The sequence below is a fragment of the Plectropomus leopardus genome, chromosome 5 (genome assembly GCF_008729295.1).
Source record: "Plectropomus leopardus isolate mb chromosome 5, YSFRI_Pleo_2.0, whole genome shotgun sequence".
In the NCBI taxonomy this organism is placed as follows: domain Eukaryota; kingdom Metazoa; phylum Chordata; class Actinopteri; order Perciformes; family Serranidae; genus Plectropomus; species Plectropomus leopardus.
This window is the reverse complement of record NC_056467.1, coordinates 21,407,456-21,544,590: the sequence shown is the minus strand read 5'-3', so window position 1 is coordinate 21,544,590 and position 137,135 is coordinate 21,407,456. Positions and strand designations below refer to the sequence as shown.

The window sequence follows — 137,135 nt, the reverse complement described above, 5'->3', positions numbered from 1 at the left end:
CCTCTTGAAGAATGGGTACATCTACACCTCAGTGCAGAAGGGGGGAGCTCCTGGAGTCCCGGGATGTCTAAAACACACAGGTGTGGTGACACAGCTGATCTGGGAGGCAAAGGAAAACAGAGAGGACTTGGCAGTCCTCTGGTTAGACCACTTCTTGACAGTTCCCTAAATGACAATGCATCAGTCCAGCAGACAAGGAGCGTACTGTCATTCTGGCTCTCTGCGATCGACAAGACAGGGCTACTGGGTAAATTCAAGGCTTGGATGTACCAGCATGGAGTCCTGCTAAGGTTACTTTGGCCCCTCATTGTCCTTGAGAGTGCCATCAGCAGCTTCCTTCACAAGTGGTTGGAGCTTCCGAGGTCCTAGTGCAGTATTGCCCTTTATGGGACATCCACCAAACTGCAGCTTCCCCTGAGTGGCCTGACTGAGGAGTTCAAAGTCACCTGAGCCAGGGAGATGATGATGTATCCTTGGACAAGAGAGTCTCTTCAGCTGGCATTCTCATCAGGAACGGAAGGAAGTGGAAGGCACAGGAAGCAGTGTAACTAGCCCTCGTTATGAGGAAGCCTGTGGAAAAGAGAAGTGTCGACTGATCCAGGATAAGAGCTGAGGAAGAGGAGGACCAATGCTGCAGGATGGTAGGCATGCACAACACAGCACCTGGACCAGGTGGGAACATGCAGAATCCGGCAAGTTCACGTGGTCAGAGTTCTGCAGAGCCGAACCATCGCAACTAAAATTCCTCATCTTTAGTGTACCACATTCTCTCAAGCCCAGCAAACCTGCAAACATGGGGCATGGCCAGGAACCCATCATGTCAACTGTGCCAGAGAAGAGGCACTCTGGAGCAAGTCCTTAGCCCCTGTCGAAAGGCACTGGGTGAGAGGAGGTACCACTGGTGCCATTACCAGATTTTGGGTGCGGTGGCAGACACAATCTTCACAGCAATCCAGAGCAGCAGGAGTCAGCCACCCCCCAGAAAGTCCATCACTTTCGTCAGAGCTGAAGAGAAGGTTCAACAACATCCCACTTCCTCGGGAGGGCTTCACACCTCCGCACTAGATTGTTAGCTCAAGGTTGACCTAAGAAGACAGTTTCCCGAACACATTGCAGCCACTTCGCTTCTCCCAGACATGGTGGTACCATCAGAATCCATTAAGCAAGAAGTCCTGCTGGAGCTCACTGCCCCATGGGAAGATTGGATCAGGGAGGCCAACAAGCATAAAAGGGTGAAATATACAGGGTTGGTGGTGGAATGCCAGAGGAAGGGCTATAGAACCCACTGCGAACCAGTGGAGGTGGGGTGTTGTGGTTTTACTGGTCAGCTCTTACCACTAACGCTGAAACTTATTGGAGTCAAAGGACTGCAGTTGAGAAGAGCCACCAAGAAAATCCTGGAGGCGGTGGCGAAAAGGCATGGTGGTTATGGAGCCATAGAGGGGATCCGTGGTACAGTGAGGCACTTGGACACAAGCCGGGGACTGATCACCCCTGGCTGGGTTGCCCGGGTGAGTGTGTACAAAGACCCGAAACACACAATGACCCCAGGTTCATCACTGCGGATGTGCCCAAGAAGCACTGTTAGGTGTATACTATAACTAGAACTGGGACTTTTTTCAACATGCTATGGTACTTTTTTACTTTTTCCGACATACTAAATTCTGTCTTATTTCACTTTTTTCATATGCAATGCTAACTTTTTTACTTTTCAACATACTATATTCTGACATATTTCACTTTTTTCACATGCAATGCTAACTTTTTTACTTTTCCGACATACTACATCTGACATATTTCACTTTTTTCACAGGCAATGCTGACGTTTTATTTTTCCGACATACTATATTATGACTTTAAAAAAATAGTATGAGTTACATTGTGTCACTTTTTTTCAACATGCTGTAGTATGACTTTTTTTCTTCTCCTTTTGACACGCTACACTGAGACTTTTTTTTTTTTTTTTAACATGCAATGCTTATTTTTTTCCCAATTTTTGGCCCAAGCTTTGACTTTTTCCCCCACTGTTTTTGACATGCTACACTTTAACTGTTTTTCAACATTCTATAAAATGATTTTATTTTTTTTATTTTCACATGCTTTATTATGACTTTGCATCACTTCATATACAACCTAGAGGGGACAAAAGTCTTAGGCTTTTCAAATATGTCAAAAACAAGTCACTAAGAGCAAAAAGGGCAAGGTAGACGCACTTTATTCCTAAAACAGAAATTGCACCATCATTAGCGGCACACAATTATATGTACACATATACACACACAATTACCTAAATCTGTTATATAAAATATATAATCTGACAATGTACCTTTTAATTCCTCTTCAGAGCTCATTGAGTTACTGTGCGAGAGACTCTGGAGCCAAAGCAGACAGAGAGGTAAGTCTCATCCACTCATTGGGTGGGACACAAATGCCCAGGCCAGCTTTTACTTCATTTTTACAGCATGGCAATAAAAAGGTCTGTACCCTTTGAAAAAATAATATTCTAAAAGCAATCTACAGCAAATTCACTTGAACAGGTTTTTCTGTGTTGTAATTGAGAAAATTACACTTTTTAAACCAATTCCTTTACAGTGAGATGTACACATCCTCTAGGATTTGTAATATATAAAAGATATTAAGCATTAAAAATTCCACATTTAAAAACTTACAATAAATAATATATGCAGGCATTTCATTAAGATAAAATTTCATAGATTGCAATCTACAGTCATTAAAAAGACATTTTATTCTTCTTTATGAAACATCCCTTGATCTTCCAAAAATGCTAAAATGGATTCTTGGCATCTGATTGATTGATTAATTGATTGATTGATTGGGAACTTGTAGTCAGTCAGTCAGTGTTGTGTAAGATATACTGGGTAGGAGGAGGAGCGATGCTTTCTCCACATTTGCCCTGATGGAGTGTGAGGTGAGCGAGTCATCCATTCAAACCTCAGCAGGATGTTCCCATTAAGAGTTCAGAGAATGTTCATGATGAAGTTGTACATCTGTGTGAGCACCACAAAGTGAACAGGCAGACACGAGCGTCGGTCCTGGGTGGCAGGGTCGCACGTCAACCAGGAGAGGGCGTTGTATTGCTCTAGAACAAATCTATCATGTAGAAGGCAGACATAAAACAATTTAAGAATAGCTGTGGGACATGTGTTAACATTGCTGACTGATCTAAGAAACTTACCTGAGCACATCAGAGGTGTGGTTGGAGTCTAGGGGGTGGGAGTGTTTACTGTGCAGAAGCTCGTCTGATTGGACAGAAGACACGTGCAGGTGCAGAGAGGCCTGGAAATTAAGACAAATATTTAAATTGATTCGTGCTTTTTTGCAGAGATGCACCAATCGCAATTTTTAAGGCAAATTATGTATGACGATTTCTTTAAGAAGCCTCACCTGCCGCTTTCAATTTTGGCCACCAGCTCATTTATTGATACTTCTCTACTTGTTATGGATACAGGTGTTATTTAAATGATTAATATATGGCTATGCCTTAATTAACTTTTTTTGAGATGCTATACTATGACTTTTGTCAACATGCTATTCAATGACTTTTTTCACTTTTCAAACATGCAATGTATGTTATACACTTACTTTGTTTCCTACGTATTATACAGTTTTTTTCACTTTTTTCAACATGCAATACCATGACTTGTTTTTTTACACAGACAATACCAGCCCTTTGTTCCCCCACTTATTTCATCATGCTAAACTGTGACTTTTCACATTTTTTGACATGTATTTTGACTTTTTCATGCCCTTTTTATGCCCTTTTTTTCAACATACTGTATTATGACATTGTTTTGACATGTTTTCTTAATGCTGACAAAATATACCATTACTTTGTTAGACATGCTATACTGCAATGTTTTCTACATGCTTTACTATGATTTTTTCGTCATACTATACTATAATTGTTTCCCACATACTCTACTTTTTACATTTTTTTCCAAAAACTATACTGACTTTTTCTCAGTTGTTTTTGACATGCTTTAGTATGACTTTTTTTCAACATGCTACATCATGATTTTTATTTATTTTTTGTCATCACTATACTATACTATGGCTTTTGTTTCAGTTTTTTCAAGATGCTACACTATTATTTCATACTATGCCTTTATTTTTGTAATACTGCATTGACTTTTTCTTCATTTTTTTTCTTTTTTCGACATATTATGACTTTTTTGTATTATGACTTTTTTGTATTATGACTTCATATTGTATGATTTTTTTTTACAACATACTATACAATGACATACTATACTATGTCTTTTATCACTTTTTTTAACATGCTTGATTATGAATTTTTTAAATAACATTACAATATGACTTTTAACATACCATAGTAGGGCATTTTATGACATGCTTTAATATGATTTTTTTTCAACATGCTATCCTGTAACTATTTTTCGAAACATACTCTGACATTTTTCTTTTTTAAAGTTTTTCTGACATGCTAAACCATGACTTTTGCAACAGCTTTTTAACAAAGTATACCATTACTTTTTCCAACATACTATACTTTGACTTTGTTTTAAGTTTTTTTGACATACAATATTCGATTTTTTTAACATCCTAAATGAGTGTTTTGTTTCCTTTTTTTTTAACTTCCTATACTCTTGACAGTTTTTTTGAAATTATACACTATGAATTTTTTTTCAGTACTTTCAACATACTATACTATGACTTTATATGACGTTTTCTGTGACATAGTGAGTAATTTCATAGTATACTATACTTTTATGGGATTTTTTTTGTACAACATACTAAACCTTGACCTGTTATGGCATTTTATACAATGACTTTTTTATGACTTTTTTTTTTTTTTTTTTTTACACAAACCAACGACACCCATAATGCTCACCACCGGCTGATCAATTAGTGCATCTCTACTTTTCAGAGACACAAACAGTATGTCAACTATTTAAAAATGCACTGAATAATCATTTTTTCAAGGAAAAATACCAACAACTCTCTATTCCTTCTTGTAAAGTGCAAATATCTTTGAGTTTTCTAAAAAGTCCTTTTTGGTTCGTAGTTGTCCCCCCTACTAAAATGTGATTGACTCTTAAGTTTCGAGAGCTAGTGTACCTTGAGGAAGAGAGGGCACTGGTTCTGGGCTTGAGGGCAGGCCGACCAGAACCAGTCAGGCAGTGGTCCAGCCTTAGCTGTGGAGACAAAGTAGCCCAGTGCCATCGGCTGCTGCAGGATGTTCAGAGCCTCCTCATGGGACTCCATACGGTCTGCACTCTGACCCTGCAAGACAACATAGGTGAAATATGGCCAGAGCGATACTTGCTACAGTGTGGGTTTTGGATTTTGTCTTTCCAGCAACCCTGTCTATTTCATGTTATTTATATCATGTTTTAAGGCACCCTGTATGAATGGACTGACTTGAATTCTGCTCAAACTAAAAGTAAAACTCTGTGAGTCACTGTAAAGCCATGATATAGTAAGCTCAGGGCAAGAATGGTATTCAGTTTTCCTCAACTTGGGAGCAGTTGCATCATCATTGAAGCATACCAATCAATTTATTCAACTAAGTAATTTCCAGTCTTTCATTTCAGACTCCAGGCTTTATTTAGAAGCAAAATATGATTTGATTTTGTTACCTGCTTCACCTGGAGCTCACTGGATCACATAAAAACTCTGAAGAAGTTTTTTTCCCACTATCCGATGAAATGATAAAGATGAAATTTTGACCATAAATACTATTTGCAAAATTCCGGTTAAAAACAACTGAGCAAGAATTGATGACACAAGTGTGTTAAAAGGGTCAACTGTGTAAACACTGTATAGTATCTTGGCTCTTCATCATACTAGGCATGCAGGTAAATCATCTGTGAGAAGACACCTGATATTGACTTTTGTTTAATCATAGAGTTAAAAAAGGGTAACAAACCTTGCTTCCATCCCCCCCTTGGTGGTAGTGAGAGCCTGGAGAGTGAACAGGTGAGGTTGTAGGCGAGTTGGGCAGGATGTTGATGAGGTCAGGATCCACCATGTCATTGTCAAACAAGTCAAAGATGCCCATTCCATCAGATCCATCTGCAGAGAAACATGCAGAAAACTCAGGGTCCGTCTGTTTCAACTTAAAGGAATACTTCACCCCAAATGACCATTTTTGTATCAGTCATTTACCTTGTGTTACCTTGGACCCATAAATAAAACTTTTTCTTACATGCCTCCGTGTTGAATAAAAAATCAAAAACAGACCACTCTTGATGAATTGAGGTCAAAGGGGTCCGGGTTTAATTACAACAAAATTATGTCAAGACATCTGTTCACAAACATTCACACAACACAATCTCAGTTCTCTTTCAAACCTGGCTCTGTATCTCACGGACAAAGGCTTTATTCGGGGAGGCCGTCACATCTATGCAGCAGGCTAGCAACCTAGGAAAGAAGCAGGGAGAGGCATTTGACCTTTGCCTTCCCTGCAAAGCAGCACCTTGCCCTCCACCGCCAGCTCGCCCAGGCTTTGAGGCAGGGGCAGCGAGAGGACGCAGCGGGAGCTTTAAAGGTCCCCATTTCTAGACACCCAAGCACCAGGCTCCTCACCAGCCCGAAGCCCAGGGCCAGAAACAGTGGGGCAAAAAGTCTTTCGTTACCGCCGCAGCCACAACTGGTTCTGCGTCCAACCGCTCATCCCGCCCGCCGGACGAGAAAAAGAGGCGGTTGACTTAGGAACTGTGGTTTTTGGAAACCAAAGCTCAGCAGTCAGCACTCAGTTCTCAGTGAGATTCTGCTCTGAGCCTCCCGGAGTCAAACTGGCAGTTTCCTCTCCCCCGCAATAGGAGGAAAGAGGAGGTTTAAAACCGGTGTCCCGATCAGCACTGTGTAACAGCCCGTTCTGCTCTCCCCGTTTACAGGCTGGGGGAAGTACACATTCCCCGAGTGCTCCCCGGTTCATGCACCCCCCCGCCCCTCACCATATGGGGTCAGTTCAGAGGAAAGTGGGAATGCGTCATCCAAAGCTCATACCGAGCACTTTACACATTTCTTCATTAAAAAAATACGCTGTCGCGGCCAGGCACACAGCCGAGGGCACAGCGTGCATTTCAAAACAGAGAGAACAAATAAGTGCAGGGCAGACTGTTGCCACAAGTGTTGTGCCAGTGTTGAACTTCAGACCAACCAGTCCCCTAGCTGCCAAAGCAGACGAGTGGCGTGCATGCGCAGTTCACCCCTTGGTATTTACAATCATTGCCAGGGGTTACAGTGAGGGTTTCTCCAGAATGTGTCCTGGCTCTCTATCATTGGAGAGACCTGGGCATTTTCCACACCAGCACCCCTCTGAAAACTGTAGTTATGAGGAAAACAGTAACCTCGGATGCATCCCTGACAAGGTGGGGAGCTGTATTCGAGGGGAAATCTGTGAATGGGACTTGGCTCACCAATGGCCAAACACGCAATTTCCATGCATTTCCTCCACAGCCTCATTACTTCGATACTGATCATGGTAAGGGAGGAGCGGCTATCTTTGATTTTGATAGCCCTGTACTGGCCAAGCAGGCCGTGGATGGCGGCTCTCGTGTGGCACCTTCACTGTCAGCCGTGGACGCTGCCGTTATGCAAAGACTTTGTTTCACAGGCGCAGACAGATTTTTCACCCACACTCTGAACGGCTGGCTCTCTGGGCTTGGTATGTGAGATTAAATTTAAATCATTCGGGCCTCCCGTTAAGGGTAATTAACACCATTCAAAGTGTGAGGGCGCCATCCACACGTTCTGTATATGATAATAAATGGCGTGTGTTTGAGAAATGGTGTGAGGCCAGAAGCAGTTTCATTTTTTGCCAGATGTATTATGCTTCCTTCAGGGTTTACTGGATGAAGGTAAATCTTTTTCCACTATTAAGGTTTATTTGGCTGCTATTTCAGCCTGCCATGTAAGTTTTGGGTGCACGCTGGCTGGACAGCACTCTCTGATAAGAAGGTTTATAAAGGGAGCCTACAGGCTGTGCAAAACTTCCATCATAGGACTTGCCCACTGTCTTAGAGGCATGTTCAGGGTTACCCTTTGAGCCCCTAGACCTTACCACAGTTCCCTTTGTACTGAGATAGAGTACTGAGATTGACATGGATTATATTGCATGAGCTGTGTGAGTTTTTAAATAGATGTTTTGATAGTTTTACTGCACTGCCTATGACTTCAATTCTTTAAGAATGTACTCTATTTTTAGATTCTCTGTTTACCCTGGGGGGCATGTGAGAAAAAAAAGTTTTTTTTCACAAATTCAGTGTTACACGAGGTGAGTTACTGACATACAAATGGTCATTTGCGGGGTTACGTATTCCTTCAAATAGTAACAGTCATGATTTAGCATCTCTCGACAATAGGCAAGACAACACTGAAGTGATGGATTTCTTTTGAGGCCTTGTAAGCTACAGAACATACCAGGATTTATGGGATTGAAGTTGATGTCAATGGGCTCCGAAGTGTTAGTGTTGACCTGCACCATGGCTGAGGTGGGAAACACCAGGATGTGTGTGCAGGATGTGTCCTGAGGAGTGCTCAGCTGCGACGTCTGCATATTGAGTGTGGTACTGCGACCAAAAACCGAACCTGTTGACACAGAATCTGCAGAGACATGACAGACCGTCAGATATGAATTTAACCCCTTTAGGTATCTGAGTTACTCAAGTTCTCTGTTACAAAGTTTAAATAACCATATTACTCTTTTCTTTTACCTGGCATGATGACAAAGGAACCCTGGGGCTCCATGGCGACCAGACAGGCGCTAAGGATGCTGGGAGTGTCAGCAGCAGAGATGCCACACAGCCGACATGTCTCTTTCAGACGTTTACTGAGAGACTGCAAGTTCCTCCTGCTCAGCAGGATACTCCAGTCTGGAGCAGGGACGAGAAAAGAGATAATTTGTGTGTGTTCATTTATGTAAATACACTACATGCTCAACTAAGACTGTGTGTGTGTGTGTGTGTGTGTGTGTGTGTGTGTGTACCTCTCAGTTCGCCATGGCCCATTCTTCCAAGCCGCCCAATGACCACCCTCCATGGCAGCGATGTCACCTGCACCAAGCCGAGACACCACTCCCACAGCTTCTGCAAACCCACTCGCCTGGCTGAGCCCTTTTTCCTGCGAGCCCTGTACGACACACAACACATGTACTTTAAATATAAACACAACCTCATCAATAACTTATTTAGTGATCCTGTGGGACTGATTCATATTTTTGAATGCATATACCTATTGGGGACATCAATACTAATAATGCAGGTCTCCAGCAGTTCTCCGTGTTGGTCGGTGCAGGAGGCCAGCAGCCAGCGCTGGTCATGGGACAAACAGTAGCCGACAAACAGGACGTTGTACTTCTGGGAGGCCTCGCCAAATGTTTCCCCGAGCTCTGTCTGCTTGTCTTTCACTGGCGCCAAAATAAAGGGCGGTGTATACAGACGCAGACACTCAGGCCTCTGCACAGAGGAAAAAACGTGTTAGTTTAAAAGAGAAACAACAGAGGACACAATGCCAAACTGTGTTGGCTGACTTTCTTTACCAGAAGCCAAACCAGTTTCAGACATGCAGCCACAGCGGCAGTTACCTCTGGGTTCTTGAGTGCCATGTCGATGGCAAGACCAGGGCCGAAGCCCGTCAGAGCCTTGAAGTTGGTGGAGTTGGGCAAAGGCCGACGACACTGAGTGAAAACAGAAAAGGCCAGCGACTTGAGGTGCTGGCCGTAGAGGTGACGCTCTCCGCTGCGTACTGGCTGCAGCAGATACTGGCAGGGAACAATCTGACGAGGGAAAAAAAAAAAAAAAAAACAGCGGTACTTTATACATACGTACATACACACTTTATACTTTGTAATTGCACCTGCGTTGTACTTATCTGCTCTGCAGTAACCAACTTCTGAATATGTGCTGTTTTCAGTCAAAATCCTTATATGTCAAGTTGTGCTGTCACAACTAGTCAATTAAATGTTGCTACCCTCGCTGGTTTGTACCATAGCACCACAAATTATTACATTTTCTTATTATTTAACGATGTACACATTTATATGACACATTAATACATATCCTGATAAGTGTTAGCATAGGCTGTTGCAATGCATGTTTCCTTAAGATTTAATTTCCTAAAGAATATTGTTTTCAACAAATGCTTTTTGTTCATTTTTATTTTGAGTTGTTATCATAATTTGTAGGATGATGCGCAATGTACCTACACGGTACAAAGTGCTGCACATTTTAGCAGCATTTCAAATACAGTTTGGTTATTGTTATGTTATGTGATGAACAATTTCACATTGCTCCTATGATAAATTTAATATCTTTTTGGACACTTTAATGAAATACACTTAATTGTGCTTAACTTTGACCTTTTCTGAGTGTTTTCTTACTTCTAGACTTGTCTAAATTTTAACTTATATTTTAACATCAGGAAATTTGTTGTTGGAAACATTCATAGTAAACTATATTGATTACTATTTGCCAACTTTTTACTTTTAAGTATTCGTGGTTAATTTGTTTTTTAAAAGTAGATGGAAAATTCTGATTGTCATCAAATGTGCTATCCCTTACATATTTGTTAAGCTCAAAGCAACGTCCAGTTGTTCTTGCTAACTGCACAGTTATTAACTAGCTCTAGTACAAACATTTCTTTATTAAACTCAGAATAAAACGCTGGCATGGCAATGGTTTGTGAATTTCATGTTACAGCTGTGTTGTATTTGCTTGTCTGGGTTCAATGAGAAAATCAGCTTCAAGGGGACTAAACGAATAGCAAACAACTTAATGACACTTGACACTTAATTTGAAAACAGGCAGTGGCAAACTATAAATAGAAGGACATTAAACCAGCTCTTTTAAAATCCTTACACTGGCTACCTGTCACACAGAGAATTCAATTCAAAATCTTGGTGCTTGCGTATAAATCACTCTGTGGCTCAGCGACCAAATATATCCCTGAAATGCATGTGATATATGAACCCTCTCGGACCCTCTAGACATCTGGGGCTGGCCTACAGACTGTCCCAAGAGTTAGAACAAAACATGACGAAGCATTGTTTTGTTGTCATGCAGACCTGGAATAACCTCCCAGATGATGTTAGACAAACCCCCGACTCTGACCACCTTTAAGTCATATCTAATAGTATTCCTTTTTTACACTGCCTACTCACCCGGTAATGACTACAAATTCATTTTTAAACTTGATTACAAATAATCTTTTTATCTTTGTACCTTTTGTCTGCACTTTTGCAATTTCTAATGGTGATTTCTATTTTTCTTTTTTTTTAATGTAAATCATTTAGTGATTAGTTTGACATTTTACATCTTTTCTTTTTACTCTTTTATTGTAAATCTGTATTCTATATTATGTTTTCTAATTTATTGCTCTTTAAAGCACTATGATTTGCCCTGTTGTATGAAATTTGCTATACAAATAAAGCTGCCTTGCTTTGCCTATTACTGTTGCACCTAAGACTAATGCTGAAACCATTAGCACATTCACACCACTAGTGTTTCTTAATCCCCTCTGGCATGTTGATGTAATCTTGTGCTACTATATTACAGGTGTGGCAGTTACCACCTCCATTTATGTCTGCTAATGAGTCCCATACTCGTTCTCGCCTCCCTTTGTGCCTGCTGGTAACCTGCTCTGTTGTGATTCAACTTTGCAAAGCAAATACGTTTTAGCAAAAAATGACACCATTCACAGCTCATCAGCAGATTCCTTTTAGAAAGACAACTAACATTGCGATGTTAATGCATCCATCTAGTAATACCGTGACAGACTTCCCAAACACACCCAATGCTGATGCACTGAGAAAGTAATGTTTGTCTGTACCTGTACTGAGACAGCGTTTCTGATGCGAGCTGGTAGAAACTGGAGCATCTCCATGTAGCAGCGCAGTAGGCCCAGTGTATAGACGCTGGAGTGAACCTCTCGGTCTGAGTCTTCGTAGCTGAAGGGGTCGACAATGTACACCACGATGGCAGGTGGGTAAGACACAGCGTGGGACTCTCCGTCTGTTGGCTTCCCAACTTTGTCTCTCTCCATTGTGCTGTTGATTAAAAAGCACATTATGATTTAGAATGAAACCTTAAAGAAACAAGGATGATGATTGAAGGACAATGATTTAATATGAAAAAAAGCGACAAGTTTCTATTTCACAAGTTTCTTCCAGTGTCACCGTAGCTTTTTTTACACAGTACGTCCTATATATTGCATTTTGCATACTGAGCAGTTTTCACTCACAGTAGCCAAAGAGTTTCGAATAATCCATAAAGGGTGAAACTGTATCAAGTTTTTTTGGTTTTTTTTTTTAAAGGGTTGTTAACAGGTCAATTCAGTATGTGAACGACTATCAAAACATCAAGTGAAGCCAAATGAACACAATCTAAAAGAGGTGCACCAGACAAATGAAAACATCAAAGGATAAGACAGAAATGCACAGTGTCATAAGTCCTCATGTTAGAAATATTTCTTTGTTCTGAAAGTGTCTTATTGTGATCATTAGCATCATTCCTTGCTATCTCAAAGCACTGCCATAAATCAGCTGACGGCAACATGACATGGTTTAGCTGCAATACGTATGTACACGCGCAAAAACCACAACATTATTTCATTTAGGCGTCGACTACTGCATTAATCGCCAACTAACTGTATGAATGGTTGGAGTAATTTTCTGATTCCAGCTTCTTAAGTGTGGATATTTTTTGATTTCTTTACTATTTGACAGTGAACAAAGAATAAGCAAGAATGTTCAGAATTTATTTGTCAAATTTATTAAAACTTTCCTTAGCTTTGAGAAAGTGTGTTTCACTGTCATCATTTGCATCATTCTTGCTAACTAAATGTCTCGCAGCACTGCCACAACTCCGCAGTCACGCTGACAGGAACATAAAATGTTCGGCTGTGACATAGTATGTTAATCGCCAAATAATTTGACAATCAGCTTGAATACTCTTTCAGTAAAAGAAGTCAAAAGTCTCTGATTTTAGCTTCTTGAATGTGAATATTTTACTCCTCTATGACAGTAAACTTTTTGGGTTGTGGACCAAACAAGCCATTTGAGGACATCATCTTGGTTCTTTGGGAAACACTGATCAACCTTTTCTAGACCAAACAACATAAATTATTTAAGAAAAAAATCAAAAGGTTTATCGACAATGAAAATAACCATTCGTTGTAGCGCTAAGCACCTGCAACACTGGATGACAAACATTGTTCTCCGTCAGAAAGCTGCAGCCTAACGTATCTGTCACAGCTTAAAAGAAAAAAAACTGATATAGCATTTTTTTAATGAGTAAGTTAAATCAGTATAAACATGACATTAGAGGTTGGTGATGTGCCAAATGGCTGATTTATATCTTGAATTCGTCCTATTGGTCATCCAGTTTCCCTTTTTTTGATTCATGAATACAGAGTACCTCCACCTGCAGGTATGGAGAATGCTTCCCTCAAGCAAGCACATGCTAGTTGGCCACTGAGTGTAATTGTTGTTTTGTTTTCAAGTGCAACTTTTTGGCCAAGACAAAGGTGACATGAGGCAACGCAACAGTTGGCCTTTGTTGCCACTAGTTCTTTGAGGATTTTAAGAGTTTTTTCTCTTTTCAAAAATCCTGACTTGTCATTAAAGTTGACCCTCAGCTGCGGAACTCCCTAACTTAGTGACTTCTTTTTTTCTTTTTTCTTTTATCTTTTTGTTTTTCTTTTTAACTGATTTTTACTGTTGTTACCTCGTTTTATCTTGTTTTATCTTGTTTTCTATCTTGTATATGTTTTCTAATATAAGCTTTGCTACTGTCTTTATTATAAACTGAAAGGCACTCTTTAAATAAAGTTAAAATCATTAAATGGAAACCTACCTCTCTGGCGTCTCAGCGGGCCCCTGAGGCTGGTTGGCAGAGGGTCCATTTTCTGCCAGCCCCCCTGCACCCTGTGAGTTTGACTGGGGTCCATTCTGCGAAGTGCTACCCTGTAAGCCTGCTGTCCCAAATGGCGAGTAGGAGCTTGGCTTGGCTGAGACCATTCCCCCGATAGTCTGGGAGCCTGAGGAGGAAGAGGGAGGGGTGCTGTTGACCTGGGCAGGCTGGGCAGAGCTGGTGCTGGAGTTGGTAGTGTTGGTGCTCTGGGGTCCTGAGGAGGTGCTGGAAGAGCCGGAGGTTTGGGAGGAGGAGGAGGCCATAGCAGTGCTGCGCTGGGACAGAAGAGAGCTATCCAATGACTGCTCTGATAGGTATGGAGCTGAATGAGGGGACAAGGGAAGAAGAAAATAATCCATTATAAATTTTACAACCATACGACCTTATCAACTTTGTTTTTTTTTTTTTTTAGATAAAAGATGTTACCTAGATCATAGCGGCACACTTGAGCGAAGAGTTTGAGCTTATTAAAGGCTTCATTGTTTCCGTCTCTCGCAGCCATCTTAAGGAACCAGTCACTAAGGGGATGCTCTGTCATGCTCCTGCCTTCTGTGGTGCCAACCTTCAATATGCCCTCTGGGTAACTCTTACAGATGGGTCTGTGTTGCCCAAGCTGGCATGCCTGTTGACAAAAAAGGAGTCAATGTGAAAATTAAACAGTGTGAATCACTTCATGAGGACAAAAAACTGCTTTTGCGGGCATGTCAGTACAAGAAGGACGTGTTTGATCCAGCCAGGTGCGTACCTCGTACATAGCACTCAAATCTTTGAAGAAGGTCTTTGCTCCACGGAACAGAGCTTCATTTTCTGGGCAGATGACAACATATCCAACATCTCTCTGGGAACCAAAAGGATCGAGAAGAAGCTTCTCCCAGTAGGGTAACCCAAAAGGAGACAGCACCACAAAGTCATACTCATAACCGACCAAAAAAGTGGGGATGGGCAGAGGCTCAGGGGACTCATCTGTACCTGTAGTGAAAGAGGACTAAAGGTTTGTCTTTGTTTTATGCAAAAACCAAGTGATCAACCACCACAACTGTCCAAAAATAAGACAGACTAGTACAAACACTTTTGATATACCATATGATCCCCTCCCAGCCATCTTGTGGAACTGTTGCCAAGTGAGCGGTCCCTGAACGCCCCAGGAGCGCACACTCCTTTTCTTCTGAATGGTGTCCTGCAGCACAGGCTGGAGGGACAACAACACCCGCAGGACATCCTGAGAGAAAAGCTTGCTCATGTCTGCTGCTACAAGAGGAAAAACAAAGAGAAAGAAATGTTTAAGTTTAAGAATTTAACAAAAGAGAAATAATACATTTGTAATAAGAAGAAAGGGTGGTTTACATACATTTACATTTTGGCCACTGATGAAGACATGTGCTTTTCACTAGTGTCTCATCAACTTTGCCTCCTGACATATTGTCCATGAACTGCCTGCCGTGCTCCAGTGCCATGTAGCAGTCATTATAACAGTCTCTCTCTTCCACCCTCAGAAATGAACTGGGGGTGGAGTTCAGCTTGGGATACTCCACGCCTGCCATCGGGGCAAAAGGGTTGGTGCACTGGTCCTGCAGCAACAGAATTAGCTCGTCTGGGGGTTTCTCCGTCAAGCTGCTGGCCTTGTGCGCTGTGGAAGCTCGCACCTCTTCGAAACACCGCTCCGTGTCACGACTCGCATCCGAGCCTCGTACCACCACGTCCAGCTCGTCCTCCAGAAACAGCCCGGCCGACTGGCCAAAGCGTCTATTGGTGACGGCGCTGAAACCACAAGTGCAGGGGTACTGGGCCTCGCCATTGTCCTTGAGGTACACGCCTACATCTGCTCCTCTGATGTTCATGTTGCAGACACACACGCAGCAACTGTCAAAGTTGCAGTCCTTGAAGAGGTTCATGACTGACTCGGAGAGAATGAGGGTGACGTAAAGACTGTGCGCTTCAGGGATGGAAGGTACGGTGGCCGGCTCAACAGAGCTAAGTGGTCGACAGGTGGAAGCAGTGGAGGCAGGGGAGTAAAGGTCAGAGTTGTCGTACTTGAGCGAGCCCTGGACGCTCGACGGGCCACGGGGAGTCCGTGGAGTGCGTGGTGTACGAGGCGTGGGCACAGAGAACCGTGGTGTGGCTGGGGAGGGCAAGATGCCAGTGCCGCTGTTGCTAGGAGGGGCACTGCTGGACATGAAGGGTGTGTGGGTCTGAGGGGTGTAGGTCTGGCTGTAGTCTGGCTCCACACTGGGGACATTACTGTTACAAAGAGATAAGCAGCAATTAAAATGGATTTCATAAAGTGGTTCCAAAAGATTTTCTATTCGGGAAAAGAAAAAAATAATTGACTTATTAATTGGATTTAAAGATTTTTGCTAGTATTTCGTTAGAGTCAGTATTAGTGCCAAATCACATCAGAAGTCATCTACGGTCACTTTTCATATAGGTTGAGATCATGTTTTTATTAAAGAAACTAAATATGCTTATGTTATTCATCTAATTTATGTTTCAGTCTCTACTGCATCACTGTCAATTCAATAAGTATGAAGGTTTATATGTGGTTTTATGCAGAAATTTGGTTATTACAGTGAGTTAAGTTTAGCTACATTTTGCAAGCTAAGTGTGGGTATAAAATAAAAGACGGTATTCGGCTCAGTGTTAGGTTACAAGATTTTTAACAACAGAAATTTGGACTTTCAATTAGAAGAGCTTGACTCACTTTGAAAGAAAAACAATTTAAAAACGGATAACTCAACTTACATTTAATATAATATATTAAATATTATAAATATATAAATAGCAGCAATAAATAGCAATTATACATTGAAATTTAGAACTATTAAATGACTTAACAGGCCAAATATTTATAAAGTTGAATTTACAATATTTTTGGACTTTTTAAGGACCTGCAGACACCCTGTCTATACCATCATAGGATGAGACCACAAGTTCCAAACCTAGCTGTTGCAAAAATGATAAACATGTTAATGAACATAATGAAATGCGTAAAAGACTGCATCTTAGAGTGGTGCTTGACACGAACTGTTTGTGGGCTCTTCCTCAAATGTTCCCCTTCTCCAAGTGTCTGTAACAGCCCTGACACACTGTGAACTCTAAATTCACTGACCTGTCTTTGGTGAGGAGATTGACGTTCGTCACTGGAGGTATCAGTTCTATTTTGCCCATGGTCCAGCTCGGCGTGTACACACAATCTTCTGGCAGTTTGATAGGCAGAAGACACTGGCTGGGTAGTGTCTTCAGGGGTGCATACATGGAACAGCCAATTAACAGCTGACACGCCTCCGGTTTGTATACGAAGGAGAAGTCCTAAAAGCAAAAAAAGCACAAATAAAGAACACTTTTGTAGATAAACGCTCATCTTGCGGCACACTTGGCAGGTGTGGGACATGTCATACCTTTATTTCTGATGGCTTGGGGCTGCAGAATCCCTCCTCAACCTCCATCTTGAAATGGCTGTTGATCTGGCTGCCGTCCAACAGGGTGAGGCCCGACCCTGCTTCCAGGCTGTCCTTGCTGCCAGAGTTCATGGGAGAGTAACCCTGCTGCTCCAGGGAGGGCGGGGTGGGAAACATCTGGTGCAGGTCTGCTGAGCCTACAGAAATAAGACATTATCACTTCTCCTGAAAGAATATGTATATAAGTAACAATAATTAACCGACGCTAGGTCTCCATACTTATGCAAGACAGGGGATCCGTGGTTGCTTTAGTGTCTTTACAGCCAAACTTGTCCTCTGTACCAACTCCAGCTCTTTTGGATCCAGGCTGTGCAAAACAGGGAAACTATACATTTAGTACATCTTGAATTTCAGTGTTTCAACACGCTTTACAGGCCCACATCAGCAGCAGTTCTCCAATATTTCAGTAGCAAGAAGTACTTTTGGGTTAACAATTTCATTCACCACACTAATGCACTTACCGCTAGCTCATCTTCATCTGAATTGAAAATTTTATCCAGGTCACTGTAGGACACAGCCAAGTCGTTCTCATGGATAAGGCTGGTGGAGGCTGAAGGTTTACTGCCTGACGGACCCTGACCATCTGCACCGCAAAACAAATTGGGAAGGAATCCTTAAATAAGATGCCAAACATTAAATTTAATTAAATGTCAAACCTAAAGGCAAAGCAAACTAAAGGAAGGCGTTCTCACCATCTGCTGCTTCACTTCCGTCGTCCACCTGGGTCAAAGAAAGAAAACGATCATAGGAGTTATTGCAATGTTTCAGAAAGACTATATTACATAATTTTAGCTATTTTTACTTGTAAGCAGGGCTTTGACTATCAAGCGTATTCTGAAAATAATAACATAACACATTTGTTTGTTTGCTTTCAAGAAAAGTCCACCTTTTAGTGATTACCAAAATTTTCCAAAACAAACAAAAGTTTATGTCCTGCTTTATTGCAGGAATTAATGTGTAATGAACTTTTTTTGTCTGTGTAACTCTATTATATAAAAACCCGGAATTCAATGTCTCCAAGAAATATGCTGGAATTCCGCTGCCACTCGGGATTGTTTGGTAATATTTTTCATATTTTTGAGTTAAACCAGATACCCCTGTTTCAGTACTGGCACCAAAATGATGGAACTTTTTTCAATTAAATTTGTTTTAATTTTCATTTAACAAAATGAGTCAAACTTCAAAAACATCTGCAAACAACCAGCCTTATAAGAACTGAAGCTGAAGAAAAATATTGTCTGAAATTGGCAAAATCATAATATCATTTAATACTTGATGTAGGTTGGCACAATCAATTGAAAAAATATCCAAATCGCAATATGGCCAATCGCAATATCCAAATTGCAGGAACTGCAATTTCCTTTTTTTTTTTGGTAAAGGTAAGACGTGTCACAATATCCCATACGGTGCTTCAGAGAGGCACTCGATTACAAATCATTTCCTGGAAGGAAGGGAGTATGCTTTTGGTACAGATCTCAGCAAAATGATAGTAATAAAATAAAATTACATCATCACATTTTTCTCCATCCATCCATCCATCCATCACATTTTTCTTTCAGTGAAAATGGAATGAAATGCAAAAATGACAATTTCCGTTCAAATCCGACTTAAATCACACTCACAATATCTGTAAAAATAATCCTCATACATTTTTATTTGCATGTCCCGCAGCCCTTATCTGCTGGAGTAACTGAATAAGACAAAAATCGTGACTGGCTTTAGATGCTGACTTTTGATACCTGGAAGTTACATATTAATAAGTTACTTATTACATAAGTTACAAAAACATATTTATATCAGTGCAAATAAAGTTTTATGGTTTGACAAACTTTTTTCATACAAGCACACATATGCTGAAGATCCTCAGTTTCCAGTCTATTACAGGGAATCAGAAGCAGATTTTAGCATGACTTCCTGTGATATACTGGGATCTTGACCCGGTTTATCAACCCTTTGCAGGAACCCACCTTGTTTTTCTTGTTGCAGTCTCTCTCAGATCCAGGCTTGTCCTTCTTCTCTGTGAAACTGAACTCCTCGTCTCCCTCTACGAAGGCGTAAGGGTCTGGCTCCTCACTGTGTTCTCCATCTCCTGTGGCGGAGGCGAGATGGCTGTTTCTCCGCTGAGCGTAAGTCTTGACCAGCTCCTGGGACACCTTCAGCGGATGTGCTGAGCCAGACATCAACCTGAGAGGAAAGACAGAGAATCTCAGACAGATGCAGACCTGCTGTTAGACCTGCAGCTACATTTGTTTTCATGCAGCTGAGGATGAGTCATTAAACACTTACTCGGTGACAGACACTACACTCTCTGTTCCTCCGCCTCCCGCGGCATCGTCTCGCATTTTATCCACAGGTAGCTGAGGCGTCAGGTAGTTGGAGGCCTTCTTCCTCGGCAGGTTGAAATACTTCCAGGGGTTGTGGGTGGAGTCTTCATTGGGGTTGATGGCTGAACCCACAAAGACGGTGGGTTCCAAGGCTTCACTGTAGGCCGTGGGAAAGGGCAGAGGCATAGGCATGTTCTCCAGCTGAGGCTCCTCAGACGAGCCCTTCTGTGGAAGCAAACAGGGCTCTACTGACGGCGGGTAAAACGGTTGGTGAATGGGCGTGGACGAGTTCTTTATTCCACCTGGAGTCATGTCGCCTTCTACGTGATCACAGGGATGTGGGCTGAGAGGAGGGGGAGGCGGGGATCCGACAAGGTCTGCAGGGGGGCCGTGTGTGTGTAGCGTAGGGGCTTTTGAGGGCACAGTGTCCACATGGTGTAGGCTGGGATAGGAGCCCTCGTCCTGTGATCTTAAACACAGCCTCTGGGTCTGCGGCTCCAGGGACTGCTCCTCGCTCACAGAGTTACGGTGGTGAAAAGGCGTCTGCGGCCTCTTCTGCTGCTTCTCCCCTTTTTCCAACTTCTCGCCCAGCTTGTGCTTGGGGGCTGGCTGGGCAGGCTGGCCTGATGAAGGCGGGTGTCCTGAGGTGCTGCTGGATCGCTGTTTCTGATTCTTATGTCTGTGTGAAACAAACAAATAATGCTTGCATTCTTTAACTTGTAACAGAAATCTACAGTCACATTTGATTGTACTCCATTCATCATACCTTGAGCAATTGCAATGTGGCCTATGACTACACTCCACAAAATCCCAAAGTCCATTTTTATCCGACTCCTCCTCACAGGTCCCGTTGGTCAAAGTAGTAAACTTCCTCCTATTAAAAAGAGCAGATTGACATTTAATCAGTCAGCATGGAGGCCTTTCTTCCTGCAATGCTAATTTTGAGGAAGAGTTGACACTAAACGTACTTGTTCCCTGTCCGGTTTATGTTATACTCCTGCCACACAGACTCCACCATCTGGCTGGCCAGCCTGCGAGGGATTTTCCCCCCATGAAGAGTGTTGTTAGAGCTGTAGCCATCCGACGCAGAGGACAACTTGAGCCACCTCTGGGCAGGCTGATAATCTATGAAGGAAAGATAGACAAAATAAATACAAATACAATAATGGTATCAGCAGAATCTTGCGGTAATTAAGGCTGATAAATGCATTTAATTTTGATCAATATGCAGCTCAGAGTCTTACCAGTCTGAGCCTCCTCTGGTGATGTTGGAGGAGTCAGAGTGACGGAGGACATGGCAGGATCTCTGTGAGCAGCCTGGCCCTGCTGAGCACCACACAGGCTTCCTGAGCTGTTGGCTGAGCCCTGAGGGACCACAGCAGGGAGGTCCGACAGGGGGAGAAGCACCAGGCAGGAAGGGTAAACCATCCTCACTCCCGCTGCAACCAAACAATCAACAGTCTATTTCAAAGAACTATTCTTTTTTTCATTTTCTTCATTTCAGCATAATCAAGGAGAACCATATGATCATATGCATGATGTACCATTCATTTACAAAACAAAGAATTTCTTCATCATATAACATGTTATTGCTGTAGCAGAATCTTTAAGTATTTGATTACATCGTTATATCATTTAATTTGAACCTACCCCACCATTTTCATAACTGTAAGAAGATTCTAACAGGCATGGGCAGCTGGAGAAGTCAACAGTGATATGTTCCTACTTTATCCTAAACACAGTAGCTTTCAAACCACTTGCTGCATGCATGGGAATGACTTACAACTTTTGAGAAAAGTTTGCAGCAGCTCTGACAACAGGCAGTTACTGTCTGTGCGGCTATTTGCAATGTAAACCAATCTGCAATGCTTACATATGAATGTGACTGACAGGGAATCGACTATATATGGAATCAGCTGATTCCAGTCACTTGCCAATTGATCTGTGCATGTCTAATACTCATCATTTGGCAACAAATCCCATAAAATCCTCAAAATAAAGTCATTTCCTCAAAGCTTTTGAACTTTCCCACTCTGTCTGTACCTGTCAGACCCAAGAAAAATGCAACATATCAATACATTTATCGTTTAACATTCATCAACAAAAGTTTAGTACAACATCAACAACTTATTTAAACAATATAATGATGTCTTACCAACAAGGACCTCCACAGCTGCCAGGGAGTCATCCTCCCAGTCAGTATCCTCCATCTTGTCTTCTTGGACCTCCTTGGGATTGGGGCTGATGGGATAAAACTGCCTCCACTCTTCTATGAGCTTCTGAGTAGGGTGGTCTGACATCTTAAAAGCCTGACCAGTGAGGGTCCCATTCAAGCCGTACGGGCTCAGGATGACTGAGGGGCAGAGGAGAGTCACAATACTTGTGAAGGACAACTAAAAGCTAATTTTTGTGAGTAGTATCTAGGTGTAAAAATGCATTTTGACTTTTTGTGTTGATTGACAAATAAAGCATCTGTCTTAGAAAATGTTACGGATGCACAATACTTGAATTTTTGGCCAATATCAGATATATAACAACCCATGTGGCTGATAACTGATATCGAAATATCCAATTTTTCCCACCTAATTTTAGTGATCACCAAGTCTCTTCTGTAGTGGAATTAACCTCATCTTTTATCATGTTGTCCCACCAGCAGATGGAGACATGAAATACAATGCTTTTCGATGCAAGCATTCATTCATTGTGCAAAATAAGTAAAATAACTTAATGTTTTGTAGATGTTCACTTGGTCTATAATTTAAAAAATGTCAGTTTGTGATAGAGGCAACAATTAGCCAGCTGGCCGATTGCAATATTTCATTTTAAAGCAATATTTGCGGATGATGATGATGTACCAATATTGTCGTGCATCCCCAGAAAATGTATAAAAAAAAAGAACATGCAAAACATTTTCAACATGGTGGGCAACTTGTGTATTCCTACCTTGCAAGGGGCTGGAGCCCTGCTGGGCGAGGCTAAGATGCTCCTCGCTCAGTCGCTGAAGAGGCTGATGTTGAGCGATCTCCACACTTGTGCACACGTTGCTGTCGCCATGCACAAAGAAGGTGAAAGCGCAAGACAGGTGCTCGCTGCAGGGGGAGACAAAGATGAAAAAGAAAGAGGTATTGTAACATTTAGAGAGATGTGTCCCCAAGCTTAATCACATCACTAAGTTAAAAAAAAACCCACTTGACTAAAGCTTCACTTTGCAGGCAGCTCCCAAAAGCTAGTGTAAACCTCTGCAGGCTATTGAGGTAATCAGTGTACTCTTCATCACTCATTGTGAGGAAATGACTCGAGGGGGTAATAGAGGACTGAAAAGGGTAGAGAATATGCGGAGTACAATTCCTCACATATTTGACTGGGCAATATGATCCATATCCTGCTTTCTGGTGACAACTGTTGCTTATTGCTCCAATCAGATGGTGCATGTAACACACAATCTGCTTCAGCGCAGTTTGAACCTTTATCAAACCTTCTTGCAACGCACAGGCTAAAATACGAGTCAAAAATAAACAGAGATTATTATAGTCCAGATATGTTAAAACAATATTCATATTTATTTTCTACCTACTTCTAGAAAGCCAGGCGGCTAAATGCACTAAAATAGTACTTGTTGACACGGTTGCTGTAAAACCACAGTGCACACTCAGCATTTTCCAAAGACTGCCCTGTTTACCAGCCAGAGAGGGCAGGCGACAGCAAGACTGCCAGACTCTGTTAGGTGCTGCCTCAACAACACTTTTAGACATCTTTATGTAGAAACAGAAGCAAGTGAGCAAAAAAAAAAAACACCTCCCGTTCTATACCAACAACTCTTTTATACAGCTGCTAAAACTCTCATTGACAAAGCTGCCGGGGGGGAAACTGAGCCAAGAGGGCCATGCATCAAACACAAGTCGGCTTGGATCAACGCAGCCAAAAACACAGAGGCTCAAATTAGCTTGTCAGGGAACTCCAGGATACACCAGCCCTCTCACTCAAGAGCAAGGGGGACGCTAAATCTATGTCACCATCCTTATGTACGAGAGGTAAGGAGATACAGTTGTGCAGACTCTGAACCAGTTATTTATGTGCTGCTGCTAGTTCACCTCAAGCTTGTATTACTACAACAACAGACCAGTTTTACCTCACAGCTGGGAAAAGTGAAGACGATAAATATTCCCCTGGCAGTGTTATGCTGTTGCCTTAGAAAAACTGATACAGAAATTATGCAACATGCTGGATAAAACTAGATGGAAAATGTGTCACGCTGATGATGTAATTTGAAAACTTAATAATCCTATCATACTCAATCAAAATCATTGTTACATCAGATTCAATTCCAGGGAAAAATATTTCTGGGTGACTCAAAGAAATGCAAATCAAGTTGTAAACACTTAAATAATATAAGCTACAACAGACCTCAGACCACCCAGCAGATATTAAACTTCATAAAAACTAACCAAAGCAGCAGGTACACAGTCAACAGTCTAGTGTCACGGTTACACTGCTTACAAAAAGCATTATATATGTATTTGTTCAAGCCCTTTTTCCTGGATGATGTCTCATTCCCTTGAACAGTTATCAGCTTAAAACAACATAGTTGAAACAATACAGCTGCAAGCACCATCTCTTCAGTGAATCCCAAATGGGAATTTTAACTATTAAAGGCTGTCAGAGGCCAGGAATTGTTATGGGAAGTTTAAAGCACAGCTCTCATAACTGTAAGACATCTGCCCAATGAGGCTTCCCACGCTGCAGTGCACATAACACTCATCTGTCTTTAAATGTCTTGAACAAGCATAAAATGCTGCATGCATTTTTAAACACGGTTCCCCACAAATGTCACAAATTATAATAAATAAATCAACCTCTTTACAAAGACAACTGTAATAGCCAATCCACGCATGCTGCAAACCTTATCACAATACTCCAATATCAAATATGGAGTAGTGATCAGCCCTTTAGCACAAGTACAATTCATGAGCTCATATTTATCTTGAGCCACTGTGGTGCTTCTTTTGTGTTTTAAACATACTGTACAGTACATGTAAGCTGGACCTTCATTATGTAGGTGGAAAGGATGTTCACCACTGCAATATATGTTGATAGCTGACGTCTTTTCTGACTTTGAACTTGTATTTTACTTTCTTAAAATAATTTCAGCATGCTCATATTAAAACTTTTAGGCCAGTGGCTCCTAACTCTGCCAGTCAGGGGGTCCACATATCTCTCTTAGTTATTAGGTGTACACATTATAAATGACCACATTTCCATGACCCACAGTTGGGAACCACTGTTTTAGGCTATCAAGACAGCACAACGTCATCTGTTTTACTGGAAATACTTTACTGTGCAACATCTGCAGGAAATGTTGAGATTCATTCATTGCAGCTTATCAATAAGAAAAGTAGAATCAGTTGAGATTAAAATCAAACAGTGAGTGAGAACATAATTTCTGTTAAAAACCGAAATCCAGAGCAAGAGATAGAGCATGGCATGACCACGTTGTACCAATACAACGGGCAAAGGTACAGGCAGTTCCCACTGGTTCCAACACTAAGCAGCCCGACTATAACTTGTAACCTGACAAATAGTGAATTCTCGGCTGCAATTTGACAATTTATGGTATGTCATATAACTTTATTGTCTGATATTAGGAAGTGGGACATACCTTTTATTAATGGTCTTCTCCTCCTTCTGGTATGGCTTAACAAACCACTTGCCGATGCGAACAAAGCCGCGGTTCATGAGACACCGCTCCAACAGGTTGTGGATGGCTTTGAAGAGGAGCGTTCGACACTCGTAGGACAGGCCACTCTCCCACTCACCATCCTCCTCACCTGAAACAAGGCAGTTATGTAAATGGTGGTGTGTAAATTGGTTAGACTTATATAAGGACCCTGAGTTTGGTTTGTAAACAGCTAACCACAGAAATACCTGAAGTGACCCATTTGAACTTATAAAAAACAAGCAATTTCAACATTAATCTTACGGGTTAGATGCAATAACATGATTCAATTCATGACATTCAGTGTTACTGTGAATGACTTAGGTAAGAGAAAATCTGCCTTTTTGTTTATACAAACTGAAATAAAAAAGTTTTCTGCAGGTGAAACCCACTTGTATATTTGTATTAAAAATGCTGCTCTGGTCAACAATGTTTCAGAAGCCATACTTCAAAATTAATAAATGTGCATTTTCAACTACTAACTCAAGCTTCTGAATGTCCAAAATGAAAATGCTGTTTTCTCTGCCTCTGTAATGACTGATCTGTATTGTCTTCAGTAACACATGACTGTCCTTGAGACAAGAGACAGAATACCTGGTCAGTGTGGCAGCACCCGAGAGGGGTTGGGTATTTTCCGCAGATATAAAGATTTAACAAAGCTGGAACAAACCCTTCGTCCCACATCAAAACTGTGTCAAGTGATTCTGATGCATAGCACATTGCGCTTGTGCTACTACACAAGCCTGCGCCTCTGCGGCTTAGAGCCAATGGATTCCACAAGGCTTTTGAGACTTTAAAAGACCGGTTAGCCATAAATCAGTATGGTTATCTCAATGTATTATCATCAGACTTTGTATCATTATAAGTGCATTTGATGTCTTTGCCGCAGTTTAGAGTGGTTGGCATCATCGCCAAAGAAATAACATGTTTAAACATGAACTGAGTTTCCCAAAATCAACCAATTTTGCCTGCAGCTCTACAACATATAAGTTAATAGCAACAACCGCTACACTCTTGAAATTTTGTTTTTAAGTTCGAGGTGCCACATCACAGAACTTACCAAAGTGCTTAGATCATATGTGACTACACATATTCTGCAGGGTAGATTTACAAATATTGTTTAGAATTAAATAAATTTTTAGTGTAAGCAATTTTGACAAACATGAAGATGTTGCGTGCACTTACTTGAGAGCTCATTATGGATAAGCTCGGCAAAACTGGGGTCATCCCCCCACCAGAAAAGCCAGAGCTCTCTGCGACCCGGGGTGTGGTGCCTTCTCCACACACTCAGCACATCGGCCGCCAGACATCGGCTGAAACTACACAAGATGGGGTCCTCCTCGGTCACAGGGAAAAGGATTGGCGAAGAGGTGGGTCCTTGCCACACAAAACGCCGCCATTTTATTCCAGTCAAATCAGCCTAAAAGTTTAAAAACAGTGTGAGAATGAACACAGTATAGTTGCACATTATTAAGCCAATCATCTGATTCAGTGAGAGAGCGTGTTTCTTCCCTTATACACATAGCAATGAGAAGCTTACGACTGTGGTCATACATAAGATCACTTGTATTGGAGCTGGGAGATATAGATATATATATATATATAAGATATCACAATATTTTTGACCAAATGCCTCAACATTGGGACAAAAATGTAGGTTTGACTATTGGAGCTTTTACAAAATATTTAAGCAATGACATTTTTTAATATGTATTCATCAGCAATGTGAACATAATGACTAAGAGGGTAAAGGAAAAATATCATAACAGCTTGAAGACTGGAGATTTCAGAAAATGACATTACATATTACATAGTCTAAAATCTAATAAGATATCTAGTCTCATATCACAATATCAATATGCTATTAATAAACTGCCCAACCCTACTTTGAATGAATAAAAGGTGAAAACTGAGACTTGCTGACAACTTGTAAAGTTTCGCAATACTTTAGCCATGTGACACCACAATCATGCCTGAAAACATAACTGTCATACACAAATGTACGCAGCGGTTATTAACAACTAGTGACACCCCTTCTGGAAGTCAGCCTAAAATCAGATTAGTTTGGTTTATGTGACTTATCTTTCAATATTTGTATCGTGTGAGCCTAATAATGCTGTGTCACTTTAATGAAAGTAAGATGCGCTGTTTTGGCAGGTTTTCGATAATTTACCTGTTGGCTCGACCTGCCTGTTACCATCATGTAACTAACGTTAATGCTAGCGGAGTATTTCAGTAACCTCTGCAATGTAAACACACGAGCAACTCCTCACTTTCGTTACTCTGCAGTATGTGCTGTCCATATTATTAAAGTTAGCTAGATCACGATTTGCAAGTTGCAGGCCCCGATGCCTTCACGCCAGTCTGCAACTGACGTTACAAAGCTTGTTGCCTGATTAGCCAAAATGGCTTTCTGGCCTCTCAGCACCAGAGCTAACGCTACGCTAGCGCAGAGAGCAAAGTGTCTTACCAGGCAGAAGAGGTTGGAGTGGCAGTCCTCCAAGCTGGCCCCGTTTGGCACAAAGCACGAACTCATACTTTCACTGCGTGGTTGTAACCTTTAAGTCCATTGTCTCAATCACTATCGGCAATAGCTGATCTAGTTAGCTCGCTGGCGAAGCAGTTGTAATTTTGCTGTTAAAGCGCTGACCAACTTGCTAGCTACAGCTAACGTTACCGCTAGTCAACTTCTAACCGGCGCTAGCCACCACTAGCCCGGCAGCTAAGCTAACGTTAGACAGGCAGCCAGATAGCGTCAACTGTACGCTTCTAGCTTAATCAATCCTATTTGAAATGTATTGTCTGATCTGGTTAGCCACAAGCTTGCTGCTACATTTCCCTAGCATCAAATAGTAAACGTTAACATGACCCGGACAGACTAACGTTAAAATCAAACAGCAAGAAAAGTTAGATGCGCATTAAAAAATACGAGCTCGAAAACTCAAAAAAAAAAAAAAAAAAAAAAAAAACTTCACCCCAAAAGCTTAGTCCCTGCTGTGCTAATGCTAACGCCAGCTAGCTGATCTGAAACAATTTCAAAGCAAAGGAACTCTCCCCTCCCCCTGATCTCTCCTAGCCTGCTAGCACAAAAGCTAACATACCAGAGCTCTCCAACGCTAGCTTGCTAGCTAAATAAAACAATTAGCTACACCGCCCTCCTTTTCGCTAAAACCATCACAGTGCACCGTCATCGTAAAAACTACCCTTAAAACGGACGAAATGCCGAATTAGCGAGGCTACTCATCGGCTACTTTCCCCTGGCTGATCCATAGGTCCTGCAGATTTCCATTATTTCAGTTCATGGATTGAATTCTTTAATGGCGGCCAGGAGGACAACTCTGCCTCTCAACTCCTATTGGCCAATTTGTGGTAATGGGGGCGTCATCCGTCTTCAAGTAGCTCCATGACTTCACAGTTTACAAGATGAGAGCTCCAGTGCATCTGTCATACAGTCAGTGGTCACTCCTCAATGATGTCTGTTTCCAAACATGTTTCACTGTGCAACATCTGCTGCATGGGACTGCTAGAAGAAACTGAGATTTCCGTTTTATGTTATTATTTCTTAGGAAGAATTTGTCTCTTTGCACATAATATGAATTATTATAAATATCAATAAGATGAAAATTATAGCTTATTGCTTGACTAGGCCTTTTGAATTAGAAATGCAGGTGTTTACAGGGGTTATTATAATTATTTATTTTGTATTGTTTTATTTCCTTTTTCTATCTTTCCTCTTTTTCTGTAAAAAAAAACAAGTAGATGTGGTTATATATAGTTGTATATTGTCTCTATAGCTTATAGTTTATATATAATGTTAACATCTACAACAATGTAAATATGTTTACATATAGGCCTAGTTATACATGGTCTGTATAGTTTATATATAGTTATATAAAAAAATTCAATTTATTTAAAAATGGAAGCACATCAATTATTCCCACTCCTTTTCGGATATGTCTGTATGTTTATATATGTTTACATGTTCATTCTTTTCTTTCCTTTCCTTTCTTTTACACGTTTGAAATAAATTTCAGTTTAATTCAATCAATGGGGGGTATCGTGGTTTGTTACAGTCGCTCTGATACCAAAATTAAAGAATTATAGAAGTAAAATAAAGTACCAGCACAAAGTATGTACATGAAATATAAACTATAACTATGGTAATAATAAAAAAAGTAGCACTGGTGTGTAAATATTTAAAATTATGAGTACGTATAATGTGCTGAGGATGTGAAGTGTGTAAAAATCTAAAATATCAGGTAAATACAGTAATAATAAGAAACAACTGACACTAGTATGTGAATTTTTAAAAAATGTAAACATGTATAATGTGCTGAGTATGTAAAAATAAAAATAAAACCACTAATTCCTATAGTTTTTTCCCACTAATTCCTTTATTCAATCATCATAACATATTACAAAAAGATGACCATAAAAAAAATTTCAAGTACCATTAAAGTGGTACATGTAGACAAACATTTTTTCATAGGCAGTTTCTTTTGGATTCGATAGTCCTTGTACAAGGAGAATAGGCTTGCAAATAAATTACGTTTTAAAATCATTGCTTAAAGCATGTTATTACAGGAAAGCTTTTCTTTTTAATGACTGATTTGTAAATTTGTGATATGTATCTTTCATATATAATTTTCTTTTGTTCTGTTTTTCTTGTGTACATACTATTATCTTAGCTCTTAACATTGTTTTATTTATTGTAAATGTATATTTCTTTTACTTTATGCGCTTTGTTAAGATAAGATCATTTTATAATTAAGTTGCAATATTAAAAATAAAGTTGTTGTTTTTGCATGTATGGATGAAAAACTTTGCATGTTAAATGAAAATTTAAAAAAAACAGAAAAAAAGGGGATCTCTGGCTTAATAGTTTTCCCATAATAAAAAAATACATAAAATCTCTTGTCTGTACTTAATCTGAGTTCCACAAAACGTTTCAAAAACATGCTCAACGTCAATTCAGAAGAATTTTACCATATATGCATTCATAAAATAAATGTATGATTGTTATTGTGCCAGTGTTACAAAATACACAGGATTCAGAGAGATATATGGATACATTAAGTGCATAATTGAAATTATGTAGGTCAAGTTGTGCAGACAAAGATGGGGACGTCACTGATCCCAGCGGTATTTATGAGACTGATAGTTTGATCATATGAATCTCAGCTGCAACGTGCATGAGCTACTTCTGCCCTCCGCTATAAAACACTACTAAAAGCAGCTTTCTGTAGTTGAAAACTCCGATAGTCACAGTACAAATTATCGTAATTTTACGGGTGTTTTATAACGCATAAGTTGATGCATTCACTTCCACGCCACCCTGTCATGTCCAAAGCACACCACAGGGAGGAGACTTTACACAAGCTCTTGCACGTCCCTCCCATAAAGGCGGAGCGTCGGATGCGTCGAGAAAATGACAACAACATGCCGGAGTCTTCTAGAGAAACAGAAACTGAGGGGGAAATGACGATCAGACAACAAAGAGAGCAAGGAAACCAGGCGCCTCACAACGTCGTGTCTTTAATATCTCAGTTCGCAGATGATAATTTAACACTTGTGCGGGTAGGAGTCTCCTTTGTGTGCTGGTAATGCACTGGCATGAGCGTGCAATATGGGCACTTCATTGCTATCGTGAACGTGAGAGCCACCTGCATCTGTAGCCTGATCTTTAAGTGGGTGGTAGCATGTAATGTCAAAAGAGGGGAAAGACATGCAAAGCAATTTAGAAATCCGGACATTTTTTACACCGTCTTTTCCTCTATTAGTAGCCCTTCTTCTTCTGTACCATTGACCAGTTGTCCCTAGCGGGTTTTCGATGTCCCTGTGTCACTATTATTTCTGTCAGTGTCATGTTCAGCTGGGTTGTTGGTATCGCTTTCATCCTGTCATCCTGTCAACCCCAAACTCTTCACTGCTCTCTTGTCCCTCGCACAGAACATAAGCACCGGACTGGCAGTTGCTGGTGTTATTGTAATAGCAAGGAGTATCAAACTGGTAAGAGAGTAAAGGAATACACTGGGGCAAAGGGGACACTCAGACTAGTCACTAACAGCTGCATTTGAATTAAATCCTTTGAACTCTGAGAGAATAGACAAGATTTCTTTCAAAAATACAGGAAGAAGGCAATGAGCAACTTGAGAAGAAATTACTCAGAAAGTACAAGAAAATGACCTGGAAATTAGCAAAAAGAAAAGAAAAACAAGGGAAAAGACAGCAAAAAAGTTAGAATAACAAAATGACATGGAAAAATTATTATGTATGAAATCAGTATTATGATTATAAATATAGTTTTCTCCTGGCTTTTCCCTTTTCCCTAGCTTTATAAAAATAATTTTCTGAATCTACTAATTTCTTGCAATTTATGAAACATTTCTTTCGTTTGCTGCTTTCCTCAGAGGCATGCAAGAAAAACAAGGTTTTCCTCACAAATTCAAGGTTACATGATATAACTAATTCAGAAATTGTCATTTTGTAGGTGAGTTATTTCTTTAATGTGCATTTGTGCAATAATAGCCTACTTACTCTGTGTCAGTTTCAATTTTGACACTTACGTAAATATAAACTGCATAGATTCTTGTGAACTAACAGCTTCTGTTCACCCACTTAATTCCAAATCTCATTGCATCTTATTATTTTTGTAGGTTGTTAATGAAAATAAAATGTACCTTTAGACATTTTACCCAAATGAGTCATTAACGTGACCACTCAGCTGTCTCATTTCACGTCTTCAGATCACCAAATTTCAAGCTGCCTCTGAGATCCCCGCTCGCTTTATTGAGAGGAATGTCAGCCTCCGTGGGAAAGTTCATTCAATCACAGAGAGAGGACTTGAAGTGGAACATATCCCAATTCATCTGCCAGTCGTCTCTTCGTTACTTATGAAACACAAAGGTAATGTAGGCTATCCTTTGAGTGAAATCATGAAGGCATGTGCACACACACACACACGCACAACGCCTCCTTAGACAAGAATAACCTATTAGGAGTCTTGAAATTTAAAATGGCCCAATCAGTACATTAAATTTTGTCTCATTAGTTCAACAGACTAACATTTTACTGCACATGCTCCTTTTTATCTTCTTAAATCCAAAAATGTCATTGTGCCATTTTTACTTTGTAAATGTCAGACCCTGTTGGATTTTATCATCTTTTCATGAGTGAAAGTGACAGGTAAGCCTTTTATCTGTGTTATCAAATCACATTATTCACTAAGTAATAAAATTAAGCCGCTTGTACTTTATATATAGAGTGCTCCATCAGCAACTTCAGTGTGAAGGACTCACATGAGCAGATCGACTCTTGCTGAGCTATTTCAAATATTACCTTTGTCCCACTTGACCTCCTACACTTTAAAGCTGGTTAGACCCATTATTTAGGGCTGTGGGTGTTACACAAAGATAATTGACTGGCGTTCATTTCATGTATGTGGTTGGTTCTCGTTTGCCATGTTTCATATAAAGGCTCAGTCAGTCACCGTTAGAGCTCAACACTGAATCTCAAAATGTCAAAATGTTTTAATGGTAACTGAAATGTGTCCATGCCAATGAGTGTCAGAAACTTGCTAGTCATGCAAGCTAATTTATAGTCTTGTTTAGTTAGTTAATGATTAATATGTCTGAATATTCAGATATTTTCTGTAGGCAAAGTTGTTGAACAGCTGTATGTGTTAAAACAACATTGAAATTTTGAGTATCAAACTCCAAATTTCATGCATTCGGGTGATTTTTTTTGCATCAATTTTGGCCTTTTGTGCATCACATTTATGATGGAAATGTCTTTAATTCAGTCAAAATAAAACTCTTCTTCTACTTGATATATATATATATATATATGTTGAGGGTGTGTATCCCCCCCCACCGAATCCACTCCTATGCTCCTATATAAAAAAAAAAAAGATAAAAACACGATGTTTGTATATGTAACAAAGCTCAAGTATCAGTCAACATTAGCATAAACAAATGTCAAACTGTACCAGCCCTAATCATAATAAGCATTCTACAGACTGTGCATAACTACACTCTGGCCATTCAAGTGAATATGTAACTGCAATTTTCAGTTATAACCTATGGTTTATTATAATACATATGGTAAATGGCTCTTTTATGTCCTCTGTAGGTGTGTGCACGATGGTGGTGCATCTTGCAGGAGTGGAGCTGACTCCAGAGGGCAGAGAATGGCTGCAGAAGAACATGACTCCTTCCCAAACAGTCTGGCTAAAACTTATCAGCCGAGAGAATGACATGCTGCACTGTTTGGTGTCTCAAAGCAGAGTGAGGCATCTAATAACTGACAAAAAGGCCAGATTACAGCTCTTTAATTAACATGTATCCTGGGCCATTAAAGCTGAAGTGGACAGCTCTAAGTACATTGGGATCCACCAAATGTGTCCTTAATGGGTCTTGAGATTTGATTGCTCAGACCACATTCAGCAGTGGTCTGGGTGACATACAGCCACATTCTTTCAGCAGTGTATACACTAATGTGACACCAAACAGCTGGACTCTGTTATTAAACTGTTTTCTTTTTTTTTTTTTTTTTACAAAATTTCCCCTGAGGATCAATAAAGTATTTCTAATTTCTCCAGCCTGTTAAAAACAATGATGTATTTGGTTTTTGAAAAAAAAAAAGATGTACATGTTTATTTGTCGACAGAGCAGAGAAAAGAGATCCAGTTACTTGAGATCTCTCTTCAAGAGACGATTGTGGAGACACATTCCCCTGCCAGGTGTGAACAGACAGATATGGAGCTGTCCACGTCAGATCCCCCGAGTTACATGATGGTCTCCGGTGGAAACACACCCAAGGTGGTCTCTCGGCCAGTTGCTGAGAAAAAAAATGAATACTTTAATTTTCATTATTGTTTACTGAAAGTCAGATCTGTAGAGTATCCTAAGGAGTAATTTCATTATCTCTCCAGCAGGGGCTGATGTGGAGCTACTGTATGAACGAAGAGGTCCTCAGGCTTGGTTTGGCCCGCACTGCGCCTGTGGTAGGGGTCCAGCCTGACTCTCGCCTCTACTGGCGTCTCCACAAACGGCTGCATAGGGCAGAGGTCAAAGCTGAGAAGAAGGGGCGGGGACTGTGGAAGCAGGACAGCCTATGGGAGAGGGCCTCCAAGGCTCTCAGGGACAACGCTTTATTCAGACTGATGAGGAAGATCTTTAAGAGGACTTGATGCACTAAATATGACAAAGACGTGACAGCATGGAATCTGTTTTATTTATTCTGTATATCTGTGACTGCCAACTGACATATTGACACAAATTAAGGGAGTTTAAAAGTCTTACTGCAAGCTACAAAAGTGCCATCCATCACTGATCATTAATCTGTGACAGATATTCTTATGGATACTATAAAAATATATTTATATATAATATATATAAATCACATTTCCCTGATATTGCTTTACATTCCTTATTACACTTGTTACAAAGGTTTGTGATTATTTTTTACAGTATTTCGCAGTCTTTAGAAGTTTAAATTGATTAAAACTTTATCTTAAACCCCAATACTAATCCTTTGGCTTTCACTTACACACTTAGACCATTAGCACTGGCTCTTCTGTTTATGTGTGTGTGTGTGTGTGTGTGTGCTTGCCTGTGTGTATGGGACACCCCACTAATCACTAAAAGGGGGGCGGGGTATGTTAATGGTGTTCGAAATGGAAAGGGGTGTCCACTTGTCCCTCTCACCGTTGCTATAGAAACCCTCAATGTGAAATACAAGGCGAAGCAAAGGCTAAACTCTATATTGGCTGCCCTCAAACCCCATGGGAGCCTTAAATGTTGTGTGGGGGTCTTTAAGTACCTACAAAGAGGGCCCTTTTAGCTGTAATGTGACCAAGACATTTGAGTATTTAAGCACTGAAAAATAGAAAATGAGACTGTAAACTGGCCTTAATTTCATATGAAAAACACAGAACAGATGATTTTTTTTATGTCCTGAAGAATAAGCCCCAAAGCAAATTTCCTGTGTGTCCAGGATTATGCTCATGTGATTGTCATTATTGTTTGCAGTACAAAGACCACTTCCAAAATTACATCTTGTGCTTCCATGTGCTGTGCCTCATCCATGCAAGTAATAAGAGGAGGAGGGGGCCCGCAAATGAAGCCAGACTGTGATGTGTGTCCTGAGGGGTGCAGGGTGATGGGGGTCTAGGTGCAGTAAGAGGTAGCACTGAAGCAGTCAATCCAATGGGTTTAAGGAGATTAGTGCAAAGGGGAGGAGGGCTGCAGGGGTAGAAGGGGATTTTGGGTCCGAACACAAAGGCAGGAGAGGAGGAGTCAAGGGAAAGGGAGTGAAGGAAAGGGGGGAGCCGGTTGATGAATCAGCTCTCTTTTGTTGTGCAAATGTTACTAGCGACTGTTACGGCCGAAGAGGCTCGTGATTGGTGGACTGGTTTAAATTGTAAGGTGCATTTCAGGCTGATGGCTGTTGCTGCCAGACTTTGAACTGTCACTGGGAGGAGTGGGAGGGAAAGCATGGCCGAGACGGACAACGGGGAAGGCATAGTTAAGTTTCTGAGGCTGGAGATCACAGAGTGTTAGTCGCATGTTTATTAATCAAAAAGGGTCAAAAGTTTAAGATATCATTGTAATATTTGTATAACTCAGATGATAATTGAATATTTGGGCAGGTAGGAATCGTACCATACTGTACAATGTACATTTCTCAACATGTGTTCACATTTACACTTAAAGTACCTATTTAATAATTCAAAGGGGCAAACGTATCATTTTAAAAAATAGAAATTTAGCAAATGCAGTCATTATTAAAAATGAACTTAACAAAGTGCCATTTTTATGCTATTTGTATTATACTGTGTTCCACTTGCACAGCAAAGTCAGTATTTCTGAATTTCCAGTCAAAAATTTTAACTGAATGGAACCTCACCAACCCTGACCTCAAAATCAACCATGGTTGCCCTGTGCATTAAAATTTTTAAAAGCTGCTAATGTTTATTAGCACGTCTATCTCATTTGTGTCTTGCTACAGTATTTGTATGTGCAAAATACAGTGCTGTGGGTTGTTATCAAGTGGTAATGCCAACAGTGGCTAACCTGGCTTGAGCTGATATGGCTAACAACATACTGGTTTTGCGACTTGTTGTACTGGAACACAGTCAGCTCGGATGTGACATCATTACCAGCTACGATCTTTGACTTCAGAGGTAAAAGAAACACAGCATTACAGAGTACTGCACTACTGTTTGTTCATTTATTGCATATTCATAAAGTACATTGTATAGCTGTACTTTCTATTATAAATAATATAACAGGAAATAAGTTTTCAACTTTTATTTTATTTTTTACTGGGAAGGTGACACTAGACCCTTCTAGCAGATCTGGTCCCCCAGATGTTAGTTGCATAGGTACGGTCTGAATTTAAAAGTGTTAAGGTTAGCCGCTTATGGAGGTTTTTGTCAGTGTTCTTAAATTTTGAAATAGAAGAATCTCTATTAGTCTCACACATCCCTTTTGCATCCAGTGTTTAATGTAAGTATTTATTGAATGAGTAATTCATCTCCTTCATCTCTTGTGGAAAAGCAGTCCACTCCTAAATCCACTCCAGATTTTCCCAAGTCCACTCGTCCCACACCAGTAGTAGTCATTTGAAAGGCACCAGTGCTTGATGTACTGGTGGGTGCTTGCCCACACCAGTGAAGTTGTTGGGACATTCTCTCTGCCAGAAACCACACCGCTGGGACTATCACTGACTTCTTTTACATGTGTGCCCCTGTGTGCCATGGACACTCAGAGCTTGAAGGAATACTGCTCTAGTGAAAGTGGCAAGATTTTGTGAGGAAGCTGACAACGTGGTTTGAAAATCTTAAACTGAAGTGACAGAAGTAAGTAAGCTTATGCTTGATGTGATTCATGAGGACATTAAAAAAAAAGGAAAATATAATAATATGTATTTTTACTAACAAAAAAAAAGTTTCCTAAAACTTAACTGTGAAGTTTTTTGATTGTGACAATACAGTTAGCTGTCACTTTACTGTTGGTAGGATACTGTATCCAAGCACATGTGCACCTGCTAAACCTGTGTGCCTGGACACAGGCTCTGTTATATAGAAACTCAATACACTTGAATCCTTAACTTTTTTGTACCACTTAAGGGAAGCCAGATGCAATTAGACTTAAAAGTTTTTACTTTTTTTTTTTTAAATTCTTGGATCATGTTAGGGTCACAGATTGCCTGAGCTGTTGAAGTCACTTATATATTTTTCTCATGTATCTTACCTTGTTTGCTACTAAAATCATTGTGACTGATAAAGTTTTTTTCTGCTGCATGTGCTGCTCCGTTTTCATTGTGCTTTAACAATAAAGATTTGCGGCAGGGCAGCATAACAAAGGCCTTTATTACACTCAGCCGGTAGCCATCACAGAGAGAAAGGGATGAGGCACTCCCCCGTCCGAGAGAAGGGTCCTTAGGGATTTTTTTGATTTGATTTGAGTGGTTGTGTGGAGCTGCCTTGGTGTGAAAGACAAAGAGATTTAAAGAGACAGAGAGCTGGGGTGACACTCACTGAAATGCACCCCACAAAAAACATAACTCTCCATCTTTGCTCCTGCCTGATGAACCTCACAGAGTGTTGTCAACATCTCATACAAGGGGAGTCTTTGTCAGGCAGAGTTGATGAAGCTTACATGTGAATTGATACAGGCTTATAAATCCAAACTCAGTCACTTTTTTATGCAGTTGTTAATGGATTTTTTCCTCTAAGTTTCAACTGCTGTCACAATTAACACTTACTGGAAATAAACTATTACAGTAGCTTTTCCATCACACACCCACATGCAATGTAGAGGCTGTGTGTGTGTGGGTGTGTGTGTGCGCGCGAAGGAATGCATTAGCTGTAAAGTGACTCCCTTGTTATTATGTGACTTGGAGTATTGTGAACAGTGTATCGGCTTGCTGGTGTAGGGTTGTAGGAGCTGGAACATGACTCTTTGTGGGTGCTGTGATCGCTCATGAATAATTGAAGTTTTCTGGTGGAAAGGAAGGGAGGGTGAACAGTTTGGGATTGAATGAACCAAGTTATGTGTGTGAGACGTATGTGTGTAAGGACTAATGTGCAGGTACGAGACAGAAATATAAGAGTAAGCATGGAACAAGCTGTCATTTGGTGCCACTGTATGCCAGAGGTGTCAGATCCATTTACAAATTGAAATGGGAAACTGTCTATGTGTTGGAGTCCCTTAGTGCAAGCTGATGTGTTATCAACTCAGAACTCGCTCCAGCAGAAAATGAACAGTTCTCTCTCGTCAGTGACGACATTAAGCAGACAGTTTGAGTCTAAAACCTGAGAGTAAAAGTAAAAGATAGGAAGCAGAGGGAAAGATGAGGGGGTGTCTCTGCTTGAAATAGATCTGACAGTTTGACTCATGACCTTACCCACCCCTAAATTTCACAGTGAAGCAAGATGACCCCACCACACACACATGCTACCACACACACGAGCACAGAGCAGCACACATGAAAGCTAAAATAAGACTGAGCTCTTTAAGGTTTTAAAACATGCTGTATAATTGATATTGATAATTCTGACTGTGGAGATATTAATTCCATGTATAACTGATGAATGTTTACAAATGTACAATCAATCGCATCTTTTGGATTGAATTAGCCTATTATTTTAGGATGTACTAGAAAATAGTTTGATACAGATTTCTGTTCTGGAAGTATGACTCATATTAATACTAATGACTTATGATATTAAAACTAACACATACTAATGACTCATTTGCACATTTAAACATAAAATGTCAGAAAACTTGTAATACAAAACATAATTGTCTTGATGTAAGTTCCATGATCATATTTATTAGTTAAAATGTTTCACTGATTTCACCCATACTCTGAGCCCGAAATCTTCAGTTAAGTAACACGTATACAAACCAAACTTTCTAGTTTTATTCCTTTCTATATTCTTAAGGTCTTTACTGAGGGATTTGTTTATGTATTATTCATAGCATGATTTGTAGAACATTTTATTCCCCAAAACATGGTGAGAATTGATTTATTTACTGGCCGTTAACAGTGTTTTTTTAAAAATTATTATTTATTTATTTTTTAAGTGATGAAAAAATATCCAAAATTCCCTCTGTATAAACCTTTCACTCAATATGTAAGCAAAATGAAACACGAATTTTAAACCTGGCTTCATCTCATGTAGAGATTTCTGTTATTCAGTTTATTTTCTTAAGACTCATGATGTTAAAACTGCATCTGTTGACAGCACCAGATACCCTCAATGTCCCTCTGTAAGAACTCTGACCTCTCAGTGACTTTGCAGCATCAAGGTTTGCTCTGTCTCCTTATCAGGTCAAAGGCTTGTTGAGACAGCACAGGCTGGACAATTTAGATGTTACAACTTCCTCTTCCTTCCTCTGGAGCCTTGTGAAAACACATTTTGTAGAGCTGAAGGATTAGTTGATGAATCAGCAAAAGTTTTTACAATCACTTGACTTCAAATAATTGCAAAATTATACAAACTTCTCTTGTTCAAGTTTTTTTCAATTTCAGGACTTGCAGCATTCTTTTGTTCCATAAAGCCTAATTGTATTTTATTGTATATTTGCAGTTTGAACTGTCTGTTAAACAAAACAAGCAATGTGAAGCTGTTACTGTGGAATTTTTTTGTTGCTATTTTCAGATATTTCATTGACCAAACAATAAATGGATTAATTGAAAAAATGTTGGAAAAATGTATCAATAATGTAAATAATTTGTTTAATAGGTCAGTTGCATATTTAGAGTTCTGAACGTGATATATTCCATGTATAAAGCTGAAATTAATATGAGAGGTTTGAAGTATACTCAGAACAGTCGAAGGATGGACAAATAGATAATTAAGTTTGATTGAGTGTGAGTCAATGAGAAAGGCAATGTCTGACCACCCATAACTCCAACACATGAAACACGAACTTAATTCGATAGAAAGCATTTTCAACTTTCTGACAATGTATTTTAAAAATGACATACATCTTACACAAATTAATGACCCTGAATTAAAATGTTGTCTACCTCTAGTCCCCTGTACCCGTATACTTTTGTATGATGAGTTAGAGAGTGAGGGAGCACCGTTTGGGAAACTATTTGTCTAGCCTTCAGCAGACCAAGAATGTTTACTCTCCGTTCGGATAACTGCTTAACAAGCTATTACAAGCTACTCATTGACTCTGCAGAAAGGCAACGTGGTTTACAGGCTAAATACAACTAAGATCCTCATCCATAGCCTACATACAGCTACAGCCTACCTACAGCTGACTTGTAGTAAAGAGAAACATAAATAGAGCAACATAACTGTGTTGCCTGTGTTTATGGAAAGTCATAACCACAGAGACAGTTGCGGATAAAAAAAATCCTATCTTAGTTAATAATCACTTAGCCTTTATGGCAGCTGGTCACATTAGAATAGAACAGCCATTGTATATCTCATTATTCATGTTTAAATAGAGTGCTCTTTGGCATGTGTCAATATGGGGTGACAGATGCTGCTGTGTCTGCATGTCATGAGAGGGCCTTTGTCACATAAATAGGTGCAAACTATATATAACGGGTGATTTGTGCCATTTGTGTTAAACAGGCCATTAAAACAGAATTACACACTTTTAGAAATAAAGCTGCTAACTAGCTCATCCCTCTAGGAGAACCCCTTTTAGTTCCCGGTTGAACCTTTTATAAACATTCCATGTGGAACCCTTTCACAGGGCTCTACCTGGAACTTAACATAAACAATACATATACCTAGAACCATCTGAGGGAGAAATTTGTCCACTATACTTCATTACCATCTCCTATGGTCGTATCTTGCTTGAAATGTGCGACAATGCTGCCACGATCTTCGATGGTACTGCTCTGTTTTGTTAATTGCTGTAAGCTTTCAGAAAATATGCACAAATATGTACAAAGTGACCACAGAGTACTGACAGAAGACTCCATCCATGTTGGTATATGTATGTGATGTTGAAAATCAACGCGCACTAAGGGTGCTAACAAGAACTCACCCAGTGAGATTCTAACAAGAAGCCTTTTATTTAAAAAAAAAGTTTTTGTCATGAAAGAGTTTAATTTTTGGCTGTATTGCCCAGCCCTACGTCCATGTCATTAATTTTATTCTATTTTTTTTTTTTTTTTTTTACCAATTTAAAGGTTGTATACTGCCAATGGTTATTCAGCTAGATATGAGCTGAAATCTGCTGTATTATCACTGCATGGATTCCCACTACTGTATAAAACATAAAAGATTGCTATTCTATCAGATAATATGTGTGTTTTACAAACAGGTTTAGACAGACAGATAAAGAAAGTGGAAGTACTAAAATGCTTCATCCACGTCTCAGATTGTATTACTTCTGTTTGATTTTAATATCTACAACAAAACATCTAACTTGGGGGCATCCTCGACCTACTTCCTGCCAGGCCCTGAGACAGAATGGCTCATCAGGCAGTCTGACAGTGAAACATTTATTTTTTAAGTTGCTCCCAGTGGCCCAAGAGACTAAAAAGAGCAGGCTGTATTCCCCTGAGGTTTGGGCCCTCCTATACATAAGAGGGCTTCTTGTGTTACTCACAGTCAGAAGAGCAGCAGAGTCATTTAACTAACTCACTTTACAAGCACTGACACACACTTGGTTTGTCGGTTTGTAATAGTTAGGCATGCAACACTTGTAACAGTATTTATAGCACTTTAAAAAAAGGATAATTAACATGTTAAGTAATGAACTTGGGTGGATTTTGTCACCTTGTGACAGAGCCAAGCCAGCTGCTTCCCCCTGTTTCCGCTTTGCCAAGCTGAGCTAACGAGCTGTTGGCTGTGTGGCATATTTATTGGACAAACGCGAGAGATGAAACAATCTTCTCATCTAACTCTGGGCAAGAAAGATAAGCACATTTCCCAAAATGCTGACTTATTCCTTTAACCCTTTAAACCTAGGACAACATCAGTTTTCTTGTGCTGCAGTCAGACACCTTTAACTAGCATTAGAGAAGATTGTTTTTTCTTTCAAAAGCATGGGAAAAAACATAATGAGCATGTTAGCAAGAACCATCCTGCAAATGTCTTTTAAAAATTGACAAGGAAATGATCTAAAAATAAGCTGGGGAGAATTATTAGTCGTTAGCAAAAAATGTGGGAAAAAATTCCAGAAAACTACATTTATAATTCTCTTAATTATATTTCTAAAATTATGTTACAGGGAAAAAATAAGAATTTAAAATTTTTTGAGCTCTTTCTTGTGGTCTTTTTTTGTTTTTAATTAATTTATGCAATTAAAAAAAAAAAAAAAGTGATTATTTTATAGTAATTTTCATGTAACTTTTTCTTTATTTCTTGCTCATTTTTGGGCCATTTCTATTTAAGTTGCTTGTGGCCTTCTTCCCATGTTTTTGTGAGAAATCAGACCATTTTGCTTAGGTTTCGGAGGGTTACTTTGCTGGGACAATCATACTTGGCTGTTACAAGCCCTGTGTACAAATATGTAATAATTTCCTTTGATTCATTTCAATTATTTCCATTCATAACTTGTTATGTTTGGGAACTTAAAAAAAAATATCAACCATCAATGTTATATGTTCACACGTCTGAGATGTTAATGTAGAATTCATCGGCATTATAGACACAGTATGATCTCTGATTAATTTGCTGTTACATTGTTAAGCTAACTAACTTGTACATTCTGGTAACCTCTTCTAGCCATGTGACTTTAGCATTTATGTGGATTTATATAATCTAGCCGTATCACAACCTGACATGCCATTAAAGCTGCTCAAACAGTGTATCCAGTCATCTACCTCTGCTCGGCTCCTGTCTGTAATTTGGACTCTGTTATGAAAACAAACAGTCATCTAGAAACATCATTCTGTAATTAAGCAGTAAACCACAAGGGGCTGCGCTCTACAGTGAGTTAGCAGCTAAGAGGTGTTGCAAGCACAAGGTGAGGCAAAGTTTAATAAAGAAAAGCCTCTGGTGACTTTTTGTGCATTTAAAATGAAGACAACACTAAAGGTTTAAATCGTGCACACTGCTTTTTTCTAGATATGCAGAAATCATGATTTTAGGTCAAAGCTGTGTTCTTGACCAAAGCACCAGAGAGCACAGATTCTAGTGGGAGCAGAAATATCTGCTTCCTTATGTTTTTTATGTTTTTTTGCTGTTGTTTTTTCTTTTAGCCCTTTCACAATTGTGTTTCTCCATGTCTTGTTGTAAAAGTGAATGTTTTGGCCTCAGTGTTTTGTTGTAGTGTTTGCAGGGTGTCTTGGTTTCTTTTCTTACGCCTCTGCACCAGTGATAGCTGAAGCCAGAGGCATGATGTTTTAAGATGTCTGTCTGTCTGTCCCATTCTGGGGAATGCAATATAATAATAATAATAATAATAATAATAATAATAATAATAATAATAATAATAATAATAATAATATATTGGATTTATATAGCGCCTTTCTTTAACTCAAGGACGCTTTATAGCTCAAGAACACAGTAAGGGAAATTCTTCAAACTGGGCACACACATCCACTTGGACTTAAAAATGAACTGATTTGATTTCGTTGGTCACAGGTCAAAGGCCAGTGTCACTGTGACCTTATCTGTCTCATTGTCATCAACAGGACATCTCAAAAACAACCTTAGGGAATGTTTTTTCAAATTTGACACAAATATCCACTTGGACTTAAGGATGAACTGATACGATTTAGGTGGTCATAGGTCAAGGTCACCATGACCTTGAGTCTGTCTCATTCTCATGAATGTGACATCTCAAGAACGCCTGAGATGTTTTCTTTGAATTTGGTGCAAATGTCTAATTGGACTCAACAATGAACTGATTCAAAATTGGCGGTCAAAGGTCAAGGTCACTGTGACCTTGTGTCAATGTAATTCTCACAAATGCAATTATCTCAAAAACATTTTAACGGAATTCCTGCAAAGTGTGTCTTTTGGCCACTGGTATTGGACTGGTACTAAAATACATTACAGTTACCAATGTTGGCTTTCCACAAACTGACTCAAAATGACGTTGTGAAGTACGTAACTTGAAGTCTCACATTATTATATATATTTATTTTTTATTTTTTTCATTCAATGAGGAAGTTCACTGAGATGGAAATCTTTTTTTTCCGAGGGAGACATGGCCAGGACAGCACACCGGTTACAGTTTAAACAGAACCCTCACAAAAAAAAAACCAGATAGAAAATACAATAATCAAACACACGAGGAAGTAAAAATACAGCTCAAATAAAGTAGTGGCATTTGTCATTTAGGTGGAATTTTACCATGATTTTAATGTTTTGGCTTTTATTTTCAGACTTTTAAGAGGTAGTATGGTCTGCAGGTCCTTCCACGACCAGTAGTAGTGACAGAAGGCTTTTCTTCCTCATGTAAACATAACGAGTGGGAATTAGTCCATATCGTCTGTTAGAGTCATTAAAGTGAGGTGGTGACAGAGTCAAAGGAAATTACTTTTAACTCAAAGATAGTTGACCCCTGAGTTCTACATGATCTACCAGACAGTCACCTCTTCCGGGGTCAGCCGGCACCAGACACCAATAACTGTCCCAGAGGCTCCGGGCCTTTTCAGATCTAAGCTTCTGAGTGTGTGTGTGTGTGGTTGCATGTGTGTGGTGTGTGTGTGTGTGTGTGTATGTGTGTGTGTGTGTGAGAGAGAGTGAAAGAGGGTGTGTTTGTACTGGGAAGCAGTAAATCACAAAGAGACGGATGAGCAACAGGTGGGGAAACACGAAACAGTGAATGTGGCAGGAGAGGTAGAAATGAAAAGTGATCAGGGGAAAGTGGTGGAAAATTGGGAATCCGGGAATAATGGTGAGAAGAAACAGAAGGAAGATGAATGAGAGCACATGGAGAGAGATTCAAAGGGGGCAAAAAAGATGGACAAAAAGAACCCGGATGGGAAATGGTAGGATGATAGTTTAGTGAAAAGCATCCAAGACATTTTTCATGGCAGTGATGTAAGAAAGCAAGGAGTTTCATTGGCCTTAAATAATGTCCTTTGTTTTATTAAGTGACAATGTTGATTTTGCTGAAGATAACAATATAATTCTTGAGGAGATCCGAGCCATGAACTACACAGAGAGAAGTGGAAGAGGTGGTGATGCTTCCACTACCACAATAAGAAGGCATATCAAAATTAAAGAAAAACACGGACTAAGAAAAATGGCACAAAATACTGATTCAAAGGTTTGTCTTCTATTGCAAACCAACAAGATGCAAATGACCACAGATGTATTTCTGCCTCAGTATCAAGGATGTCACAGTTGGAGGAAAAATGGGACTAATCACCCAGGGCCCCAATGGAAAGGTTTTATTTGCAATTATTAATTCGAAGTAATTTGTGCCATAAATAAATTAAAATTGGCTGAATAAATTGGTTGAAAGACTGAACTTTGTATCAAAAAACTAGTAGTAGCCCTCTGAGGACCCTCTTACCATTTAAAGGCACAAAATGGTCCGTCCCTGCACTACAATTTGTCTTTCTCCGAAAAAGGAAATCTGGGTTCCAAAAAAGAAATAAACGAAAGAAAGGAAATAAAAAAGAAAAGAAAGCAAAATGACTTTGTAAAAAGAAAAAAAAAAATTCAAAAGGGAAGAGAAACATGGATTAAAAAAAGGGAGGGCGAGTGGCCTACAGAGGCTGCCTATGCAAAGGGCAGAGAATTTGGTGTTACACCCCTGCTTAGTATAATCTCACAAACTGTGGGGTCCCAATAATAAGTTTTACTGCAGTAGAGGGGAATAATTTTTGTCATTCCCTCAATTTTTTAATAATGCAAATCTGAAAATGTGTCTTCCAAGTTGCATAATTAGTCCTCTGCTCATTATTATTATGATTATTATGATTATTCTGATGATTATTATTATTATTGTTGTTGTTGTTGTTGTTGTTGTTGTTATTATTATTATTATTTTAAGCTTGACATCACATTTTCTTTGGCTCCTGATGTTATTAAAGTTACTACATGCAAGGATTGTCAGGTATAGTTTTTCATCAGTAGCACATTTAACATGCAGGTTTTTTTTTTTTTTTTTTTTTAAAAAGCTGTAAGAGAAATCATAATTTCTGAAAATGAAATAAAATTACTATTTGGATTTACTCAAATCTTGCAAAATGTTCGGACAATACAGTTAAATTCTCTTCTCCTTCACAGGTCATCCAGTTGTCTACCCTCCTGTCTCTCTCCTCCTCTCACTATGAGCTCCTGGGTGGTGAACAGGAAAGGAGAGCCACAGTACCGCCGGCACTTCCTGACAGACAACAGCACCTTTCATGGTAAATATCACACACACAAAAACAGAATAATATAAAGGACAGAATACAATGTACAGTACTGATAGCTGTATGTCATGGGAATGAACAGTAGAGGGAGACTCGTCTCCACTCTTGGGCATCAGACATTTACCCTTTTATATTGCAGACAGCACAGCCAAGGTTCTGTTTGTGGCATCAGTAAAAACCTAATCAGTGTTTACTGACACACAAAACCTGCTGCGAGCTACTGATTCACTGTTAACTATAAAGACCTGCCTATAAAGCTTCATTTATACAGGATATTATTTTTCAAAGCGTGAAATACAAATCATTTATGTACTAATAGGCTGTAACACCTGACTTGTAGTGCTATATGGCTCTATTCTGTGTGATTCATAAGTGGAGTCAGATATATCAAAGACAAAAAGAGAAGCTCTTCTTTTCCTTTTGTTTTGGTGACGTTTATTTCATTCAGCTTGTATGAGGGATGTTTTATTCTGCTCAATATCTTAGATCAACATGAATACCCTGACACACATATGCATATCTGTTAATGCCACTATGTTAGATATGATTTAATAAAACAGAACATATATTGTATTGTCCTTTAAGCTGAGTTTAACCCAGACATCAATTTGATTTTGATTTATGAGTTTCGGGGCTTCACGCTGACAGATCCGCCAGACAAATCCATAACAAATCTCTGATCTCTGCCTGCCTCTGACTGTCTCACCTACAGCAGACAGACCGCTTAAAGCCTCACCTTGACTTAATACAGTCACATCATACCCCTGCAGACTGTGTGCTATAGCGTACAAGTGTGTGCTTTCTGCTTGTCAGCGAACTGTAGTATAAAACAGGCTTGACTGCTTCAGTACTTTGCTGTGGATGATTGGTTGATTGATTGATTGATGCTGAGAGTACACACAAGTGTCTATTTTCCCTTTGGTTATGATAAGAAATATGGATATCACATTTATGGGACTTAAACATATTATCTCACTTTGCAAATATGTTTCTCCAAGCCAAATTTGACCATTTTCCCCCCAGAATTTGTAGGTAATTAATGTTGTTAAAATGAAAATGAGTGGCCTACTGAGTATGAAATGCAAACACAATTTCATAAATTCTCATACAAAGTGAGCTTGCACCACCCTTGCAATCAATTTCTTACATGATAACATATTCTGATACTAATCTAGTCGCCTACAGTTATTGTGTTCAAGCTGCAGTAATTTTTTTTACAGAGATAAAGGGAGGAGAAACAGAACAAAACATCTAGGTTTTAACAGTCTTCACTGAACTTCAGATCCTGTTGATCTCTGTCAGTATCCCTCCCCTCACGACCCAGACGGTTTGCCCTTTCCTGTCAGTCTGAACCATTTTGAAAACATATGCCTCTTTCTTCTCGTCTCTCCTGGTTTATTTTCCACACGACTTTGCTTCGCTCTGCCTCTTTCCCTTCCTCCCCAGTTGCTTCCAGTCTTTTTGTGAATGACACAGTGGCTGATGGTTTTCGTTTGGCCGTGGTACATAAATCAGTTTGAGAATGGTGTTTGAGGGAGGGGGCTGTCTGTGATCAGGCAGGTGTGGAGGAAAAGAGGTTTACAACTTAAATCAGAGTCACTGAGTCAAATCACTGTACTTGCTAATGCACAGCATACATGCAAAAAACATGCACACACATACATACTGTATGTACATGCAGCATTGAACTTAGTGTGACACTGTTGGTCAGACATGTGTTTTTGTTCCTCCAGACAGCACAAATCGATTTGGTGACCTCTGGCTCTCTGTGTTTGAACACGTTTGTGTGCATGTGTGTGTTGCTGAGTATGTGTGTGTTTGGTCACTCTATAATTGTCTTCTAAATTAAATGGCTTTAATGTGGACCAATGAGCAAGACTAATCTGGGAGCTCCAGATTGACCAAATGTTCATTAGGGAATTGACTCAACTGGGATACACACACACACACACACACACACACACACACAGTTTAAAAGCTAATAATGAATGTTTACACACAACTTGCGCGCGGAGCCCTGGTATGCGCGCGCTCCTGGAGCATCCCTCATATATCATGAAGCCTGTTCCTTGCTCCATCTCCGAGGAGGCATTCTCACCTTAAACGAGACACACACACACACACACACAGCGTAAAATGGGTCATGTCGCTGGCATCTTTGCGCAATAGTGACTGTGTGTCTCCTCAGGATATAAAGCGAGGAATAGGTGCCCGAACACAAACAGATGCGCCACGAGCGTGTTTGGTGGGTAATTCAAACTGTCGCCAAACACCAGACTGTCTGGCAAAGCTGATGAAATATCCAAAAATATGTCCAACTCTGGCGGTTAAGCCACTGTTCCGTGCGCTATCATTCACTCTCGCTCACTCCAAGCCAGTCTTAAATTCGTGCTTACTGACATCCACTCGGGTGTCGGTCCAACGAGCGTGTGAGAAATCGGCTTATTTTTTTGCCTCTGTGTGTTGCGCCTTGTGAGAGGAGAGGATGTGCGCGCAGCAGCAGCGGCTGTGGAGGTTTGATGGTTTTGTGAAGCAACTCCGCAGACCGTGCCGGGGAGGCAGGGGCTGAGGTGCAGTTTGTTTCTGGGCTCGTTTTTTTTTTTTTTTTTAAATTCTGGACACAAAAGTGACACTTCATCATCATGGCGCGTTTCGTGTGAACGTCCAATCACCATGGAGAAATTGACTAGTCAGACATGTTTTGATGTTTTTTACGAACCGCTACAATTAGGAAATTAAAATGATGTCCAAAACGAATGGAGGGACCTTGTGAGAACTCCAGCTCTAAATGGCAGAACTTGAAGTTTGCAGAAATCTCAGTCTGGAGAAGGGTAAGGGATCATTTGTCAAGCTTTTTTTTGTCATTTGGTTGTTTGATATTTCAGTCTTACATGGTGTAAAATAGTCTGTTTAGTGCACGCATTCCTTTGGATGCCTATATGTTGCATTGCAAGCGAAGCCCATGCGTAATTTCTCCATTGCGCTTGTTGTTGTGGAGAAATTCCAACACCCACGCTGCTGTTGACAGGATTGTCAAGTTGCACGTGATTAATTGTATTATATTTAATTTTTCTCAGCATTTTAGGTGCAAAACGTCAGGTTTAACTACACTCAGTCGTTATTTTTGTGTAGTTTATAAACTGGTGTAGGAATTTGTTAGTTTAGCTAAATGAGAGCTCTTGATGAAGAGCAGCAGTGGGGCAGTAAAACGGTCCCCAGTGCTGAAAATGGCCCTTTGCTTTTGTCACTAGGGGGCAGAAAAGCATCTTAATTTGTCAATTTGACAAGACTTCCCTCAGTCCATATAGCAACGTGTGGATCTGCAACATCCTTTACAATGCTGCATCCTCCACACACAAATCCAGGAGAAGTTTATGGGTTCTGTCACTGCAGCGCCTCACTGAGAAGCTGTCTGAGAAACTGACTGAGGTTGTAGCATTACCACATGCTAAAGGTGGATTGTTTTGGCATCAGCAGAGACAGGAGCCCTGTGAAACCCAGGCAGGCTTGAGCGCCACATACTGTGACAGAGCTTTGGGTTGAGCTTTAATGGCAAATCTGAAGTCCCAGCAGTCCCTGGGCTATTAGAGTGACCCTTTTGCTCTCTCCAGTACGCTGTCAAAAAATATGGTGCATCTCTGGCACTTAGAAAGCAGGATGTGTCAAGCTGTCATTCCTCACCCTTGCAGCGTGTTTTTCGTTATCTGTGTGAGTGTTGGGGTGTGAAAGTGAGGCCCCTGTTTTCTTCAATGGCCAAGAGGACTGCCTCTTCATTCATTGTGTCAACACTTGTGCTAAGAAGAGTTGCACGGTACCACAAGCCCTCGCTGAGAGAGAGAAGAGAAGGAAAAATGATGGAGGTTTGGAGGCGCATGCATGGCTGCTAATCTCCTCCACATGGAGGAAATGGCTTTTCCATGTAAAATGTGTTTTTCCTCATGTGTATCTTCTGTGTTGATGATGATGAATCTCAGCATGTACCCCCCCTTTTGTCTCTGCCTCTTCCTTTCTGTGGCTCCAGGGCACAGAAACAGCTAACACACGCCAGGGGAGAAACACATTCTCATCTTTTCAGCTTTTTTTTTTTAAACGGATTCTACTTACATTCTTAGAGACATTTCTGTTGGTGTCAATAAAGTATTTCGGAGAGAAGAAGAGATTGAAAAAGAGTATTGAAAACTGTGAAAGTCAGTGGTGAATATAATTTCAAACTCAGATAAAACAAGAACATTTCCACCAATTACTCTCCTCTACTCTCCGCTGTTCTCCTCTACTCTTCTAACTTTTGGTACCAACTGAAATGTATCCATAGCAGAGAGTATTGAAAACTGTCAAGTTATGCTGTTTTTTAATGTTTGATCCCGACTGAAATAAAAATCTCCCCAAGGAAGAAAGAAAGGACTTTACAGCCTGTAATAGAGCAAACAGACCAATTATTCAACACCACCATGTCTAAAAAGAGAGCAAGGACAAAAAGACACACACCGCCAATAAGTGAGCAGTTCTCATTGGGTAATTGATTAAAGAGGATTCTTAATCTATTGGAAAGTTAATCCACAAGTGGGTGTTGCCATTGTGCATGCAACACCCCATGCATCACAATCTCATTGGAAACAAAGAAACACATATCTCTTAAAGCCTTTGGGAGCCCAAATCACCAAAAACTTTCTTAATATGTAATTTGGGGTCTCAGATACATAATAAAAAGCATATAAAATTATCAGACATTAGCCTCAATCCAATTTTGAAATTTTGTCATTTTAGTTTTTTCCCAGTTTCCTGAAGCTGGGTTGATTTGGTCGTGGTTATCTCTTATCCATATCATGTGATATGGGTAACACCAATCAAATTTCTAAAGTCAGGTGTCAGTTTATACTAATTTAACATGCCAACTTGAAATCCCTCTACGCTCCTTTTAATGGGGTGCATTCAGAAACACACTGAGTGCCGTATTACGCTGCGCACTCTTTTAGGGTAAAGAAACAGTAAAGTGCAGAACGGAGTGAATGTGTAATGAACTTAATTGTTCGTTAAGTCATGGAGAAATAGAAAGCTCTGTGGCTTGGAACAACAGTTCTCTCATTTTAGTGTAGAGCGTCAGATTGGATTTATGAATGCACCCAGAGTCAGAGGGCAGGAACAGATAGGGCTGTACCACAGAGATTCTGCCTTGCTCCATGGCTGTCGTGGAGATGAGAGATACCACAAGTGGTATCTAAGGAGGTGTCAATCAAAATGTGATCTGCCACTCCCACACAGTCTTGAGAAATGCTATTATCTTCAAAATTAGCTGTTTTAAATAAGGTTTTCAAATAGTTTGGGACATTTATTTGCAGATACTTTGCCACATTTCCAGTGGCTTTAAAGATGCAAATAGTATAAAATACATACAAAAATAACATAGAAGACGTACAGGTACTGCATCCATCAAATGTAACAAATCAAAGAAAACATGACAAATTTGAGTCTTCATTTAAGCCGCTTAACTGTGTTAAGAGTATGAACCCATCAGTGAGCCTCTCTGCGAAGAAGTGTGTTGACAATTTCACCACCTCTAGGAGAGGATGATATTTCTCCTATTCCCCAGAAATTTAATGACAATGTAGAACCATCCTAGCTGGCACCTAAAGTCATCATAACGACAGAAAGACATTGGACTCTTACGCCAGGGAGATGTTATATTTGGTTGGAATAAAACCGGTTGACTATATTTTTTCATGTCTAATGATATTCGATTTTTACATTGTGTGGACATTAACATGATTACATTTTGCAGAGTTTGGTTATGTTCTCATACCTCTCAACTAAATGTCTTTATTCTATATCAAGATAATGTTGGCATGAGACCTTTGGAAGACACTGGATTTAAAACAACCAAAAAATAAATCAGTCACCTGTCATCAGTATTCTGTTTCATATTGATGTTGGCATTTCATGTTTTCCTAACATTGAATTTTGGTCACCAGACATCACAACCTAAATTCAATTAAATATCAATGTCTAAGGACATTGGTGGCCAGCTGAGATGGTTAGCCTTTGCATAATGCTGGGCAATTGCATAGTTCTGTTTTGTGTGCATATTGCAGTTTTGTGTTCAGATATACCAGCCTTTTAAACTATTTTAGTTAGTTGTCCAACATAGACCAAATCACAGAGCATTTCAGCTGTAGACATGTGTGCTGCTGCAGTTTATGAAGGATTATGGTGTATTTTCCAGCATTACATGGATATGTAAAGCACTTGGCGTCTGACGAGTTAGAGCATATCTCTGGCCACACCTTTGTAGGCAATTTGCAAAAGGAATCATTTTGATGCTGAAAATCGGTCTGTGTTGAAATTTAGAAACAATATATAGTCCTACCTCTCCTCTCTCTCCTCCTTTCTACCTGCTATATCCAGTTTAGCAATAGTGTCACATTTTTTATTTCTAATTAACTTCCTTCTCATCTCTGATATTAAGGGAGCCACTGACATCCATCTTTGTCTCTTCTACGTGATCCCGAAGCACCATAATTTGCATTTACATAGATTTCACTGATAACAAGTTACTGTATCTGGATGCATGTTGACTTAGCCGCTGGCACATCACATGTTCTTGCATGAAGCATATAGGACCTGAGTGTGAAACATCAGCTTTTGAAACCTACTGAGAGGCTGTCATCTGTATAAACCTACAGCTCTATATACCTGTGTCTGGGCAAGAAATAGAGAGCAAATTATCCATAACCACTGGCTTTTATTTCATTTGTCACCATTACCTCAGCAGTTAGAAGCTCTGTCCACTTAGTTACCTAGCCGACACTTTTCTCCTGTGTCCCGAAATGAAGTACCAGGAGAGCAGCTACAGTGCAGTTTCTCTCCAACATTTGAAGGAGTTGAGATCAGACTGTTTACATGGCAGTCTGACTCTGCTACTAAAGATACTGTATCTCAATCTACTCACAGTCAACCAGCCTGGCTTAGGGAGGAAGAAGTAAGACGCTTGAACATTACAGGAACATCCATACATAACCCTTATATACACACACACACACACACACACACACACACACTCTCTCTCTCTCTCCTTTGATGTCAGTGCTGAACCCCTCCACTTGGGGAGCCCCCTGTAGCATCTTTGGTGAATGCATTATCAAGCTAGAGTTTTTTATTTATTTTTTATTTTTTTCATTCCGGTGCCGCTCTACACACTCCTCCTTGTGTTACCTTACCTTTTATGTTGCCAATAAGAGGGTAAACCCAAATATTTTTCATGCCTTCCATGCAGGTTTTGTGTAATTAAATGGCTTTAAAAGGTATTTACATGTGAGGTGTTACCCCCCTGGGTGTGAATCATCCAGACCCACTAGCATTTGTAGAAAGTGAGGAAACACTGCTAATGAAAAGCTGCTCTTTTCATCATCAGGAATCAACTGTTTTTACTGCAAGTCATTAGCTGTTTATCAGTCTCGCTGCAGCATATGAACAAGTAGGCAGGAATTAGAAGGAAAACCCAAAACATGAGAGACAGAAATGAGAGAAACAAAAAAACCCTGAAACCCAAATTTTGAGGCTGTCCTCATTTGTGCTGGTTAAGAGTGTTACCATGCAAACGTGTTAAATGGCACAGCCAAGATTGGTGGGCAAATCATTGTTTTTGCAGGTATTTGGTTGAACACCAAAGTGTTGGTGGCAATCGATGAAAAATGAAGAGATCAAAGTTAATCTGTACCAAAAATGACACAGCAATACACATTTGTTGAGATCTTTTAAAAAACAACTATAAAGCATACATTGTCTCGGCAACATGAATGTCTGTGGCTGACAAACCAACAGACAGATCAATACCCCTTTTCCACTAAAAATGTGTGTTTGTGTGTGTATGTTTTTTAAACGTGAGAACACCAGCTTAAAATAGGAAATGGACTGCTTTGCTGTTACCAGTAAAGGTATTTTCTATGTTAGAAGTGTTGTGGAATTTTATAATCAGCTTCATCCTGTTTGCGACTGGATATCCCATGAGCACCATTGTCCCTGTGCCAAATTTAGAGCCATACTGATTATTTCACATGACATGAGATTTTTGTGTTTGAGTTTTGTTTGTTTTCCTATTGCAGTTTTGAAGTGGAGGGGGTCTTGTTAGAGTGTGGCAATTTCACACTTTTCCATGCAGTAATCAGAGTTTAACCACATATTTTCAGAATTACAGTTGTTGGGTTGTTTGCCTTCTTTTTTTGGATGCACAATCTCTCTACTTTTTATTATTAAAGAAAAAATTAGGCAATTTATGACATAGCGGCTTAGTGTCTAGCTCCACTTCTGTCTGGGTGCATGTCTGCACGTTATCTCTGCATTCATGCAGGTTTCCCCTGTGTTTCCTTTCAGTGACACACCAGGTGGATTAGAGACTCCAGCTGTCCCACTGGTATGAATGTGCGGGTCTGTCTATCTGTGTTATCCCTGACTGACAACTGATTCAGTCTGGCTCCTCCACCTTTAATGCATGCTGGCAAAGGCTCCAGGCCTCTATGACCCTGAACAGAAACAAGCAGGCAGAAAAAAATGAGAAAATGTCCCTTCATTATTTTTCCGTTATCTATGATTGTTATGCTTGAATGAATATGACCACCTAGTAGTCAGTAGTGAAGCAGGTGACAGACTTATTATTTTGCCAAGGCTCAAGCTCAGTGCTGTCACAAATGTGCTACCGGCTTTTATCGCTCCATGGTGCAGCCTGATTTCCCCTCACATTTATCCCACAGTCATCAAGTCGAAGTTGTGCGCCTGACTAATTTAATTTCATAAGCTTATGAATGTCCTGAGAGGAACAGGGAAAAAGGGTGCAGACTAGATGATGTAACCCCAAAGGACTATTTACAAAAAAGATATTATGAAATCACATGAGGTGTCATTTGGGGTTTTTCATGTAATTTACACTGGTACAGTGATATTAGAAATTATGCATCCTGCTTCACTAATCTGAAAACCAGATTTTTTTTCCAGTCTGGTAGATTTTTCCTACATATTATTAATTTGTCATAGATTTCAAATAAAATTAACTACGGAGTATGACAAGGTTCAGTGTGTAAGATTATGGGGGGTGGAGTGGCATATAATTGAGTATAATATGTTTTCTTTAGTGTATAATCATCTGAAAATATAAAATGTTTTTTTCCTTGCCTTTGAATTAGCTGTTTATATCTACATAGGGAGCGGGTCTTTGTCTACGGACATCGACATGTTGCACTGCCATGTCTCTACTGTAGCCCAAAATGGACAAACCAAACACTGGCTCTAGCTAGAGTCATTCACAATTTTGTGTTGTTGAGGCTATTTATTTTCTTCTTCTTATTTTTTCTTTATTCAGTGTTTTTGCAGGTTTAAAACACTGGATTAGTTTGTTTTGCAGAGTAAGAGACCTTTGCGAATAATTTGACTCCTGGTAAAAATCTCCTGATTGTGATCGGAAAACAGGTGAGCTGAAATTAAGTTATCAGAGATGAAAAATGAGTACACATTCACAGGTGCTGGGCTAGCGGCCCATCTCTGACATGCCAAACAGCATCACAAATCAGATTGATTTGTAATGTGAAACTGCTTTATTCAATGGTTTTACCAGTTTGAATCACTTGGTCCCTTTGTTCTTGGAGAGGAAGATACCTCAGAGGATAATTTGGCACCTGGTAAAAACCTCCTGAACAATAAACACTGAAGGGATTCTAACCAGTGGAATTGTCAGCTGGTTGCAATCTGCAATCCTCTCCACCAGATGCCACTAAATCCCCCTAAATCTTACACACTGCTCCTTTAAATACAAGACAATTACCTACAATGCAGACACAGTGGGCAGACTGTAATAACGTTTATTTCTGAGAGGTTGCACAGTGAACTTCCACAGATATATAGCTCCATGTATTGCCCTGAATCCATCGGTTGATTCTGCATCCCTCTCACCTGTAATGTACTCAGTTCTTCCATGTTGCACCCAGCTGTGCTTGGTTGCCAGAATTGCTAAATTTGCTGCTAATGCCCATCTGTGCTTGTGCCGGGAGATTTGGTTGGATTCTCTTTTGTGCCCGGTTTCAGGAAAACAGACCTCCATTGGTTTTGCCCATCAAATTTAGATCATAATCTCTGTTTTTATAGTATTGTATTGCTCCTAAAGTATGGGGTTTCCCGGATTTGGTGATCCAGGGCATGAAAATGTCAGTGCTCTTTTATTTCACACAGGCTTTCCCCTCCTGAGGGGGAAGCCCTCTATCTATGATGTGTACTGAGTGCAAGATGGACAGATGTGCTGTCTGTGTTTCCTGTAAGGCACACACACACACACACACACACACACACACACACACACAATCCCACATGTCAACCCATTAAATCCTACTTTTAGCCGTGCATTATCATAAATGTTACGTCATCCTTCTTATCCTCACATCCCAGTGGTTGACCCCGTAAACCCATCTGATATGAGATACACATCTGCTGCACTCTCCTCCTGGACTCTTCCTAATCGCTCCCTAAACTACACACATGCTGAATCTGTGCCTCAGTGTAGCATGTTGGCAGCCACACTGACACAGCAGCACATCACCTGACTGACCTGTAAACATCAAAGAGAGGCGGATTGGCGGTGCAGGAAGTGGGCGTGATGACCGGGAGAAAGGTGGAAAGTGTTTTCAGAGAGAAAGCTGTCAGTTTAAGGTGCAGGACAGAGGAGCATGAACGGCAGGAGTTTGGTTTGTCTGCTTGTTCTGTGGAGGCTTTCTGTCTGAAGGGAGCCTGGAGCGACGGTCAAGTCTGATGTGAGCAAAAGTGTTTCTTTTGTCAGAGTTTGCTTTTTTGCTACAGGTGGAGTGTGTTGCTAGGACTGAGCAAGAGGACTCTGACTTGCTTCTTATTTTTTGCAGAGAAAATGGAGGAAATGTGTTTTGGTCCCACTGCATTATCTGCTCATAAAGTACGATCTGCCTTTATTTATGCACCTGCTGAGAAATCGGCTGTGTTAACTGTGGCGACTCTCCTGGCGCGTAACGTCTACCATATTGGTGGCACTGTGGCTGTACCACAGAAATGCAGGCTCACACAAATTGGTAAGTGCGTGTGTGTGTGTGTGTGTGTGTGTGTGTGTCTATAACTCAGTGTGCCTTACAGAAGCATTAAAGATAGCAAACATAAATAAAAATTTTTTTTACATTGTTTCTCACCCTCAACACCTTCATCGATTGTGTCTTGTGTAAAAACATCTCATCCTTATGTTTTTCTTACTGTACAAGTTGTAAATGTGTTTGTGTGTGTGTGGACAAACATATTGCATATTGAACATATCGCCTGCTGGTGCTATTTATAGCAACAGGAAAAGAGCAGGAGCTCATGTTTATGTATCAGAATATCCCCAGGATGATCAAACTGCTTTCTGCAACCATAACTTTGAACCTGTACAGTTGATCGTAATGAGATTATGCTCATTACATGCAAGAGAAGATTTGTCTTGTTTCCGTGTTGATTTCTGTCTTACCATCCGTCATAGCAATAATGATGTGCAAATGTCATTCATTTTCATCCCGTGGACAGTCAGTCAACCAAAAACTGAATCATCTCTTAATTAAACTTTAGCACACAAAACAAACCTTCAGGTCATGAGAGCTAACGGAGCAGTGAGTGAAGAATTACGATGCCTTGCCTCCATTCAGACAGTTTTATTTTGGTTTGATTGCGGCGTTTGTTGTGTTTGATCAACAGTCAGACCGGCTTGGATGGATCGGGTGGTGGGCCTTATGTGACATGAATAGTGCATGAAGGATCAGGCAGATGCTGCTGAATATGAATTTATGTAGTTATGAATAATTTATGATAAATCTTTGGACCATGGTTCATTGGAGTCATCACGCTATGACCAAATCTTAATAGAGATCTCATGCAGAACTGTTCAAGAATTGAAATGCTATCTGTAACTGATGATAAACTCTTAGAAAAGAGGGTTTAGGGATGGCTGACAGGGATCTCTCAACATGTTAAGATAAAAAATGACAGTTAAGATTGAAAAGGATGAATGAAAAGTGCAACGGATGCTGCTGTTTGCTGTCCTGGCCTGACCTTCATTGTATGGTTCTAAGTGAGGACAGGCTTTGTTCATCAGGTTATCACAGAGAAGTCTCTATCACCTTCTCCATTAAAATATGTTTGAATTGCCTGGGCCTCTGTGGCAAGACAAAGCTTTGATCTGCTCTCTCTGCTCTGTGCCGACAGAGATGATGAGTTTTAGCACATGCACACACGCACACTCATGAAGACAAACACAAAGCAGCGAATACGCATGCACAGACTTGCTTCAAAGAAATGAAAGCCAAAAAGCAGAGGCTGGAAAAAGATGCTTTATGTATTTTTTTTATTATACTCCCAAGCTGAAAATTATTTTTTACACTTGGGTGAAGTTGTCTTTTTGAATCAGATACTGTAGCCACAGATAGCAAAGCATAAAGATCGACAACCTGATGCCAGGTGGGGTTTAGAAGGTCCAACAAGATAGATGCTGTAGACAAGGTAATGAGCAGTTTAACAAGGAATGCCCCCAAAAATTAGCAAGGAATTAGTCAAAAATTCACAAGAAAATTACATGAAAATAAGCAAATAAGCTTTAGGTCATTTTCTTCTCACCTGTTACAATTTGTTTCGCATTTGTGGAACGTTTCTTTCCAAGTTGCTTATTGCCTTTTTTCAATGTTTTCAAATTAAATCATCAGCATTTTGTCAGGTTTCAGAGGTTTAAATGGTTGTGAAAGGTGTCGGCTGCACAAGAAAACTGATGTCACTCCAGGTGTTAAAGGGTTAAACTAAACTGTAAATTTAGGTCTTCATGCTCAGCCGGTTTAAGTGAGTAAGTTAATGCTTTTAATGCTTGAGGGAAAATGGGACAAGAGATAGAAGTGAAGATGTGAAGGGCACTGATCCTTTGATTCAGCCATCACTGCTCTTTTGAGAGCCACTACATCAGTTCTCATCTTTGATTACGAGCCAGCTCCCCTCTCCTGGACAGATATTAATCCTGCTACCTCTTCTCCTCGGGTCTCTTACCCTGCAATCTTCAGCCTAACCAGGTTTGAGGTTTGACTCTTTATGGTCCTTATCATTGTTGATGGAGAGTGAAGTGACTGGAGAGTGCCTGCAGAAATGTCAAGGAGTAACAGAGATAGATAGACAACTCGAGGAAATGAGAAATAAAAAAAAAAACACGGAAGATGAATAAACAATTGGGAGTTCTTTGGTTCTACACAAAGAAACAGAAAATGAATTGACTTAAATGTGCGTGTCAGACTTTTATTTCCGGAGAGCTGGCTCATGATGGCTGTTGAGCTGGAAGAATAAAAAAAAGCAGACTTCTGTATTCCCTTTTAGCTTTTTCTTGTGAAATATATCTGGCTTCCTCTCAGAGAAACCTCTTATATATTTATACACCAAGGGAATTGTGGGAGAGTACTCATGTAGTCTGTGGTGATGGCAAACAGCGTTCAGTCACTTTGGGCCTGATTTATGATATCGAAACACTGGAGAGGTGTTGCTGTAAGCTTGTCTAGTCTGAGTCATGGATTTTGTCGCCTGAAACGGCACGAGATTAAAGATCCCCAGGAGAACATGCCCGTTGACAGGAGCACAGATTGCAGATGTGATAAATACTGCAGTAAACCCACATTTGACAGTGACCCCCATTGAATGCTACCATTAATGAAGCTGTGAATTCCAGAAGTGGCCGTGCGACATAAATAATGCAAAATGGCCTACTTTATTGTTTCTGATTAATTCCTTTTCCCGAGTCTCTCTGAGTCTTCAGTGTCCCATTGTTTTCAGCAGCTTTCAATAGTTTTCACAACACTATGTGGCACTTACTCCTACATTATGAGCAGATTTGAGTTTGTATAGATTCCTAAAATGTGATTAATAAAATGATTTATATTCTAAAGAGCAAAATTTAACTTAAATCTCAACGTAGAATAAGATATTTAGAAATAATAAGCATCTGGGGGCAATGGCCCAGATTTTGGAAGATCTGGTGTAGCTGATAAATATCTGCAACAAAATTTCTTCTTCTGTGCATCATTTTGGCAAATCTCTGCATTTGAGTGTGTTTTACGTGAATAGAAATTTTTGCTGCTCACAATCAGTCTGTCTTTTGACTCTGAAAATTAAATCAGCTTCTTACTTGGAGATGGCTAAATTCTGATAGTTTTCACCTAAACCAAAACCTCTTAGGATAAATAAAGAGCAAACTAATAATCAGCAGGAGCTCTTTTGCTGTGCTAATATGCTTCTCTTAGTTTTGAGAACACGGAGTTGAGACTTGTTCAAGTTTTCTTTTGGATCTTACTGTGATCTCAGGAGCTGATTATTTCAGATTACTGCAGTAAGAGAGGAAAGGGCAAAGACAAGATGAAGGCTGTTTCTCAGAAGCTGAATTTAGAAGGAGTATGAGAAAATGGTCAAAATCTTATTTAGATGTTATTTTTAGTTCAATTATGTCTAGGTAAAATAGGCTGGCTAAAGACGAGATCTTATTTTGAATTTTCCTTACCTCTGGGAAGCTAAATTGTCATACAATAGGATTCCAAGATTGTATTTTGGCCAATGCCTCTTTTGGTCTTCATACTGTCTGTTTACTTGCTACTTAAATGTGATTGTCAATGCTTCTTGGACTACAAAATCTTGTCCTGTTGCCTGCAGACTCTGCACTCATATGCAGATACCTGTTTATAGCACTGATCCTTTATCAGACTCATGCAGGTGGATATTACAATTGAAAGCTCCACCGTGAACAGACTTCAAGTATATTTGAGTGCACTCATTGTGTGCTTGTTACGATCCCTGATCAGGCACAGGGGATGAGGGGAGTAACAATGAAATTAAACCAAGAAAAAAAAAGCAAACCAAGTATAAGCAAAATAAGGGGATTTATTAACATAAGTAAAATGTTAGAACAAAAACTGACAACTGAAAACTAATTTCCAGCAATAAAATGGGAAAGCTAGTTAAAAGCCTTAGCTCAGTTTCACCATCTAATCACTACAACACAAGCTGTTGAGCCATCAGGTAAGTACATTTTAAAGCAACACACACTCAGCCTCTCTGCTGATGTCTGGCCAGCCGACACTGTCTTCTCCAGTCCTTTTAACCTGCATGCTCCTGATAAGCAAATGAAACACTGGTGTGTTTAACTACTCTCTGCACAATGAGAAGCACCTGGAGAGGCACACAGGTGAAAACAGAACAGGGACACAAAGCACAATCCTACAGCATGTACAAATGCTGAAAATGCCTCTAATTTGAATGGGAGACTTTAACAGTGTGGTATTAATTATTTTACTTTTGACTGTTGATAGTTTTACCATTTTTTACAAAAAAGTTTGAGTACTTCTTCCACTGCAGATACCACCATTCCCACCTACAGAAAGTGCAAAAAGTGGTGATGTTTGCCAGGGGTCCCTAGATTGCAGCTACTTGTGGTCAGAAACACTGACCAATGAATTGCTGAAAACTGCAAGAAATAACAGTTACCTGGATCCTCTTACAGACTTTTGGTTTACCTGAGTGAAGAGGATTCTGTAGGAATTAAGGCACAAGTTTACTGTTTTATTTACATGGCTGCTTGTCTCTCTCCCAGCATACTCGGCAGATTATGTGACCTGAATTTATGATTCATTTGTCATGCATCCTGGGAGATAACACACAGGACTCAGGGCCATGTGTTTATGCTTGTGTGTGATTTTGTATAATGCTGTCCCTGGAGAGAGCATCTATGACTCAAAGAAGTCAATGTGTTCTCATAAGTGCGCTTAAATATGTGTTTTGGATACATGAGAAGTTTCACTTGACTTGTCTTTGAAGATAATCGCCCACATCCTCTCAGTAAATGAATTTTAATATTTTTGTGTGTATGTGAGTGCTTCTGTGAGTCCTTTAAGGAAAGAAGATTACAAATGGCCTACAACTTTGCTGCAGAGTTTATTTTCTTTATTGATCAAAAATATTGAAAATGTGCCATTACCTAGACACATGGTTTAGGTTTAAGATTGGAGTTATATTACATTTTGGTATGGGTTAATGTTAAAATAAAGTCTAGTATTCGACAAATGCGTTCAGTCCCAAAGTCCAAATTGGTGGTAATTTTTAGTTCTATGCACACAAATCAATTGACATGTTCCCACAAAATATTAACTTGTTTCCACAAGATGATTAAGTTGTTTGCACAAAATAATGAATTTGTGTGCACAAGATAAGAAATTGTTTTTTATAAGACAATAAACTTGTTCGCAAAAGATAATAACTTGTTCTCAGAATATATTTAACTAATTCCCACAAAATAATAACTTGTACGCACAAAATCATTAAAGTTGAAAGCGAGTTTTTCAACTTTTCAATTCTACCGTCATCTAGCATCTTCAAGTAGTTTTATTGTTGACACTACTGTCGCAAAGACTTGCAGGACTGGATACCGTTTTCCGTAGAGCTTAGCAACAATCCATAGATGAGCGATCGACACTGAACATCATCGACACACACAGCACTGAGGAGATAAGAAAAAACCTGTTCAGTTCCAGTAATTTTGTTATAATTTTACATTGTTAGTTTTTATTTGTTTTAAAATGAAAGAAACTGATGGTTTCTGTGACCTAGCGCTTACTTGATTTTGACTGTTGCTATGGACTCCATTTGTCATGGATCAGATACATCTAATTGCTTCGAGAGATAACAGCCAAAATATAGGTTTAAATTGTAGGGTGAGGATTTTATGCAAGGTAGTTGCAAGATTTCAGCTATGTGGCAACGTTTCACCTGACTTTGCCGACATTCATGGCATATATTATATAATAACTGCCTGCATTAATGGGGCTGTTGCAGCTGTACTTTTGCAATGCAGATTTTCCGCAATTAATTTACTTGTTCCTCCCTCTGCCATTTCCACTTCAACTGTGGGCAGCTATGACAACTGCAAAATCCCTAGATCACTGCAAAATTGCTGAGGACAGCTAGTGCTGGACCTGGGAAAACAAACAGCACAGTTCTCTTCATGTTTTTGTTGCGCAATGGTTGATGCACCGCCTCTTGGGCCTTAAATCAATACTTCATTTTTTCTGGGAGATTGTAGCAGCAATGCATAGCGAAAGCTAGGCTTATAGCAAACCAATTCTAAAACAGTTTTTTTTAAAAAAAATGTTTTTCTTAATAATATATAGCCATTACATTGTACAATTAACATTAAATTTAAAAATAAATGTTTGAACAAAAGTTATCACTATAGGGTTTAACATGTTCCCTCAAGGACTTCAGGGGCTCCATACTTCCTGCTGTCTTAAACTGTGCGATGTAGACGATTCCCATCACATTTAGGGATTAAAGTTCAAAGAGGTGCATAATTCCTTTGTACCTCCTTATAGCTCCCTTTTTGGCAGTTTGGGATTGCTCACATTGAGTTTTCGACAACTTTCTTAATCCTTCTTTAGTTGTAAACTGTGTGGCCTGGTTTATGTACCAGATCAGTGAAGTATCTGCAGTCTATTTATAGATTTTTTTAATGTGTATTTGTATTTAATGTTTAAATGTCTTTACCTAAAGAGGACCATCTGTGATTGATACATCATCAGTCATGTCTATTCAGAACAAAAAGAAGCACTGGGAACAAAGAAGCTGTGCACATGTATCGTTTCATCTTTCAGTACAGATTATTATTATTCAGCACCAGTAATGAATTTAAGGGTGTGTGTGTTCTCCTGGAGATTGCCTTGTCGAAGGAAAGTCTGTCCTTGACGAGCATCTGACCATCTGAAGTGTCCTTAAGAAAGCCACTGAACTCTAGCAGCTCCAGAGGCTGCAAAGCTCTTTAGCTGTTACTATATTAGCTAGAGTGGCGTTTGTTTTACAATGTCACGATTGTTCCAGAGCACTTTCTCCATTGTGACTGTTATAAGAAAAATGATGAATGACATTGGCTTATTAGACTTAACCTTAACTATTTGAAAATAAAGAGATGACAAAGTGTCCCTAATATTTTTATACAATGTCTGTTAACTCTTATGTGTTTCTGTCCTTTCATTGCTGTCCGAAATTAGCATCAAACTAAACAAATGTTAAATGGCTCCTGACACACCAACCCGAAGATGAGCTGTAGGTCAATTTTGGGCTGTGGATGAATGTCTGCCCTAGTTTTTGCAGTGTGTTGCACACATTGGACACTAGTTGGCGTTTGTCTGAGTTTTTTTTTTTTTTTTTGGCCGTTTCAGGATGCCTAACTGGGCTCAAAGACGGCAGAGCCCATTGGTGAATCATTTGTTCTTTCAAGATTGTTGTTAATGTGATAACTGGCTATCTAGCATCTTTAATCTGTCTCGAGGGTCTTCCATTTTCCCTTTTTGAATAGCAAATACAGACTTTTTGCAGCCTGCTTGTGTGGAGAGTTATTTCCTCTCAAGCAGGTGCTTAATGTACATGTTAGTTGGCCGTTGGGTCTTTTCTGTGTGTTCAGTGCAACTTTTTGAGTGTGTCTCCTTGGCTATATTCACAATGCAAGCCTTAGTGCTTAAATCAGAAATATTTCTCAGATCCAATTTTGTTCTGAACTTCATGAGTATTTATACGAGAAAATATGATAACATAAGATAAGACTTTATTAATCCCACACTGGGGAAATTCACATGTTAAAGCAGCTCAAGACAGAAAGAATAAAAACAAAATGTTCTTAAATATAAAATCTCTATACACTATATAAATGTTTTACTTTTACAGATACTGTATGTCCATGATTGAAAGCTGCACAGGACAACAGAGCTGTGTCTGATTTAAGACCACATATGAAAGTAGGCTAAATCAGGATTGAAGAGATCAGATTACATGTGATTTGTGCTGTTCACACTACTATGAAAAAGGAGATCTGAGTCACATATGAGCAAAAATCTGTTTTTTGCCAGGTTTACCTTCAGTCTGAATGTAGCCTTTGTGTTTTGAAAATACAAACAGTTAAATATTATTCTGAGTCTGTGGCCACACACCAATACTTCCCAGCCAATGTTGTGAGCTCTGCTAATTAAATGCGAACATTCCTTGGCATGATCTGTTAAAGATTTTGTTATATACTTACTGTAAAGACAAATTATGGCCTGTATGTGTATACTCATAAACATATGGTAGACATGTAGACATATTGCATAAATTGAAAACATGCTAAACTGCATGCATGCATCACCAGCCAAACATGTTCTCCTAAAGAAACACCCCCCCACACACACTCACACACACAGGTTTGCATGCACACACTAATGAGGATGGAAAACCCGCCGTCTCTCTGCCGTCATCCCCGTCTGTACCCCTGCCACCAGCTGTCACAAAATGTAAAAAGTTTGAAGTTTTGTCTTTTATCCTTTCTCGATGCTGGACAGTGCCAGGCAGTCAAGCAATCAAACACAAAGTCAGTTCTCACCATCATTTCAGTCCCTCTGTTCTCCTCATCAGAACGCTCCACCATTATTTTCCTTCCTCTGTTTGTTTCAAGGGTCTTTAATTGAGCCATCGCCTCTAGATGACTGCAAAAAATTGAGTTTTCTCCTCTGTGTATATGATGGGAGTACATACTGTATACTGTAGCACAACAAAGCATCGCGGGAACAGAAGGTGAGCTGTCATCAGCCTGCGCTCGATGTGAAAATGTTAAGCGCCGGGTTTTCAATCAGCACGTGGGTGTGTCAGTGTTGAAGCTGATTGAGCAGAGACGTTAGAATAGCCATGGTGCAATAGCAATGAGTAACACCATGCAATTCAACCTGTGAATTTACCCAAATTACAAACTTTGTTTTTTCACTGACTTCTAGTCGTTTGGAATTAAAATGTACAACTCTTACTTGTTCAGTTAAACAGCAACATTAAATTTAAAAATCGGTAACCTGTTAGTCTCGATAGTCCACAAACCTCTGCTATATTGATTTAACTGTGACTAGTTACTTCTGAATAAATAGTTCCAATGCAAACTGTTCACAGTGAGGTTTTAAGAAAAAATCCAAGCACATTAAAAAAATATCTGCAAAGCAAGGTAACAGTTTTTTTTTTTGTAATTCAGCTGTGGGATCAAAACACATGCGCACACACGCACACACACAGACACGCGCACACACACACACACACACACACACACACACACACACACACACACACACCTCTCCCCTATCTCCACACCCATCCCCTTTTAGTTGCATACATTTGCAACATTTGCCTGCAGTGCTCCATAATGCAGCAGGAAAATAACATGCATTTGCCCCATAGTGCAAACATGAGAAGAGTGTCTTTATTTTGGCTACACATTTATTATAGACTTATTTTAGGAGCTAGGGTTGAACTTTCAAAATTTAAAACAAAAACAAAACAAAACAAAACAAAACAAAACAAAACCCCCTTAACAAAATCCATGCCTTCTGCTTCAACACAACTTTATACCTCTCCCAACTTGTCAAAAACAGACACTTGGCTCTTGGCATCAGACACCAGTTCACTGAGGCACTCTTTAGCTGTGGTGTGAGATGCACCATGCAGGAGCACTTTTTGACACTGAGCAACTGCTGCATTTTAATGCTGTAATCGCAGTTACTGTCCAGTGTGAAACCAAAAGTTCTTTCAGTTATTTTAATAATAATGTAGTGTACTAGTATGTGTAACAATACTTTGCTAGGGATGTATGTTACATGATAAATGTGACGTATATCACAAGACACTACATAACATTAGTAACAAACGTACCTTTTTTTTTTAGCCACAACCATAATGTTTTTTTAAAGCTAACCACATAACTTTTCTTGCTTTTTTTTTTTTTTTACCAGTGTTGTAGATACAATGTGTGTAACAAGTGTAAATAGACACGCCTCCCTCTCAGAAGCCAAAACTGATGCCGGAGGGATACCTATAACCACTGACCAAGCTTTGGTATTTGAAGAGTGGAGAGTGAGAATGTGCTGGCCAAAATATCCCTTGTAATGCTGAGGGGTTAAAACTGCTTTACTACTTTTTAAGCAGCCTTAAACACAGACCTATCCTCCACCTGCCTCAGGATGATGTGTAGATTTCCTCTCAAACAGCCCACAAGAAACTCAGAACAGCGAGAACAGAGAGACACATCAGCTCCGTCTCTCTCTATGAGCTCGGCCTCTTTCTTCCTTCTCTCTGTTGCTTCAGCAGCAGGTCAGTGGGAAACAGAAAAGCAGCCCTGTGTGTCCACACAGTAGCATCTCTGTTGCAGTTTGGACTCTGACTCACATCAGCTGCTGGCTGCTCCGCTAATTGTGTGACGCTGTGACACTTTGCCTTACTTCTTCCTGAGAAAAGACAAGTAAAGCCAGACACCTGCTGCCTTTGTGTCTTAATATATTGCTTCACTGACCCCAGTGTTTGTGTTTGTGTGTTTTTCTTCTTCAGTGGAGCGATGCATGAGCGTGATGCAGTCCGGGACACAGATGGTGAAGGTGAAGGCGGGGTCCAAAGGGCTGGTGAGACTCTTCTTCCTGGATGATCATCGCTCCTGCATTCGCTGGAAGCCCTCACGCAAGAGTGAGAAGGCCAAGAGTGAGTATGCATGAGCACGCACACACATACGTGGTACTGAGTTGAAAAGGTCTAGGTCAAAACGATAGATGTTATGGAGTAGCTTTGCGGGAATTGTAGCATTTTTGAAGCTTGGCCTTTACAGGGGACTAAAAATCTGTTTATCTCAGTGTTTGCTGCTTTGATTTTGACCATTGTTTCTAACCCCAACTTTATGGAAGTGCAGTTTTACTTAACTGGAGTATTTGTATTAAAAGGTTTAAGGGAGCAGGAAATATGAGCAGTCAGCAACAAAACACCAACATAGACAAACTTATTTGTTAGAGAAGGTGAATGATAGAAATTTTTTACCAACCTGTCCACTGAAAGCATCTATTACACTTTACAGACAGACTGCTGTATCCATCTTTGACTGAACTTAACTGTAAAATGTTAAGTTAAAATATTGGATTTGTCATGTCTCTGCTCTGGATGGGGGGAATTATGTTTTTCAATGCAATTCAATTCAATTTTATTTATAAAATCTATTATCACAAATCACAGTTTGCCTCAGAGGGCTTTATAGAATACGACATCCTTCTGTCCTTAGATCCTCATATCAACTAAGGAACTGTGCTGATTGTTGTCTGTGCTGCCAGGTTGAAGATATGTGTGAAGCATCCATGGTTTAGACAATACTTCCATATTTGAAGTATTGTCTCCTGTCATGGCTACATGGAAGCATATATCTGTTAATTAATTGATTGCAGTGCTTGTTATCTTCTTTTGTGTTCTTGGTTTAATAAAAAAAAAAAACTCTAAAGTTACTTGAAGCGTGAGACACAGTGTGTTATAAAGATTTAACCAAAATCACAATCTTTTCCTAAACTTAACTTAAACGTATACTATGCAGGTTACTGCTTGTGAAAACAAATTTGGCCCCCCCACCCTGGCTATACCAGAAGCGTACATATACTGCTCGCCATTACTGTAGGAGTGTTGCATTTATTGTAATGGAAAAGTCAACTAGTTAATTAAGCTAACTGCTGGCACCACGATATCCAAGAGAAAATGACCAACTCAGCATAGCTTTCCATCCTCTCCTTCAGTGCGTGCCAATGAAAGTGAAACCGAGATTAATTCTCGTTGTGAAACAAGCTTTGTTCTCTTGGCGTTTTGCCTCATTGTACTTGTGCTGTTTTTGTGCTGCGTCCACAATTTGGTAGCTTTCTTTTACTCTTGGATGTGTGCTTCTTACGGTCTGGCGCCCGCCTTTTTGTAATGTCCCACCCTCACCTGCATGCTATTAAGAGCTCATCTAGACACGTACAGAGTGCAGCAAAATAAGAAGGAAAAAATACAGGCAGTGACAGACACAACACAGACATTGTTTCAGAAAAATCCTGTGCCACAGACAGAATACAGGATGTGAAATCCTGTACTTTGTGCACTATCGTCTGCCCATTTGTTGCCCTGTTGAACTTTGTTTTTTTGTGAACCGGAATGATTCGTTAAAGTTGCATAACGGTAGCAATAATAGCCTACTACACTATTTTTGTAGGAAGTGTTACAAAGTGCTCTGCAGATTGCCTCTGTTAATGCTTTCCTGCTTTTCCCAGAATGTCTGTTGAAGGAGCCACACCGACTCTGAGGGGATTATCATCGTATCTTTTCTAGCCCCCTCATGGCATCACTGTCACTTGGCTTTATGTTTCAACCTACATCTGTCTAAGGACCTGGCCCCACATGTAAATGCCAATGTATGTGTGTAGGCTGTCAGCATTAGCGAAGCCTCTGTATTGACATGATTAAGAGAAAAAAAAAATAGCTGCCCCGTTCTTTCTTCATGTGTGTACGCTTTGTGTGTGTGTGTGTGTGTGTGTGTGTGTGTGTGTGTGTGTGTGTGTGCATGCGTGCGTGTGTTCGCTATCTGTCTGAGCGGGATCAAAATCAGGCTGCCATATTGTTACTTTCAGTCATCGCAGAATTTCAGAGATGAGATTATGTAACGGGATGAGAGTGTAATGGGAAAGTGGACATGGATAATTTTGGAGTGGATTATAATAGTGGTATTTTGGGCTGGATAAGAAGGCAATTAATTAAACACAATTGTTTTACCATTAATTATTTAATCACTTAATCAAACATAATTGTGTTCCCCCCTAAAACATTAACGTTCATTATTCTAAGGAAAACACATTAGTGTGTTGATTAGAGTCATTAATAAATTGATTAATTGAACAAGACACCTTTAGCAGCATGTTAAAGGTTCACATCTGTGAGGGGAGAAAACAAGCGAGGTGAAGTGATAGTTGTGTAAATATGTAAAACAGGACGCAGTTAACTGCAGGCTGTTTCTCTTTCCTAACAAAGACACATAATCAAAAATAGCTGAGTTCATACTTCAATCTCATTAGAGCGTGATGCACTCTAAAGCTTACAGGAACTGCTTTCTCTGTAATTTTTTCTTTCTTTTTTTAACCACACACGATAGAGAAAAGCAGAGCAAGTTAGAACTCACTTAGTTTTGGTCATGGTTATTTTCAAAAAGTTCTTGCTGTACTCCATTTCAAACTTGTCTAATTATTCTGCCTACTCCATTTCCCTGGATCTGAGTGTTTGAACCAGGCCCAAGCTGACAATTCTGATTCTGACAAGTCTGATTTCAGGCAACTTGCTCCATCCCTGTGTTGTTAGAATGTATTGGGAATTGGGAAGGAGACTGAATCACAATGGCCCTTTTTACACAGAGATTGTGCTATAGGGCTGCTACTAAGTCTCTTCTTTATTCCTTCTCTGCGTGTTTACAGAGAACCAAACAATGGCGGCATCATCCTGCTCCAGTGTGTGATTTTGAATAGCATCTGCTTTTGTGGAACCAAAAGAGGCGTGACAGTTAAACACAACAGCCTCGGCCTCTAGTGTGACATATTTCACATGTGTTGGCAGCACTTTCTAAACAATAACAGTGGCACAACATGTCAATCACAGTCATTTACCTTCTCTGTGATATGGTGGCTGAGCTCATCTCTGCTCTAAAGTGAAGGAGCTCTTGAACCTCATTGTTCTCTTCTATTTGCAGACGTCTGCTGTTTTTCTTCTTTGTATTAGCTTGTAATTGCAGCTGCTTTTTAAATTTCACACACGCACATATAACGCACTGGCAAAACTACATACCCATGCCAGACATGGTCATGTCTTTCTGGCTTTTTGTTTTACATTGACCTCATTTCTGCACTGTTACTACCTCCGTTTCTGGCTCAGAGACAAAACCACTTTGTTCCCGTTTTCCCAATTGGATGTTATATACAGAACAGTGAGGCGGCCTTACAGCAAAATATTACTGCCTTGAATAGGCTGTGTAAATGTGGCTGTTTATTTAGAATAACTCTTGGGCAAAAATATATTTTCATTAGTTTCACTGCTTTACTTTGCTGTCAGACAGCCCTGACAATAGGGAGCTGAGAATGTTATTTTAAAGCCACCAGTCTCCATTGACAAAAACACTAATTATCGAGCTTTGACGTTCCAAATTCAGAGTGAGAACGGGTTGGATACCCAAGTCATATTAAGGAGCATGAGTGTGCTTATTGGTGGGTGGGTGTGAAGGTGGGTGGATCACACAAACAACTGACTTTCGTGCGGGAGCTTGGAGTTTGCATCCCGTGTGTGTGTGCATGGGTGTGTGTGTGTTCTTACACTACATGTGCCTTTTTTGCCTAAACCTAACCAACCTTGACTTTGGTGCCTAATCCCAACCATCATGACGGGCCACGCTGTGGTGTGAACATAGGGACCGTGCTGCTTCATCCCACCACACATTTGTTGACATCATGGTAACGGGCTGTTTAATCCCACCATGACATCATCCCAATGCACATGCATTTGTTGACATCACCATAGCGGCAACACAGCACGTCATAGCTTGACATGGCAAGGATATCTAAAACATCACAAGCTGACGTGGATGGTCACTGACCGACCGTCACCATGTGACTAGTTCGGAGTGAGAATGTGTTGCAATAGACCATCCTTATACTTTAAGTGTCAATATAATGTTAACTAGAGACAGAGATCATGAATGAGTCTTTTTATCTAATAATCAAAGTGATCTGTTTTTTTTCTCAGTCACCATAGATTCGCTGTACAAAGTAACGGAGGGCGGTCAATCGGACATCTTCCATCGACATGCAGAGGGCAGCTTCGACCCAGCCTGCTGCTTCACAGTGTACCATGGAAACCACATGGAGTCCCTCGATCTGGTGACTTCAAATGCAGAAGAAGCCAGAACCTGGATAACTGGCCTCCGCTACCTGATGGCCGGGATCAGCGATGAGGACTCGCTGGCTAAACGGCAGCGCACACATGACCAATATCCTTTGAAAAATGGATAACAGTTTAGAAACACACACTCTCAAACCAAATATGCAGCACCACTAGAGGCCGAGTGATATTTTATTGATATATTTGTTTTCATCCACCTCTAGCCCAGTATTCTTAAATACTGGCTCTAAAAATAATGTTATATTGAGTTGAAATATTTGAAATTATGCTGATAGAGTTGATTATAAATTCCTTATTTTCCTTAATGTGTGTGTTTGTGACGTGGCTGAAGCAGACATTTGAGGAGGCCGATAAGAATGGAGATGGTCTCCTTAACATCGAAGAGATCTACCAACTTCTCCACAAGCTGAATGTCAATCTGCCGCGCAGGAAGGTCAAACAAATGTTTCAGGTCAGAATATAAACCGATTTTGGTGATTTGATATTAAATTCTGGCTAGTACAGCCAAGTGGCAACCTCTGGGGCTGAAAAATGAAACCAATGTGAAAGTGCCAAAAACTGCAGTTCCTCGAATGGCCACTTGAGGCTGGCTCCAGAAGCAAGTCAATCCCCCTTTAAGTCCCATGCTAAAACGCCCAACTTTACCGCAGAAATAAACATGTCTGCAGCCTGTTACAAACAATGGTTTTGTTCTGTGTTGCTAATTTGGTCATTCATGACAACTGTACAGCTACATTTTTATATTTGTTTACATTTTATTAAGGCATAATGTTATATTTGAAATAAAATAAATATAGTCACTTCTGGCACAAAACATGCCATAGTCAAGGATTCAAAACAGAAGTCCACAAACCAGTGGGTGACGTTGTGGTAGCTACATCCATTATTTTATACAGTCAAATGTAACAGCTCCTACAGTCTTAAGTTAATGGTATGGTATTCTAATTAACAGGATAAAAAAATCATTAAAACACTCACTATTTTACATCTTGCATGTACAATAAATTATTCTTACATTCTTTTTTGAGGCATCGCCACATCAGTGAGAAATTAATTACCAAGCTATTCACATACATATCAAGCCCTCTTATTAAATAAAAATGAGCTTTGCTTTCATTTAAACACATTAAATTCCTTGTGCATAAATATTTGAGGTGACTGACGTCAAATTACTGTTGCATTTTTTATTTTTATGTGCATTCGAGTGACTCCGAAATGTATCAGAAATATTTCATATGTTCATAGGCGAGAGAGACACTTTAAGAAGAAAAAGATGAAGATGTTTTTGGGGAAAGATGCTTCAATTTTTAAAACAGAAGTCACACTGAGTAATGTCAGAAATCCACATACTGGCTTTTCTAATGTGGGCGCAGCAACACTTTTTCACTTTCTTCTTTTATCCACTGACAGCAAACACAAATTTTCTTTTGCTCTAGTGGGTGTGATTGACTTTGAACAGCCAACTTAATTGGATAGTTAATTGTGAGATTAGAGAGCATTTGTTTTGATCTTTCATTTGCACCTGGGTGAGTTGGCCAGTTTCGAGGGGGAGTGAGACAACTTCTGGTTATCTATCACAACTGACCTCCTTCAAAAGCTTCAAAAGGTGTTCAGTAAGCTGTCTCAGGAATGAAGACTCAACTGCAGACTCTCAAGGCAGATGTTTAGGGGCTAAACAGATAAAAAATATAGTCAATATCTGCATGAAGCCAGATAGGCATCCAGCACTCACACAAGGGATCGAGGACTGCAAGGCAGGCAGAGCAGAAACAGGCTACAAAGTCGAGTCAACAAGGCAATAAAGACAATCTTTGGAGAAGGGGAAATGCTGGAAAGTATGCTGGCCCTGACAACTAATGGAGATCAGAGAGGTGACTGGTCAGGTGGTATGTTTGGGTTGGTAGGTGAGAAAATGCATCATTTGAAACAGCAGGTGTGGTTAGTTCTGTATTACAATGACTTTATTTATATACACCAAATATTCAGTTTTTTGCCTAATTTGAAAAAGGCTGTATTCCTTCAAGGGCTGGGCAGTATATCATATTGATGTCATGGTATGAGACTAGATGTCCTCTTGGATTTTGGATGTTGTAACGTAACTGTTGTCTTTTCTTGGTTTTAAAGGCTGCATGACAGTGAAGTGATATAATTTTCTGAACTTAGACTGTTCTAGCTGTCATAATTTTTACATTACTGATGATTAATTATTAAAAAATCTCTATATTAGTATTTTGTGAAAGCACCAATAGTCCACCCTACTATATCGTCCCAGTATCAGCATCGAGGTATGTGGTCATGAGATATTTGATTTATGTGATGTTCCACTGATATTCCTGTTTTCATACAGTTGTGCATACTCCACAACTTTTTCAAAGTTTTCCACTCATGGCATATCCCACATGTCTTAATCAGAAAAAGGACTTTTGGAGGAAGTACCTTTTTCTGAAAATCCAAAGGAAATATGCCGTTTACATAACCTGAATTAAATTCTGAACATCATCATATTTGGAGTACTAGTGAGGATGACAAGGGACATTATAGTCAGATGACAATGAATCAGATGAAACCATGACAAGTGTCACAAACTGGCTTATTGAATGTGACAAAGAGGGAGTCCACACAAGAGATTTAGTAAAAACAAGTATATTTTATTAAACTAAGACATAAACGGACCAACCAAACCAACCAAGCCAAAACCAACAATGCAGGGTAGATGTCTGCTGAAGGAAGGGAGAGATAGAGTCAGCACCTGGGCCCTCTCATGTCAGCCAGCCGGCTATGACAGCCTCCAAGACAGTGGCAGGGGCGTTACACAAGGAGGGGGTTCCAGGGGCCCCTGGGTTTCTCAAGGGGCCCCCAAAACCGCAGACACTTTGATTAACTTGAATTTTGTTTGAATTTTAGGAGTGAACTTATGTCAACATGTTTATTTATATGTAATGAGGAAACATTTGTAAATGTTTGAAATTGGAAAATTTCACTCATGATACAAAATGGGTATTGTGAAAACCTCCTGACTACAGTAAAGCTAAATTTCAGTTCGGTGACTTGTAATTGAAAAAGCCTTGCAGTATGTTTATTGCTTTTGAAAAAAAACTATCCAAAATATCCCCTGAAAGCCATCTCTTTTCCATCACCAGCACTTTAGATTTGTGGACTTCGAAGTGTTTTTATCTTTTCATAATGGGCTAAACTCTTAATTTTGCTCCAAAAGTCAATTCTCTCTTTGGGTTTAGATTAGATGGAAAATTTCATAAATTTTTCTCTTTCCACTTAAGCATTGGCAGATGACAGCGTGGCAAACCGGAACAGCTTGTGCTTGAGCTTAAAATACCCTGAATCTGTTTGTTTTCTGTCCATGCATTGCTGATAAAGTCCTTTACAGTGATTTATCCTGCTGGCTGTGTGTAGATTCTCTCTGTGATCAAGTCCCCAATGCACACAACGAGCTCATTATGGTAGTGTGATGGAGGCGGTATTATTAGATTTGGTGTGGAGTCAATGGGCCCCCATGAGATCCAGGTAATACGAGACAGCGGATCCCAGCAAGCGGGCAGAGTGAGGTGGCTGGAGAGAATAAGCAGCAGGCCGTGCCGTGTCCTCAGGCAACATGTAGTATATTGGTTGCAGAGGTAATGTGTTTGTATCATACAGACTGGTACATTGTGCACACTTGCCAGTGTGTTTTTTTGTTTGTATCAGTATGAAAGAGAGAAATATGGCAAGAGATAGAGAAAACAGATGAGACAGTTTGCACCTGCACATGTGCACAGCAGTTACCCTTTATAGCTGACAAGTCTTCACATCTTCTAATTTTAGACATTGATATATATATATTGGCAGGGATGGTATTGATGGTAATTATTGGTTTTATTACAGCGTGATATTCAGAGTGAATTGCCATTACGCCATTTTATTTATTATCAGTATCAGCACTGTGTTCATGTTAGCTGATGTTAAGATGAAAGGTCATTGGGCCTCATTCCACCAATATCTTAATTTCTTTCTTAAATTTGTTCTTAAGAAAGGTCTGAAGAAAAGTCTACTTCAGATTCAAGACAGGTTTTTACACAGCAGAATTGTTTGCATCTGTGTTCTTATAATTATGTATCTCTTTTTCAACATAAGTTGAAATTGTGTGCTAGTTGATTGAATGTGAACTCCAAATGAGCTGTAATGTTTAGTTGCATCAATGGTGGATAGAAAATAATGCAAAAAAGACACTTGATGCTAAAAATATGCATTAATCAATCACTTACCCAACAAGCTGCAAACTGTATGCATTAAAATAGCACAATTGTCAACACTGAGGACAGAGAAGAGTCCAGCAGTGCTCTCCAAGGTGAGCATGTGTGTTTGAAAGAGAGACAGAGAGAGAGGGGAGAAAACGTGGAAGGTTGACTATTTCATGTAATGTTTCTGTAAGATATAAATAGCTTACTTTGAATGTTTTTTGACACTTTTTGTCTCACCTTTCCAAACTGAACGTGATATTTGATACCATGATCAGTCACTAATACTCAGACGATATGGGTCCTATTCACATAACTGACGTGAATTATATTGTTGGTGTAGTGTTTGTCTTAAAAGACCACAATGCTTTATGTAAAATAATTAAAATGATTATAGAAAATTTTATAAATGAAAAGTATTATCATTTAAATGATTACGCAGTTGTAGAACTGAAGAAAACACAAAAACACAATATCTTTCACAGACATGTCAGCACTGAAATGTGTGTAAGCATGCTCTCGAATTTAAATATACAGAATCTATTTTAACCGAAGAACAAATCCTCAATAAGAAACAATTGGTGAAAACTGCATAAACGGGTTTTATGAAGACATTTCTTCTTAATAAGAATGGTCAGTGAATGAGGCCTATTGTTATTGTTTTGGCCCAACCAGTCAGTGGTAAGTGACATATCCATCCGGCCATCATTTACAGACAAAGAAGCTGTGGTTGTTAGGAGCAGACACTTATAAAAATAAAATTTGATGGAAGAATTGTTATATTGTGAGTCAGTAATTTCCGTTTGTTTCAGCTGAGGACTATGTGACTCACACACACAGAATCACACTAACCATCAGAATATAATAGCCTGAGATGTGTCACAGATGACATGTCACCTCCTCATCCTCACAGGAAGCTGACACAGACGATCAGCAGGGCACGCTGACATACGAGGAGTTCTCCGTCTTTTACAAGATGATGTCTCTGAGACGGGACCTGTTCCTGCTGATGATGGCGTACAGTGACAGGAAGGATCACCTGACAGCGGAGGAGCTGGCCAACTTTCTGCGCAATGAGCAGAAGGTGAGAGGCAATAAAATACTCAGGCAGAGATGTTAACCCCGGACATGTTATTTTATGATGAGGTGTCCAAACTACAGTCCCCCCAATCAGCCGTTTCAATTTTAGATCCAGCCACACAAAGAAGATTGATTATGCTCTTGTTCTCCGTCTCTAAGTCTAACATGTAACTCCCTCCGTCACAGCTGTCTGCCCAGAGGAATCTGCTCCACTAAGCCAATCTATCACGCCTAAAATTGGTTTGTCTCATGGGATCCCCTTTCTTGTTCCCTACACTTTTTCTTTGCTCCTTTTTTTTCTTTCAGTGTTTTTCTTTGTGTTTCTGACACACTCTTTTCTCTCTTACACTGCAATGGTGTCATTTTTCATCATGCTGTATTTACCGCCTCCAGCCCGCAATACTCAACATTAATACTGTTCTCAGACTGCTTGTTTGACATGGCTGTCAATTAATTTAATAGCGACACAAATGTGTTATAAAGATGGGATATCATTCTGGCTGCAGTTAGCAGCTACACTGGAATTAAATCATCATTCTACATCTTTTCTCACAGATGGCCAATGTTACTCCAGAATACATCGCAGAAATCATTGACAAGTTTGAGGTGTCTGATGAGAATAAACAAAGAGGCGTCATGGGGATTGAAGGTAAATTTCTCTCATGCATTTTTTTATGTCTTTTTTTTTCTTTCTCTTAAGTTCTTTTTTCATCTTCCTGATCTGTCATTGCCCACAATCAGTATGCAACTTCATCAGTTACTCTGTTACATCCTTACAAAACAGATCTCAAAATCATGTATTGATACAGTTTATACCATTATGGAGTTTGTTAAGGATGTGTTTGCAAGCGCAGAGTCGAACAAATTGTGTTGCTTATGATTATGTGACACTGGCCAGTTCACAAAATGAATGATAATTGCTTACACCATTGTAAACACTATATGATAAATGGCTTAACAATGAGGAAATAAGAGTAATTCTTGAGTTATAGCCAAAAACATGTTTTGTGAGGTCACAGTGATCTCTGACCACCAAATTTTAATAAGCTAATTGTTGAGTCCAAGTGCCAAATGTTTGTATGAATCTTGCAATGTTTGTGCCAAATTTGTGTGCTAAGAAAAAAAAAAAAACCCTCAAGGTATTCTTGAGATGCCACATTCAAGAGAGTGAGATGGATGCAAGGGCACAGTGACCTTAACCTTTGACCACCAAAACCGAATCAGCTTATTGTTGAGTCCAAGTGGACATTTATGCCAAATTAAAAGAAATTCCCTCAAAGTGTTAGTGTGTTAGTGTGAGATATGGCTTTCACGAAAATGGGATGCACATATGGGAAACCTGAAAAACCTACTTCCTCTGGCCATTGCTGTCATTGGTGTAGAGGCACAAAAATACCATGTCTTTTTTAAAAAGAAATTAAAATTTAAAGTTATGTAGGAAGAGGCATCTAGTGATGAGGTTGCAGAATTGAAAATTCACCCATGTGCCAAGCATGTTAGAGAACCGATGTGAAGACTGAAAAAACTGAATGGCCTTATCTTGATCCAGTGCTGGATTGTTCCATTCTGGGCTACTGTAGAAGCAACATGGTGGACTCCATGGCAGAGAACCCACTCTGTGTGTAGATATAAACAGCTCACTCTAAGGTAACAAAAACAAAAAGATTCTTATTTTCAGGTACAAGCAACAACAAGCATTTATATCAACCCTCTTTTTACTATTTATGGTAAATTCTAATCCACATAATAAAAACCTGAAATGCTGGCAATGAATAGCTGAAAAGATAAAAGAATGACAATGAATGTTTTGAGATTTTGTCTTTTGCAAGTCTTCATCTCTGAATGTCATGTAAGGTAATGCCACATGCAACTGAAGGGTGAGCTTAAGGGAGAAGAAGGAGTGAGGACTGAAGAGCAGGAGTGAGAAAAATTGGGAAGTCAGAATGAGGGCGGCTGGAGAGAGAAAATGAGAGTGCGACAGGAATGAGAGAAGTGGGTATGGGGAGAGGAGATGAGAGGGGGAGGAGGAAGGGTGAGACTAATCTTGTTGTTGGAGGCATGAAGGCTAACACTGTGTGTGTCTGACTGATCAGACCAGTGCGCCTGCAGGCAGGAAATGTGTGTGTTTAAGCACGCTTTGCGCATAGATGTGACAGCAATGTACAAACAGATTCACATTAACATCTTTTTGGTGTGTGTTGAGCTGTTACCTGCAGTTCATCATGTCACACAGCGTACTGTTCAAATCTGGATTCAGCCATGATGGCACCATGACAAGATTGCATGTCCAGACTGATCTCCGACTTCCCATAACAATTTTTTTATTTTCCCATATTTACATCACATTTTTCCATTTCTCCTCCCCAGTCTCCATTTCCACATTAAGTGTCTGCTTCTTCTCCCTTGTCTGCTTTCTGGCTTATTTCCGATTTTTCATGCTCTTGGTATTCTTGTCTCATTTTTACCCCCCCCCCCCCCCCCCTCTCTGGATGAAAGGATGCTTTCTTCCCTCTCACTCCTCTTCATGCTGTACCACCTAAAAAAAATGGCTGTGTGAAGTGCATCCGCCAGTAGCATGGCTTCAGACCTCACCACTCGGGTTTGAAACCACTGTGCTCTGGTTTGACTGTGTTCATCTGTCATCTCTTGGTGTTTTCCTGGAGATCAACCTGCAAATGAAGAGATATATCGTAGATGTCACAGGCAGGAGCTGGTAGACGGTGCATGATATGATCTGGTGGCTGGCAGTTTGAAATAGAGAAGTTTTTGTGTTGCAGTGTTCACTTATTTCAAGATATTGAAATTTAAATGTCAATCTTTTGCAAGAGGGACGCAAGATCATTGCATAACAAGCAATGTTTAAAACACTCTGCTTTGTCCCACTATGACCTATGTGTTAACTAACAAGACAAAGCATTTGCAGCCATGGAAGTGGCCCTGTGTGTACTTGAGCTAAATGCTCATGCCCATGCTAAGTGCAAAGTGCTGGAATATTTTTCCTGCTTTATATTACACCCTAACTGATCGAGACACTGTTAGATCAGCAACTCCTGTGTTCTGCTAAGTAAAATTACTGTTTTGTCAATGGAATCTGGTGGCTTTGAGATGACAGACGCTGTTTCTCATAGAAGAGGACTGTCTGACAGCAAGGTAAAATGAATAAAATACCCCAAATATATCATACACTTGTAATAATATTGATTTTCTTTAGGTGGAAAAAGGTAGCCAATTAAGGCAGCATCTGCTCAGTGGCATCTCATTTAATGTACATGACATGGGAAGTTTCCACCTATAAGTTATTAAACAAATAGTGTGATTTGGTCTATTATGTTAACCGTATTCTCTATCTTAGCTTAGTATATTTAAGATGCTTAAATTTGCTAATTAGCACTAAACACAAAGTAGAGTTGAGGCTTATTGGAATGTCAGTAGTTCTGCAAAATTTGATCATAAATCACAGTATTGGACAATTAAAAATTTTGGCCAGGCAATGGTACTTGATTAAAAGTCAGAGGTTGACCAAAATGATTACAGATACCTTTGGGGCATCAGAAATATCTGTGTCTCATTTAGTGGCAATCTATTCTTTAGTTATTTGGATATTTCATTAAAACAACAACAGCAACAACAACAAAACAAATGGGAACTTCATGATGGTGTTTTTGGAAAAGTCAGGAGATCACCAAAGTCAGTAGGTCACATCCTCTGGCGAACAGTCTGTATTTATGTCATGATGATGCATCCAAAACTTGAGTCTGGACCCAAGTGGTGCACTGGCATACAGAAAGCATTGCCACTCACATGACTGCCAGCATGGCTAAAAACAAATGACATCTGAGCCCATGCAATTTTTTTAAATCAGATATTGTAGGGGATAAAAAAAAAAAGATCAAAACTAAGCAGAATTCTTTAATGATTCCTGGTTTAATATAAAATTATTATTTTTCTCTCCTTAAGGTTTTACAAGTTTCATGCGCAGTCCAACATGTGACATTTTCAACCCTTTGCACCATGAGGTGAATCAAGACATGGAGCAGCCGCTGTGTAACTACTTCATCGCTTCCTCTCATAACACATATCTGACTGGAGACCAGCTACTCTCCCACTCCAAGACCGACATGTATGCCTGGGTGCTGCAGTCCGGCTGCCGCTGTGTAGAAGGTAGGCAAACATCTGTATTTAAATATGGACTGAGTGCTGTGTTCACATGTTCCTCGGATGGTCCCATTACTGATTTGAGCAGTCGTTCTTCTGACTTTGCTGTGTGTATCCTTAATGTGGATACGACGTGGATGGTACAGACATGTTATATTTTTATTACTCTATACATTTAAACAACACAGTGATAATAGTTTGACCCTTTATATTACTGCTAAAATATTGCTTTACATGACTAATAAATTACTGCCATGTTTTTGCATAATCAACTCAGCAACTGAAGTACCAAAATGTGCACCGACTTTCCAAATTTTTGTGAGGGGCAACATGAGGGGTCGTTCAAGTGAATTTTCAAAGTGAAGAACTCAATCTTTCAATTATTGCGACACATAGATGTGTAATAATAACTTGCTAAGATGGCGCCTATTCATTCTAATGTTGCATGCACTGAAAAAACGTTTCTAGCTTCCGTGTTTACTTCCGCTTTTCTTGGCGTGAGGAAGGTTTTGTGATATAAAACCGCAATCGATCAACGATTCATTACGAGTCATAATTAACCTTGTTTGCAGCTCAAGGTGTCCTGTCAACAGTTTTACAGATGTGTCTCTTGCAATGGTGCCCTATAGGGAAAATGCTTTTTTGGCCGCAGGGGATTTTTTCACTGCAATACTGGAAAAAATTGGAATCAAGGCTAAGCGGCTCTTCTGGGGGCCTTTTTTGTGACACCACAGGGGCCTAAGAAAGATACTTAAACATGTCACAGCAGGAAAACCATAGCTTCAAATAGTAAAATTGAGCATGGCTGAATTCTGACATTTTCATGTCATAACTTATTGAGACACTAGGCATTAACAAAGTCATTGTTAATGTTAATAGCAACACCTGTGCTTTTCCTTCTAATACATGTAAAAATGTCTGACATGAAAAAGAGCCCATTTTAACTGGACAAGTGGGTATTAAATGGTATCTCTGTTATGTGCTGAAAGTGGAATGAAACAATTACTGCAAGGGATGTTTGTGGATGTTAAGGATGTTCACTGTTTAGCAATGTGGAACATTTTTTGTTAATGTTTTTAAATTGAAACTGAACACCAATTTTGCGGTGTTTATGTTTGGTAATAGCATTTTAAACTGGCCCACAGATGCTGCAACACTGAAAAAAAATCCCACAATCTTGCACATGCTTTTGCTTGAGAATTACTTTCATTCACACTATTATGTGTCCCAGAATAATAAAGACACCAGTGTTTGTCAGTGGAATGTGAAATTGCTGAGACATCCAGTACAAATATCTTTCCTATATTCAAAGCTGAGCATTGAGAGGAAGCAAAAAACTGAGAACAGAAACATGCTGCATTGTTTTATTCATGCATCTCCTCTATTTTTCCTTGCAGTGGACTGTTGGGACGGTCCTGATGGAGAGCCGATGGTCCAACACGGCTACACTCTGACCTCCAAGATACCGTTCAAGTCTGTCATAGAGACCATCAATAAACATGCCTTCATAAATAACCAGTGAGTCAAAGCTCCCTACAGCGTGTGTGTGTGTGTGCGTGTATGTGTGTGCGCGTGTGCATGAATGTGCATGTCAGTATTTTATGGAAAGTGTTACTTGTATTATCCCATAACTACTGTACTGCGAGAAATGGACCAGAATGCCAAATAGAAATGTCATTCTACTTACTTCGCCTTCATTTTAATCACTCATATAAAGCTGACTGAGACATCTTTTCTGGTTGACATTATGATGTTCTTCACTTTGGGTAAAAAAGCACAACATGTCCCCATGTACCAAGATTTTATTGTTGATGGTGTATTGTCCTCTTCTGTTTAATTGTGTTGCTTTATGGTCCACTATGGGATGAGATAGAGCAGCATCAGTTTGCTTCTAAAAAGCCGCAGAACTACATTTCGTCCTCACAACATGAGACTTTCTCACACTGCTATAATGAAGTATCTATGAATTTGATGGAAGGTTTCCCCACATGGTTTGATAAGAAAGTTGTAACATTTAGACAGCCAGGTTTCTGTTCTTCAGAGAACACAGTGATTCTTGGCAGTAATTAGCACCTATTACTCAACCATCTGTTTAGCAGTGTTTCCTCTGGCTCCCCAAGGAGTCACTATTTGTCTCTGTTGGGTCCAACAATACCCAAACAAAGCAATGAATGATACAGCTTCCTGCTGCCATGTTGGCTCGCTTTGACATCTATTGCAGCTACTTATGAGTACAGCGCACGAGTTATAAAACCATTTATTTCCTGACAGTGCAGGACTAGAGTCTATTTATGTGAAAGTGTTAGTACATTTGGCAATAGCTCCATGGAAGTTTCTGTAAAATTAATAAGGCTGTCATCTGTTCTTTATCCTGTTTTCTAGTCTGCAACTTCCAGATATCAATCCTTTCAATTTTGTAATCTATAATATGGTTGTAGAGGCATAGATAATCTGAAATTAGAAATGCATATTTTTTCTCTTGCCTGTAGAACTATTTATCAATTCAGATTGTGTTGGTGTGACTTTCTGAATGTTGAAGATTCTGACCGTAAAGATGTAGGCCTTCTCTCCAATATAATGGAATTAGATGGCACTCGGCTTGTGGTGCAAAGCACCAAAACAAAAAACCCCCACCAACAACAAAACATTTGGAAAAACTCAACGCTAATGTCATTTCATGATATGTTTACATAAGATAATCCACAGACCTTGTTGTGAGCAGTTTCATTTTCAACTATTGTCTTTACACTGCATGCATCTTCTCATGGACAAGAGGCAGTGGACAGAGCCGGGCTAGCTGTTTCCAGTCTGCATCCTAAACTGACCTCATATGCAGGCTGTGGCTTTATGTTTAATGGACAAGTGAGAGTGTAGATCCACATGGTTTGATAAGATGCAGGCTGTGGCTTTATATTTAATGGACAGGTGAGAGAGGTGTTGATTTTCTCAGCAAGAAAACATATGATAAATGAACTGCATTTCTACTGCCCTTTGTTGCTCTTAGAAGCCACTCAAAAATACCACAAGGATCTTTCACCCATTTGCTCACACACTGGTGGCCGAAGCTGCCATACAAGGTGCCACCTGCTCATTGGATAAACATGCACCATTGGGAGCAAATTGGGGTTCAGTATCTTGGTCAAGGACACTAAAACATGCAGAATGCAGAATCACCAACCCTGGTGTGTTGGGTGCTTTGTCAGTTTTTCGCTTTTCCCCCAATTTCTGTATTTGTATATATTTAAAATGGGTTGTTTTTTTTTCAAATTCTACTCTCAATAAAATGTTCTAAATTACCAACACTCTGATTGGTAAACAATGACTCTACCTTCTGAGCAACAACCGTCCACATTTCAGAATATTCCTTTAATCTGCAGTCAATTACAGATCAGAATGGAGTAGGACTCAAAGTAACTGTGAAGCAAAATAAAGATGCAGGCAGAAAACCCTACCTTACATGTCTAATTTTAAAACATAGATGTAAAATTCCCAGCAAAACCCCATTAATGGCTGCCTCTTGTATCTTATTCACTGATCTAATGTTACAAGTTTGTCATTTATTTTTTCAGTTTTGACTCTATGGTTAGAGGGAAAACGATTAATTGATTAGGGAAAATGGACAAAAAACTAATCATCAGCTTTTTTTGTTTTTAGGAAAAAAAAAAATCCAAACCTCTATCTTGTGTGAATTTAGTGCTTTTCTTTGAACTATGTGATAGAACATTTCTGATTAAAACATTTTACAGTCCAAACAATAATGAGTTATTTGATAAAATAATTAGCTGATTAAGAATTGTTAGAGCCAGTCCTACGACAGGTAAAGCCTTAAAAATTGCAGGGTTGTACCAAGCCAACAATAAGTTGTATTTTTCTCCTGAGGGGAACTTCTTTGTGTCCCACTGTAAATTAAATTAAAGACCACATGTTCAGTTTTGGCCTCCCAAAAGAAAAAAATAGCACTTACAAATTCTGAAATATCTGCATATTCTCATGAACCAACACCATATTAATTAATAATCTGTAAGAATTCTGACGGCAAGAACAGGTGAATAAATTGAACATCCTGTGTGTTATCTCTCGTCTCTCTCACTCTGCTGTTCTCACCTTTTACATTCAGCTAATATTTTATCATCAGTGCCACCTGTTAATATGATTAATGGCCCCTTGGCTGTATAGAAATGAAGCAAGACTCTGCACAAATGGACACACGCACACACACACATTAAACAGCTCAGTGAGCCACCTCCCTGTTTCACCTGAGAGGAGCTCCCACATGTCGCTGTCTGTGTGTCGAAGTGAAATGACTGCCTGTTCCTCTCTCTGTTGTCTCTTTTTGTCAAAAGATTCATTTGTGTGTGTGTGTGCATGCATGCGTTAGTGTTTGTTTTGTGGATCAGAGGTGGAGTTGAGAGCAGGGCTGCGTCCCCCGAGGGAGAGCTGTCAGTCTGACAAACTTGACATTTGAGCTGCGCTGCCGTGTGGCCACAAGTCATTTCACCTTTTCTAAATGAAAACACGGACACACACACTGATCACTTCAACACGCACACACAGGCAATGCCGCAGAGGTGAAGGGGTGTTTATGCAGCTGTATTTTTATCATTTACCTCTTCTCTTTTTTGTTGTTTGGAGGTGAAAATTGAAAGTACAATTTGAGATACTCACGCTCTTATCATCAGTCTTACTTTGGTCTGTTGGATACATTCATGATAAATTTTTGAAGTGTGGATAGGTTTTAATGCTATTTATGGAAATCTGAATATGTGTGTTTATTAACTTTTTCCTTCTTTCAGGTATCCAGTCATTCTGTCCATAGAGAACCACTGTAGCATCCAGCAGCAGAAGAAGATTGCTCAGTACCTGCGAGAAATCTTTGGAGACAAACTGGATGTGAGAGACACGCTGAGCAGAGACTCCAAAACATTACCCAGTCCGCAAAGTCTACAGGGGAAGATACTGATCAAAGTAAGAACAAATCTATGAATACTGTGAATAGATGTAGTGGACTTAGAGTTCATGTTTTTGAAGGACTAAATCAATTGCTAAATTAAAATATGCGCAGTCCGTTAGTGCACTTGCAGATCAAAACATCTGCACAGCACATCTCCATTTCCCTATTTTAGTGAAGAAAGAAAGTGCAGCTCTTGTTATCTCTCCATTTCTGACTTCATGTGCATTGCTATTCTGAGGATATGGGGAGCGGGAGAGGCACTGCAAGGCAGCTAATTATTGCCCATAAACAGATGAAGAGAAGGGAGAGGAGAGAGGAAGGACAAACTAGGTCATTGTATTAATCATGGAGGGGAAAGGAGAGATGCTGGTGTAGGAGAGTTGAGTGACAGATTGTTGCGTTTTATATGTATTTTTATAGCATGCACATGCACAAACACGGGCACACGTACAAAGACGGCGACTCGTTGGATCTTCAACAATTCATTATTTAAATTAGTACTAGTCAGAGAAAATTCTTAATTAACCATGAAGAACATATGAATATTTAAAGACATATTTAAATTGCATGAAACATATACACTGCTACCCAGCAGAGTTTATATAGAATCACAATCAATTCTTTATTTTCCTCATTAAAACTAAACTGTAAAGCAAAACTTCCATTAACTATTAAACAGCCTGCAATAACAGCGCTTTCTTTTCATAATTCAGATTTGAATCTTTAACATACTAGAGAGACCCAATATGGCAACATTTTGTTCATGGTGAATAATAAATAATGCATTTTGGTTTATTAAAACATTTAACTTAACATTAAGCTACTGTATAGAATGCATTTTCAGTCAGAAACACCCCTGGTACACATTCAGACAGAAAAAAATTGCTCCACAGGCGCTGGGTTTTAGACAAACTAACATTAACTAAAGACTGCTGGGCACTCTTTTGGTTAATGTGAGTGCTTTTTACTTTAGCATGTATGGAGGCTACGTCTCAGGAGAAACAACAGCATGGTCTTTCTGTCTGAATTACAGAGAAGAGGTTACAGGGAGTTTATATAAAACACTGGATTCAGGTTCTGTCTCCAGTCAATGATTTTCTGTTCGGAGACCCTGGGCCCTCTTTAACAGCTCAAAACACATACCTAATGGTTTTATAAGCTTGATACTTCATGACTAATTTCGAAAGGATTGCTTTTTGAACTGATGACCCATCAAGAAGTCAACTAAAGAAAAATAAAGCATTACCTCTGTTTGGGGTTCCAGAGCTTGTTTACAACTGGTAACTGTGTCTTAGGTGATCTGATCTCAATTGGACAGCACTAATAACGCAAGACACACCGTGATCAGATCACTCAAAACCACTTATCTTTTGCAGGAAAAATGTTAATGCATCTTAATGCTTTCCCAACAAGGACTACATAATTAAAGCAAGACATGGCTGTTGACTGGTGACAGCATGCTATTGCTCTATAACTTTATCATTTTATGAGCTATTTTATTTTACAGCTATAAAGACACAACAGCTAACATCACTGGCAAACTGCTAGCATAGGGGTCGATGTAATAAATGTGTGTGGGGCTCTTTGACCTTTTGTGAATGTAGGCAGTATCAAAATCTGAACTCAGGTGGTCGGCAGGAGACACGTTTATAAATGTCGATGTGTCTTTGTTGCTTGTGTTTGGATCATTGAAATGCATGTTAGTAGGTTTAAACAGGCTTTCAGAGACCCATCTGTAAAATATATTTGTATAAGACTTTTAAAACCCCTTACAGTTTGTTATAGTTTCTAAATATTTTTTAGCACTGAAAAGCACTGACACAACACACTTTTTTTTATCATGTAGTTATGAGGACCTAAAGGTTATAGGTTTCATCCCTTGTGGTATTTTAGTTGACCAGCAAACCTGCACAAAGATTATATATAACATTACCTACAGCCATCTGATCATTTTTAAATCCAAAAGCTGAGATTCAAAGTTAATGCCTCTTTGTTCAGCTGCATAACACACTTTACAGTTATCATATCCATTGTCGCAAGTATATCTCTTTGCAGTACCAACTGTTTTAATCCCAAAAGGCAGGAAGGGTGCCCAGCATGATGATCTGTGAGACACCGTTGATACGATCGTCTTCCATGAGAATGAAAACCCAAACCTCACTTTGACGGCCTCAGACCTCAGAAGATCCTTATCAACCAGCACAAGCGAAGTTATTCACACAGAGAAACAGAGAGCATTTTGATGAGCAAGAGCTCTTGGCATTTATTGGATTTTTTTATTGAACAAGATAAAAATTTACTTTATCTTTAATGTGAGAAAGTCTGCATTGTTCCACAGAAAAAAGGCCCTGTCTTTGTCCCTCCTCCGCCACATGTCTGAAAATTGAAAGAGCATTATTGATTTTCTATAAAGCCCTTTACTCTTCTAACAGTTTTCCTCAGTCTCTTTCCTCCCCCCTTTGCCCTCTTATGAGAGCCTTTCACCTCTCTCCAAGCCATCCCCCAATGGGGCAAGAGACCAGAGAGTCACTAGACAATAAAGGAAAATGGTGTAAGGGTTTTTGACAGTCACAGATAGACTAGATAGACTTGTGGCAGCAGGTTGAACTGAGGGCGGTGATGTCAGCCATTGAGATCCCGATGTGCTGTGGGAAGCTCGGAGTCTGCCATTGATTTTAGAAGAAGCAGCTTAGAAAATCTCGACTCCCACTCACACCTTCAAAATGGCTCACTAATGGGCTTCCACTCTGCTGAAAGAGCTGCTCGGGGAGCTTCTCAGAGAATCTGCAGCTGATTGTACAATTTGTGCACGTTTTGCGTGTGCACAAGTGTGTGTTTTTTGGCCTCTCGTGTGCTTGAATTTGACTGCAGTGGCTTTCACTCGACCTATAAATACTGGGGAAGGAGCCACATAATGGAAATTACTTTAAAGAGCATTTTTGTGTTTACAGTCTCAGTAAACGTCTGAGTAAAACATATATTCTGTTGTGTTATTCTAGGATGACCTTGAAGGCGCAACCTATGTGGGTGTTCTAGTATCTAAAAGAAACATGCAAGGGTTTAAGACATATACAAGGATCAAATGTTTTTTTTGTCCACCCTCCTCTCATGTCTTTATCTGTCCTATCCCTATCCAGGGAAAGAGCCTACCTGCCTATCTGTCTGCGGATGCTGAGGAAGGTGAGGTGTCTGATGATGACAGCGCTGATGAAATCGAGGACGACTTCAAGCTGAAGAGCAGTAATGTAAGATATAGCTACAAACATTTTGTGCACATAAACACGCATTAACAATTGAGTCACAGTCCCTAAAAAAGACATTGCATCACACATCACTTGAGTCTTTTCTCTTTTTTTTCAATTAATTTTCCATTTTCAGGCCAGTTGTTCCCATCTGTGGCACAGCTACTCTAAAGGATAGCATTTGAGTGACTAATGGAGACAACGATTTTTGAAATTAATCTAGTATTGAGAAACAAGGCTGCAGAAACAGGCTGCAATGTAATCCCTCAGCAATTTAACACCTTCAATTTACGTCCACTAAAAGTGCTTGTTTTTGCTGCTGACAGGCTCAGATTGTTATTCCATACATCTGTAAACATTATGGTGAAGATCACGCAGAGGTTGACATTTTTGTTAAAGAGTAAGATCCTTTTTGTTTACCCAGAAACAGCCTTGAAATTGCTATGGCCAAACAAACCAGACCCATTACAATAAACAATAATGTTAGTGTTTTTAGGGAGCATATTTCACATCTTATTGTGTGAATTGGGGGTTTATTTCAACCAAACCAGAGTTGGTGATTGTTGGAACAATGCAAAGACCAGGGTACCTTTTGAGAGTTTTATTTCTTTTCTTTTGACTTTTAATATAGTGTGTTTTACGATGATAAAATTACTTTTTATTTACATGGAGTTTGGCGAGTGACAAAACTGATAAAAGTGTGACAAAATGTAACAGTTTCAGTGGATGCTCTTGCTCAGTACAGGAACAATTGTTATCTCCATTAATCACATAGACACAAAACTGTAGGGCGCTTATTACATATTTACTTCAAAAAATAAAGACATAAAAGTGACTCAATATCTCTTTCTATTTAACTTCTGTCTGTCTCTCTCTGTCTGGGCAGTTTTTATTTGTGGCTATATTTGTGCTTTTCTTTCATTTTCTTTTAGTGCTACTTTATCAGTTCATTCAAAAATAAGGCATCATAGCATCCTATAATGGCAGGAACTAATATTAGAGAATCAGACTCTGTCCACATACAGACTCAACAAACAGAAGTTAGATAATGGGATCTTAATGACATTGTTGTGCTCGACGTAATGACTGCAGTAATTGGGTATTAATGTTGGTGCTTGTAAAGTTTTACCAATCATCATTGCAGTGATGTTTCAGAATAATCAATGCTTAATGGTGCAGATAAAAACATTAAGTCAATGCAATAATTTGAACTTGCATTTTTTTAATAGATACATAGCACAGAAATACGCAGAACGTGTTACATCCCTGCTTGGTTAAGTGGACCACTTGTGCCATTTTTATAGTCATTCTTAATCCTGTTTATTTATTCCCTGATACAGTAGTGCCAGGGCCCTCCTCATCAAATTTAAAGCAGGAAAACACTCTGTTATTTTCCAGATGGTTCTGTTGTGTAACAGAATATGGCATCATTTTTCCACATTTAGCTGGGGGCCTGAGGCCACAGATGCCACTTTGGATGATCATTGCCATTTTAAAGAGTGGTGGCAGGTTTCGACTGATGAGAGGTTTTGTATGGAGCTCATTAAACTGGTGTGCTCTCACAGCAGTCACCAATAACGTTGCATTAATAGTGTGATATAGCTTTAGTGGGCGATGTGGTGCTAACATATAATGTATTAAATAACCTGACAGAGGTGCATTGCAGCTTATGGAAGTAAAACATAATGATTATATGAGTTTATTATTCATGCTGCTTTCTAAACATGAAGTTAAGGAGGGAATACAATGAAGCTTTTTCAGCACACACAGTAGAGCAGTGTAACCTCAGTACTCTACAAAATATCAAGCAGAAAATATGCTCCAGTTTTCTTTTGCAGGTTTAAAATATAACATTTTAAATATTAAACATATCTCTCTCACACAGAGAAAAAACAACTTGCCTGCAGGTGATGCAGGACTCAAAATTGCCCCAGTTTTTATTTTCTATACATGTAAATGGTGCACATCTGTATGTCTACATCTACAAATCTCAACTGTAGCTGCTGTTACTTTCTTGCCAAGACGTGGAGCCGGTCGTACCACGGCTCTGGAGTTGGTTGATATTGGCTGGGCCTGGTTTCATGTGCTTTGCATCTGTAACAATGTGTGTCCTTGGTCCAAGAGGACACAGATTTTAGTGGTGACACAGAGTACACATCCCCCTCAATATTTAGAACATTTGCATTTGTCCCCACCCCCAAATAAAAACATAAAAGTTGCAGAGAACTTTTGTTTTGACAAAATTAAATACATTTACACTGTAAGCTGGTGCATAAAAATTCACGAGATAGCAGGAAATTCAATGCTAAAAATTTTCTGACCGAAAACACCCCAACCCCCCATTTCATATGGCCCCCCTTAACAACATCTATGCCCTTCAGGACAATACTCTCAATAATCTCCTGACAGTTTGTCCTTTCACTTTTACTGATACGACCTCCTTCCTGTGTCTCGCTTCCTTGCTCAGCTGCCTTTCTCCTTTCCTTTTCTTAAAGGGACACTTGGCTGATTTTCAACCAGCTATGTATCAAAACAATGCGGGCAGTATGTGTCGGTGAACTGTGGTAAACTTCCCTCCATCTAACCAGTGCCTGGATATCGCTTCTCTCCCAAAAGAAAAACTCAGCTGGATGTTGTAAAATACATCATACGAGTTGGTGACTCTCTGGCTGTTGCCCAAACTACAGGCTGTACATTAGCATTTTCCTATTGACCACCACCCATGCTGCTACCATCTTGGACACAAAGGGATGCAGATGAAGAGACAGACCTCCCCTCTCTCTGTCTCTCAAACTCTGTTATAACATATAACTATATTATTTCACTGCTATTTCTCGCCTAAAATATTCTCAAAAACATATTTTAGTGCACTGTTTTGCTGTAATCGTGAGAATTTGTGAGCAGGAAGTGGGTGCCATACTGGTTCCTGCACAATAAAAATGTACACCGAGAAAACTGAGATCAAATGATAAAACCGACCAGCGCTGATGCACATTTTTCATCTTAAATGTTTTCAGAAACATGTTTTAGCTTACTGTTTAATTGTAATACGGCTGGCTGCCATTGTGTTGAAAGGATGACGTCACATTGTGTCACCCACCAGTGGGATCATTTATTGGTCTGGTATGGCACAGTGCATTCTGGTAGTTGTAGATTTTCAATCTTTTGGCAAAAGTGAATGCAACAATCTAACAATCTTTTGTCTTTTTTTCTCTGGTCATGTAGAATTAATATCAAAAGTATCTGTGTCTTTCTACTGCATATACGGCTTGGTTTATATCGGTGAAATACTTCTTTAACAACGTTTCTTCATCTCCACAGGGTAATGGTCATCACCAGGTGGAGTCTCACATCAGAAAGAAACTGGACTCTCTACTGAAGGAGTCTAGAATCGGAGACAAGGAGGACACCGACAGTTTCAGCATCCGAGCTCTGCTGCGGGCTACAAGCCAGGGCCTTCAGAAGAACCTGCGGCAGGTACCACTGGAAGGCGATGTGTAGATGTGCATGTGGAGCAGAGTAATACTCGTCAACAGATGAAGAGAAGAAAGAGAATAGAGGAGGGTGGGGGGAATAAAACTAGGCCAGGGTATTAGTCATGGAGGGAATTGTAAAATAAAGTGTGGACTAGTTACTGCACCACTCACAGGTCACACACTGAGCAATATATGGACAGTCAGGCAGGACCTCAGAGTGCCAGCCTGCTGTGTTCCCACAGAGGTGGTATGCATCTAAAGTGTGTCAAATCAGACAGGAAGTGGAGAGAAACTAAATGTCTGCAGTGTTACTTAATATTTAATTTCCCTGCTTGCCTCTTGTGCTATTTTTAGATGCTTCAGTTTCCTGACAGCCATTTTAATGTAGTGGGAGTTGTGCATCAGGGTTTCCTATTCTCTTTATTCTACTTCGTCTTTGTTGGTGATCCCCTTAACCTCAGTCTGTATCTAAAGCCTTTTATCTCTCTATTTTCCTTACGGTAATCTTCAGTTTCTGTCTTATTTCTCACCCACTCTCCTCTTCGGCTTTGCTGCACTTTATTGGCTGATATCTGATGCAGCTCCTCCAGCTACTGAGCTTTAGGGTTTAAGTGTCTCGCTGGGTGCTAATGTGGTTGTGATTATTTTCACATCAAATGATCCGAACACATGAATGTAAACAAGCATGCAGACACACACACACACACACACGCACGAAGGACTCTCTGAATGTGTTCTGCTACTTGTCTCTAGAGTTCCAAAGGGGTTTTGAAGAAATCCCACAGCAGATCCTTCATCACGACGCTCAAACAGAAGGTGAGGAGCATGGGAGGAGGGAGTGCTTGATTTTTGATCTATTTGTGTGAGGTCTGAAACAGCAAATTCAGGTTAGTTCAGTTTCAGGTTAGTTAGCAGTTATAAACTTTGCTACTTCATGTCACGAATTACAGAACTTTAGACAGTGTCTCTTGGGCTACGTTTGCAGTATAGGCAAATGTGGCCTAAATCGGACTTTTCTGCTCTCTAGTGACATATATCTGATTTTTTAGTTTTAGAGTAGTGGATACCAAAATGTGATTTTTTTTCTGATCAGGTCTGGGCCAATTTGATACATATCTGATCATTGGCCATGCAACTGCTTTGAAACTGTCATTTTGGAATTCATGTGTGTTTTTCCACATACATCCATGTTTTTTTCAACATCATACTTCACTATGCAGAAGCAGATTACTCGCCATCCAGAGTCACAGTAGTCCGTTGAGACTAAAGAAGGCTGTCCCAGTCACCAGCCAATAGAGCCTGACTGCCAAATGTTTTCTAATGCGAACAGCTTGCCAACATTTTGAGTCATGCTATGACAGTGTTATTGAGAGGAGCTGACAGAGATATTGGAATATAGCCCTGGACATCCTAAGGTTTGGAAGAACTGTTCTTCGTCACAGCCACATCACTCCTGACCGCACCCACACCTCTCTCCACAGAACTACCTAAAAAAGCTGCTAATAGGGCCAGTGGACCAAAAGCCAAGTTTTATGACAGCCAGTTAACTCCCCCCAAACAAACACCCATTGCCTCTAAGGGCTATTTCCCAAAAAATACTCTACATACTCACCCAAACAGAAGCACATGGCTACTTATTAAGCACAATGATGTCATCGAACCTTTCTACCATGGCGATCAGTTGGGTAATGAAGCTTGCACTACTATGTCATTCATATTCCCCCCAATGTCATATTCTAGCTGTTTCAACAGGCATATTTGTGATGTTATTGGTTGCATCTGAGGTGTTTCAGGGCAGAGATCTGTTCACTCTGTATCCAGCTTTCTATTTTTCCAAATGACAATTTGTTCAGGCCTTGACACACCAAACTGAAGTATAGTATGTCAGATTTGTCAGTTACTGTTTGAAAACACAACATTCAAACTTAGCCCCTTTTCCCTTCACTGCTTGTACATATACTAACTGCTACATCGGTTGTAATGGAAAAACCAATACCTTTCCAACAGAAAACAAGCCAACTCTGTGTCGCTCTTTTTTCCATTCTCTCCTTTAGTGCTCACGAGCCAAAGTAAAAGTAAAAGCCAACCCTATTCTGACTCTCATTTTGGAACAAGCTTTGCCTACGTGGCATTTTGCCCTGACATCTTTGCGTTTTTCATAAGCTGTGTCAACTATTTTCTTAGCTTCCTCTTTTATGCATCTTGCTACTACCTGGTCACCATCTTTTCATAAGGCCCCGACCTCAACTGCACACTGATATTGACTGGAGGCTATACACACCACTGCCTAAAGGTTGCAGCCCATGCCCATAAGTTACCCAAACACAGCAAAATAAGAAAACAGAAAGTAACTACACCCTCAAATTCTGCTACAACTCTCCCTCCCAGCTTATTAAAAACATGAAATAGAGGAGTGAGGGAGCAGCGACTGCAGGAGACATGGCTGCGCAATGTCATGTATGGGGAATGTGGGGGAAACTGAATTACCACCGCTCAGTGTAGACGTATAGAGCTGGTAGTCAGCGCTAACTCCATTTCTCCATTTCTCTGCAGGAAAGACATAGAGTCTGGGGCTTTGACAGCCTCTAGAAATAACTACATCTCTCAGCGTAACTCAATATTCAACACAACTGCAACCCAAACTACAGCATCCAACACTTTCCTAACACAGTTTAAAAAAAAAACAAAAAAAAAACAGAACGTTATGACCCTCATGAAGACCCAATTTATGATTTTTTTGCCATAAAAATGGCCACTGAGTGTTGTTCAAACACTAAGATGGTTATATGCCTCCTATAGAAAGCAGAAAAGAGGCCACTCACTGTTCTCCTGAAGATAAATCTTCTGTGAAGCTATTCATTAGAAATGCATACAAAGCCCCCTTTGTAGCGTTATCTTCTGTCTGTTGTAGGTAGCAGGATCATAATTAGGACTGTCGCACTTATCTTCCAATTCCTAATGCAGTGAATGCTTGCATTATGCATATCTGTGAATTACACATGCAGATCTTAAGCATGCAGTGTCTTGATTAAGATCCTCTCTAACGTATGTGTTTTCCACTTACGATGAAATTGATTAAGATGTGTTCTAAGACACAATTAGAAGCAACACATTTTACTGTTCAATATAGGTTTGGACATTCACGCTGTGTGAGTGTGTGTGGGCGTTTTTGTCATTTTCTCTACATTCCTTTATTTCTCAGCTCGCTTATTTCCCACTCTGAATTTCTTCCTCTAACCATTTGCTTTTTTTTTTTTTTTTTTTTTTACCTTCACCTACCCCCTCCACTGTTTACCCACTCACATCTCCTCTTCATTCTTTTATGTCTCCCTCTTTGCATATTATGCATCCTCCCACGTGTGTGTGTGTATATATGCGTGCATGCATGTGTGCATGTAATCTGCTGGCAAGCGGCCTAAACCCTGTAATTACTGTGACCCTCATCCTCTCCTCAACTCCAATTTAGCCCTAATAGAGATGTTGCTTCTCTTAGAAAAAAAAAAAAACTGCACACTTCACCAACTACACACTTGCTATAATTACATACGTTTTACCTAAAACACCCACCGACATGCACAACCACACACACAAACTGCTACTACAATAATAATGCTCTGTGAATCACACAGACACACATACAATTTGCTAGAGATGCATTTTTAACCACCCATGTCAACTTAAGAAGTGATATACTGTGAAGGCGGTATATTTAACACATTTATGAGGCTATAGGCAACATTTTTCTGTTTTCCAAACAGCAACGAACCATTCATTGTATGTTTTTGTTTATATATTCCTGTGTGCTTGTCCATTGTCTAGAGGCACTCTAAATCCAGGCTGTCATGCCAAAGCGTGGACAAGGAGGATGACGATCAAGAGGGCTCTGGGAGGGAGGCTGGAGGACAGTTCAACAGGTGACCTTTGACCTGCTTCACCATAACACTGACAACCCATGACAACAGAGAGGTTTGATAGTTGCTGACTGCTGGGAGCATTGCACATACCAGGGCATCAGTGGTGCCGTGCAAACCACTAAACCTTCTTCAACAATCATTTATGTCTGTGTGAGGAGAGGGATAGACTTCAAGCCCAGAACTACCACTGACAGGAAAGCTGATTGGTTTTGACTCCTCCCTCATTTATGTATCACCTTTACAGTAAATGAAGGAAAGCAGGAATACAGAGCTGTGTTCACTCTGCAAGCCTTGCTGCTCAATCATGATTTCCTGCTCACGCCATTTTTATAGTTTTAATGTAGCAATTCACTTTAATGAACTGACTCAAAGTGTTAAAGACATAAGACAGAACAACCAGGATCAATCATGTTGAGTTGAAGACGAGAGGCATCACATATAGTTTCATCACGTAGCTCCAGTGGTTTATAGCTGTATTTACTGCATATCAAATCCTCAGAAAAAGACATGTTATTCAGCTATGGCTGCTTTTGCAATTTGATGTTTTCTATAAAAAAAGTTTTACAACTTTGCTTGACATTAAAACCATCTGCCTGTGATCAGTGGTTGAAGAAGTATAAGATCGTTTATTTAGTAGGAGGAGCAACACAAACACTCAAAGTAAAACTCCTGCATTAAAAAGTGTGCTTGAGTGAAACTCAAGTGACAACAAAAAAGACTAAAGTGTCAATTATACAGATTTGCAGGTATCACATTGTTATATTTGGTGCATCAAAGCACAAGAAATAACAGCGTGTCTCTTAAAAAATAAAATTTGAATTCATAAGTAATACATTTTTTTTTAATAGCAGCCACAGTGGACACTGCTAAGCAGAAGTTACATAGGCTTGCTTTAAAGGAACAACTATCATATTTCCAGACAAAAGCGCAAGAGCACAACTGAGGGGAAGATGAATAAGCAAGGACTCTTTACTTGGCAAAAATACAAGGATACAACAAATCCAGGAAATCCACTTTGTCAGCATCTGTTCTGTCTAATATGATAAAGTTTTCAGTCTGGTCATCTCAAAGCAAATCAGTTTCACTGCAGGAAAATGTAAGAAAGCAGTTGATTGTTATTATTCTAGTAGACTACAAAACTTTAACTTGTTTTTGTAATATTTGTAATTTTAATAATGGAAAAAAAATCAATACTTGGCATCCATGCATCAATACATTATTGCCATGCGAAAAATAATGCCTATGCTTTATGAATGTTTTCCCCCACCCCTACTAATAACTATAGCGTGACATAAATCCAGTGGAGAAAAAAAAATCCCTTTGAATTGTGTTGGAGTATAAATGTGAGGAAGCCAAAAACGGAATTACTCCAGTACAGTAATTTTTTTCTTCTAACTTTTTTACATTCTTTTTTTGTAATTGCAATTTTTTGGGCCATGTCTTGTAAATATGCTTCTTGCCTTCTTTTGATGTTTTTGCGAGAAATCAGACCATTTTTATCAGGTTTCAAAGGGTTAGAGTGATTACCTGTGCACTCTTGCACGTGATCACAGAATGCTCTGCTTGAATGACACAGAGGACCTAAACCTTGTGTTTTGTGATAAAGCATATCATATTATTTTCAAGGGTTTTAATGCATGGTAGAAACAAATCATTAGTGGATCCACAGTTTTTTTTGCCTTAAAAAAATCATTATTAAGCCTATTCTTATTTTTTTTGAATATACATAAAGCCTATTTAGATTCAGGGCTATTCCTAAAACATTAAGGGGTGAAGGCTTGGATACAACGAATTAACAAATTAGATATTCGCATTTGCAAGACATCCAAATCATAATGGCAAAGTAAAGTAAATGTGCTTTTCCCCTTTCAAATTGTTATTAAAAAAACTGATCCAATTTGCCAATGAAGTGTGGTGGGGAGTGGGGTGTGTTTTTGTGTGTGTGTGGGGGGTTATAATTAGGTCCATTTTCATTTGCAGCTTGAAAATAGCACAGTTTTATTTCACACACATTTGTCTACCTCTGTCTCATTTTTTCCTCAGTCCTTGTGAGTGAACATTGGGCAGGAAGCATAGAAATCCAGCTGTGTTTTCTCCCCTGAGTGGCTCTCTGTGTATAAAGCCTTTTTCTCTCTTTGTTCTCCTAGCCCTTGGTTGCATATTTATATATGCATGTCACAGTGCAGCTTCCTGCAAGCATGCCTGGCTGTCTTTGACTGACTGATTGTCTTTGTGCAAAACTGCATGTGCATGATTGTGTGTGTGTATGTGTGAAATGTTGCTGCACTGCATGCACTCTGGTCCCCATTAAGCTTTTTGCCTTTGATGCTCCTTCCTGCGGTTTGCAAGCTGCCTAACTGATGGACAGTCTTCTCTTGCATTGCTTTGCTTTTGCCACTATAGATTTTCAATCAGGTATATATGAGTGTGTGCATCATGGCTTCTTGCTTTACCTGTCTCATATATCTTTACATGGTCTCACTCACTTTCCTCTGTCCTCTCTTGCAATTGTCTTCTGTCATCTGGCAATTGTTTTAGGGGTGGAAGGAAGAGGAAGACGATGAAGCTGAGTAGAGATCTCTCAAACCTGGTGGTGTTCACCAACTCTGTTGCCTCACAGGAGTGTCTGAATGAAGGTGAAAACCCAAAGCTCTGACACCTTCACACACACAAACAAATAGGCCAACACGTTCTTATCCCGAGTCATCACATACTGCCTCTTCATCATTGGACTTCCATGTCTACATACCACAAGTTAGGTATCCTTCTGCTATTTACATTCTTGGATGCTGCTACTGTGATGTCAACTGATGTACATGGTGGGATGATGCAGTTCGTAATTATATACAGCAGCAAATGATAACCAACACTGAAACAAACACACATGCTGGCATGGATGGTTAGGTTTAGGCAACAAGAGCGTGGATGGATTAGGATTATGGAAAGGAGACACATGGGTGTGGAAAAAAACCCCATCACGTTCAGCCTGTAATTAGACACCAGACTCCTGCATGAAAGTCCATTGTTTGTGGCACCCATCCACCTACCCACCTAATGTCAGTGTTTCAACCTGACATTGTCCTGCCACATTGCATGCAGATGTGACAGGTCCGTCTGCAATCTTAAGTGATGCTACCTGCGTGCATATACTGTATTGTGGACATGACATGTGCCGTCTGGCCATCCGCTGGCGTATAATAACACCACAGCCAGTTCTGTCCAGCCGCCTTCTCAGCTACAGCGTTTTATGCCTACACAAAAGGCGCCTGTTGGAATCATGCATTTATTCTTAAAGCAGTGACAAAGGGGCACTACTTTACAAGTTCAGAATTAGAATGGGCAGAATAGGCACATTGCAATCTTTACCCTGAAGACATTTTCTCATGCCTAACCCATGTTTCACTCTTCAGGTACTCCAGGTGATGTTCTGTCATTCAGCGAGACCAGAGCCCAGTCACTGGTAAATCACAAAGCCGAACAATTCCTGGCTTTCAACCAGAGGCAACTGTCACGGATTTATCCCTCAGCCTATCGTATCGACTCGTCCAATTTTAACCCCCAGTTTTACTGGAACGTGGGCTGTCAATTGGGTAAGTCTGTTGCTCTAAGCTTTTGACCTCTATGAAGGCTCTCTGGTAATGAAAACACCAGGTGCCTTTCTTTTAGCCACATGTCGGTGTTACACATTAACTGACACTGCAAAGCACACACACATAGATTTCATCTGTGGCCTGCACACAAGTCACTTACATATATTACATTATGTAGTTTGCCAGTGGTCATGTGTGCAGGTGCTCAGTCGTATGTGAATGTTAACTCCGATATGTATGTTAACTGTCTGTATTTACATGTTGTGTGTGATCTAGGGTGTTTATTTCTAGGGCTACCATTGGAACAGGGATTCATGAGGATTAGGGAGAAATACATAAATAAATACAGAAAAGCTAATGAAAAAGAGTTGGAGCTGAATATTTTTATCTGTCCAGAAATGAGCAGTGTGAGGAAATCCAAGAAACAAGGGATCCCTGCCTGTCCCAGCCAATGTTTTTCAGTTAAATTCAGAAAGCAATATTGGTCTCTGAATTTCCAAGAAATCACCATTCCAGGTGTACAAAAATAGAAACGTAAACACCAAACATTGAAAAAGATTGTCTTTGAAGCAGTTACGATTCTTTCGTTTTGATTTAATTTTTCTTTTTGCTGTCTTACTTTCTTATCATTTTTCCCCAATTAAGGTTTCAGTGTTGTATTACCACACAGCCTGAATGAATAAATCAAAGTGAAACATTCAATAAATGCAAAATGACCACAAGTGTGACAAAATCAGTCCCCTCATATGATTTTTTTTCATAGATAATTGAGCATCCTCAGGTATTTTCACAGTTTATTTGAAAAATGCAAGTCATTTGTGGGCAGAGGTCTACTGACGTTTCATATCTAATTAAGTGTTATTTCTTTTTCTTTCAGTCGCTCTGAACTATCAGACAGAGGGCAGGATGATGCAGCTCAACAGAGCCAAGTTCATGGTGAACGGAGGTATTGGCTATGTCCTCAAGCCCCCTCCCATGTGTAAAGGTACTGTGACAAACAGGCTGCATGCACACAAATAGTTGTGTATTTAAACAAATAAAAGAAAGGAAATCTACAAATTAATGTTATTTATTTTGACTTGATGTTTGAGGGACAGCAAAGGTATGCAAACTATATTTGATGACTGAATCACATCTATTCACCACGGAAATACATTCATGGGGTATGGGAAACCATATATATGTAGCTTTGTATATAGTAACCTATATTATTATTATTATTATTATTATTATTATTATTATTATTATTATTTATCATAAACTCTTAAATTCCCAACTGAATTAAAACATTTCACACTATTGTGTGTATGGTACTTCCTATCAGCTTGCTCCATTGAACCCATAATAATTTCAAAGAGTGGAATAATCAGATTCGGAAGGCAAGACTTGTTTTTTATTGGTGCAAAATTACATGAAATAGAAAAGGTGATAACTTGTGCATTAAGTCATATACATTGTCCTGTAATTCACTGATATATTGGCTGCATTGCCCTCTAGATTTTTTTTTTTTTATGTCTGTGAGTTTGAGGTTTTTTTTCCTGAACCTCATGAGTTTATACAGATGCACATCCTCATTATAGTACTGTTAAACTGCTTGTTATGATATCCAAACAGTAGGTTGTCTAGTAGGTGTTGTGGTGGCACTGATTCCCAAAATCCAGCTGGTCAGAATGAAGCAGGAAAACCAGTCCACAACCACATGATAAAAATTACATTCACTTGTAGAAACAAATCTCACGAGAGCTTTCACAATGGAAAGGGCCTTTCTTAACAATAATAAACAAATGCAATTTCAATTATCAACAAATGTGTTTAATAACCATATGTGTTTACATATGGGGTTAAGGGTTAAATTGGGTCTCAATAAAATAAACAAAATCACTACATAAAGCCTGATGGCTTTCCGTGAGTGAGGCAAGCAAACTCTTGCACAAAAAGACAAAAACAGCCCAAATACAGGGGACCTAGTGGTAAGGGGCCTAGTGACCTAGTTCATTCCACTTAAGGTTTTAGAGAGCACAAAATCCCCCTCATACAGCACAGCAAAAGACAGCACTGAAGTCACAAAGGGCCCAAAGAAAAGAGTTTCTGGATGACAATGTCTGCTATCATGAGGTCTGCATTTGATTGAGAAAGGATCAGAATGCCCTGAGTGTGCATTTCTTCTCCTCTCTTAAGCTCCCAGATTGGCCCAGAGGGGCAATGCACCAAGCTGCTCTTGATTCTTAATTAGGAGTCCGTAACCAAACCTTGCACAACAGGTGATCTGAATAACCCTCTAATCAGCTCAGGGGATTGTGACATCCAGCTAAAATGAATAGGGAAAAAAAGGGAGAAGAAATATGGATGCAGGATTAACCCTGCTAAGAGATGCAAAGATACATAAAATATCTAAAAAAGAAATGGGCAAAACAACCACAAAATGACTACAAAAAAACTTACCAAAAAAGACACAAAACAATCTCAAAGAACGACAGCCACAAGAATACACAGAATGATATCAAAGAGAATCAAAATGACTACAGACACACAAAAATATCACAAACGGATGAAAAAAGTACAAAAAACAGAAAAAACACACAGATTCAGAACAGCTGCAAAATGACTAAAAAGAGACACAAAAGACTAAGAATAATTGAAGCAAAAAAACAAACAGCCACCAGAACATACAAGATGACATTAAAGAGACACAAAATGACAACAGACACACAGAAAATTAATAAATGCATGCGAAAAACTGCAAAGAGACACATAATAACTACAAAAACAAGAAAGACAACAAGACACAAAATGACAACAAACTGATACAAAATTACCGGAAAAGACACAAAATGATCTATAAGAGAAACAAATCAGCCACAAGAATACACAAAATGATATCCAAGAAACTTTAAATGACTACAAAGATACAAAAATGCAAAAGAACTGCAAAGAGACAAAAAATTATACAAACACACACAAAACTACCACAAAATGACCAAAAAACACTCAAAATGATCTCAAAGATACACAAAACAGCCACAAGAACACACAAGATTACATCAAAGAGACACAAAACAACTACAATGAGACACAAGCAACCACAAAAAGACAAAAATTACCCCAAAGAGACATAAAACCACAAAAGATGCATAACAACTACAAAGAGATGCAAAACAACAGGAAAAAAGACAAAGTCACCACAAAGTCTTTGTGTTTTGCTCCTTTGCAGGAGATGCTCTGGGGCCTTTTGCATATCTGTGCCCACTGTCTCATTATGTTTATAGTGCAATAATACAAAATGTGTGCTGTCTTGTCTAGATGTGAATGTTTCTGTAGACGAACAAGTCAGCATTATCTAATCAGCTACAGAAATGTGTCAATATATCTGTTATTTTCTTCTTTTATTTTGCAAATAAATATTACAAATAACCTCAAGAAACAGAACAATGAGAGAGGATTGGATTTTAGGATTGAGTGGTGACATAAATTAAACTTCTTGCTCTGCTGTATTTTATTCCCTCCAGGCTCCTTCAACCCATTCAGTGATGACCCGCTTCCAGCTTACCCCAAGAAGCAACTCATTCTCAAGATCATTAGCGGACAGCAGTTGCCTAAACCACCAGACTCCATGCTGGGGGACCGTGGAGAGGTATAAAACACACCAAATACACACACTGTGTGCTCACATTCTCCATCTGTCTTTTTCACACACAAAAAAACACACACGAATGCACACTATTATGTTCAGCTACTCAGAAATATCCAACTTACTCTCAGCAGAAATATTTTCTGCATGACAATATGAATTATAATAATGTTTTTCTTGCACTTTCTTTCAGATTATCGATCCATTCGTTGAAGTGGAGATCATCGGTCTGCCAGTTGACTGCTGCAAGGAACAGACACGAGTTGTTGATGACAATGGTTAGAAACTGTGCCACAAAAACAATATACATTCACTGAACCACTGAAGAATGTTTAAACCAAGCGGCAACCTCTGAGGCTGAAAAATGAAGCCAATTTGGAAGTGCTGAAAACTGCAGTTCATCGAATGGCCACTTAAGCCTGGCTCCAAAACAGAGTAAATCCATCATCAAAAATATCACACTACCTGCTCAGAACTGAACAGCAGACAGATACAGTTAGAGACTTTATGGTAGACATAGTGGAGCGTTCAGCAGCTAAAGACAAAAAAAGTGGGTGGACACCAACAATGGAGCTAAAACAGAGGGAATATTGGACTTAGGCAATGTGGCCAGAAACATGAGTCCAATGAATGCTAATGTCCATAAATGCTGTAAAAGGAAGCAACTCTTTGCCAACAGGTTTGCCATTTCAGCGTATGATGTTGTGCTCACAAATTAATCAAATCAAACCAGGCCTGCACAGTTTAGATAAACAGTAATAGAGAAGATCAGATTTCTTAAATTGAACATTTTAGAGTCCCTGTATTTTCAAAAAAGGCTCAATAAAGACATTTTGACATGTCACAGCGGAAAAAGCACAGTTATAAATCAATAAATGAATCATGGTTTAATTTCATTTATCTGCTTCTGAATAGAACTGAGCTATTGTTAATGTTATTAGTCACGTCTGAGATTTCTTGCTATTGAAGTCAAAATGTCTCCTGTGAAAAAGGCCTGTTGATGAAACATTTTTATTGATCCAATTCATAAGATCCAATTTATTGAGGTACCTGTGCCCATATAGCGTAGATCATAATCTGAGATACAGGCCAAGCCCACTGTTGACAGTTTTACAGTATAGATAAAAAATATCTTGTCCAATCTAATCCAGCTGCTAGGGCTCTGATACTTTGCAATGACCTTACCAAGGATTGGATAAATATGTCAGCCACACTTTTACCTCTGAAAAGTGGGACATATACTATATGGATTTTAAACCTCACATACTATAGATGAGGGTTGTTCAATCACAAATTGAATTGGGCTAGATTAAAAAAAAAAAATAGCTTTTGGTAATGACAAACTTTAAACAACTGCAAGTGAATGTAGTTTAAAAAAAAAACCCAAAACAATGTTTATCTTTTTTTCTTTTTGGAAATAAAAAAGTCACCCACCTGACAGGCAAATTACAAAGTGCAGAAAAACGATAAAAAAGAACTACACACTGGTGATATTCTTTCTCAGCAAGTATTTCCCTTCCTCCCGAAGATTTTCTTTGAGGTCAAGGAACAGTGTTGTATAGGACGGATTTTTTATTTTGAATATTCGACTGTAGCCCAGATACTAAGCGTGGTCAAAGTGTCACATGAGAAAACATTGCCTTGTGAAAGATACTATTGGCTGTGTCATATACCCAACTTTACATCCTGCTGATCAGTCCTGCAAATGTGTTACTTAACAGAGATTAGAAGGAAACGTTTGCTACTTCCAGACACTATATGACATTTATGTGTGACATTACGCTGGTATAGCAGATTTGTATGCTGGACCTCTCAGAGGTTGCTTCTGTGAGAATGTAGCTTGTGAGCTGCCAATTGAATAAGCCTGATGCAAAATATACTGTATATAGAGAACCCCAGTAATGAGTCATAAAAACTAAATTAGACTACAGAACGTCATCGTGCCGAACCCCGCCAAACACCCACACTACTCTACAGTCTCATTGTGGTGGAAACGGGACGGTAATGTAGTTCGTTTTAGCCCAGCATTAGTTTTTTTTTTTTACCTCTAGTGATTGCATTTAGGCTTCAAAAATCCTAAAAGTGGTGTTCATTTGTGAAGATTATCTTGCTGAACAAAACATATTGGAATCATAAATGTTTGTTTACCATACAGCTTATGTTCTACAATGATCCAAAATCCATTGGAAAAATCCAATTGGCAACCAGGGCGATGTTAGCTTCTGGTCTGGCCTACAGAAAAACTTCATCCGAGGGGCACTCTATATGGCACACAAACAAAAGCAAATGATGTCATCTCATCTCTGTTTCTCTTAGCTTCTGATAATTAGTGATATCATTAAAATACAGATGAATTAAGAAAAGGATGAACAAAGAGAAGCTTCTCGGCAACAAGGCACCAGGTGTGGATGAGATTCGCCCTGAGATGCTTAAGGCTCTGGACATTTTTGGGCTGTCTTGGCTAACACGCCTTTACAGTGTCGCATGGAGGTCGGGTACAGTGCCTGTGTAGTGGCAGGAAAGTGGAGAGTGTGCTCCAATTATCGGGGTATCACACTGCTCAGCCTTCCTTGGAAAGTTTACCACAGGATGCCGGAAAGGAGGCTTCGACCGATTGTCGAACCCCAGATTAAGGAGGAACAATGCGGGTTCCGTCCTGGTCATGGAACAATGGATCAGCTCTTTACCCTTGAGAGGCTGCTTGTTCACGAGTGAGGGTAGAATGGAGCGTGAGAATGGACAGGTGGTTTGAAAAGGCAACTGCAGTGATGCGGGCACTCCACTGGACTGTTGTGGTGAAGAAGGAGATGAGCCAGAAAGGCAAAGCTCTCGATTTATCAGTTCATCTATGTTTCGTCCCTCACCTAGTGTCATGAGCTCTGGGTAGTAACCAAAAGAATGAGATCACGGATACAAGCGGCCAAAATGAGTTTCCTTAGAGATAGGGTTAGGAGCTCGGGCATCCAGGAGGAGCTTGGAGTAGAGCTGCTGCTCCTTCGTGTCGAAAGGGGCATGTTGAGTTGATTTGGGCATCTGATCAGGATGCCTCCGGGGCGCCTCCCATCGGAGGTGTTCCGAGCACCTCCTACTGGTAGGAGGCCCCGGGGGAGACCCAGAACATGCTGGAGGGATTACATATCTCATCTGACCTGGGAATGCCTTGGGGTCCCCCAGGACGAGTTGGAAAGCGTTGCTGGGGAGAGGGACGTCTGGAATGTTCTGCTCCGCCTGTAGGCCCCAGATAAGCATTAGAAAATGGATGGATGGATGGCTGGATGGATAAATAAAGAGATGAATAAAATGCTGTAGCCATAGATGCTGCATTTGACTTTGAGCTATGGAGCACTACTGGGATCAAATGTCAGAATAATTAATCAGAGGCATAAAGGAAGCAGAAAGAAGGGGTCTGCTTGGTAGCATCCCTAACTCATCCCCAGATGAGAACACCTGGTGGGGGGGCTCCTCTGAGAAAGGCTGTGGAGCTCAGAGCTCAACAGTACTTTAAGAGTATGCAGGACATTGATCCAAGAAATACATAATTTGTCACATCACTACCACCAACTTTTTCTGTCCTTGTTTTTTGCTCTACTTGTCTATATATGCTTTAATGATGTAATAATATTGGTATATGTGTGTGTTTTTCTTAGGTTTTAACCCAGTATGGGAGGAGACTCTGTCCTTTACACTTCACATGGCTGAGGTGGTTTTGGTGCGTTTCCTTGTCTGGGACCATGACCCAATTGGGCGGGACTTTATTGGTCAACGGACTGTTGCCTTCAGCAGCCTGATGCCTGGTCTGTACAGAATTCCTCAGTGTTTTAAGCTGTATTTGATTAAAAAAGGAACTTGTGTAATGACATGAACTTAAAAGAGGGCACAGTTTGTCACTGCCAGTTACAATCATTAACTCTGCTATTTAACACAAACAGACAGACAGACAGACTAAATCACACTTAAACACATAATTTCCCCTATGGCTTTGGCAGTGGTTATGGGGCACATTATCTTGTGTCTAGTGAACCATGATTTGTTTGATTTGTATAGTAAAAGACCTGTGGCTTGGTGGGTTATTTTTGTTGTTTACATCCATCAGAGTTGTCCCTGAACTCATGATGCCCTCTCCTCAGGCACCAGTCTGATGACAGCTGATGTCTTTCTTTGACTCACTCCATCGCTCACTTGCTCTGGCTCAAATGCTTTCTCCCTTTGTCTCCAACAACAGGTTACAGGCATGTTTACTTGGAGGGGCTGACTGAGGCTTCCATCTTTGTCCATGTGTCAGTGCATGATGTCTATGGAAAGGTAAGTGCTGTATCGTGCTGGTATTTATTATTACCCCTGTGACCCTCTTTTGTCAAAGAAGGAAAATGTGTTTCCCTCAACACATCAATCCATTTAAGCTCAATCCTTTGTCTTTCTAGTGGAGCCCTCTAGTCCTGAACCCCAGCTTTACCATAATGCACTTTCTAGGATCTAACAAGGTATCCTGGTGCTCTGAGGATCTATGTGGTGCTGCATGAAACAGCAATGCATGATGCAAAAGTACAGTTTGTGTTTGGCCAAATCTCCAGTGACTTGTTTGTGTGTGACATCAAACCACTGAGTCACACAGTTTGCTAACAAGGTCATTTTTAATTCAAAACCAGCAGCAACAGCAAGCATTTTTTTCAAACTGTGGTTGTCTCATTTTCAACAAAGACGGAATAATTTGCAGTGTAAACATGCATGTATAATCCTTAATGGCTTCTTGCATATTGTGTGCTGTGGTGACTTAAGGAGTAAGGGTGCCATCTATAGGCAATGCAATGAAAAGCATGCATTTGTTAACATTTGCTGAATGTACTGAAGTATGTGGCATATGTTTTAATTGTTTTCATAAATATTAACACATTCAAACTGCAATTTGTGGAACAAGTTGTGTTCAGTCCATGTTCACAGTGAACTTTGGTTGATATTTTGTTTCTGAGAAGCACATTTGCTCTCCTCTTTCTTGATATTGTTTGTCCCCTTCTTATTTTGTCCCTGTTCTGTTCCCTCTGCCCTCAGGGTAATCAGCTGCGAGGTATCCGTGGTTTGTTTAATCGTTCTTCCAAGTCCTCAGTGGATACAAACTCCACTGGCCTTCGGAAACGCTCTATCAGTGATCATCTTCTGCGGCGCACAGCCAGTGCCCCAGCAAAGGGAAGGAAGAAGACCAAGATGGCACTATCAGAGTCTGTGGCTTCGATATCAGACCAAAAGAATGGCACAAATGCAGGAGCAGGAGCAGGAGCAGGAGGGGAGGGTGTGTCTGCGAAGCAAGGAGGTGTGGAGAAGCGTTACCAGCCACGAGGCCCCCTCACCCACAGACCTATCTCCATGCCCTTAGACAGGCTTCTGCAAGGGCAGCTGTCTCTCTGCTCCCCAGAAAAGGAACAACAGCATGAAATGGGCTCAGACACTGTCATCGGTGGGTATTTTCCTTTCATCATCCAAATAATTGTCAAATAATTCAGTATATTTTAGAATTATGCGAATTTGTCGGAAATCGTTTCAATTCTAGTTTAAGAGATTTGTAAGATTCAGGATTTATTATCCAACAGGCTGAATCACCATGACATCATGCTAACAACAACAATCACTTCTGGGTAGACAACTGGCAATTGTCTGATCGTATTACAGAGGGTTTTTTCAACCCGTTAGCATCACCAGTACCAACTGAACTAACTTACTGACCAGCTGTTCACTTTAACAGTAACACAGCGACAATGTAGGTGGCCACGCTTGGCCGTTTCTTTTTTTAACTTTGGCGCTCACAGTATGAACATAGCATGAGCACTACTTCAACAGCAACATGGTGACAATGTAATGTTAGTTGGCATTGCTTGGCCATTCTGTAACCTTGTTGCTCGTAGTATGAAGTTAGCATATCATGTTTGAACAAAGTCATAGTATCTTTGTTTCAACTAATATGGTTGTTAATTAAACCGTGTTGACTCCCTAGACTCATTGCTCAACAGTAACGTTAAGTAGCTTAACCTTAGCCTAACACAACGCCAGCAACCTCAAATACGTTGTTTCTTTGATAACTGAAAATAAAATTAGACATGAAGCTTACTTGTCACAAAATGCTTCCCAAAAATTAGATTATGGGGACTGGACTGATAGGTTTCTAAACTCCTGGCACTGTAACGCCTGGTCTTTTTTGACAGACACAAGCCATTGGTCTATCTAAGGTCACCTCTCTTTTAAGACGCTAAGTCCAGAGCTACCTTTGAGCATCTTTCTCTTCGCAGATGAAAGATGAACCTGAATCTTTCTCCACCCTTTATTGTTACCCGACACCCCCTTACACAACAAGACTTAACCATTTTCCCAGCTGTTCCTCGCCCCTGTTTGCTCAGTGCAGTTAAGTTGTATGTACATGATGCAGGGGTTTTCTACCCAGAGGTTATTGTAAACAAACAATGTGATTCAGTCTATTTAATACTTACACAAAAAAGTTATGCTTTGCTATTCATGTGATTCAAACTGCAGGGCAAAAGTGCTTCTTTCTTTGTACTAAAATGCTTTGAGTAGACATGTCTTTAGGGTTAGAGTTAGTAGCCTTTTGCATTGACTTTTTTTGCACATTGATTATGTAAGATGTTAATTTTTCTGATTTCTCTATTTTGCTTTACTTATCCTGCCACAACTGTCTAAAACTCATGTACAGTAACCATGTAAACTGACATACTACGGCCTACTCTCCATGATACCTTAACATGCCTTTTCTGTCCCATCTTCATTTGTTGTGCTTCTTTATAGTAGAGAACTGACTAGGATTTTCCTGCAGGTAATCCAAAATACCTATTGTCTGAAGGTTGCATCGTCTAAAAACATACCAATTGCGTCCACCCAGTGTATTTTGTTTGAAAGTGGTCTGAGAAATATATTGCTGTATCATCTGATCCCATTCAACCTATTCAGTCCCATTTGACCATGTCTTTCCTGATCGGATGTCCGCAAACATGGATTCTACCTTTGTTTTAACCTCCACAGACTCATTTTCCAGCTTCCCCTTCACAGTTGTACTTGGTGATCCATTTGTCTGTGTATTGCTATTGCCTTGTATTGGCTGGACTGTTAATTGTTGTCATTTTATTGTTGGTTGGCTTGGTGTTCTACATTGAATAGTATTTATAAGCCCATCTTTATTAATCTTTTTTGTTGAATTATTTGTGTTCACAGGAGGTTTTCCCTTCAACAGGCCCAGGTCTTCCTCTTTGGACCCTTTCATCGAATCCTCAATCTCAACTAAACCAAACATCTCTTCCTCTTCGAAGACATACATCAACAGACATAAAGAATTTGACCAAACAGAGGAAGCCTCTTATCTAGTTATTGGCAGAGGAGAAGTGAGAAAGGAAGAAGAGTATGTTAATTACCAATCAGAAGACAATGAAATCAACAGATCAAAGGTTGTCTCAATAGGAACTGAGAAAAGGTGTTTTGTCTCACCTTCCAAGAACACTCAGACAAGATCAGATAAACCAGAAACTTCATCAAATAGCACAACATTCACAGTTGCACCTTCAGTCTCCTCCTCCTCCTCCTCCTCTGCCCCCTCATCTTTGCCTCCTCTTTCTCCTGTCAGTATAGATTGTGATCTGAAGAGTCCCAGCTCTTTGCATGACAGCACCATCTCCAGACTTATTGATGAGGTGTCCATAGGCAATGAGCAAGACACATGTGGCTCTATTTCTGCTCTGATTGGTCAGTTTGAAAGCACTGTTGAGCAAAATGATTCACACACATATCCTGATCATACCCCTTTCTGTCACTCAAACTTCAGGCCTACCACCCCTAAAGCACTGCAAGATTTGAGGTCTCCTCTGAAGACCAATACCACACCGACTAACAAGAAACACCCAATAAGTCCCCAAAAAGTAGCTCAAAAAATAAATCATGAAATTGATTCACTGCACAAGATTTTCCAGGCAGATACACCCACCCCAGCTCTCATTTCCAGCCCAGAAACTTCTGAGCTTGAGGAGGTCTATACCATTCTGGATGAGGAGGTGCTGTTGCCTGTATCAGTGTACAACCTGAGGAAACAAACAGTCCATGTTCAGGCAGATACCATGGAGAACACACCCTCAAACAGCTTGGGAGCCTCTCCAGCAAAGATGGCCCAGGGTTTAGGGAAAGGGCACAGTGTGGGCTGGGAAGATATGAACAGAAATAGGGGTGGAAATGAAGAAATTGAGGAGGCAGAGGAAAGTGTATATGAGGAAGTGTATGACCCCCCAGCACTAGTACCAGCGATAGAGCAGGGTACTTCTAAAAGCTACATGGAGTCCTCTGTTAACAAGGACTGTTTCCAGTTTCTCCATGACTCAGCTGCAAATACTTTTGCAGAAGTGGAGATAAATGTGGATGAGGATCCACTGGAGATGATGATTACATCGCCGAGACATGGCAGCCAGTGGGAGGGACTCACAAGTCCAACCAAACGGCATGCTATTTACCAAAACCATGACTCCAATCCCAACTACTCCCAACAAAAACAGCCCTTGCCATATCGTGATCCTCAGAAGCAATACACGTCACATGCATTTTCACAGTGTCCCTCCCCAATGAATCAACCTTCCTATCAGCTGCCAAATCACTACCACCATCAGAACAACTCCCAGCCTTCTCCTTTCAAAAGACCCAGCACCTCTAGACCATCCAACCCTAGCCCATTGCATCAGAACAGCTACCCTGTTCCTCTGAGCAATGCAGAAGCCTTTCACAACAGCAGAGACTACAGTAGTTCCTACACACAACAGAGAAGCTACAGTGGCAGCCAGATCCTAAAGAGTTCTCAGCAAGATAAGTTAGGGTACAAACACATGGAGAGGGAGCAAGTAAGGTGCTTCCATAATGGTTTCACTTCTTCTGAAAGCCTCCCTGGCCAATGGGCTGCGTCTTCAAACATCAGTAGAGACAGAGGTCTATATTCCCCTTCTTCAGACAGCGATGCATTGTACAGCCACCTAGACTATGACTGCGGTACAACCTTATCAGACTCTCCAGCCCTTCGAAATGCTCAGCCTCACTGCCAGAGTCAAACACAAACACACACCCAGACTCATTCACAGAACCAGAAGGAGTCCCTTGTCACTCGAAGGCAACAGTCGCAACCTGAATCCAGAGATCTTCTGCACTCAAATTTAGTCCCTTTATCAACTCGACCCCACTCTGGTACCATAGAATCTACTGTCCCCAGCCCATGTAAGTCCAAGTCTCTGGGAGACCTGACCTCTGAAGACATATCATGCAATTTCCAGAGCAAATACCACATTATTAGTCGCAGTTTCATCACTCCGCACATGAAGAAGCAAAAGAGGATGGGCACCATGGGGGATGTAACTTTTCAATCACAGTCTTGTGATCCTCTCACAGAACAGCTACGTAAGCTGGTGAGTCTAGAGGGGGATGACAGTGACAGACCCCAGTTTGCTCAATTGCGTCAGGAAACTAAATCCCCACTTTCACAGCCACAAGCAAGTGTAAGTGCAAGTGTAGCGCCTCTTGTTTCCAGGGATGTAGATGATTCCCCTCCGCTTCTTACACGGCGCCTATCTTCTCGGAGCCAGAGCAGAGTGCGTCACATCAACAGCCGTGCCCGCGAAAGACAGCAAGAGGCTCTAAAGCCTCGGGCAGGTGTGGTGATCAATAGTACTGCCAGCATTGGTGGGGTGGTATTGAGGAGTAAACCAGCCTCACAGAACCCACCAGCTAACAGACACTCAACTGGTTCTTACATAGCAGGCTACCTTGGTCATCTGGAAGACAGGGGACTTCCCGAAGGAGCTTGTACATCATTACGGTGTGGAAATGGGGATCATAATGGAGATCGGTACTATACAGATGACTCTCTTCCACCTGCGGACTTCAACCATTCTGCGTCAGAGCCTGAGGTGTACTTTTTGCTCAGACTTTAGCTCTGACCATAGTGTAATGTGAGATTATTGACCAAGCAGTGACTCTTGATGATGTTCAGTTGCACCAAAAGCCAGAAGATCAAGGAAATAAATTCTTGCCATTGTTTGTTTCCATGTTCACAGACCAGTCGGTTTCACTTCAATCAAACTTATTCTGGGCTATTTCTAGAGAAAGCTGTAGTCTGTACAATGTAAGTGAAACATGACATATAATCCATGGTTGGAATTGACAGCATGAATTTCCTGTTTGAAATGTCCACTATTCAATAGTGAATGGTCTTTATAGTCTGACAATGTATTGTCTATTCTGCTTAATGTGTAAATGTACTTGGGAACTTTAATTCCCTACAAATGGCTTCTTAGACTGATTGTACAGATACTTGCTATCTATGTCCCTGTGATTTATTGTCCAAACTGTGTACATTGACTAAGCAAAAAAAAAAAAAAAAAAGAAAAAAGAAAAAAGAATTGGGTTATAAAAAGAGAGGGAATGTCTTTCTTTGTATCATTTGAATGTGTTGTATTAGCAAACTGCTTCTTTTAATAGATGGGATTCATCTTCTCAAAGATCAAATATAAGTCTTCCTTCTATTTTCAGTGATATTTCTTTATCTGTCATGTGTAAATACTCCTGTCCTTGTTTTTAATCTGGTTTTAGTTGAGAACCAATTCTAACTGTACATTTATGTTTGTGCATGTTACCTGTGAACATGTCAAGCATGACTATGCACCAGTTTATACAATAGATGTTGCATCACCCAACAACATTTGCACAGAACAAATAGTTGCATTGGATACAACAGAGGACATAGGCTTGTTTGTATTAGGTGCAGTACAGTACATAGACTTCTGTGCTTGGACTTGCTCTCTATGATTTGTAAAATTTGAAAACATGATTGCAAAATTTGAGTGATTTGGAGTTTAAAGGTTTTTATTTTTATAATTGCTTTAATACAGACTGCAAAAATAATCTCCTGTTGGCTATGGTTGTTTTATTTTATATAACTTGATGGGATGAATAATCAGAGTGACAACTACACAGGGCCAGGCTGAGGAGGGGAGGGTGGCAGGGCAGTATTTTATTTTATTTTTCAATTGTTTCAGTGTTACACCATCCTTTTTTCTTTGTATTGTAGCTCATCGAAGAGCATTTTCCTACCAATGCAATAAAAATATTTAAATATTTGATTTAAACAAATTCATTGTTTTTTTTTGTTTGTCTTTTCTGTTTTGCTCAAAATGCAACACAGAACACACAAAAAATTAATCAAGAATGGAGCTCAAGCTCAAAATCAAATTATTGTAAGTCACAAACAGCTTCATCTTTCCCCATATGCCACCTTAAACATAATGGGATGTAATTGCTTGTGAAATGACCGTGTAATAGAGCTGACAAATGGCACACCTGTCGCTCTGGGCAAACAATTCCCAATACTGGTTCCAGCAACTGCTGCACATTGTTAAGTTTTATGGATCAATTGCAGTACAACATTCCTTAGAAATCAAAGAGGAAAGGAGACATAAAGTCGGATGATTTCTTTGATGTGATCTCTACTTTTCAACTGATTGAGATAAAAGATAAGCAGCCTCCTAAAACGTCTCACTTGCTAATCTCAGGTCATTTGAATTACATCATACAGTATTGTATCCACAGGAAACATACTATACACACATACACACACGCAGCCCACAACTTCATAAACACTAATCACTTGCAAGCATGTGATTGTTTTTCCACTATCACTCTAGAGAGGAATAATTTTGGCTAGAGTGCCGCTTGTGTCATCAGTTTTACTCCCATGCAAAATGCTTTACATCTGCTATAAATATTCACATCAACACTTCACTTGTGCGGAGTGGGGAGGTAACTGTGTTTTAGTCAAGATGCAATTTTCACAGTTAATAATTAAGATCGGTGCTTTTTGACCAAGGGAAACTTGTTTCTGTTTATTATGTTCTGTCTTTTTGCAGATAACTGGCACAAGGCTATGGTTTGGACATGTGGAATTAAATGGGATTTGTCCTGTTGAACATTGTTTACGAGGTGCCCTTTTTTTTCTGAACGTAATTTACTCAGGTTTGATGAAGCAGGTTTGATGTGATTTATGTTTCACACAGACTGAATGTATTGATTCTGACATCCAGATAACAAGTAATCTACGTATATGTGTATACATATGTCCAGAAAGGTTGGCTCCATGTCTTGGTTCCCCCTGCTCCTGCCTCCGTGGCCCTCCTCTGCCCTCACCCTGCTGCTCCTCAGTGTGGGAGGCAGACAGATGGGGCTGGAGGTGGTTCAGGCAGCAGTGTGCTCTCGGTGGGGTACACCGAACAGCAAGAGCCTCTCCCAAGATGGAGACGTGATCATCGGTGGACTTTTTAATCTGTATTACAGACCTTCTGCTATAGAGCAAGGCTTCACCAAGCTGCCACATTATAAACCTTGCACAGGGTAAAACTTACGTCATGACATGTGTGTTTCTGGTGAATTTCTGGTGGCTATGTTCAGCAGAACATGTTATATTTTTTGTCATGCTCATATGTTTCTGTTAAACCAAAGATACAAAAATTAATTCTGCAAATGTTGATCTAGAAAGTTGTACGATGTTTTAAACTAATTGTCATCTCAGAATTAATTTCTATTTGCCATTTTTGTCAAAATTTAGTTATTCATATATTCTTATGCTATAACATCTTAACATTTTGTGAGTTTTTTTAAAGTTATATGCATTTTGCAAAACTAAGAAGCCCAATGTCTCAAAAGATAGAACCTTATGATTCCAAGGTGGTGACATTTTTAAGTTAAAAATGTATTTAATGCTAGTAGAATTATTCTCGTACGTTTTGCTGTAACACATTTATGCTGATATATATGATATCTTTGGACATTTGTCCTTTTTATACTTACGTCTATGGTGATTTTTTATTTTTTTTATCTTTCATATGCTGATAAGTTTATTTTATTCTGTGCTCTTTTCTTCTCCTGTAGTTTAGATCTAGAGTCCCTAAAATACATATATGCTATGGCATTTGCGGTGGAAGAAATTAATCGCAACAGCACCCTTCTACCAGGAGTGAAGCTGGGCTATCGTATACTTGATAGCTGTGCCCGATACCCCTGGGCTCTGCAAGTTGCACTATCATTGGTCGGAGGAGACATACACAGCTGCAATTTAACAGCCCCTATGTCTCATTCTCAAGCTTATGAACAACCTGGAGAGACAGCAGGTATGGCCTGATATCACTAAGTATGCTGTTGACATTTGCTATGTCCATGATAACAACTGATTTGAATATTATATATATTATAGTCCTCATGTAATTGTATGTCCAATGCAATTAACAGGTGGTCAACCTGTTCCTTTGCTCATTGGTCCTGGCACATCAACAACAACCATAATTCTGTCCAGGATCATGGGGCCTCTCTTTGTGCCACTTGTGAGTTACATTACCTTAAGAAAAAAACCCTCTAATAAACCTGTTTTCAAATAATGCTTACATCAAGAGGCCGATACTATTTTGAAAGCATTTGAATACAAAATTAAATGGTCTTATTGCTTTAAGAGTGGTGTCAAAATAATATTTCTGTATTTTTCACTCAGATCAGCTACCTGGCAAGCTGCCCCTGTCTTAGTGATAGGCAGAAGTTTCCTAACGTCTTCAGAACAATCCCCAGTGATATTTACCAAGCGCGGGCCATGGCACAGCTGGCCATACGCTTCCACTGGAATTGGGTTGGGGCAGTGGTTGTGAACAATGATTATGGTCATGTGGCAATACAGGTGTATGTCCGTTGTCAAACTGTAAACTGCTTGAAAAACATTCTCATGGATCTGGACAATATATGTACTACCATATTTGTTGTTTTGACCTCCAGGCATTTCAAGAAGAGACTCAGGGGAAGGGAGTGTGTTTGGAATTCATAGAGACAGTCCGCAGAGAAACTATTGTCAGTGATGCCAGACGTGTAGCCCTTACAATTCAAGCTTCGACTGCAAGGGTGATTCTGATCTTTTGCTGGTATACAGAAGCAAAGAAGGTATTTTTGGAGCTGGCCAAGAGAAATGTGAGCAACTGGCATGGACATTTTTATGGACTAAGGTTTTCATAAGCAAGCAAATACATTTATTTCAGTGTCCTCTTACTGTAGGTGACTGACAGACAGTTTCTGGCAAGTGAGGCTTGGAGCACCAGTGACGATCTTCTCCAAGACATTGCTATCTCTGAAGTGGCAAGTGGTGTTCTCGGTGTGGCCATTCGTAGTTCAACAATACCCGGATTTGAAAGTTATCTCAGAAGTTTGCATCCAATTCGTCGTCCTGATGATGAATTCTTACATGAATTCTGGGAGAAGCAGTTTGGATGCAGTCCTGGAACAGCACAAAACAAAGCTTCTCTACCACTTTGCAGCGGGGCAGAGTCCCTGGAGGGAGTGCGGAATCACTTCACTGACACCTCCCAGCTGAGGGTGACATATAATGTCTACCTTGCTGTTTACGCTGCAGCCCACGCCCTTCACAGCCTTCTGTCCTGCCCTGATAGAGACAGCTCACCCAAAAACAAAAGCTCAGCCTGCTCCTCTCCCAAACGTATCACACCCATAGAGGTAAATACAGTTACCCTACATTATCTTATATCCACAAGTCTATGCACAAACAAGAATAAATATCAGAAATGCACTTTTTGTAGACTGATTTTCTTTTTCATAATATGTAAACTGCCTCAACATTTGATGCTTTCAGTTGCTGCAGCACTTGAACAAAGTGAATGTCACCACACCACAAGGTGAAATGTTTTACTTCCAAGGCGCAGACATTCCAGCAAATTACGACCTTGTCAACTGGCAGAACAGCCCTGAGGGGTCTCTTAAACTTGTTTTAATTGGTCGTGTGGACGGGTCTGACCTCCGCCTTAATGAGTCAGCCATTCAGTGGAGTACAGGTTCCAATCAGGTAGTCATATTCGGCTTCTATTTTTTTATTTTTTATCTTTACTTAAATGAATGCCTGTGTCAATTCATATGTCATTGAGAGTATTATTTGGCTTTTTGTTTAGCTTCCTGTTTCCGTGTGCAGTGAGAGTTGCCCCCCAGGCACCCGTTTGGCCAATAGGAAAGGAGAACCTGTCTGTTGCTTTGACTGTATCCCATGTGCTGAGGGGGAGATTAGCAATAAAACTGGTGAGAAAATGACCACAGAGAACCTTCATTTTCCCCTTCATGTTTTATTTTCCCTCCTCCTCTCCTCTTTTTTCCTCTTCCAGGTTCCCTTCACTGTGAGCGTTGTCCATTAGAGTTTTGGTCCAATGATGAACGAACTGCCTGCATCCCTCGCCAGCTGGACTTCCTTTCCTTTAATGAGACTTTGGGCATTACCCTGACAACAGCAGCTGTGTCTGGTGCTGCCATGACTACAGCTGTGTTTGTGGTGTTTCTCTACTATCGTCATACACCCATGGTGAGAACCATAAGTACTATACTAAAGAGTTTTTTTTGTATGCATTTAAAATTCTTTATTTGTCTTTCTCTAATTTTCTTTATGCTAAGAAATGGTATGGTGTATTTAAAATGATGACATCTTTATCTGTTTATCTGATTCATCTAAAGGTGCGAGCCAACAACTCAGAACTGAGCTTCCTGCTTCTCCTGTCGCTGAAGCTCTGCTTCCTGTGCTCTCTGGTGTTCATTGGCCGTCCATCAGTCTGGGCTTGTCGTTTCCAGCAGGCAGCTTTCGGGATCAGCTTTGTACTTTGTGTTTCCTGCCTCCTGGTCAAAACTTTAGTAGTTCTTGCTGTTTTCGGCTCAGCTCATCCTGGTGCTGAGGCTTTGATGAAGTGGTTTGGTCCTGGCCGGCAGAGAGGAAGTGTCTGCTTCTTTACATCTATACAGGTGTGGATACTGTTTTATAGATTAAATAGTGAGATCATTTCTACACTTGATATAAAACTTAAATGTGTTCTGTTACAGATTATCATCTGTGCCATTTGGTTGTCCCTCAGCCCCCCGGTGCCTCAACGTGATCTGGGTTTCAAAGGGTCAAAGGTCACCCTGGAGTGTGCCATGGCCTCTGTGGTGGGCTTCTCTTTGGTTCTGGGTTACATTGGTCTGCTGGCCTGCACCTGTCTCCTCCTGGCCTTTCTTGCTCGGAAACTCCCTGACAATTTCAATGAGGCCAAATTGATCACCTTCAGCATGCTGATATTCTGTGCTGTTTGGATAGCCTTTGTCCCGGCTTATGTTAGCTCTCCTGGGAAGTATGTTATCGCTGTGGAAATTTTTGCAATCCTGGCTTCTAGCTATGGTTTACTGCTCTGCATTTTTGCCCCCAAATGTTTCATCATTCTTTTGAGGCCAGAGAAAAACACTAAGAAACATCTGATGGCCAGGTAGTTTTTCCAGAACATGAGCATAAGACTCGTATTTCTTATTTGTCTGGTGGAGACGATGGTGCCCAAACCTGCCCCTGCCTGTAATATGCAATTGTTCATGTGTATGTAAATTCCTTTCATCGAAATTATGTTAATTGTTAATGTGCCTGTAAGAATTTCACAAATTTGATGGCTTTCAGTGGTAACTGAATATCTAAGAATATTTCTTTTGTTCTTAGTCATAATTAAATGCTAATATAAACACTTTTCATCAAACATGAAATACAAACACATATTTAAATGAAATTCTGCTCATTAAAAAGGTTGTTGACATATTTTTGCATTAATGGGTTTTGACTTTTTCCTGCATTTTGAATGAATACCCCAACTGATTAAAACTCTCTGCCAGTTTTTTTTTTATTAGAAAACAAAATATTTTGATGTAAGTTACTATACATCAACAGGCTGTCTATTCAAGAAAGATTATGTTGCTTGTGTACCATATTGCACCATTAAAAAAAAAATCTTATAAATGCATTAAAGGACATTAAATGCTATATTTGAATAGATGTATTACTTTCACAGTGGGCTAATGTGAAAGTAATACATCTAAAAAAAAAAAAAAAAGACAAGGCTCCAGAATGCCTCATTACAAAATCTTATCAGTGAGAGAAATAATCAAATCAGCTAACAGTTATTCTAATTACAGTTAAAACCCTCATCACTTTGAGGAGGGAATAACATCATAATGAGAACATGGATGTCAGTGTTTTACCGCATGCACCAAATGACCACCACTAGATGGAAGCATTATACCATATAATGATGCTCTAAAGCTTCTAGCTCTACTCTCATCAGGGTTTCTTCCTCCTGTACATGCACAATGAACTTGTCTGTGCAATATTGTGCTCCTTTTCGACCTATAATTGAAGCATATAATCTAATAGTAATATATATATTACCGCCCCATGGATTACAGTGCAGTGCAAGATCATCTTGTCTGTAGCAGAAACAATTTTGAGAACCTTTCCTGTCTAAATGTAAATGAACACTTTAGAATGAGGCAAAGCAAGCCTATATTTTAAGATCAAACAATTTCTAAGACATTTTAGACATTAACTGTCCACCATGTAGTCACAGAAAACAAATGTGGGAAAACTGATAAGTTGGGACTTTGAAAAACAGGGAAATCACAACATTATACAATAAAGCCCATGGAAAAACAAAAATAGCTAGAGATAAAACTTGTGTGGCCATGCCTTTTGCCATTTCAAATTCAGTGCTGAGAACATAAATTGTACATTTCACCCTTTTACCAAAGACATCAGTCACCAGAGTCACCTGGTCTTTGTTCAGATAGTATCCTTAGCATCACTGATGACTGAAGATGTCACTGTTACTCAGACATATGGCACTTATAAACAGCATATCAGCTGTGCTGTCACTGTCTGATACCAGCCCCCAGAAGCCATTTAAAAGTGTTATATCACTTTATACCACTTCTCTATGTAAAAGATAATATATGTCAAAATCTATTCAACTGAGGCCTTGGCATATTTGTATCTCCCCAAGACCCTAGCTTTTGTTTGGTACGCAGTTTTAATTTTGTCTAGTTATTTCAAATTCATAGGACCTGATTAGTATAACAAGTTGTCTGTGAACAGCAAGAGGTTTTTGGAAAAAAAAAAAAAAATTGTCATATGGGGACGATGGCCCCATCAGAGGGGGCAGATGTGTGTGTTGAGGAGTGGTTTGCCCAATTCACATGTGTAAAATGCCAATTAGTATACGTTGAGTGTGGCCTCTACCTTAGCATTGCCCGTGTGGACAGGGCTGCCTGTTTCCTCATGAAAACGTTCCTGCTTGCTCTTGTGCCCATTTTGAAGATGAAATCTTTATGTTATTTTCATTTTAATTAGCATCCATAAAATCCTCATGCATTATATAAAGCTTTCTGCATATAGTAGTGATGTCTCCTGACCACAAAGAGGATTTCTCTGAATAATTTAAGTCAAGAAATCATAGATTGCAGTTTAGTATGTCAGCAAAGAAGGTAATCACTACAAAGCACTTACCATCTGTTTGAGGTTGGAAGTAGTATGTGGATGCTATTTTTTTCACACAAAGTCTACATCATATTCAGTTTCATTACAAGTGATAGGAGGCTGAATTATAGTCACACAGGCTGCTTCCTCCTGCAGAGGAGTTTATTGTGCCTCTACGTTAATGATGGGGTCACAGAGAGTTAAAGAGATAGAAAGCGACTATTATTCTGCTTTTCATTTTATCTTTATTTTTAAGCATGTTTTGAAGTCTATAATCACAATCAACCACAGTGTTAATATACCAGTCATTATATATCTCTTAGCCTGTTGTTTTGCGTGGCCATTTTATTGAATCTGTTCCAGAAGTTGAATTGCCTAACTACTGTATGTATATATATATATATATATATATATATATATATATATATATACACACAGTAGTTAGGCAACTACTGACATTATTATTTATATATATATATATAAAAACAATAATGTCAGTGTGTTAGCTAGGACCTGCAAAACAACAAACATGCACACAGCCTCCTTTCCCCCTGTGCCTCCTCTCTGTCAGTGTGTAATGAGTTGTAATTGCTTGTAAAATGAACAATGATGAAGGTGAGCTACAGCACACCTGCGGCTCATCAGCACCTCCTCACTCAACCCCTATGAATTCATTCTGATGTAACCTTGTCCTCTGAGATGAGATGACATTTTCACCTTTTGAACTAGCAAGCCTTGCTTCCCCAACTCATTTTCAATAAACTCTCAAGCAAACCCTTGTTTTTTAATTATATTTTCCTGTTGAGTCCTTTACTGATGACTGACATGGTGAAGCTGTTAAGCCGTCCTTATGGTTGTATTAAAGTCACTTTTTGCTGTACACATACTTGTAAACAAGCAGCTGCAACCCAACCGATGTTTGTGGAGATTTTGAGATTTGCGGGCACAAAAAAAAAGCACAAACAAGCTCAGTGAGATTCTTACCCAAACTTTCTGCTGCTGCTGTTCTCTGTTTTTGAGAGTTTGCTGCTGACCTTACTTCACATCCTTTCATAATACATTTCAGACATACTTCAGACAACTATTAATTTCTGGTGGGAAAGCTCAATCCTCTGGCAGTACCATTGTTTCCTGATTTGGAGGGGCTGGTGCTTGAACAGTATGCTAAACATCGAAAGCCCACACCTGATTATATTTATGTAGACAGCTAGGATGCATGTATGGGCACCAGACAGTTGGTTGCAGACCACTGTCACTGGTGTCCCCCTTCAAGTTGGTGTTGCAGAGACTGATGGATGCCAATATAACCAGAACTACATTGCAATGCAAGGGCAGGGACGATCCTATAGCCTTGTATCAGTGACATCCAGCAAAAAAGGCAGGGTCGGAGGGCTTAGAGTTAGTTGCTGAGATCTAACAGGTTTTGTTATCTCTAGCTAAGCTCGAAGGGCGACAGGCAAGGCCACAGCCTCCCTCTAGATGGAGAGGTAACTGTTCCAGTCACAGGCGCAGGGATAGCCAAGGCCTGTTTGCTTATGCTGTCTTAGCATAAGCCATCTGCCGTGTTGGGGCCAGATGCAAGTAAGATGCTCCAGCGGGCCCAATGTGCCTGCCCCTGGACTCCGGGGACGTTGGGTGTGCATTAGAAACTTTTAGAGGGTTGCTGTGACCTCATTGCTTACTTTCTGTTTGACTCTCAGACACATGTGCATAGGACGCTATGGAAAGTTTTCATTAGATCCGGTTTCTTATAAAAATAAAATACTCCATGAAAACAGCCTAGGTGAAGTCTTAAAGATATTTTCTGGAAAAATATGTTGCTGTTGATTGGACATCTCCCAACACAGACAATTTAAATTTTATTGATCTTAATGACTTCTTACTGAGATTGTAACAATACATCAATTGGGATTAATATATTTAATGATTAATGATCCAATATCTTTGATGGAAAGTAAAAACATAAACACATATCGTCATCTTCAAGATACGCCTTTATTATAAAATTCCCTCGGCATAACTGTGTCACCATTTCTGTCCAAGCACACCTCCTTCCTAAACACTATAACAGGGCTGGTGGCCTAGCACCAGGCAGATAGGGAAAAGACAATAAGGATGTTTAATGACAACTAGATTGCAAACCCCTGAACCGAATTGTAATCTTACTCTAGCAGACCACCTACTAGATACCACAAGAATTAAATGGGAAAAAAAATGGTCTAACAAACCCTGGACTTTCATGTGGGAGTCCGGCGTTCACTTCCCATCTGAATGTGATGGTCTTTTTTACTACACCGTACCGTTTGCCTCCCTCCCTTGATTCTAACCATCCGTGCCAGGGTTTGCATTTGTTAACAGCCCAGCGTTAGTACAGCATATGTGCTTGTGTCAACATCATGGTAGCAGCACGCTGGAACATAAAGAACAGACGCAGAAGGACAGCTGGAGCATCATATGTAGACATGGAAGTACACTTTAAAGCAGCAATATGTGATGACGGGATGAGAATGTGTTGGTCTGACAGCACTTCTTGTTTCAGTAAAGGTTTATTGTGCAAAATGTTTTTCAAAGACTGTTTTGCTGTAAACCTTAACTGAAACAACTCTATGGTTAGTCAGGGCCAAAGTATGAGAGGTGTGGCCCTGTTTTTATCAGTCACTGTGGATTAATTTATCAACTAGATATTACAGATGAAAATATAACTCTCTTGGGATGTATGTGGTTACTACCCTCTAAGTGGATACTCTAGTTTCTGTATCACAGAGTGGTCAGTTATTTTATTATTGTTATGCTTTCACCTTTGAGAGATTTTCTGCACTGTCATCCTTTTCCGCCATGGGCTTTACAGCTGTTATAAAAACACAGAACAACATCTATGTTGTGCAGAGCAGGAGGGGGGTATGATGCGTTATTACTTGTCAGTGCAGGTTGTGCTGTAATATACATTTTGTTGTTTACTCTGGATTTACAGACGGATGTTTTAGGAGGAATTTAACTGAATTTGACATTTTCATTTCAGGAACTGCCAACTGTTTATTGCACTTTTTATTAATGCATGTGTGTGCCGATGAGAAGCTGTCTAACTAAGTATTTTGTACAGATTCAAAGTGTCCAGAACAGGTCCATCCATGTTTTGGTTCTCCTGGCTATTCACTCTGAGACTGTGCTCAGCCCCATTCCTTCTGCTTGTGGGGCTTGTAGGCAGACAGCCAGGGCTCAGGGTGGGGTTGCAGGTGGCTCAAGCAACAACTTGTTCTCGGTGGGGTACACCGGGTGACCAGGGTCTGTTCCAGGATGGAGATGTCATTATTGGTGGTCTTTTCAGTCTTTATTATAAACCCCCAGTTATAGACAGCGACTTCACTCAGCTGCCACACAACGAACCGTGCACTGGGTAAAACTCTCAACTGCACTGTGAATACTGTATGATAGATATGCATATGTTTGATAAACACAAGATGCATTATTAGCTGTATCTTTTTCACAGTCATGCTAATTGTCTTGTCAAAAATATGTTGTAATAATTGCTTATTCAGTGATGACACAAAGTGATAATCATTAATATCTACAGTCACTTCAGCATTTTGACTGATTATTCTCTCATTCCTCCTCCCCTGTGCTCTTAGTTTGCAAAATCTTCCATTACAGTATCTTTATGCTATGGTGTTTGCGTTGGAGGAAATCAATCATAGTACAACCTTGCTACCAGGTATGAAGCTGGGCTACCATATTCGTGACAGCTGTGCCCTACCCCTTTGGGCTATGCAGGCAGCGCTGTCATTGGTTGGAGGAGACACCACCAGCTGTAATTCCACAGACCCTCCAGACTATTCAGATGGATATGAAGAGGGAATAGGAGAAAGGAGAGGTACTAAATCAAATCATATAGAGAAAATGATGTACTTTATTTTACATTAACAACAAGTAAATAAAGACAGCATAAACCATGCAATGCTGTGTTTGAAACAAAATCAAGCCTAATCAAATTACTTTATTATCATTATATCTTATAATGTCATCAGGTGGTCAGCCTGTTCCTTTGATCATTGGTGGTTCCTCGTCTAAAGCAGCCAAGATACTCTCCAGAATGCTGGGGCCACTCTCTGTACCTTTAGTGAGTTCCGTAATATCTCAAAATTATTTGTATTTGTTTAAAATTGTTTTTAAAAAATCCTTCAAGGAAAATTGGAATTTAAAACTATCAGTTTTTGAATCATAATGTTTTTTCTAGTTGTTTTTTTTAACCTACTTTGATTGACTTTGGTGCATAAATACTGGCTTCTCACCTTTCTTTTGCTTTCCTTATGGCAAAAAGGAGCCTATTTAGTGTGAACTGCAGCAAACAGTTTTCCCTGGAATAACATAATGCCTGCACGAAAATGAGATAATAACAGCTATTATGTTTATACGCTTACAGAATAAGAATGTAATTTTAAAATATCTATGCTTTTTTGTCTCTTACTGTAGATAAGCTACACGGCTAGCTGTCCCTGTCTGAGTGACAGGCGACAATATCCGAACTTCTTCAGGACCATGCCCAGTGATATTTACCAGGCCTGGGCCATTGCCCAGCTTGCCATACGCTTCAACTGGACGTGGGTTGGAGCAGTGATAGCAAACAATGATTATGGCCATGTGGCAATGAAGGTGTTTCCATTAAGGAGAAATTCTATGCAACCCATATAATACTGTAACATGATACTCATTCATCTAATCTTTTGCTCCTTTCAACTGTATACATCAGGTGTTTCAGGAAGAGACTCAGGGGGCAGGTGTGTGTCTGGCATTTGTAGAGACTCTCCAAAGGGAAAACATTGTGAGTGATGCCAGACAAGCAGCACTCACAATTCGAGCCTCAACTGCGAAAGTGATTCTGATCTTTAGCTGGTACACAGACGTGAGGGAACTATTCCTGCAACTCGCCAAGATAAATGTGAGAAGCTAAAAATAAAACTGAGCATTGGATTTGTCAATAATAGTAGAGCTGATCTTATTTGAGAAACATGACGGTATTTTTAAAATTAGCTTTTGATTGTGTTGTGCTGCTATCACTAGGTGACAGACAGACAATTTCTGGGCAGTGAAGCTTGGAGCACCAGCGCCGACCTTCTCCAACATCCAGTCACTTCTAAAGTGGCAAGTGGTGTTCTTGGTGTGGCCATTAGAAGTTCAGCTATACCTGGATTTGAAAATTATATCAGAAGTTTGAACCCATCCCATCGCCCTGGTGATAAGTTCTTAAGAGATTTCTGGGAAAAAATGTTTGGTTGTAGTCCCAGGGTCACACCACCACCAAATACAGACAGGTTGCTTAAAAAAGCTTCTCTACCACTGTGCAGCGGCACAGAGTCCCTGGAAGGAGTTCAAAATCACTTCACTGACATCTCTCAGCTGAGGGTGACATATAATGTCTACCTTGCTGTTTATGTTGCAGCCCACACCCTTCACAGCCTTCTGTCCTGCCCTGATAGAGACAGTTCAACCGGAAACAAAAGCTCAGCCTGCTCCATTCCACAACACATCAAACCCATAGAGGTAACTGCGATTTTGTGTATTTCAAACATATATATTTTAATGGAGACATTATCAATATAACTGAAGTTGTTTCCTGTGACAAATACATCTGCTTAATCTACTTATAAAATTTTAAATATTTACTGCAGTTTCGATTATTTCAGCTGATGCGACACTTGAGAAAAGTGAATTTCACCACACCACAAGGGGAAAAGTTTTACTTTCAAGGAAGCGACACTCAAGCAAAGTACGACCTTGTAAACTGGCAGAGAACCTTCGAGGGGTCACTAAAACTTATTTTGATTGGTCGTGTGGACGGGTTTGACCTCCACCTTGACGAGGCAGCTGTTCAGTGGAGCACAGGATCCAATCAGGTGGTTAAAAAGGAGCGATCTTGATTAAGTCCAATAGCAAGACGTGTACAACATTAAATATATACTGTACAAATTTTTACTTGTTGTTTAGGTGCCAACTTCAGTGTGCAGTGACAGCTGTCCCCCAGGTACCCGCAAGGCCAACAGGAAAGGAGAACCTCTTTGCTGCTTTGACTGTATCCCATGTGCTGAAGGGGAGATTAGCAATAAAACTGGTGAGAAAATTATTATGTAACATGTTCCTGACTTTGTATAATGCTTTCAGCTCATCTTTCCTGTGATCGAAGTACTCTGCTCCAACTTCCTTCTGTTGTGCCACCTCCTCTCCCAGGTTCCCTTAACTGTGAACGTTGTCCATTGGAGTTTTGGTCCAATGTTGAACGTACTGCCTGCATCCCACGCCAGCTGGACTTCCTTTCCTTTAATGAAACTTTGGGTATTACACTGACTGCAGTAGCTGCATCTGGTGTAACGGTGACAACTGCTGTGTTTGTGGTGTTTCTTTACCACCGTCACACACCCATGGTAAGAACCCAAAGTAATGTAACAGAGACCATAAAGTCAATTTTACCCAACTCATTATGCCTCTGCACTGGTGACAGCCATGGCTGGAGGCGTTATGTTTTTAGGAATGTTGTCCATCAGTTGGTATTTCCATTCTTGTGAACACTATATTTTTAAAATGCCTTGAGTGAATTTATTCAGATTAGGCAAAAAATGTCCACTTGTACTTAAAACTGAATTGATTAGATGATGATTAGATTTTGGTGGTCAAAGGTGAAGATCACTGCGACCCCACGCTTGTCTCGTGGTCATGAAGGTGTCTCAAGAAGGGTTTGAGGTTGTTTCCTCAAAATTTTCCTCAAATTTTACACAACCATCCTCTTGGACTCAAGGATAAAATAATTGGATTTTGGGGGTCAAAGGTCAATGTCACAGTAACCTTGCGTCCATATCATTCTCATGCACTCGAACTGAAGAAGGATCTAATTAGAATCTGGTGGTAAAATGACTGTATAAATCTTCTGTGCTGTCGGTTTGAAGATGTGTGTGAAGAATCTACGTTTTAGAATGTTCAGCTTATTTGCAGCAACATCCATATTTGAAACACTGTAGACTGTCATAGCTACATATGAGTTTTGGCAGATATGGATGTTAACTGTGTTGCAGTAATTCTAGTTTTTGGTTTGTAGAATCCTGCATTGCTGCATAATGGCATATATTTGTATAAAATTATCTGAATGAACCCAGCTGGGGTTATTAATACACTTGTCTTTTAATACCAATCATTTGCAGGTGCGAGCCAACAACTCAGAACTGAGCTTCCTGCTTCTCCTGTCGCTGAAGCTCTGCTTCCTGTGCTCTCTGGTTTTCATTGGCCGTCCATCAGTCTGGGCTTGTCGTTTCCAGCAGGCAGCTTTTGGGATCAGCTTTGTACTTTGTGTTTCCTGCCTCCAAGTCAAGACCATAGTTGTCCTGGCAGCGTTTCGCTCAGCTCGTCCTGGTGCTGAAGCTTTGATGAAGTGGTTTGGTCCTGGCCAACAGAGAGGGAGTGTCTGCCTGTTTTCCTCTATACAGGTCATAACCGTAGATGCACTTTTTGATGACAAAAGTATATATATTTTTTTGTATGTTTTACAGTATTTTACATCCATTAACTTGAAATTTTTCAATTCCTTTTTTCATCAAGGTCTTCATCTGTATTATTTGGTTATCACTTGGTCCCCCTGTTCCTCAAGCTGACTTGGACATCCCAGGGTTAAAGGTCACCCTAAAGTGTGCCATGGCCTCTGTGGTGGGCTTCTCTTTGGTTCTGGGTTACATTGGTTTGCTGGCCTGCACCAGTCTTCTCCTGGCTTTTCTTGCTCGGAAACTCCCTGACAACTTCAATGAGGCCAAACTGATCACCTTCAGCATGCTGATATTCTGTGCCGTCTGGATAGCTTTTGTCCCTGCTTACGTTAGCTCTCCTGGAAAATATACAGTTGCTGTTGAGATATTTGCAATCCTCGCCTCTAGCTATGGCTTGCTTTTCTGTATCTTTGCTCCTAAGTGTTTCATCATTCTTTTGAGGCCAGAGAAAAATACTAAGAAACACCTGATGGCCAGGTAGTAGAGAAAATTAACAATGCAAAGTTTTTATGTGCTTATCAATCTGCCTGCATTTATTTGATGTATACATAGTAGTGAGTTATAAAAAAAAGAAAATCAGCAATTGTTTTATCAGGGTTAAATTAAATGTGACATATTCAATGTCAGTGTGGCATTTTTTGTTCCTGAGCAGTTTGTGTTACAATTTTTTAAGTGCTTAAAAGTGAAAAACATTAACATTGTATAGCATAAGAAAACAGTAACATTAATATGCACAAATAAAAATATTTCAAGGTTATGTTTCTGTTTTTCTTTATTTATTTTGAGCTGAGAATCAAAGTGACATGGCGTTCTTATGAAATTTGAGGAAATACTTCAAAAGTTATCAAAACTTTTCGATATATCTTTTGAATTTAAAATTATGGAGCCTGAGGTAAGAAAATGGTTCTGGGGACTTTATCTCTCACTGGATAAATTATAACCTCTTCAGTTTATCAAATCATCTAACCAGATTTTTCTAAAATCCCCACTTATCTTAACTATTCTGGTGAATTTCTTGCATCAATTTCTGGTGAAAATGTTTCTAATTTTATCAAAATAAAAGTTTTCTACCTTCAAGTATTCATTGGGGGGCACAAATGCGCATGTCCTAAATAAATACTGAGGGGGACGTGTTACCCGTGTCCTCCTGGAAATCTTCTCCTATGCATTAAGCTACTACATTGTCTTGATTGTTGCAAAACATCAATACAGATCTTTGGCCTTTTTACACACTCCGTGAAGTTTATGTAGTACCAATCCAGCTCTTTAAAAGTAAGCAAAGGAGGAACAGGAAGTATTCAGGAAAAATAAAAAAATAAATCATCATCTTGCTTAGTTGTAGAATAACTGACCCTGAAAAAAAAAAACAAAAAAACTAAATGATCCCTGTAATGTCAGTTGACTGTTGTTGCTACATTCCAAGTCAAATCCCCATGCAGGACAACAATGGACTGAACTGAATTTGATGTGGGGCCAGATGCATAAAACTCAGTGTACCATTTTCATGGAAAACATTTGCCAGCATATCAACAGTTAACCTGTCAAAACACGGCAAAATAAGTGCAAATTCCCCAACTGTGTGCAGGACCATGGTCATTATGCCCATTTTTTTGTTTGTTTTTACAATATTTTATCTTGAAGGAATTACATGTTTGTCCACTGCAGAGGATGACATGCATCAACAGTGTAAAAAGTTATTCAACGTCTAAATGTGGTCCAAAAAACATTTTAAAAACATTTTCAAAGAGCCAAGGGTATGAATACACATATGAAAATCAAAAATCAACATATTTTATGACCTATATTGCCAACCATACATGTACCTCCTCAAAAGCCGTCATCAGCATAGCCTTTGCCATTCATTTTATAAGCTTTTGATTTTTCATCTCGGATTTGTGCTACATGTTTGTATCCACATGTCAGTATCACCCATAAAGTTTAGCTGGAGGTGTTGTGCACCAGTCAGGCCTATTTGAATCAAACATAAAAAACAAAACATTTTTTCTTGCATACAAGAGAAAGTATGAAGAAACTCAATTTAACAGAGGAAAAAAGCAATATGTTGGAGTGCATGCACACTTTGTACTTCTACCACCTACATGACAACTCATCATTTGTAATTATTCTGTTATTACTGTACTGTCACTCTTGAGAGGAGCGATTTGGGGTCGTGTGCCATCCTGTTTACTTCGTTGCAAAAAGGCTTTTCATCTATTATAAATACCCACATCAGTAGTTCAACTGTTCTGAGGATGGGGGGCGTGTGTCAGAGTTTAGAAACTGTACTGTACATTTTATCTTGTGTATGGAAATCTGTTATTCTTTTACATCAAACTATTTTTGCTCTACAGGTGGATATCTTAATAATAATATATTAACTTTTTCCAACTGAATCAAGAGAGATTTGATCCCGTTTGACTTTTTTCTTTGCAGATTGAGTTTCAAGAAACTGAATGCATTGCCTATGAGAAAGCTAACTGAGTAAAGTGTTCAAAGCAGCTTCATCCATGTCTTGGCTTGCTTGGCTCTTCACTCTGTGGCCTTCCTCAGCCCAGGCCCTGCTGCTTTTTTGGCTTGTGGGCAGACAGCTGGGGCTCAGGGTGGGTCTGCAGTGTGTTCAGGCAGTGAGTTGTTCTCGTTGGGGTACACCCAGCAACTGGGGTCTGTTCCAGGATGGAGATGTAGTAATTGGTGGGCTCTTTAGTCTTCATTACAAACCTTCAGCGATAGACAGTGACTTCACACAGCTGCCACACTACAAACCTTGCACTGGGTAAGAACTCTGAACTGTACTATTTACTGTGAATACTGTAAAATAAGTTGGATGTTAACAACAGTAATTTACTATTTTTGTGTGCTTATTTGCTTATTTACAGTTTTTTTGTCAACTTTTTACTAATTTCTTGCCAAGTTTTTGGCCATGACTAGCAACGTTGCTTATAGTCTTCTCCCCATGTTTTCTTTAAAAGTAATCAAACCAATTTGATCAAGAGGGTTAAGGTGTTCTCAGATGAATAATGACATCTGAATGTCTCCCAACGTTGCTTGCAAAAAGAGGGACTTGGTCTATTTGCACATGCTGGTTAGATGTCTTTCTAAAAACATGGGCAAAAAGGCAAGACAAGAAATGTCCCCCAAGTAGCGAGACATTTTAAAAAGTGACAAGACAAAAAAACAAAAGAAGCTTGTTTTTGTGCTTTTCCTTTTATACTTATTTTCAGGGGAATTTTCATGTATCTTTTTGTTATTTTTGGGTTCGTACTGTTTAGTTGCTCATTGCCCTCTCCTCATGTGTTCTTTAAAATAAATCAAACCAATTTGCTTCGGTTTCAAGGGGTTAATACTGGTGGCCTTACAGAATATATACTTTTTTTGACATTTCTTCCTTTTCGCTTCTCCTGTGGTATCAGTTTAGAGCATGTTCCATTGCAATATATACATGCTATGGTGTTTGCGGTGGAGGAAATCAATCACAGTACAGCGCTGCTACCAGGTGTGAAGCTAGGGTATCATATTCTGGATAGCTGTGGTCGACCACCATGGGCTGTCCAGGCAGCGCTGTCGCTGGTTGGAGGAGACAGCAGCATCTGTAATTTAACAGACCCTCCAGACAGATATCGAGAGGGAATTGGAGGAAGGAAAGGTAGCATATTTTCTTCTTTAACATACTGTGTCCATAACATAACCAGATTAAATTATGACAAAAATAAGCTGTGCTTAAAATGAATATTTTTGGTTGTGTAAATGGTATTTTTAATGTGACAAACACTGAATTTCATCTTTTAATGTTGTCGTCAGGTGATCACCCTGTTCCCCTGATCATCGGTGGTGCTTCATCTGTAACAGGCCAGATACTCTCCAGAATCCTGAGCCCGCTTTTTGTACCTTTAGTGAGTTTTGTTCTGAATACAGCAAACTGTGACTTTTTTCTCCTTATTTTGACAGAGCTGGTGCCATCTTTTACCTTTAGGCACTGTTTTTGTTTTGATCGCTGGAAAAAGACATAATTTTACTCTAAAGTGCAGTGGAAAGAGGGCAGGAAAATTAACTCACATCTGCTTCTTTTAAGAATAATCTGTGTATCTTAAAGAAATAACAAATTATGTTACTTTTTTTGTAACTTTCAGATCAGCTACCTGTCAAGCTGTCCCTGTCTTAGTGACAGGCGTAAATTCCCAAACTTCTTCAGGACCATCCCCAGTGATATTTATCAGGCCCGAGCAATTGCTCAGCTTGCCATACACTTCAACTGGACCTGGATTGGGGCAGTGGTAGCAAACAATAACTATGGTCACATGGCAGTAAAGGTATTTCTATTTGTTTTTATACAGATAACATATTCTAGTAACCAAAAAATAAATATTCATAAATGTAATGTTTGAATTATTTTCATTCATCTAATCTTTTGCTCCTTTCAACTGTATACATCAGGTGTTTCAGGAAGAGACTCAGGGGGCAGGTGTGTGTCTGGCATTTGTAGAGACTCTCCAAAGGGAAAACATTGTGAGTGATGCCAGACGAGCAGCACTCACAATTCAAGCCTCAACTGCGAAAGTGATTCTGATCTTTAGCTGGTACACAGATGTGAGGGAACTATTCCTGCAACTCGCCAAGATAAATGTGAGAAGCTGAAAAAAATGTATTTATATAAAAAATATTGCTTAAAGGATTGACTTTTTTTAACTTAACTTGATCATGATTTTTATTTTTTGCTATCACTAGGTCACTGACAGACAGTTTCTGGGCAGTGAGGCTTGGAGCACCAGTGGTGATCTTCTACAACATCCAATCACTTCTGAAGTGGCAAAAGGTGTTCTTGGTGTGGCCATTAGAAGTTCAGCTATACCTGGATTTCAAAATTATATCCAAAGTTTGCACCCATCTCATCGTCCTGATGATAACTTCTTAAGAGAATTCTGGGAAGCTGAATTTGGTTGTAGTCCTACTGCCACACCTTTCTTTTCATATGCCTCTCTATCCTTCAAGTCTGTCGCCCCTACACGAAGGTCTAGCCATTCATCAAATATTTCTACTTCATCACTCGATAAGGGCTATCCTCAGAAAGCTTATCTGTCACTCTGTACTGGCACAGAGTCCCTGGAGGGAGTGCAGAATCACTTCACTGACACCTCTCAGCTGAGGGTGACATATAATGTCTACCTTGCTGTTTACGCTGCAGCCCACGCCCTTCACAGCCTTCTGTCCTGCCCTGATAGAGACAGCTCACCCAAAAACAAAAGCTCAGCCTGCTCCTCTCCAACAAATATCAAACCCATAGAGGTAACCATGATAATCAGCTTTACCCTTAAACAACCAATGCTTGGCCATGTCAAATTACAATGACAATAAAACTCTAAAAACACATTGATCACAAGCATTACTAAACACAGACATTTTCCTACTTTAATGATTTCAGCTGATGCAGCACTTGAACAATGTAAATTTCACCACACCACAGGGTGAAATGTTTTATTTCCAAGGCGCCGACATTCCAGCAAAGTACGACCTTGTCAATTGGCAGAGAACCCCAGAGGGGTCACAAAAGCTTGTTTTGATTGGTCGTGTGGATGGGTTTGATCTCCGCCTCAATGAGTCAACTATTCAGTGGAGCACAGAATCCAATCAGGTATCAAATATGAACATAATGATTTAGATTGACAAAATTTCTATTTGTTGAGTTTTTTGTTGTTGTTAGCATATATTAATTTTATCCTTGAGAAATGGGTTGGACTTGTTCTTCAGGTGCCCATTTCAGTGTGCAGTGAAAGCTGCCCCCCAGGGACCCGCAGAGCCAGAAGGAAAGGACAACCTCTTTGCTGCTTTGACTGTATCCTATGTGCTGAAGGGGAGATTAGCAACAAAACAGGTGAGGAAATTAAAATCTAGAACATCAGCAACTCGTGTTCCCAAGCCTCCAAATTAAGTAACCCTGACTCCTAAATCTGCCTGCTTAAAAGATAATTTACACTTCCCCTCCCCTCTTGTCTCTTCCAGGTTCCCTTCACTGTGAGCGTTGTCCATTAGAGTTTTGGTCCAACGCTAAAAGAACTGCCTGCATCCCTCGCCAGCTGGACTTCCTTTCCTTTAATGAAACCTTGGGCATTACCCTGACTACAGCAGCTGTGTCTGGTGCCGCCCTGACAACAGCTGTGTTTGTGGTGTTTCTCTGCTACCGTCAAACACCTTTGGTAAGAACCAAGAATAATATGATCAAACCATTACTGCAAAGTTTCAACAAATCTTAATCACTGTGCAGTTTTTATTGCTTATGGTTAGAGCAGTTTCATTTAAGTACCTACCATGATTTTTAATGCCTCTGTGCTGGAAATAGCCAAAGCTGGAGGGATTATGATTCCGTTTTATATGTATGTATGTAAGTACAGTAAACAAAGTCCACTCCATTTTTATGAATGTGATATCTCAAGGATGCCTTGAGGGAATTTCTACAAATTTAGCACAAACATCCACTTGGATTCAAGGA

General features: G+C 39.8%; 4 protein-coding genes across 6 annotated transcripts in view; 3 read left to right on the top strand and 1 right to left on the bottom strand.

The window, feature by feature from the left end:
- Window positions 1-2,199: 2,199 nt before the first annotated feature.
- On the bottom strand, window positions 2,200-28,697 carry LOC121942982 (mediator of RNA polymerase II transcription subunit 13-like). The gene is made up of 30 exons (XM_042486319.1): window positions 27,858-28,697; window positions 26,573-26,807; window positions 25,331-25,499; window positions 22,618-22,763; window positions 21,830-22,027; window positions 20,919-21,113; window positions 20,643-20,799; window positions 20,441-20,548; window positions 19,637-20,353; window positions 19,318-19,534; window positions 18,043-18,070; window positions 17,812-17,933; window positions 17,570-17,657; window positions 17,291-17,487; window positions 17,002-17,201; window positions 15,244-16,133; window positions 14,976-15,143; window positions 14,641-14,864; window positions 14,322-14,517; window positions 13,839-14,217; window positions 11,815-12,031; window positions 9,572-9,763; window positions 9,220-9,443; window positions 8,975-9,117; window positions 8,703-8,861; window positions 8,410-8,592; window positions 5,912-6,057; window positions 5,101-5,265; window positions 3,197-3,297; window positions 2,200-3,111 (listed from the first exon to the last, which is right to left on the bottom strand). Exons 1-30 carry the CDS (start codon window positions 27,921-27,923, stop codon window positions 2,979-2,981), a joined length of 6,363 nt encoding a protein of 2,120 aa, XP_042342253.1. The 5' UTR covers window positions 27,924-28,697; the 3' UTR covers window positions 2,200-2,978.
- A 2,105-nt stretch (window positions 28,698-30,802) lies between these two features.
- c18h3orf33 (c18h3orf33 homolog (H. sapiens)) lies at window positions 30,803-34,904 on the top strand. 3 transcript variants are annotated; one of them, XM_042487118.1, is made up of 5 exons: window positions 30,803-30,964; window positions 31,337-31,396; window positions 32,134-32,293; window positions 33,518-33,672; window positions 34,320-34,904. In XM_042487118.1, the coding sequence occupies exons 1-5, from the start codon at window positions 30,803-30,805 to the stop codon at window positions 34,575-34,577; spliced, it is 795 nt and encodes a 264-aa protein (XP_042343052.1). In that variant the 3' UTR covers window positions 34,578-34,904. The 3 variants fall into 3 exon arrangements, with proteins under 3 accessions (XP_042343052.1, XP_042343053.1, XP_042343054.1); XM_042487119.1 differs by having other exon boundaries at window positions 30,813-30,964; window positions 34,323-34,904; XM_042487120.1 differs by lacking the exon at window positions 31,337-31,396 and having other exon boundaries at window positions 30,813-30,964.
- A 22,686-nt stretch (window positions 34,905-57,590) lies between these two features.
- plch1 (phospholipase C, eta 1) lies at window positions 57,591-114,838 on the top strand. The gene is made up of 23 exons (XM_042486969.1): window positions 57,591-57,768; window positions 68,117-68,263; window positions 72,350-72,593; window positions 72,827-72,956; window positions 77,651-77,821; window positions 78,373-78,466; window positions 81,775-81,978; window positions 83,370-83,490; window positions 86,766-86,937; window positions 90,061-90,168; window positions 93,487-93,642; window positions 94,395-94,457; window positions 97,461-97,555; window positions 100,094-100,191; window positions 100,966-101,145; window positions 102,023-102,130; window positions 104,652-104,776; window positions 104,967-105,051; window positions 108,421-108,567; window positions 108,996-109,075; window positions 109,195-109,254; window positions 109,820-110,222; window positions 111,983-114,838. The coding sequence occupies exons 1-23, from the start codon at window positions 57,591-57,593 to the stop codon at window positions 114,721-114,723; spliced, it is 5,910 nt and encodes a 1,969-aa protein (XP_042342903.1). The 3' UTR covers window positions 114,724-114,838.
- A 2,062-nt stretch (window positions 114,839-116,900) lies between these two features.
- LOC121943446 overlaps window positions 116,901-137,135 on the top strand; it is a 22,039-nt gene continuing 1,804 nt past the window's right edge. Inside the window, exons 1-31 of the mRNA XM_042486967.1 lie at window positions 116,901-117,175; window positions 117,713-117,891; window positions 118,070-118,161; window positions 118,326-118,505; window positions 118,601-118,789; window positions 118,874-119,329; window positions 119,466-119,675; window positions 119,779-119,902; window positions 119,986-120,179; window positions 120,329-120,610; window positions 120,689-121,107; window positions 126,761-127,002; window positions 127,157-127,248; window positions 127,602-127,733; window positions 127,879-128,067; window positions 128,190-128,337; window positions 128,569-128,669; window positions 129,114-129,237; window positions 129,354-129,547; window positions 130,319-130,526; window positions 130,762-130,950; window positions 133,205-133,427; window positions 134,065-134,297; window positions 134,453-134,535; window positions 134,782-134,961; window positions 135,086-135,274; window positions 135,377-135,643; window positions 135,716-135,934; window positions 136,071-136,280; window positions 136,397-136,520; window positions 136,649-136,853. Coding sequence (XP_042342901.1) covers window positions 116,901-117,175; window positions 117,713-117,891; window positions 118,070-118,161; window positions 118,326-118,505; window positions 118,601-118,789; window positions 118,874-119,329; window positions 119,466-119,675; window positions 119,779-119,902; window positions 119,986-120,179; window positions 120,329-120,610; window positions 120,689-121,107; window positions 126,761-127,002; window positions 127,157-127,248; window positions 127,602-127,733; window positions 127,879-128,067; window positions 128,190-128,337; window positions 128,569-128,669; window positions 129,114-129,237; window positions 129,354-129,547; window positions 130,319-130,526; window positions 130,762-130,950; window positions 133,205-133,427; window positions 134,065-134,297; window positions 134,453-134,535; window positions 134,782-134,961; window positions 135,086-135,274; window positions 135,377-135,643; window positions 135,716-135,934; window positions 136,071-136,280; window positions 136,397-136,520; window positions 136,649-136,853 — 6,152 coding nt within the window. The remainder of the gene's footprint in view (window positions 117,176-117,712; window positions 117,892-118,069; window positions 118,162-118,325; window positions 118,506-118,600; window positions 118,790-118,873; window positions 119,330-119,465; window positions 119,676-119,778; window positions 119,903-119,985; window positions 120,180-120,328; window positions 120,611-120,688; window positions 121,108-126,760; window positions 127,003-127,156; window positions 127,249-127,601; window positions 127,734-127,878; window positions 128,068-128,189; window positions 128,338-128,568; window positions 128,670-129,113; window positions 129,238-129,353; window positions 129,548-130,318; window positions 130,527-130,761; window positions 130,951-133,204; window positions 133,428-134,064; window positions 134,298-134,452; window positions 134,536-134,781; window positions 134,962-135,085; window positions 135,275-135,376; window positions 135,644-135,715; window positions 135,935-136,070; window positions 136,281-136,396; window positions 136,521-136,648; window positions 136,854-137,135) is intronic.

What these genes read in the sequence shown, in the direction of transcription:
- LOC121942982 (XM_042486319.1), bottom strand. Translation starts at nt 27,923, where the DNA reads ATGAGTTCGTGCTTTGTGCCAAACGGGGCCAGCTTGGAGGACTGCCAC. An exon ending in AGTGTAGTGTCTGTCACCGA is followed by an intron (nt 19,535 to 19,636) that starts GTAAGTGTTTAA and finishes CTTTCCTCTCAG; the next exon opens with GTTGATGTCTGGCTCAGCAC. An exon ending in CGGAAGTGAAGCAGCAGATG is followed by an intron (nt 17,934 to 18,042) that starts GTGAGAACGCCT and finishes TTTGCGGTGCAG; the next exon opens with ATGGTCAGGGTCCGTCAGGC.
- c18h3orf33 (XM_042487118.1), top strand. Translation starts at nt 30,803, where the DNA reads ATGCGTCGAGAAAATGACAACAACATGCCGGAGTCTTCTAGAGAAACA. An exon ending in TAGCAAGGAGTATCAAACTG is followed by an intron (nt 31,397 to 32,133) that starts GTAAGAGAGTAA and finishes TCACGTCTTCAG; the next exon opens with ATCACCAAATTTCAAGCTGC. An exon ending in GTTACTTATGAAACACAAAG is followed by an intron (nt 32,294 to 33,517) that starts GTAATGTAGGCT and finishes TGTCCTCTGTAG; the next exon opens with GTGTGTGCACGATGGTGGTG.
- plch1 (XM_042486969.1), top strand. Translation starts at nt 57,591, where the DNA reads ATGGAGGAAATGTGTTTTGGTCCCACTGCATTATCTGCTCATAAAGTA. An exon ending in AGGCGTCATGGGGATTGAAG is followed by an intron (nt 78,467 to 81,774) that starts GTAAATTTCTCT and finishes TCTCTCCTTAAG; the next exon opens with GTTTTACAAGTTTCATGCGC. An exon ending in AGGGGAAGATACTGATCAAA is followed by an intron (nt 86,938 to 90,060) that starts GTAAGAACAAAT and finishes ATCCCTATCCAG; the next exon opens with GGAAAGAGCCTACCTGCCTA.